Below are 110,708 nucleotides of genomic sequence, written 5' to 3' on the forward strand. Positions count from 1 at the left end.
CTGAAAAACCTTTTATCCTTTCCAACCAGCTCATCTTGGCCATGGATGTTGAAATGTCTACACTCCATCTCACATCCAGATAATCTGAGGGGGACTTTGCTCTATCATTGAAAAATGAATGTTCCACCACCACGCTCATTCACCTGACAACTTGTATATATACTGAACAACATCTCCTTCAAGTTCACTCGTCAAAGGTGTAATGATGAGAATCTGTGTGGGTCGAAGTTATGCTCATCCTTTTGTGGGATACATGGAATTCTACTTGTTTCAGTCCTCACCCTCCCCACCCCCACACCAACCCACATCTCGCAAGCTTTTCTTTCCTGGATATCAATGACTATACTGGTGCTCGGTCAGGTGTCATCATCTCTTCTGCCAATTTCTACTCCACTCTCATCTTCACCAAATGCATATCTGACTCTTCATTCCCTTTCCTGATATTGATGGATATCAACAGAGGAGGAGCTGGTGTGACAGATGGGTGTCCAACAATAAGCTGTCCAACGTGCAAATATACTGGGCCACAGACAGCCACAGTTAGGTGATGTAAAACACTTTTTTACAACTATTTAAGCATAATAAACTTCTGAAATGTGTTCAAAATAGCACATATTTTAATGAAAACTGAAATTAAATAAGGTTGCAATTAATATAAAATATGTTAATAACATTGAAATTAGTTTTTATAAATCACATTATATACACAAGTGCATGTATAAATTCTATAACAAATGTAATTCAAACATCCTGGAGGTATCATTTTTAATTATTCAGAATCAAGAAAGAATGTTTCAAAGTTTAAATCCAGATCTGACACCAAGGCATCAACAAAGTCATCCATTGAAGGTTTCTTCTGAAGCATATCTGCAAATAAAAGATTGCAATTACAAATTCATTCCAGCATTGTTCATTAAGTCTATTAAATATTCTCTAACATAAATCATTTCCTTTGAAGATCAGCTCTAGCTGTACTCTGTTCTACTTATCAAGTGCAATTTGATCCCAGATTAATCACCTTTTTGTTTGCATTAAGCTTTTGTCCTTTTTTGGCAGATCTTGTTTGGTTCTTTTGATTTTATTGGGATCTGATTAAAAGGAATAAGAATGACCACCAATGTATTTTATTTAAATCTAAAATGAAAATAACAGAACTTATTTTCAGGCTCTGGAAAATAAAATGCTACTGCCATAAAACTTGCACCCCCACAATGGCTCCTTCCACTTGAAAACAGAAAATTCTTTAGGTAAAAAATACAAGGTACTTTAAAGTAATAGTGTGGGGAAATGCTTTTCATTTAAAATTCATTCTTTCTTTCAGCTACCCTTTTTCCACAAGTGTCAGGAAGGAAATGTAAAAAAAAACCTGACCAAACTTGTACCTAGTTGCTCACATCACTGAACAGTCAATATGCTTCAGTCATTCTGATAGCCATTATCTTATTCCATACAATTTACAGCAAATGAGCAATTAGGCAGGAAATATCCAAGGCAGATTTATCACACACTAAGGAAAAACAAACAGTTTCATTTGTGCTGTTCAAAATCCACTTTATATGAACCATTATAGCAACCAATTATAAAGCAGGTCATACTGTCAATAGATAAATCTATCATAGTTTACTCAAAAAGCTTTCAGAGAGTTTACATTAATATGAAACCTTCACTTGCTGAAATGTTTATAGTGCTGATTAATATACTCTAAGTATATAAACACTGCAGCAATTTCCATAAAACAGTAAATATTAATTATATTTTGCACCCATTATGAACAAGACAAATATGGACGATAGCTTTAAAAGGATTCAATATTTTATGTTTTTAAATCTTCAGATTCTATCGCAATGATTAATGGAAGCTATAAATATGACAACTAAGAATGTGCTTATGACTTTGCCTCAAAAATAAAAACATTTGTAGGGATAGAATTAGTGCACTGCCATACGGTTCCATACATCTTATTTTTGATAGCTCTGTATATACACTTATGGTTCCCACTGTACATAACAATCACATTCGATTTAAAACAACTAACTCTCTTATAGGTCTAGGATCTTTCTTGCTAATGTGGCACTGAGTTACGAAGATAGCACAGACTCTCACAAAATATATCTCTATTTGCTTCTTCATAGGAGTTGTGATTAACCATGTAACAATTACAGCACGGAAACAGGCCATCTCTGCACTTCTAGTCCGTGCCGAACGCTACTCTCACCTCGTCCCACCGACCTGCACTCAGCCTATAACCCTCCATTCCTTTCCTGTCCATATAACTGTCCACTTTAACTTTAAACGACCTCAACCACTTCTGCTGGAAGCTCGTTCCACACAGCCACCACTCTCTGAGTAAAGAAGTTCCCCCTCATGTTACTCCTAAACTTTTGCCCTTTAACTCCCAACTCGTGTCCTCTTGTTTGAATCTCCCCCACTCTCAATGGAAAAAGCCTATCCGTATCAACTCTATCTATCCCTCTCATAATTTTAAATACCTCTATCAAGTCTCCCCTCAACCTTCTACATTCTAAAGACTAAATACCCCACTTGTTACAACCTTTCTGTGTAACTTCGATGATGAAACCCAGGTAACATTCTAGTAAACCTTATCTGTACTCTATATTGTTGACATCTTTCCTATAATTCAGTGACCAGAACTGTACACAATACTCCAAATTTGGCTTCACCAATGCCTTGTACAATTTCAACATCACATCCCAACTCCTATACTCAATGCTCTGATTTATAAAGGCCAGCATACCAAAAGCTTTCTTCACCACCCTATCCACATGAGATTCCACCTTCAGGGAACTATGCACCATTGTTCGTAGATCGCTCTGTTCTACTACATCCTTCAATGCTCTACCATTTACCATGTATGTCCTATTTTGATTAGTCCTACCAAAATGTCGCACCTCACATTTATCAGCATTAAACTCCATCTGCCATCTTTCAGCCCACTCTTCTAACTGGCCTAAATCTCTCTGCAAGCTTTGAAAACCTACTTCATTATCCACAACTCCACCTATCTTAGTATCATCTGCATACTTACTCATCCAATTTACCACCCCATCATCCAGATAATTAATGTATATGATTCATGATCGTACTGAATGGTGGTGCAGGCTCGAAGGGCCAAATGGCCTACTCCTGCACCTATTTTCTATGTTTCTATGACAAATAACATTGGACCCAGTATAGATCCCTGAGGCACACCACTAGTCACCAGCTTCCAATCTGACAAACAGTTTTCCATCACCACTCTCTGGCGTCTCCCATCCAGCCACTGCTGAATCCATTTTACAACTTCAATATTAATACCTAGATTAGATTAGATTATATTATGAAGACATGCAGTCCTCTTTTATTGTCATTTAGTAATGCATGCATTAAGAAATGATACAATATTTCCTCCGGTGTGATATCACAAAACACAGGACAGACCAAGACTGAAAAAACTAACCAAACCACATAATTATAACATATAGTTACAACAGTGCAACAACACCATAACTTGATGAAGAACAGTCCATGAGCACAGTAAAAAGTTCAAAGTCTCTCAAATGTCCCACATCTCATGCAGACGGGAGAAGGAAGGAAAAACCTAACGATCGAACCTTCCTAAACTAAACTAAAACTAACTTCTGCTAGTTTACAAGCTCAGTAAGACATCTTCCAGTCTGCCCAAAACTTGCTGGTCTTCCAGTGTCTTTCACTGATTCTGTTATGCTTATTATTCTACAGATTTATTGAGTGTGCCCACAGGGTAATGAAACCCAGTGTTGTTATGGTGACATACATGTACTTTGATAATAAATTTACTTTGAACTTTGAGCTGCCACAAATGAATGTTGCTGACTGGTCCAACGGTATACAATGGTACAAAGGCACTATGGAGAAGACCAGACAAAGGGCCACCCGCTTCCGCTCAACGAGGAACTCATTAAAAAAAATCCTCAGTTTGTTTGCTCAGGAATGGAAAAGAAAGATGTCATGCTGACATAATGTAAATGAAATGATATGCTTTGCATGGAGAAGGGCAATATATTAAAGTATATGAATGTATTACATATTTGCAAGTTCTGAGTAAAATGCTATTTTTGAAGTTAAAAAAACAAGTATCTACGGCAGCAGCATTTCTGTTCCTCATGGTGCCACAAAGGAATTTACTTTTAACTTCAGCAGTCTCAATGGTTTTCAAGTTTTAGCAGCACCATGCTGAGGAACAGGTTAAAATGTCATTGGAATCCCATGAATGTCACGACCCTGATTTACATTTACTAATGAGGCTACCCTAGTACCATTCCACCACCCATAAGACCATGAGGAGGTTGTCGACTGCCATGTAGATTGGCAGGAACACAGAGAAGAAACTGCTCCATTTCAACTTTCCTGCACTTTTCTTACCAACCAGAGTTAACATTCCTAGGTTGTTTAAAGAAGCACTTACAATCACAAAAAGCCTTTAAACATGCAATACAATATCGTAAGTATGCAGCATTGCCTTTGTACAGATCAACAGTGAGACCATATTGAATTCATTTCAACTTCCCCGTATGTTTCTCTAGATCTTTCCTAAAGTGTACAGGTACTTGTGCCCTGAAATTCCAATAAAAGAAAGGTTAAAATATTATACTTGAGGTATTTCTTTTTAACACCAACATGACCAAAATGAATTGAATAAAACTGACCCTTGCCTTGGAACCAAACTAAGGAGATCTGTACTATAACCAAGCATAATACTAACCTCTTCACATCAGTTTGTTGTTTTATAATACAACAGGATGCAGACTGGCTGAAAGATGAAAACTACATAATGAGTTGTTAGCTTTTTGATAACTACAAATATTAGACTTACAATTAGCAATTGAATAAGGTGAAACTAACTTACTCTGGTTAAGTAAGGCACACGCTCAGTGATTCAGGAACAGCTTCTTCCCCTCTGTCATCTGATTCCTAAATGGACATTGAATCTTTGGACACTACCTCACTTTTAAAAAAATATATACAGCATTTCTGTTTTTGCATGTTTTTAAAAATCTATTCAATATACGTAATTGATTTATTTGTTTATTTATTTTTTTTCTTTCTGCTAGATTATGTATTGCATTGAACTGCTGCTACTAAGTTAACAAATTTCAAGTCACATGTCGGTGATAATAAACCTGATTCTGATTATAATGGAACATTAAAGCTTTAATCAGTTGAATAGAATGCAACCAAGCTCAAGACTCCAGCATCAATTGCATTGTTATTTCTTCCTAACCAATTAACACAAATTAACATGAAACTAATGTGTCAATGTTGAGTTTACTGTCAAATGCTCAAGTACGTGTATGCACAGGTGCAAGAAAAAAACTTACTTGCACACATAGCACCAGATTAGCTGCATTCACAAGAACAGACAATAAACATGATTACACACAAATTTTACAAGAAAACACAATTTAAACAGAATAAAAAGTTCTGGTGCAGAGTTATCAAGGTGATTGAACTTTTGCAAACGATAGTGATTAGGCTTTTGCCAGTTGAATCAAGAACCAAATGTTTGAAGGAAAGTAGCCGTATGTTGTCCCAATATCTAACTATATACTTCAAGGTGATCTACATCTGTTTAATCAAAAACACTTACTTTCTTATCTAGCAGTTCCTTTATAGCAGGGGTCCCCAACCTTTTTTGCACTGCGGACCAGTTTCATATTGACAATATTCTTGCGGACCAGCCGACCCGGTGGGGAGGGGGGCAGGAGGGGTGGTTGCCAACGGACAAGAGTAGCAGTCAAATACATTGCCTTTACCCCGAGAAAGACTACAATGACCATGAAGCCTTGCGCGGGCATCAATGCGCATGCGTGACTTGCACATGCTGATTTTTTTTACAAATCATTTTTAGCAATTCTGTTCGCGGGGGGGGTGTTAATCACGACTGGAATATCGGTGATAAGTGGCTAATACACTCAATTTTGTTTCTAAAAGGGTTTATCTAACAAATTTAATATTAAACACACAACGCATATTTTCCTCGCATGAATATAGCGATAAGTCAATTATCAGGGGAGCTTGAAGTAAGTGTTGAACGAACTTCCAGTAGAAGTGGTAGAGGCAGGTTTGATATTATAATTTAAAGAAAAATTGGATAGCTATATGGACAGGAAAGGAATGGAGGGTTATGGGCTGAGTGCAGGTCGGTGGGACGAGGTGAGAGTAGCGTTCGGCACGGACTAGAAGTGCAGAGATGGCCTGTTTCCGTGCTGTAATTGTTATATGGTTGTATAAGTAAGTCAATAGCATCATAACATTTTAAGTAACATTTGGATATTAAACACACGGCACATATTTTCCCCGTATGAACATATAAAATCATTGCAACACACCAATAATCGCTGAATCAGTGGGAGCCCTGGGCTTGTCTTCCTGCAACAAGACGGTCCTATCGAGGGGTGATGGGAGACACCGATACTCAAAGGGGGTTCCTTATGTCCGATCTATTCCACAATTTAGTTTTTGTTACATTCATCGCAGAGATATGTTGGAAATGGAAGCAACATTTTCAGTGCTTCCGTGGCTATCTCAGGATATTCACCCTTGGCTTTGATCCAGAATGCCGGCAGAGATGTTATGTCAAACATACTTTTCAGCCCGCCGTCATTTGCAAGCTTGAGGAGTTGATCTCCTTCTCGTGTTGACATGGATGTCGCGTGTGTTCAAGCTCAGCAGTGGGCGTGACAGGGAATGAGGAAAGGTGCAGCTGACTCATATCACCAAATCATATTGTCTCCTTGCAGCCCGGTACCAGTCTGCGGCCTGGTGGTTGGGGACCGCTGCTTTATAGTATTTAGATGGAGGGCATTACTGAATTCTGCACTATGTTATCATTGCAATGAATTGATTGGTATGAATGTAATGCAAGACAAGTTTTTCCACTGTACCTTGGTACATGTGATGATAATAAACAAATTTACTTATTATTTATTCATTCTTATGAACATATACAATGAACGTTCAATACAGATGATGCTGACTAAAACCCTTTAAGGAAAGAGACATAGCACCAAACCATTGGAAGAGTTAAGACAATAAATAGTTAGGAATAGAATGTGGAGGATGTTTCTGATTTCATGAATAAAACATGAAATTACAGGGCAGGTGAGGTTTCTTCATTCTTTGTTAAAAAAAAACAAAGTAGTGAAATTTAGAGACGATTGATATTCTTACTGGTAGAAGAAAAAGCTACTATGTTTGAAATGCAAAAAAAATCAAGACATACATTTCAATGATGTTGACTATTCAAGACATTTTTGAAGATCACTTGCACAAACAGTAGCAAGGGAACTTTGAATGTTGGAAGAGGTGGTGAATTTAATCAAGAAAGAGGAAGCAAATGTTAAGTTTAGGAAGTTAAAATCAAACACAGCACTTGAGAAGCTGGAAAACTCAAGAACAGAATTAGGAGAGATAGGAGAGGCTATGATAACTTTGGGAAGTAGAATTAAAGAGAATTCTAAAACATTCTGTACAAACATCAAGAGCAAGAGGATGACTAGGCAGCAGGTAGGATAACTCAAGGATTAAGGAGGGAACATATGCTTAGATGTGGGTGAGGTCCTAAATGAGTACATTGCATCAGTATTTACCAAGGACATGAAGATAGAGATGTCATTATGGAGCATTTTGAAATAAAGGAGGTTGTATTGGATATCATAAACTACATCGAAGTGAACTAAGTTCTCAGGACCTGATGGGATATACCACAGGTTATTGAGAAGGCCAAGAAATGAGTGTACTGGGGCCTTGACCAGGATCTTCATACCCTATCTAGCCACAGGCAAGGTTCCAGAGCACTGGCGATTAGCTAATATTATTCTATAGTTCACGAAAGGAAACAGGAATGATCTTTAAACTAAAGACAAGCAACTCTCACATCAGTGGTAGGGAAGTTACTAGAGAGGATTCTTAGGGACAAGATATAAGAGTGTTTAGAAAACCATGGCCTAATTAGGGATGGTCAGCGTGGCTTTCCAGGAGTCATAGTCTACTAAGATTTACTAACTTGAGTTAGTCTACTTCACTAACTTGAGTCAAGAAGACTAAAGTTGACTTACTAACTTGATAGAGTTTTTTGAGAAGATATCAAAGGTGACTGATGACTGTGGGTGCTATCTACATGGATTTTTAGGAAAGTGTTTGACAAGGTTTCTCCTGACAAGCTCATCCAGAAGTATAAAATGCATGTGATCCATGGTGAATTGGCCATTTGGATTCAGAATTGGCTTCCCTATAGAAGACAGAGGGTAGTGATCGATGGAATTTTTTCTGGTCAGAAGTTTGAGAGTAAGTAGTATTCTGCAGGAATCTGTACTGTGACCTCCGTTGTTTGTGATATATTATATATAAAACGTAAATCAGCACACAAACAATACTGGTGGTGGTGTGGATAGTGTGGAAAACTGCCAAAGGACACAGCAGGATATAGATCAGCTGCAGATATTGATGGAGAAATCTCAGATGAAATTTAACCCAACCAAAGTTGAAGAGTTGTACTTTGTGAGATCAATTGCAAAGGGATAGTACAATGGTAAAGGCAGGCATTGATGTGCAGAGGGATCCTGGGGTCTAAGATCATAATTCATAGAAAGTGGCTACACAGGGTGGTAGGGTGATAAAGAAGGCATAGGGCTGCTTGCTTTTATTAGTTGAGGAAATGAGCTCAAGAGTCAGAATATTACATTGTATCTTTATAAAACTCTAATTTGGCAGCATCTGGAGTATTACATTCAATTCTGGTTGCTCCATTATAGAAAGGATGTTAAGGATATGGAGAGTGTGCAGAAGAGGTTTACCACGATGGTGCCTAGATTAGAGGCTATGTGCTATAAGGAGAGACTGGACAAATTTGGATTATTTTCTGTGAAGCTGAGGAGGCTGACGGAGAGCAAGCAGGTGGTACCGAAGCATTAGGACAAGAACTGTTAAGATGGAAAACAGCTTCTTCTCCCAGGCCATAAGACTGTCCTGTTGAGTACCTCCATTAGTTTGCGAGTGTTAAATTTGCTGCCTTATCTGCTCAGTTCCTCCAGCATTTTGTCTGTGTTAAACATAAGATTTCTAGTATCTGCAGAATCTCTTGTGTCACTCTTACATGGCTCTTTTTAAGCACTAGTGTTATACTGCTTACTTTTTAAACTTATGTCATAAATACACCTTGTTATTTGTTAATTTATCTGTGGTAATAGTACTTTCTGTGTTGTGTAGTAATCTGAAACAGAGCAAGGAAGTCTTCCATATCATGGTGGGGTTAGGTAACAATTTCAGTATCCTACAAATTAAAGAGTTTCCTCAATATATTATTTCACCATGTTGTTTCTCAGAGTTCTTTTTTTCCCAATGAATTTTTGCAGTAATTGACCCAACATGGCAATTGTGTGAACTGGGATGACTGTAGCTCACTTTATGCAGCAAAATGCAGTTAGATCAGAGCAGGAGAGACACACCTTAGCCTGGAGCTACTGTGCAGCTGACTTTCCTCTCTTTGAAGTGTAGCACTTAGCATAATCAAGTATAAGCTATTTACATTTAAACGACGCAAATTCAACAACTTATCATTTACACGGGAAAATCTATTTAATAAAATGGAGGACCAACTGCAAAATGCATAGTTAATATGTGTGTTGAAATTGTGGAATGTCTCTTATGTCTCTTGAAATTCGGAAATAATGCAAAGCATATTTTCACCACCAGTAATTACATTTTGACGTAAATGAAACCAAATGTCAGGAGCCAAAAACAAACCAATGATGAATAATCTTGAAACTAATTCATATCATAACTATTCACAACCTCTATAACTCTTTTATAGACATATATTTTTCACAAATCATTAGATGCAAGGTTATTGGACTGTTTTGAATATAATTATTGGTACTGTAAACGTTTCAGTGGATGCATATAAAGCAACTAAAATATAAGAGACGCACAAGAGATCCTGCAGATGCTAGAAATTTTATGTTTAACACAGACAAAATGCTGGAAAAACTCAGCACATCAGGCAGCAAGATTAACATCTTCATAGATGCTGCCTGGCCTGTTGAGACCCTCCAGAATTTGCAAGTGTTAAACACAAGATCTCATTTCATGAAAAAATAACAAAGTAAGAATATATCTTAATCCATTTTTTTTCAAATGTGGTTTCAGATATTACAAAAGGGAGAAGTAAATACTATTGTTGGAATGTCAAATACATCTTCTGGATGGTACTATTTGCTTTCAAGATGGTCAACAACGCATGTCATGATAGCTTAAGGTTGAGTATATGAAATATGAGCGTATTTCATCAAAACAATTCACAAACATTTGAATAAGTGGTGTTAGTATATTATTTGTGCACTTCAAAGCAGATATGTCCAGATAAAAGATGCCCATGCAGTTGAGGAGAACGAGAAAAGTTAATGCAAAAGGCAGAGAAATACTCCTCCTCAAATATTGTTATGTAATTATGCTGCAGTTACCGAAGGATAAACCTGGACCCAGCTGTCATGTTGATCCAGATGTGGATTGCTTTCATTTTTAACTTTTGAATTTCTGATTCAAAATTGAAAACACAAATTTTCAACTAGAAAAATTTTGAGTACTGCCAAAGCACTAAAGTAAATAAATTCAAACTGATTTAAGACTACCAACAGTTACATTAATTCTTTAATCTCTACGAAAGCTAAAATAATTTACTAGAATTTTAGCTTTGGGATTTTTAAAATTGCAATCTTCAAAACAAGTTTCAGATGATCATAATCATTGGCAGACAAGCATTATTTAAACTACTTTTCAATAAATGTTTCCGTTTATGGATTCAGCAGACAGTTAAAACAGAAATTTAACAATTTACTATATATCTGCAAATATTCAAGTTTTGTACAGTGTTACAAAAACTGGTCATGAATTTATTGATTCAGAGTACTGTAAACCATGGGAGTGCTTTAAAATCTAACATGAATGATCAAATTGAATATTTGTATGCTAATAGTCCACAAAATAACATTTATGTACAAGTTTAAAACAAAATTCTGGAACATAACTCAGTTGATTAAGTACTATCAAAATGTGTACTTGACAGTTAAACGTTAGAAGTTGTTCCCAGTGAAGCTTTGCAGTTATTAAAGATAGAAGATTGTTGCTATAGCAGCAGATTGCAAAGGCTGCCATTTTCCACTTTGTTGCTCTTAGCAATGAGGATCTCTGATCCAAGTAGATAATGACAAATGATCCAAAGGTCAAGAGAGAGGCCAACCCTAACCCACCACCCACTCCTCTGTAAACATGAAACTTTCACTGCTGGTTTCCTTGGGTAACCAATAAGGTCACACCTTTATTTTCTACAGACTCAGAAATTTAACCCATTTCTGCCTGAACAGCAGTATTTTTGTTAAGAGTTACAATAATTGAATAGAAAACATTTTTTTTACTCCAAGGAACATAAAAGTTTTGCTAATTAATCCCAGATAACTGTTTCAGTAGCTCCTTTTAAACTCAGGATTCCAAAACCCCAATCAATATCTACTCATGCCACAAGTTCCACAAATCAGTTAATGTCAGACATCTGAATAACCTTCCAAAAGCTAAATATCCCACTGTAAATTATTGTATTACATTAGTTAAATATTCATAAATATAAAACATTAGCAATACATATTATATATATTAGTAAAAATCTAATACCTGTAGTGCACACCCCTAACAGTTATCAGTGCAGCCCATTCAATTCAGACTGCTGAGCAGATGGTGGTGTGCAGTGAGAGGGGCAAGGACTGGAGGGCCAGGTGCAGGGACTTTGGTGGGGGGGGGGCGCATAAGGTGTGGGCAAGGACTGTGGAGGCGAGAAACCAGGTGGGGCAGAGGCACTTGGGGTAGGTGAGTGACAGCAGGGGCAAGGTGGGCGAGAGCAAGGGAAAGAGAGTGGAAGAATGGGGGGAGAACAGGGGAGGGAGAGTGCAGGGGATGGCGAGATGAATATCCCCCTCTGTGAATACATAGCTCCTTTGTAGAGAGAGTTAAGTGCACCAAGTTCCTGAGAGTTCACATCATGGATGACCTCACCTGGTCCCTTAGTATCACCTCCCTGAACAAGTTGGCACAGCAGTGCCTCCACTTCCTAAGAAGATTGAGGCAAGCAAGGCTCCCCCACCCCCCCCCCATCTTAACTGCATTTTACAGGAGCATCATTAAGAGCATCCTGACAAGTTGTATCTCAATCCAGTATGGAAGTAGCCAAGCATCGAACCGAAAGTCCCTATAAAGGACTGTAAGAACAGCTGAGAGGATCATATGGGGTCTCCCTACCATCCATCGGGATATTTATCAGGAGTGCTGCGTACGCAGGGCCCTTAGTATTATTAAGGATCCCATCCATCTATCCAGCATTCTCTGACTTTCTACCATCTGGAAGAAGACTACGATGTGTAAAAACAAGAATGGTCAGGATGAGAAACAGTTTCTTCAGGCCATTAGGCTTTTGAAATCCTGGCTGCATTATATTCGAAGAGTCACTGGTTAATCTGTTTCATGCCTTACAAAATTTAATATTAATGCACTTTAGTTTGTTATTTAAGTATGATTCACCTGTAAATTTTACCTTTATCTTCAAAAGTTATCATGTGTTATGTGTGTTTTGTGCTTTGCACCTGGCCAAAAAAATGTTTAGTTCTATATACATTATATGGTGATATACATTATTTACAAATATGCAGTTAAATGACAATAAACTTCACTTGACCTGAGTGTGGAGAGGGACCTGAGAAGGGCAGGGGAGAGATACATCACAAATTTACACCCAAAGCTGGGGGGTGAGGCGAGAGATGGCTTGGGGCAGAGGGATTAGAGTTAGGTGGACGAGAGCAGTGTTCAGGAAAAGTGGGGAGAGAGCAGGGGATAGTGAGGGTGGTAAAGAGAGACCAGAAAAAGGCAGGGGAGAGATACACCCAAAGATCTGCGATGAGCTTTCCAATATAAAAAAATCATTAGAAACCATATACTTTAATATGCATCATTAGTATGTTAACACATTTGTTAATACAGTATTTCTAAAATTATAATATCGCAGCAGCTAAGTGTAACGCTGTCAATTTTGACAAAAGCTAAATTCAAATTCATAATGATTATACTGAAGTTTGCATCGCTTCTACCTGGCAGAACTCACTACAGTTATGATCAATTACTGCAACTTAAAAAAATATAAAATAATAGCACTGACAAAGAATTATGAGAAACATCTCAATAAATTAATTCCTTTAAAAAGGAATTTTCAGAACTTTAGACATATATGAAATACCAAATGGCTTGGAACTATAGATTTAATGATGGTAATACAGCCACCATTTCCTGTTATTTATGTAATTAAAAACAGAAATCCACATGTTGCTGCCAGAATATTCTTCTTTGCAGTCCGCATAATTGCAACATTTGTTGTTTCAAGTAGAATTAGTGATTTGATTTGAACTTCCAACATATGCTTTCTTGCTATAAAAAGAACACTTTAAATATTACGTCTCATTAGACAAGGCATATATGAAATGTTAAGGCTAGATTAAGCTATAACATTTGTCAGTAACCTCTGTGGCTGGCTCTGCAAACATTTTTATTTGTGTGGAATTAAATTCACTCAAATCATTGATTTGAAAATTCCACAGATTTTACATAAAATATTTTGATATTTTATCTATTTATCTATCATGTGCAATTCCCATTTCTGCTTTGTGCTCTTTAGAGTATAAGAAATTTAAGACAGATACATTTTTATAGTTGGCTTAATACTTGTAAGCAGCTTTCCTTATTGTTCATATCAAGTAATACTGTATTTCTTCACCTGACTCAATACTTTGAGTAATTTGAACTGGTCCCAACAGATTACTAAGAATCTGCTTACTGCATCCATCAGAGTAATCAGAATCACAAACAATCTTATAGGTCAAAAGACAGAGCTATAGCCTTGTATTCCCATGCTCCATATGCATCCTTCTAATTTTAATTATTTATACTTAAATCTAATAGCAGCTATTATGATTTGAACGAGAAATCAAGACAATTTAGCCTTCGTTATCAAATAGTTGCTATGGACTTTTTAAAAAATCAATTCTTATAGGATATATGTGTTACTGCAGAGAACTTCCTTGTTCCTGAGAAAGTGTTGGTAACTAACTCTCCTGAATATTTAGCCTCTCTAGTCAAAGTACTTTGAGTGTTGTAGGGTTGCTGGGGGTAAAGCTCTATTCAATGCAGGTTGGCAATTCCATTGTATCCTGAATAATGGACTACCTGACTGGCAGACCACAGTTTGTGTGGCTTCAGAGCTGTGTGTCAGACATGGCTATAAGCAGCACTGGGGACCCACAGGGGACTGCACAGGCTCCCTTCCTGTTTACCCTGTCTACCTCGGACTAGGTGTAACACTGAGTCAAGTCATCTGCAGAAATTCCCTGATGACTCAGCAATAGTTGGATGTATAAAGAGAGGACAGGAGGATGAATACAGGGCCCTGGTGGAGGACTTTGTCAAATGGTGTAAGCTGAATCATCTGCAGCTTAACATCAGTAAGACAAAACAGATGGTGATAGACTTTAGGAAGACCAAACCTACACTGCTCCCTGTTACTACTGATGATGAGGATGTGATGTGGTGAGGACCTACAATTACCTGGCGGTGCACCAGGATGACAGACTTGAGTGGAGCACCAACACAGAGGCTGTGTACAAGAAGGGCCAGAGTTGCCTCTAACCTCCAAAGGAGACTGAGTTCCTTTGGAGCATGCAGCCTTTCCTTCATATGTTCTACCAGTCTGTTGTCGCCAGTACAATCTTCTATGTGGTGGTGCGCTGGGGCAATGGCATCAACGTGGGTGATGCCAACAGGCTCAATAAAATGATTAGAAAGGCTGGTTCCGTTATAGGAGTCAAACTGGACGCACTGGAGACAGTGGTAGGACAAAGGACCCTATGGAAAATCCTGGCAATTCTGGACAATGCTTCTCACCCTCTGTACGCCTCCTTGGCTGAACAAAGGAGCATTTCTGATACTAAACTAAGATAACTGTGTTGCTCCAAAAAACGCTCACTATACGAGGTCATTCTTACCCTCAGCTATTAGGCGCTATAATGAGTCAACCTAAAGCCGCGGAAGTGATGATTCCACCTCCTGTTAGACTGTTCGAGGTAACGTAGTTTTTTAAAATTCTTTCTTACTTCTCTTCTAGTATTTTTATCTGTGCACTTGTAATTACTGTGACACTAATCTCCTTTGGGATCAATACAGTATCCATCTATCCATCCATACATGCAGATAAAAGAGAATTCTATGAAACAAGTAATTCACTGCATGATACCCAGAAGCTAATCAGTTCTTATGTGACTGGCCCAAGAAGTGACTGGCGAGGAATTTGGTGACAGTAGCTCTGTGAAATGTCAAGAAGAGACAGTCAGACAGTCACTAACCGGTACTTGTTCAGTGCAGATGTCAATTATTAGACTATGCCTGAATGTAATCTAGGTTTTTCAGCGTGGAAGCCTGGACTGCTTCATTTGTTGAGGGATTATGAATAGAATTGATTATTGTGCAATCACCCATGTTTACTCCCATTTCTGACTTATAATTAAGAGAGGGATTAATAATATATAATTAAATTAAAACAGTTGAAGATAGTTGGGTCTATGACAAAGCTCAGAAAAAATTCCTACTAACTAGCTGTGCTGGAGATGCTTGATCTTCAACAACCACAGCCATCTTTCTTTGTGTAGATTTTTTCCAAAGTACCACAGAGAAAATACAAAATCCATCAGTGAATCATCGATTAAGAAAATATCTATGCCATACCTGTGGGATTCTTTAGCAAACAGATAGGTAGAGCTATGAACAGAATATCTTTTTTGAAGGCAATAAGCTCATCTAAATTGCTGTATCTCCATAAATCAATGCACCCAGAGCTAAACCATATGATGAAAACTACCCTAATGATTGTTAAAGCTACTCTACACATACACAGGTACAATATACTTCTTACAATGCATTACATTACTAGAAAAAGAAACATTCAAAGCTGCAGACTGTATATTCCCTTAGTGTCTCGAGGTACTACACCGATAGAGAGAAATTTGTAAACAGATAGCAATGGTTATTTTAATAATTAGGATAACTTAGTCATAGAACAATACAGCACAGATACAGGCCCTTTGGCCCAACAACTTCAAGCCAACCACAATGCCCACCCAACAAGTTCCAATTTCCTGTGTTTGCGTCTCTAAGCACCATCCCTGCCTTAACCACTTCCTCTAATAGTTTGCTCCATTTGCTCATTGACCTCTGCTTGAAAAGGTGTCCCTCAGGTCCTTTATAAGTCTTTTCCCTCTCACCCTAAACCAATAACCTGAGTTTTGGATGCTCCTGCTCTGAGGAAAGACCGTTACCATCCACCTCAACTATGTCTAATATAATCTTAAACATTTCTTTAGGATTGCCTTTCATTTCCCTAATTCCCAAGAAATGAAGACCTAGCCTGGCTAACCTTTCCATGTAACTCAGGTCCCAAAGTCCTGGCAACATCTCCCTAAATCTTTTTTGTACTCTTTCCAGTTTAATCACTTCTTTCCTATAACAGTGATCAAAACTGTGCACAAACTCCAAGTTTGGCCCCACTAAAATTTATACAACTGCAACATACTATCTCAATTCCTTTAACTCAATGGCCTGACTGATGAAAGCCAGTATGCTTAATATCCTTTTCACCACTCTATCTACCTGTGACACCACTTTCAATGCACTTGTACTCCTATGTCCCTCACATTACATTCCTTAGAGTCGTACCAGAGTCTTTCCAAAATGTCCTTGGGAAAAAGTAAGTCCTAACACAGATCTCTGTGAACACCACTAGACACTGCAGTACTAGAAAAGGTTCCCTTTATTCACACTCTTTGCCTCCTGCCAATCAGCCATGCTAGAATTGTTCCTGTAATACCAAGGGCTCGTAGCTTGTTAAGCAGCCGTGTGTGTGTGGCACCTTGTCAAAGGCCTTCTGAAAATTCAAGTACACAACATCAACTGATTTTCTTTTGTCTGTCCTGATTGTTATTTCCTCAAAGAATTCCAATGGGTTGGTCAGGCAAGATTTTCCCTTGATGATTATGGCCTATTTTATCATGTGCCTCCAAGAACCCCAAGACCTCATCCTTAATAATCAACCCCAACATCTTCCCAACCACTGAGGTCAAGCTAACTAGCCTATAGTTTCCTTTCTTCTGCTCTTCTCCCTTCTTGAAGAGTGGAGTGACATTTGCAATTGTCCATTCTTCCAGCACTATTACAGAATCTAGTGATTCTTGAAAGATCATTACTAATGCCTTCTCAATCTCTTCAGCCACCTCCATCAGAAACTTGGTGTGTATACCATCTGGTTCAGGTGACTTACCTACCTTCAGACCTTCCAGTTTCCCGAAGAACCTTCTCTCTAGTAATGGTAACTTCACACATTTCATGACCCCTGATACCTGGAACTTCCACCATACTGCTAGTGCCTTCCGTGGTGAAGACTGATGTAAAATATTTCCTTCTCCCCCAAACCACTTCTCCAACATAGTTTTCCAGCTGTGTAACAGTTATCTGCAAAAGGCAAGTCATCCTGCTTATCCAGCCAGAACAAAATACAACTACAAAGCTCCAAACGTATAGAATTATTTGTTAATTCTATTCTAACAATGTTTATTAACTTAGAATACATACTTAAAGTTGCTGCTGGCTAAAATGATTGCACTTCATAAGACTTTATGACTGTAAAGTATTTCCAGGTGCTTATAACCATACTTGTTTTGCTCCTCATTCAGGCTCTTCTTTCTTGCCAGGGCAAGCACAGGTCAAGAGTTTAAAATGTATAAGTAACTCAGCTGTATTTTTAATATAAAATGAAATAAAAACTATTTAGAGAACAGATCATCTACAAAGATAATTGTAGATTACTGTATTTTAGAAAAGAAAAGGGGCTTCCCAATTAAATTTAATTAGATACTCTTCTAAAGTTATTTTCATTCCTTCCTTAATGGTTCAGCCCGAAGGGATGCAGGAATTTACAAATTCCATTTTACAACTGACTATGGATAGTGTACAAATGCTGCTTGAGGCAGTTCTTTTTTTGCTCAAAGTTCACTCAGATCTTACAGTTGCACAGCTAAGACCAGGGGAAGATTTAAATATTGAAACCTTGAAACAATGCTATGTTTGATATGGAAAATAAAAACAACTTGCACCATGTGAACTCTTTCACAACATGACCGTACTCTAACAGAACATAGAGCAGAGAACAATGCGGCATGGGAAAAGGCCCTTGGCCCAAGATGTTGTAGAAAACTAATCAAATTATTAACTAAGTATCGCACTAAACTCATCCCATCTGCGTACACAAAGTCCATATACCTCAATTCTCTGCACATTCATATGCCTATCTATGAGCTTAAATTCACATTTATTGAATTTGCTTCTGCTACCAAAGGATGAAGAGACAACTTTGAATGAGGGTGGAGACGGCATCGTATGTACAACAACTTTGGCAGGGTTTGCAAGACAAAACTTCATACAAAGCAAAACCCAATATCATGAATGGCAGCAATGCTTCACTAGCAGATGCCCGCTTTAAAAGGGAGAATATAACTACAACTGTGAAGATCCCTGATGCAACTGATGACCCCATGATCTCTGTCTCAGAGGCCGATGTTAGGCTGTCTTTAAAGAGAGTAAACCCTCATAAGGCGGAAGGTCCCGATGGAGTACCTGGTATGGCTCTGAAAACCTCTGCCAATCAACTGGTGGGAGTATTCAAGGACATTTTCAACCTCTCACTGCTACGGGGGAGGGGGAGCAAGTTCCTACTTGCTTCAAAAAGGCAATAATTATACTAGTGCCTGAGAAGAATAATGTGAGCTGCCTTAATGACTATCACCCGGTAGCACTCACATTTACAGTGATGAAATGCTTTGAGAGGTTGGTCATAACTAGACTGAACTCCTGCCTCAGCAAGGGCTTGGACTCATTGCAATTTGCCCATTGCCACAATAGTCCAATGACAAGTGCAATCTCAATGGCTCTTCACACGGCTTTAGACTACCTGGACACCACAAACACCTATATCAGGATGCTATTCATCGACCGTAGCTCAGCATTTAATACCATCATTCCCATTATCCTGATTGAGAAATTGAAGAACTTGGGTGTCTGTACTCTCTCTGCAATTGGATCCTCGACTTCCAAACCAGAAGACCACAATCTGTGCAGATTGGTGATAACATCTCCTCCTTGCTGACGATCAACACTGGTGCACCTCAGGGGTGTGTGCTTAGCCCACTGCTCTACTCTCTCTGTACCCATGACTGTGCTCAAATACCATCTATGATGATACAACCATTGTCGGTAGAATCTCAGGTGGCGACAAGAGGGTGTACAGGAGTAAGATATGCCAACCAGTGGAGTGGTGTCGCAGCAACAACCTGACACTCAATGTCACGAGTTAGGACAGGTGACGGAAGTGTGTGTAGGGGAACACTTTGGTTTCAGTGATCATAACAACATTAGTTTCAACTTGATCATGGATAAAGATAGATCTGGTCCTCGGGTTGCGGTTCTAAACTAGAAAAAGCTCAAATTTGAAGAAATGAGAAAGGATCTAAAAAGCATGGATTGGGACAGGTTGTTCTCTGGCAAGGATGTGATTGGTAGGTAAGTGGGAGGATTTCAAAGGAGAAATTTTGAGAGTGCAGAGTTTGTGTGTTCCTGTCAGGATTAAAGGCAAAGTGAATAAGAATAAGGAACCTTGGTTCTCAAGGGATATTGGAACTCTGATAAAGAAGAGAGAGATATATGACTTGTATAGGAAACAGAGCAAATAAGGTGCTTGAGGAGTATAAAAAGTGCAAAAAAATACTTAAGAAAGAAATCAGGAGGGCTAAAAAGAGACATGAGGTTGCTTTAGCAGTCAAGGAGAAGGATAATCTAAAGAGCTTCTACAGGTATATTAAGAGCAAAAGGATAGTAAGGGATAAAATTGGTCCTCTTGAAGATCAGAGTGGTCGGTTATGTATGAAACCAAAAGAAAAGGGGGAGATCTTAAATGGGCTTTTTGCATCTGTATTTACAGGAAACTGGCATGGAGTCTATGGAAATAAGGCAAACAAGTAATGAGGTATTGGAACCTATACAGATTGAGGAGGAGGAGGTGCTTGCTATCTTGAGACAAATCAGAGTAGATACATCCCCAGGACCTGACAGTGTATTCCCTCAGACCCTGAAGGAGACTAGTGCTGAAATTGCAGGGGCCCTGGCAGATACATTTAAAATGTCGGTATCTACGGGTGAGGTGCTGGAGGATTGGAGGATAGCTCATGTTGTTCCGTTATTTAAAAAAGGCTCTAAAAGTAATCCGGGAAATTATAGGCTGGTAAGTTTGACATCGGTAGTAGGTAAATTATTGGAAGGAGTACTGAGATAGGATTTACAAGTATTTGGATAGACGGACTTATTAGGGAGAGTCAACATGGCTTTGTGCATGGTAGGTCATGTTTAATCAATCTATTAGAGTTTTTCAAGGAGGTTACCAGGAAAGTGGAAGAAGGGAAGGCAGTGGATGTTGTCTACATGGACTTCAGTAAGGCCTTTGACAAGGTCCCGCATGGGAGGTTAGTTAGAAAGATTCAGTCGCTAGGTATACATGGAGAGGTAGTAAATTGGATTAGACATTGGGTCAATGGAAGAAGTCAGGAAGTGGTAGTGGAGGATTGCCTCTCTGAGTGGAGGCCTGTGACTAGTGGTGTGCCACAGGGATCAGTGCTGGGTCCATTGTTATTTGTCATCTATATCAATGATCTGGATGATAATGTGGTAAATTGGATCAGCAAATTTGCTGGTGATACAAAGACTGGAGGTGTAGTGGACAGTGAGGAAGGTTTTCAGAGTTTGCAGAGGGATTTGGAACAGCTGGAAAAATGGGCGGAAAAATGGCAGATGGAGTTTCATACAGATAAGTGTGAGGTATTGCACTTTGGAAGGACAAACTAAGGTAGAACATACAAGATAAATGGTAGGGCACTGAGGAGTGCAGTAGAACAGAAGGATCTGGGAATACAGATACAAAGTTCCCTAAAAGTGGTGTCACAGGTAGATAGGGTCGTAAAGAGAGCTTTTGGTACATTGGCCTTTATAAATCAAAGTATTGAGTATAAGAGTTGGAATCTTATGGTGAGGTTGTATAAGGCATTGGTGAGGCTGAATTTGGAGTATTGTGTTCAGTTTTGGTCACCAAATTACAGGAAGGATATTAATAAGGTTGAAAGAGTACAGAGAAGGTTTACAAGGATGTTGCCGGGACTTGAGAAACTCAGTTACATAGAAAGGTTGAATAGGTTAGGACTTTATTCCTTGGAGCGTAGAAGAATGAGGGGAGATTTGATACAGGTGTATAAAATTATGATGGGTATAAATAGAGTGAATACAAGCAGGCTTTTTCCACTGAGGCTAGGGGAGAAAGGTGAGAGGTGTATGGAGGGATATGGTCCAAGTGCAGGTCAGTGGACTAGGCAGAAAATGGTTTGGCACAGCCAAGAAGGGCCAAAAGGCCTTTTTCTGTGCTGTAATGTTCTATGGTTCAGTAAAATGAAAGGCTGACTGTGGACTTCCGGAAGTGTAAGATGAAGGAACACATACCAATCCTCGTAGAGGGATTAAAAGTGGAGAGAGTGAGTAGTTTCAAATTCCTGGATGTCAAGATCTCTGAGGATCTAGCCTGGTCCCAACAGATCGATGTAGTTATAAAGAAGGCAAGGCAGCAGCTATACTTCATAGGAGTTTGAAGAGATTTGGTATGTCTGATATTGGGGGGGGGGGGGGGGTGGTTACTGCACAGGACCAAAAGAAGCTGCAGAGGGTTGTAAATTTAGTCGGCTCCATCTCGGGTACGAGCCTATGAAGTACCCAAGACCGAGTGGTGTCTTAGAAAGGCAGCATCCATAATAAAGGACCTCCAGTACCCAGGGCATGCCCTTTTCACACCGTTTTCATCAGGTAGGAGGTACAGAAGCACACACTCAGCAATTCAGGAACAGCTTCTTCCCCTCTGCTACCCGATTCCTAAATGGACATTGAACCCTTGACCATGACCTCACTTTTTAAAATATATATTATTTCTGTTTTTTTGCACAATTTTTATCTATTCAATATACATATACTGTAATTGATTCACTTATTTTTTTTTCTTCTAGATTATGTATTGCATTGAACTGCTGCTGCTAAGTTAACAAATTTCACGTCACATGCTGGTGATAATAAACCTGATCCTGACCTTTGAAACTGCATTCCAAACACCCACCACTCTCTAAGTCTAAGAACGTGACCTGCACATCTCCTTTGAACTTACCTCTTCTCAACTTAAACATGTTCTCTATATCTATAATTTTTTTAAATAGATCATTGGGCAGTTTTCCAGGGAAGGTGGGACCTGTTCCAGTGGGATGGTTTACATCTGAAATGAAGGGGGACAAATATTCTTGCAGGGAGGTTTGCTAGAGAGGCTCCAGTGGATTTAAACTAGATACAAGCTGGGGGGGGGGGGAGGGGAATCAGAGTGCAGGAACGGATGTAGGGGAGAAGGAAGAAAAAGAAAATAGTAAAGTTGTTTGCACCGTTAGTGATAAACAGAGAGTAAGAGGTGCAAAATTTCTTAAATGCATTTATCTTAATGCTAGGAGCATTATAAGAAAGGTGGATAAGCTTAAAGCATGGATTGATATCTGGAAGTATGATGTGGTGGCTATTAGTGAAACATGGTTACAGGAGGGGTGAGATTGGCAACTAAATACTCCTGGATTTAATTGCTTCAGGTGTGATAGAATCGCAGGGACAAGAGGGGAAGGAAAGTATTACAGTGGTGCTCTGGCAGGATAGATTGGAGGCCTCATCTAGGGAGGCTGCTTGGGTGGAATTGAGGAATAGGAAAGGTGTAGTAACACCTATGGGGATGTATTATAGACCACCAAATGGGGAATGAGAATTGGAGGAGCAAATTTGTAAGGAGATAGCAGATATTTGTAGTAAGCACAAGGTTGCAATTGTGGGAGATTTTAATTTTCCACACATAGACTGGGAAGCCCATACTGTAAAAGGGCTGGATGGCTTGGAGTTTGTAAAATGTGTGCAGGATAGTCTTTCGCAGCAATACATAGAGGTACCAACTAGAGAAGGGGCAGTGTTGGATCTCCTGTTAGGGAATGAGATAGGTCAGGTGACGGAGGTATGTGTTGGGGAGCACTTTCGGTCCTGTGATCACAATGCCATTAGTTTCAATATAATTATGGAGAAGGATAGGTCTGGACGCAGGGTTGAGATTTTTGATTGGAGAAAGGCCAACTTTGAGGAGATGCGAAAGGGTTTAGAAAGAGTGGATTGGGACAATTTGTTTTATGGGAAAGATGTAATAGAGAAATGGAGGTCATTTAAAGGTGAAATTTTGAGGGTACAGAATCTTTATGTTCCTGTTAGGTTGAAAGGAAAGGTTAAAAGTTTGAGAGAGCCATGGTTTTCAAGGGATATTGGAAACTTGGTTCAGAAAATGAGAGATATCTACAATAAATATAGGCAGCATGGAGTAAATGAGGTGCTTGAGGAATATAAAGAATGTAAAAAGAATCTTAAGGAAGAAATTAGAAAAGCTAAAAGAAGATATGAGGTTGCTTTGGCAAGTAAGGCGAAAATGAATCCCAAGGGTTTCTACAGTTATAATAATAGCAAAAGGATAGTGAGGGATAAAATTGGTCCCTTAGAGAATCAGAGTGGACAGCTATGTGTGGAGCCAAAAGAGATGGGGGAGATTCTGAACAATTTCTTTTCTTCGGTATTCACTAAGGAGAAGGATATTGAATTGTGTAAGATAAGGGAAACAGGTAGGGAAGTTATGGAAACTATGATGATTAAAGAAGAGGAAGTACTGGCGCTTTTAGGAATATAAAAGTGGATAAGGGAATTTAGTGTGGAAATAGCAGGGGCTCTGACAGAAATATTTCAAATGTCATTAGAAACGGGGATGGCGCCAGAGGATTGGCGTATTGCTCATGTTGTTCCATTGTTTAAAAAGGGTTCCAAGAGTAAACCTAGCAATTATCAGCCTGTGAGTTTGACGTCAGTGGTGGGTAAATTGAAGGAAAGTATTCTTAGAGATGGTATATATAATTATCTGGATAGACAGGGTCTGATTTGGAACAGTCAACATGGATTTGCGAGTGGAAGGTCATGTTTGACAAATCTTATTGAATTTTTTGAACAGGTTACTAGGAAAGTTGACGAGGATAAAGCGGTGGATGTTGTCTATATGGGCTTCAGTAAGGCCTTTGACAAGGTTCCACACGTAAGGTTAGTTAGGAAGGTTCAATCATTAGGTATTAATATTGAAGTAGTAAAATGGATTCAGCAGTGGCTGGATGGGAGATGCCAGAGAGTAGTGGTGGATAACTGTTTGTCAGATTGGAGGCTGGTGACTAGTGGTGTGCCTCAGGGATCTGTACTGGGTACAATGTTGTTTGTCATATACATTAATGATCTGGATGATGGGGTGGTAAATTGGATTAGTAAGTATGCAGATGATACTAAGATAGGTGGAGTTGTGGATAATGAAGTAGGTTTTCAAAGCTTGCAGAGAGATTTAGGCCAGTTAGAAGAGTGGGCTGAAAGATGGCAGATGGAGTTTAATGCTAATAAATGTGAGGTGCTGCATTTTGGAAGGACTAATCAAAATAGGACATACCTGGTAAATGGTAGGGCATTGAAGAATGCAGTATAGAACAGAGGGATCTAGGAATAATGGTGCATAGTTCCCTGAAGGTGGAATCTCATGTGGATGGGGTGGTGAAGAAAGCTTTTGGTATGCTGGCCTTTATAAATCAGAGCATTGAGTATAGAAGTTGAGATGTAATGTTGAAATTGTACAAGGCATTGGTAAGGCCAAATTTGGAGTATTGTGTACAGTTTTGGTCACCGAATTATAGGAAAATTTTAACAAAATAGAGAGAGTACAGAGAAGATTTACTAGAATGTTACCTGGGTTTCATCTCCTACGTTACAGAGAAAGGTTGAACAAGTTGGATCTTTATTCTTTGGAGCGTAGAAGGTTGAGGGGGAACTTGATGGAGGTATTTAAAATTATGAGGGGGATAGATAGAGTTGATGTGGATAGGCTTTTTCCATTGAGAGTTGGGGAGATTCAAACAAGAGGATACGAGTTGAGAGAGGGCAAAAGTTTAAGGGTAACATGAGGGGGAACTTCTTTACTCAGCGAGTTGAGGCAGGTTCAATGTTGTCATTTAAAGTTAAATTGGATAGCTACATGGACAGGAAAGGAATGGAGGGTTATGGGCTGAGTGCAGGTCGGTGGGACTAGGTGAGAGTAAGAGTTCAGCACGGACTAGAGGGGCCGAGATGGCCTGTTTCAGTGCTGTAATTGTTATATGGTTATATATCGATACCAGTTGTCTACATCTATACCACTCAATCTTATAAACTTCAATCAGATCTTCCCTCAGTCACTTCAGAGAAAACAACCCATGTTTGTCCAACCTCTCCCGGTAGCACATGCCCTCTAATCCAGGCAGCATCCTGGTAAACCTTTTCTGCATCCTCTCCAAAACCTCCACAACATTTTTATAAAGGAATGACCAGAATTAAATACAGTACTCCAGATGTGGCCTTATTATAATGAGTTTTATCAAAATGCAATACAACTCCTTGACTCTTGAACTTGATTCCTTGACTAATAAAGGCAAACATGCCATACACCTTCTTTCACATCCACAACGCATCCTGCCGTTTCCAGGAGTTACCAAGTTGGACTCCAAGATCCCTTTGTACATTAGCACTGGTAAGGGTCCTGCCATTAACATTAAAGGAAGTCCCTTTACATTTGATCTCCAATTGACACTTGGCCTGATTGAACTCCGTCTGCCATTTTTCCACACATATCAACAACTGATCTATATCCCACTATACCACTTGGCAATCTACTACATTATTCGCAATGCCACCAATCTTTGTATCATCTGCAAGCTTATTAACCCACCCATCAACGTTTTGATGCAACCAACAGAAATCCCAGGAAGAGTCACTTCAGGATACCTGTAGTCATGCAATTCCAGTCAGAATAATTCCTATCTGCCGCTATCCTCTGTCTTCCATGGGCAAGCTAATTCTGAATCCAAACAGCCAAGTCACCATGGATTACATGCATCTTCTTCTTCTGGATGGACCTAACATGAGATGAGGTAATGTAGTACACTAATGTAGGCGGAGAATTAGATGTGTGGTTTACATGGACTTCAGGAAGACTCTCAACAAGGAAGACTAGTTCAAAAAGGTTAGGGCCCGCTGGATTCAGGCTGTTGGCAATTTAGATCCGATAGTGGCTTGATAGTAGGAGACAGAGGGTGAAGATAGGGGGTTGCTTTTGTGAATGAATGCCATGACTTGTGTTTTAAAGGGATCCGTGCTGAGACCCTTGATATTATATGTGAATGATCTGATATAGATGGAAATGACATGATCAGCAAGTTCTCACAATGGTAGAATTATTGACAGTATGGAAGGTAATCTTAGGGTACGAGTGCTATTGATCCAATAGTGAAGTCAGTCAAGAAATGGAAGATGGAGTTTAATCCTGTTAAATATGAGGTGATGAGTTTTGGGAATGTGGGCAGGGCATACATCATGAGTAGCAAGATCCTAGAAAGTATAGAAGAACAAAGGAGCGCGTGCAAGGAGCAAAGATCCTTGAAAGGGCAGTGCTGGCCTTCATTAGTCAGGGTATAGAAAATAAAAGCAGGAGTGTTATGCTTCATCTTTATAAAACATTGGTCAAATCTCAGTTGAAGTATTATGTACAATTCTGGATACCACTTTATCTGAAAGATACAGTAGTGTGGTGGTTAGCGCAATCACTTTACAGCGCCAGCAATCACAGATAGGGGTTCAATTCCTGCTGCTGCCTGTAAGGAGTTTGTTCATTCTTCTTGTGACCAAGTGGGTTTTGTCTGGGTGCTCTAATTTCCTCCCTTGTTACAAAGACATACAGTTAAGGTTTGGGTTAGTGAGTTGTAAATATGTTGTGTTGACAAATAAAGTTAACCTCATTACACTGGAGAGTATGCAGAGGGGATTCATTAGGACAGGGGTCCCCAACCTTTTTGGCACTGTGGACCGGTTTAATATTGACAATATTCTTGCCGACCAGCTGACCCGGTGGGGGGTGCGGGGGTAGGGTTGCCAACGGATAAAAGTAGCAGTCAAATACATTGTGTTTACCCAAAGAAAGACTACAATTACCATGAAGCCTTGCGCGGGCACCAGTGCGCATGCGTGTACGTGCCGATTTTTTCCTATAAATCGTTTTTGGTGATTCTGTTCGGGGGGGGTGTTAATCATGACCAGAATATCGGTGACAAGTGGCTAATACACTCAATTTCATTTCTAAAAGGGTTTATCTAACGAATTTAATATTAAACACAGCGCATGAATATGCATGAATATAGTGATAAGTCAATTATCAGGGGAGGACAGGGGAGCTTAAAGTAAGTGTTGAACGAATTTCAAGTAGAAATGGCAGAAGCAGGTTCGATATTATCATTTAAAGAAAAATTGGACAGGTATATGGACAGGAAAGGAATGGAGGGTTATGGGCTGAGTGCAGGTCGGTGGGACTAGGTGAGAGTAGCGTTCGGCACGGACTAGAAGGGCAGAGATGGCCTGTTTCCATGCTGTACGGTTATATAAGTTACTTAAAAGTCAATAGCATCATAACATTTTAAGTAACGTTTGGATATTAAACACACAGCACATATTTTCCCCGTATGAACATATAAAATCATTGCAACACACCAATATCGCTGAATCAGTGGGAGCCCTGGGCTTTTTTTCCTGCAACACGACGGTCCCATTGAGGGGTGATGGGAGACAGCGATTCTTGAAGGGGGTTCCTTATGTCCAGTCTATTCTGCAATTTAGTTTTCGTTGCATTCATTGCAGAAAACGCCACTTCGCAGAAAAATGTTGGAAATGGAAGCAACGTTTTCAGTGCTTTCGTGGCTATCTCAGGATATTTAGCCTTGACTTAGATCCAGAATGCCGGCAGAGATGTTATGTCAAACATACTTTTCAGCCCGCTGTCATTTGCAAGCTCGAGGAGTTGATCTCCTTCCGGCGCTGACACGGACGACGCGCGGGTAATGACCTCGCGTGCTTTCAAGTTCAACAGTGGGCATGACAGGGAATGAGGAAAGGTGCAGCTGACTTGTATCGCCAAATCATATCGTTTCCTCGCGGCCTGGTAGCATTAGCTTTGCGGCCTGGTGGTTGGGGACCGCTGCATTAGAATGTTGCTTAAGATGAAGCCTTCCCGTTATGAGTAGAAACTGGAGAGGCTACATCTGTTTTCCCTGGAGCAGATCAGATGAAGAGAGGATGTGATTGAGACGTATAGAAAGGGTAGATTTTTCCCCTTTGAATAAAGCCAAAGGACAAGGAAAGGGGTAGGAAATTTAGAGGGGATCTGAGGGGAAACTTTTTTCAATTAGTGAGTGGCAAGTACAAATGCGCACCCAAAGAAAGTTGTAGAAAAGTGCCTTGGTCTTAAAAAATCTAGGCACTGAGTGCCAGGGCCAAATGCTGGAAGATGGAGAGTCATAGGAATGGGTTTTCATTTATTGGCATGGATGTGGTGGGTTAAAGGATCTGTTTCCATGCTGTATGGCTTTACAACTCTCTATCAAAATGAGCTCTTTTATAGTAAATAACATGAGATCTTTTACATCCTGAGATGGCAATTGGGCCTCGAGCTTTATTCTGAATAATGCACAACTGGCAATATAGCAGTGTATTATTCTACTCTGTCAGCCTAGTTTTAAAATATTTGATTACGTGCCTTCATGTGTTAAACTACAGTTCTTACAATTCTAAATACATGCCTTCAACATATTCCTATAAAAGAAGTTTGAAGAATTCAGATCTGGGGATTACACTTCATAACTGTGAACCCTCATTCCATCATAAAGTTACTAATTTTAAGTATACACTTGACTTGATACAGAGGAAAGAAAACCCGAAGCTTAAAAAAAAGTTCCAGTTATTACCTTAAGATAACACAAATGACATGTTTGCATTACAATTCAAAGATTTTCCAATCCAAACTTTTTCTGAGATTTAATACCATCCTTTAGAGACTAACTTGAACACAAAAATTTTCTGGGATTTTACAACAGATGTCAATTTTGCAATTCCATTTACTGAGATTTTGTGGTAACAGCAATAAATACCAATCAGAACCATCTCTCCACTAATGTATGTATATATAATTACTATTGTGCAGCCGAATTTCCAGTTTTAGTTACTGATTACAGCTTCAATTTGCCACTTTCCTGAATTTACCATTTATGCTTCTATCTTTATAGGGCATTACTATAGTCTTATCCTAGAACGGGCCCCTTCAGAAAATATGGAAGGATTTCCTACTTGAAACTTAGCTTCACCTTCAGCAGAAAATTAGAGATTTCTACCAGTCCTTCTCAATATACATGAATTCAAAATAAGGCTCACTGATGCAATTCAAAGCACGGCAAAAAGTCATTTATCAGCCTTTTAAACGTGATTTCATCTATCTATCCATAACACCCACAGTTGACTTATTAAACAATGTCAAGGTCAATGTTACAAACTGTAGTTTGTGATACACATCTACCTGCAACCAGTGACAGAGTCTTTTGTAAGTGAGCTGTAGTACATTTGTGGTGACTATTTACTTATCTGTGCATTTCACCATACGTATACTTCTTGTAATCTGCTGAATGAGGTGTATAATGGTATACTAAGCAATTATTTCTGCTCAACAGAACTACCTGGCACTAAAAAAAAATTTAACGATTGCCATTCTGTCAAAATACTATTAAAATTATTATAATTATTTTTAAATACAAGGTAAACTTTAAAAGTATATTTATGTTTCAGCTTTCTCCATAACCACGTGTGTGCTTAAAACATCATCGAGCACGCCGCAAAATATTTCATCATTAATTAAGCTTGAGCATTAGCTTCTTCTTATACAGTCTGTTGGAAATTTATGATCTGATACGCTGCTTAGCTGGCCTGATGACATCATGGTTTTTGGAAGTCAGATCTCTTTGAACTAACACATCAGCGCATCATTCTTCAGAAAAAAGAACAATTCTTGCCAGAAGGGCAGAGACAAAGGGAAAGGCAGACACACACAAACATACTAATAACATCTGAGAAAAAGAGCTGGAGAGATAGGCAAAACCTGTACAGTTCTATAAATGGACAGTAGGCTCAGATCAAAGTTGACTTCTTCAGTCAAAACTCTTTTCCAACAGGTTTGTTTGAAGTGCCTCTTCATTGAATGGAAACTATTGTATTAGGAGGCAAACAGCCATGAAATTAGAGATGGCAAACTGATTTATAAAAACTCCCTCATTTGATGGCTCTGCTTTCATGTACTTTGCCTCACTTCCAAAATTTGAAAAGGTTCCTGATTTGGATTTGCTCTCTTCTTTAAACTAACTTTGACCTTAACAAAATATGAAATTTATAAAATAAAATACTGTCAGTTAAAATTCCAAAATGTTAGTGCTATAAATGTGCAAAATATTACTACTGTTGACCAGCACAGAAATTTGAAAAATAAGCAGCAGAACAGAAATCATTACACATTCTGGATGTGGTAGCACAATTGAGACTGTGCCAGTCATTCTGTCACATACAGAGTCTAATCTAAGAGCTCCCAAGATGTCTTTGTCAATCTGACTAATGTATAGTTTCCGCTAACATCATGGAAGATCCATCGTTAGTAAAGTCATTCTGATTGTGTCTTTTCAACAACTGCGCATAGTTTCATTCAATACAAACTGGGTGGAATCCTGAAAACCAAGAGCCTTGATACTGTAATGTAAGATAACATAATGAAGTGGAAAGCAACTTAAACTAGATTTTATTTTACCTTCCACCATGAACATAGGTACTTTTCCACCACCATGAGCCAACATCTCTCTGCGGTAGCGCTCTCCCATAGCCCTGAGGGAACAAAAGGTAATATTACACTATCTGTATTCATAGCTTGTTCAGAAACAAATGTCCTGAACAGTATTTTCAGAGGGGTGCAATCTGGCAACAGATGATTAAGACAGACCTAGGCCTCAATACCTCCTTGTACTACTGGATGCTCAAATTCCTCACTTGCAAACCCCAGTTAGTCTGGATTGCCAACATCTCCTCCGTAATCACCAGCAGCACAGGGTCACCATAAGGCTGTGTGCCTAGGCCCCATTCTACTCACTTTACACTTATAGCTGAGGTTAACTACAGTTTCAATGCCATATTTAAGTTTGCTGATGACACCACCGCCATTGGCTGAATCAAAGGTGCTCTCTTCTTGCTGCTGCTATCCAGGAGGAGGTAAAGGAACCTCAGGACCCACACTACTAGGTTCAGGGACAATTATTACCTCTGAACCATCAGGCTCTTGAACTAGAAAGGATAACTTCACTCACTCCAACACTTACAACTGTTCCCACAAACTATGGACTCACTTTCAAGCACTGTTCATCTAATTTTCTTGATATTTATTGCTTATTTATTATTAATATTTTGTTTTCTTTTTGTATTTGAACAGTGTATTGTCTTTGCACACTGGTTGTTTGTCTGTCTTGCTGTGTGCAGTGTTTCACTGATTTGATTGTGCTTCTTTGTATTTACTGTGAATGCCTGCAAAAAAAATTCTCAGATTAGTACATAGTTACATATATCCTGACCCTTGATTTCAACATCATTGAGGCTGCCTGGGATTACCTGGAAAGACAGAAGCAAGCAAGACAGCCAAAGTCAACAGAAAAATTGTGGCAAGTTCTCCAAGATGCATTGAACAAACTACCAACTGATTTTCTCATAAAACTGCACAACAGTGTATTTATAGGAATTGATGCAGTTTTAAAGGCAAAGGGTGATCACGCCGAATATTGATTTGATTTAGTTTTTTTCCCACTGCTTATTGCTCTTTATAGTAATTTTTTTGATATTTAGAAACTTATTATTTCATTATGTTTGGAAGTATCTTAAGCTGGTGGTAGACCTGAGGAGGGCTAAGGTACCGGTGACCCCTGTTTCCATCCAGGGGGTCAGTGTGGACATGGTGGAGGATTACAAATAACTGGGGATACGAATTGACAATAAACTGGACTGGTCAAAGAACACTGAGGCTGTCTACAAGAAGGGTCAGAGCCATCTCTATTTCCTGAGGAGACTGAGGTCCTTTAACATCTGCCGGACGATGCTGAGGATGTTCTACGAGTCTGTGGTGGCCAGTGCTATCACGTTTGCTGTTGTGTGCTGGGGCAGCAGGCTGAGGGTAGCAGACACCAACAGAATCAACAAACTCATTCATAAGGCCAGTGATGTTGTGGGGATGGAACTGGACTCTGACAGTGGTGTCTGAAAAGAGGATGCTGTCCAAGTTGCATGCCATCGTGGACAATGTCTCCCATCCACTACATAATGTACTGGTTGGGCACAGGAGTACATTCAGCCAGAGACTCATTCCACCGAGATGCAACACAGAGAGTCATAGGAAGTCATTCCTGCCTGTGGCCATCAAACTGTACAATTCCTCCCTTGGAGGATCAGACACGCTGAGCCAATAGGTTGGTCCTGAACTTATTTCCTGGCATAATTTACATATTATTATTTAATTATTTATGGTTTTATATTGCTATATTTATATTCTATTCTTGGTTGGTGCAACTGTAAAGAAACTAAATTTCCCTCGGGATCAATAAAGTACGACTATGACTATACTATTTACAGAATTGTTTTCACATGTGCCCAAGACATTTGCACAGTACTGTACTTTTTGAACTGTTTTCATTTTTATATGATAGATTTATATTACAAGTTAGTTGTTTAAAAGCATATCCTTTTTTATCTAAAAATGCAAAATGCTCACCATAGTAACTTTTTTTTCCTAACCTTGATTGGCAAACACCATATTTCCTTAAAGCACATATCTGGGGAAGAGTTAAAGATTATCGCAAAGGCACTGAACATACCTTGGAGCTCAGTGCAATATTTTCTTAAAATTTGGAAAAAATATGAAAACACAGCCACACTGCCTCGGTCAGGCTGCCACTCTAAACATCTAGAATGAACTGCCACAGCAAGTAGCTGAGAGAGGTGTAGTAACAACTTTTAAAAGACACTTGGAGAAGTACATGGATAAGAGGGGTTTAAAAGGATACAGTAGGTGCCAAATGTAGCAAAAACGATGAACATTGTGGGTACTGTAGCAGACAAGTTGAGCAAAGGATTGTTTCCATGGTATATTAATAAATGGATCTATTACATTTACGATCGTCTGAATCTGAATCCCCAAATCTTCCTCATAATTCTTTATTTCTTCGCAATTGATCAAACAGGGTATGCAACATAATTTAATTCGATTTTCTTTATTAACCTGTTAAGTGGGTCCTTCATGAAGCACTGCTTCCACACCATAGAGGCTACAGCTCTTGACATGAGGTAGGAATAATATTTGGCACCATATCCAACAAGGTGACTAAAACGCAGCTGCCATGCCTGAAAAAGAAAACAAAACTTCTGAATTTTCTGAATTCATCTTCTGAATTATCAATATACAATACATACATATTGTATATGTATGTATACATATACAATATGTATGTATATGAATGAAGTTAACACAGTAAAATATTTCAGACTAAACATCTTGCTTCAGATCTAAATAATCATAATTTGAAAAAGTGAAATAATTTCTGACCTGTACCTGGGTACCTAGAGAAACTTAAATGTTTCCCCTAATATGCAGGAGAAGTGAATCACCAGAATGATTTCACAAAATGAAGGGAATGAAGTGAGGAACGATTGTGTAAATTCATTGCCTATTGGGCATGTTTTTACTGAAGAAAGAGACAGCTGAGAGATGATATAATTGCTATTGGCAGTATTTTAAATAATGAACAGAGAATGTAAACCCCAAAATCAAAGGCAAGTTACTTCACCCTGAGCAGAATTGTGCAAAATAAAACAACTGAGCATGAAACAAACCATGTATTAGGTTTCCTAAGGAGATAACGTCAATAATTCAAATTGACTCACTCAAAAACAAAGTGTGTGTATGATTGTGTGTATGTACTTGTATGGAATGAAACATGTATAAATACATAATACCGGCATGTATTTACAATGTGAATACTGATCATCAGTGTGGGCAGTGAGGAAGCAAAGAAGGTCCAAGGGAGAACCAAATGAGCAAGGGAATCTTTTTGAAGATTGGATTGAATCTTTTTGAGGATTGGAGGGTGGCTAATGTAACCCCTCTTTTTAAAAAAGGAGGGAGAGAGAAACCGGGGAATTATAGACCGGTTAGCCTAACGTCGGTGGTGGGGGAACTGCCGGAGTCAGTTATCAAGGATGTGATAACAGCACATTTGGAAAGCGGTGAAATGATCGGACAAAGTCAGCATGGATTTGTGAAAGGAAAATCATGTCTGACGAATCTCATAGAATTTTTTGAGGATGTAACTAGTAGAGTGGATAGGGGAGAACCAGTGGATGTGGTATATTTGGATTTTCAACAGGCTTTTGACAAGGTCCCACACAGGAGATTAGTGTGCCAACTTAAAGCACACGGTATTGGGGGTAAGGTATTGATGTGGATAGAGGATTGGTCAGCAGACAGGAAGCAAAGAGTGGGAATAAACGGGACCTTTTCAGAATGGCAGGCGGTGACTAGTGGGGTACCGCAAGGCTCAGTGCTGGGACCCCAGTTCTTTACAATATATATTAATGACTTGGATGAGGGAATTAAATGCAGCATCTCCAAGTTTGCGGATGACACGAAGCTGGGCGGCAGTGTTAGCTGTAAGGAGGATGCTAAGAGGATGCAGGGTGACTTGGATAGGTTGGGTGAGTGGGCAAATTCATGGCAGATGCAATTTAATGTGGATAAATGTGAAGTTATCCACTTTGGTGGCAAAAATAGGAAAACAGATTATTATCTGAATAGTGGCCGATTAGGAAAAGGAGAGGTGCAACAAGACCTGGGTGTCATTATACACCAGTCATTGAAAGTGGGCATGCAGGTACAGCAGGCGGTGAAAAAGGCGAATGGTATGCTGGCACTTATAGCGAGAGGATTCGAGTACAGGAGCAGGGAGGTACTACTGCAGTTGTACAAGGCCTTGGTGAGACCACACCTGGAGTATTGTGTGCAGTTTTGGTCCCCTAATCTGAGGAAAGACATCCTTGCCATAGAGGGAGTACACAGAAGGGTCACCAGATTGATTCCTGAGATGGCAGGACTTTCATATGAAGAAAGACTGGATGAACTAGGCTTGTACTCGTTGGAATTTGGAAGATTGAGGGGGGATCTGATTGAATCGTATAAAATCCTAAAGGGATTGGACAGGCTAGATGCAGGAAGATTGTTCCCGAAATGTTGGGGAAGACCAGAACGAGGGGTCACAGTTTGAGGATAAGGGGGAAGCCTTTTAGGACTGAGATTAGGAAAAACTTCTTCACACAGAGTGGTGAATATGTGGAATTCTCTGCCACAGGAAACAGTTGAGGCCAGTTCATTGGCTATATTTAAGAGGGAGTTAGATATGACCCTTGTGGCTACGGGGATCGGGGGTATGGAGGGAAGGCTGGTGCAGGGTTCTGAGTTGGATGATCAGCCATGATCATAATAAATGGCGGTGCAGGCTCGAAGGGCCAAATGGCCTACTCCTGCACCTATTTTCTATTTTTTTATGTTTCTATGAAGTGGGGTATCCATCTTGGCTGAGCTGCATTCAGGAAGTGGGGCTATTAAAGCATGGTTGCTCAGACAGCATTCAAAAATAGGTTCACCTTGTCCATATCAATCACGTTTGACTTGGATATCATGTCATCAGTCAAAATGCGATTCAGACAGACAAAAGTATCCCAATTTCTGGTTCAGCCAGAAACTGTCAAAAGTGCAATCCACATTCTATAGAATATTTCATGTGTATACCATTGTATCTGATCAATATAAGACTTGACTTGTGATAAGTTTAAATTAGTTGGAATTTATTCAGCCAATCAGCCTCCACAATCCTGGATAGTGAATTCCAAAGATTCAGCACTGAGTGAAGAACTTACTTCTGAACTTTCAGTGAATCATACACAAGGATTCAGGTTCCTCTGAATACCAATACCTTTCAATTGCTCACCACTTAAAACATTTTTTTCCAATCAACGTGCTACTTTATTAGGTCTACTCTCTACATCTCCCTCAAAGCTCACACTGCCACCTAGCTTTGCTTCATGTTATACTACATAACATTAGATTCCCTTTAGCCAAGCTATTGTTATAGATTGTGAACTGCAAAAGCATCCAATGATCTTTAACTGTTCTGGTCACAGTCTCCGAAACAAAAAAATGATCCATTCTTCCCTGGTTTCTGTTCATTAATCAATTATTAATTAACACCACTGTATACCTAATTTTGTTCGTACAACACTAGATTATTACTTTCAAAAACTGACTAGATGTCCACCTACACATTCATGGCAATGATTCAGATTGTCAAACATGATTTTCCTTTCAATAATTCATGTCAACTTTATCCAATCAACTCTTTAATAAAAGTTTCTAGCATTTCTTTAGTAATGATGTCAGACAAACTGATTTAAGGATCCCTTTTTTTACATTTCTCCTTTCTTAAATAGTTAGGTTACATTTGCTACTTTCCAAGGTATGGGAACCATTCTAAAAACATGGAAGACAACAAGCAGGGCATCCACTGTCTGCATAGCCACCTCCTTCAAGATTCAAGGACACAGGTCATTAGGTGCTAGTACATTCATCAATTTCACCAACACTCATTTTATTTAGAGATTCTAATTTATTTGAAATCTTCATATATGCTAGATTTGTAGTCCTCTAGAATTTCACACAACTTCCCGTTTCTTGAAGATTTTCACAGAATTTCTCCTGCCTCGGTCTCTAAAGAACCTACATTAACTTTTGCTAATCTTATCCTTCTTGTAAATTTGTAGTAGGACCTAAAAGTTACTTTTACTTTTCTTGTTAGCCCTCTCTCATGCTTTATTTTCCCTTTCCTATCAGTGCTTTGACCCTCCTTTGCTGAATTCTGAAATCTTCCTCATCCTCGGGCTTATCCTTTTCCTTTCCCAATATCATCTTTACAGGCAAAGGCTGAACAACTTCTATTAGGTTTTTTTTGCTGTATAGGGATACATGTTAATTGCCTATTGTGTGTTAACTCAACTGCCTCTGCAGTATTGCACAAAGCTCTGCAGTGACTTAAACACCTTATCCAAAGATTATCCCAGACTGAAGCTTTCTTCACGGTTTTTAAAATGAGATTTTACTTGTGAAACTGCAGAAAGTTAAGGAAAATATGTATTAAACTCAATAGAGCATTGTCGCACCAGAACATACTAATATTGTCAACTATTCTCACAATCAGTGATAACCAAGGCAATATACATACACAATATTCCATAACTATACTGTGTAACAAGAGTAAACTTAATTATTAAATGATATCTTAACAACCATAAACAGTAAACATACATCTTGAAGGAAATATTATCTACTAAATGTTTAGCAATATCAACAAAAACTTAAGGCCCACAGATACTGCTGTTTCAAGGGCATATAAAGAGAGGATGGAGATGGATGTCTTCCCATGTGTACTTCAAATCGAATCCAAATTAACCAGTGCAGGAAATAATATACAAAACATCTTACATACAAGAAGTGATGCTCATGCAAAATAAACTGTGCCTCTAGAGGCAAGAACATTGACATTTCAAAAATTAGCTTTTGTTAGCTTATCGTCATAGCTTGGAATTTAGTTTCACAATCTACTCAGCCAACTTGGGCTTCCTGTCCTGCCTTTGCTTTATTCAGATTTATTATCATGGGTTCAGACTGCATCCAATAATTTTTAATCATTATATAAAATTGTACCATTGCTTTCCACAGCAATGCTCACCAAAATGCATTATTATCGCTTAATCATTGTACCTGTACCTCACTGTACTTCTTTCATACCATCAATCCTTTTCAAAGTATTCTGCAATCAATATTGTGAATTTTAGTCAGTGTTCTCAAGAGGGAAATGTTAACTAATTTGCAAAGATCTCACAAACAACAATTACATAACAATCAAATAATCTGATTTCTTACTTAAATAAATCCAATTCAAGTTTCAATCACATTTTCCTCCAACCACATTTTAGTTCACTTACCACATAAAACAACATCTGCACTTAATGATTGATCTAGACTTAATTATTCCAATGAATTTTCACTAGCTTATCTTATTCTAGCATCGTGAACTTCAAGCCTACACTGTACACTATTCTGCTCACCCATCATCCCCATACATTCTGACCTGCGTTATCTCCTGCATAAGCAACCCTCCATTTTAAAGTTCACAATCATTCTTTCCTGAAACACACACTTTCTCTTAAATATGCAAGATCCTCTAGCCCTGTGATGCCCAGAAGGCAGATGAAGTACTCTAGAACATACATAGAACATTACAGCACACATACGCCCTTTGGCCCACAATGTTGTGCCGACCTTTTAACGTACTCTAACATCAATCTAACTCTTCACTCCCACATAGCTCTCCATTTTTCTATCATTCATGTGCCTATCTAAGAGCTTCTTAAATGTCCCCAATGCACCTGACTCTATCAACAGCCCCTGGCAGCATGCTCCATGTACCCACCACTCTCTGTGTAAAATCCTTACCTCTGACATCCCCCCCTACACTTTCATTCAATCACCTGAAAATTAGTAATTTCCGCATTGGGCACAAGTCTCTGGCTATCCACTCTATCCATGCCTCTGATCATCTTGTACACTTCTATCAAGTCACCTTTCATCCTTCTTTGCTCCAAAGAGAAAAGCCCCATATTGCTCAACCTCTCTAATCCAAGCAGCATCCTGGTAAATCACCTTTGCACCTTCTCTAAAGCTTCTACATCCTTCCTATAATGAGGTGACTGGAACTGAACAGAATATTCCAAGTGTGGTCTAACCAGGGTTTTATAGATCTGTAACATTTCCCTACTCAATCCCCCAATAAATGAAGGCCAACACACCATACGCCTTCTTAACAACCCCATCAGCTTACATGGCAGCCTTGGGGAATGTATGATCTCCAAGAAGAGCATGCTGTAGCTTTTTAGATAGTTGTGGATAAGGATAACACTGGACCGTACAGCAAAATGCTAAATTGAAGAAGGCCTAAATATAATCGCGCAAACACGAGGAAATCTGCAGATGCTGGAAATTCAAGCAACACACATACAAAATGCTGGTGAATGCAGCAGGCCAGGCAGCATCTATAGGAAGAGGTACAGTCGACGATTCGGGCCGAGACCCTTCATCAGGACTAACTGAAAGAAGAGATGCAGTTTCCCCCGCCATCCGAAGGTAGAGCGTTCCTATGAAATGGTTTGTAAGCCGGAATGTCATAAAGTGAAGAAGCAATTACCATTTATATGGGAAAAATTTGTGAGCGTTCGCAGACCCAAAAAATAACCTACCACATCATGCCAAATAACCCATGAAACCTAAAATAACAGTAACATATAGTAAAAGCAGGAATGATATGATAAATACACAGCCTATATAAAGTAGAAATACTTCTCTACAATCATTGCTGCACTGTTCTCCGTAGCAAAAATCTCACGCAAGCGCTCTCGGCAGAAACACGGTGCAAGCGCTCTCGGCAAAAACACTCTCTCGTCTCTCCAGTAACCTTTAAGCTATGAAGCTTCCAAATCATACCAAATAACACATAAAAATACACAGCCTATATAAAGTAGAAATAATGTATGTACAGTGTAGTATCACTTACTGGAATCCGGAAGACAGCACCGAGCACACTGATGATGGTGTGTTAGGCTGAGTTGTCAGCGGTTGGGGTGGTGCAGTGGCCCCCACCCTCCGGGCAGCAAAGCGATACCGATCTGCGAAGCATGCTGGGATGCAGCGGTAGCCAGGACGCACCCAGCACATCTTTAAGAAAAAAGCCAAAATAAACAAGCTAATTAATTAGGTGCTGCCCGGCACGTAAATGTCAGCCCAGATCAGAGGCAACGCAATCGGCAATCGCCTCTGATCTGGGCCGACATTTACGTGCTGGGTGGCACCTAATTAATTAGCTTGTTTATTTTGGTTTTTTTCTGAAAGATGTGCTGGGTGCATTCTGGCTACTGCTGCATTCTCCGCAGCAATGTATCGGTCCGCGGCCTGGGGGTTGGGGTGGTGGGACACTGGGGTGTCATCTCATCTTCATCTGTTTCCATCAGGGCAGGCAGATCATCTTCTTCTATCTCTGCCTGCCTCGATGTCGAAGGTCGAGGTTCGTTGTCTGCTGTGGCTGATGTGGAAGGCTTAAAAAACGACAGTATGCTTGACTGCTAGCCTTGCGCATTTTCCGATCATACAATTCTTTATAAGCACTCAAACCATCTTGCAAATATGCTCTAAGCCTACGTATCCTTTCAAAATTAAAGGCGTACTTTTCTGCAATCATTGCAGCAAAAATCTCACGCAGTTGCTTCACGTTTACTTCCCGGACGACTTCACTTTCGGTCCGTTCGCTACTGTATTCGGTTTCGATTGTTATCCTTTCCTCTTCCAATTGCATCAGCTCTTCATCTATCAGTTCTTGGTCATGGGATGCCAAAACCTCTTCAACATCATCTTCGTCAACTTCCACAAGCCAAACTCACTTTGTCCTTACTTCGTTCACCAGGATCGAAACGCTTAATTATGTCTAGCTTTACACTAAGTGTAACACCCTTACGAGCTCTTTTAGGCTTTTTAAGTTACTTTAGAACTCAGCTTGCTAACGGCTGCTCACAGGCATGTGTTTAAGCAATGCCGGCTAAAATGCAGTTCCGGGGAAGGAGCATGGCTGCTCGGGATGCGTGTTGCCTTTTTTTGTAACAGTGCAAACACCTTCTGTTAGCGAAAACAGGTAACTAATGTAGGTTTTTCGTAACAGCAAGGTCTTGTAAAGCGAACCATTCAAAAAGCGGGGGACAACTGTAGTAAGAGATTTACAAGTGGGAGGCGGAGGGAGAGATCTGAAATGTTACGAGAAGACAGGAGGAGGAGGGATGGAGCTAAGAGCTGGAAAGTTGATTAGCAAAAGGAATATGAGGCTGGAGAAGGGAGAGGATTATGGGACAGGAGGCCTAGAGAGAAAGGAAGGCGGGGGTACCCAGAGGGTGGGCAAGGAGTTATAGTGAGAGGGACAGAAGGAGAAAAAAGAGAGAAAAAAAAGGGAAAAGACAGAAATATATTAATAATAAATAAATAAGGGATGTGGTACGAAGGGGAGGTGGGGCACTAACGGAAGTTAGAGAAGTCAATGTTCATGCCATCAGGTTGGAGGCTACCCAGACGGAATATAAGGTGTTGATCCTCCAACCTGAGTGTGGCTTCATCTTGACAGTAGAGGAGGCCGTGGACAGACATATCAGAATGGGAATGGGACGTGGAATTAAAATGTATGGCCACTGGGAGATCCTGCTTTCTCTGGCGGACAGAGCGTAGGTGTTCAGTGAAACGGTCTTCCAGCCTGCGTCAGGTCTCACCAATATATAGAAGGCCGCATCTCTGATATGTCTGTCCACGGCCTCCTCTGGGATTCCACCCCCCCCCCTTTCTTTCTCCCTAGGCCTCCTTTCCCATGATCTTCTCCCTTCTCCAGCCTCATATCCCTTTTGCCAATCAACTTTCCAGTTCTTAGCTTTATTTCTCCCTCTCCTGTCTTCTCCTATCATTCCGGATCTCCCCCTCCCCCTCTCAAATCTCTTACGATCTCTTCTTTCAGTTAGTCCTGACGAAGGGACTTGGCCTGAAACGTCAACTGTACCTCTTCCTATAGATGCTGCCTGGCCTGCAAGATATAATAGCATTGGGCAGGAGCTTAGGAGAGAAGATTAGAGGATGTTGTTATTGGGATAGGTCCTCCTCATTGACACAGGATTCATTTAAATGCCAGCTGGTTAGAATTCAGAATCTAAATTCTCTGCAAGGAAGAAAGACAGGGACACAAGGTTCAGAAACCTTGGATGACAAGAGATGTTGCACATTTTGTCAGAGAAAAGGACAGAAATGTAAGGTTTAGGAACTTGAAGTTGGACATAGCCCTTGAGGAATGAAAAGAATCAGGAAAACTTAAACAGGGAATCAGGAGGGCTAAAAGGATCCATGAAATGTTCCTGACACATAGGATTTAAGAGATTCCCAAGGTACTTTATACATACATTAAAACAAGAGGGTAACTTGGGAGAGGGAATGATCACTCAAAGACAAATGAAGGAAATTATGCCTGGAGCCAGAGAAAATGGGTAAAAGTAATTAATGAAGATTCTTAGGGATAGGATTGACACACATCTGGAAAAGCCTAGCCTTAAATAGGAATAGTCTGTGCAGCTTTGTGTAAGGGAAGTCACATCTTATGAATGACAGTTATTTTGATGAAGGTACGGCAGATGTTGTCTGCATGTACTTTCATAAAGCGTATGACAAGGTTCCTGATGATAAACTGAGGCAAAAGATTTATGGACACAGGATCAAAGGAGACTTGATAGTTTGAATTCAAATTTAGCTTGATGAAAGAAGACAGAGGGTGGTGTATGAGGGGTGCTATTCTGACTAGAGATCTGGGCCAGTGGTGCTCTGTAAGGATCAGTGTTAGGATCTCTGTTGTTTGCGAAATATAAAATGATCCGATGAAAAAGTAAGTGAGCTGATTAGCAAGTCTGCTGATGGCACAAAAATAGACAGAATTGTGGATAGTGAGGAAGGTTGTTAAATAACTCAGCATGGCATAAGCCAGTTGGAAGAGTGGACAGAGAAATCAATGTGAGGCTTTGTACTTTGGGAGGTCAAATGTAAGGCGAAAGGATACAGTAAATGGCAGAGCCCTTAGAAGAATTGAAGTACAGAGGTGCAAGTCTATTGCTCCCTGAAAGTGACAACACAAGTAGGTAGGACAGTAAAGAAGGCATATAGCATTACCCATTGGGGTGCTGAGTATAAAAGTTGGGAAGTCATGCTGCAGCTGAATAAAATTTTGGTTAGGCTTCATTAGAAGTGTCGTGTCCAGCTCTGGTCGCTGCATCACAGGAAGGATGAGGAGGCTTTGGAAAGAGGCCAATAGACTTCACTAGGATGCTGCCTGGATTAGAGAGCATTAGCTACGAGCAGAGGTTGGACGCCTTGGATTGTTTTCTCTGAAGCATTTGAGGTTGAGACGCAACCCATTAGATGTATACACAATTATGTGAGGTACAGATAGGGTAGATGTCAGAGTCTTTTTCCAAGGGTAGAAATGTCAAGTACTAGAGATCATAGCTTTAAGATGAGAGTGGTAGTTGTCTGGAACATGCTGCTAGGAGAAGTATTGGAAGCAGGTACAATAGTATCACTTAATAGGCACTTAGGCACGCACATGAACAGGCAGCGACTGGAGAGATACAGACCGTGTAGGCAAATGGAATTAATTTTGATTGACATCACGATCAGCACAGACACAGTGGGTTAAATGGTTTGTTTCCATACTGTACTATTTTCTATTTCTGGAGATATGAATACACTAACCTGCAGAAAATATATTTTAAGGGTGAAAGATGAGATGAAGACCATCCATCCTAGCGTATGTGTTGTAGCAGCAGCACCTGCTGGACAATCATGTAACTAATGGAAAGTGAAGGTTTCAATATATCCAGTCCCAATTTTGGTTAAGCTTATGAGTTTACTTTTATCAGATAGATGGCAGTGTTGTCAATGTATTGGTACAAATAAGCTAGGGTGCAGAATATGCTAACTCACAACTAATACAGACTTAGTAATTGAAAGTACAAGGCATGGCTGCAGTGACTGCAAATTGCCTCAGCCCAAAGTGTTAAGTGAATGACCTTATTTAGCCTTCTCTTGACGCCCATTCAGCCAATTTACTGCACTTCTAGAAGCTCCAAAGAAAATAATACAAAGAGCCCCATCAATATCCTGACTACAGCAACAAGGTAATTACAAGTAGCCTGGGATGCAGAATTTAGGGAGATTTAAGGTGGACTGAACACATAATGAAGATCAGGGAAGAAGCAAGGATGAATATTGGGACCTGGGAAAGTAATGGATTGTAGATAATGTTAATGATTGTGAGGTATGTGCTTGTCATCAAGAGTGGCAATTATTGCACAAGTGCAGCATCATTGGAAGAAAACAATCTCCAAGGATCAGGGACACTATGAAGGCTAACCAGTTTGCGTGGGCAGCAAAGGAGAAATCGATAGCTTCCTGAAATATATCAAAAGACCAACAGGGAAAATAAGCTGAAACACGATGCCTCACTATTTAGAAGAGCAATCACTGAAAATTTTGAACACCTTGCCAAGTTTAAATAAGCAGTTTACTTCATGGGGTGGGAAGTTCTTGATTTAAGAGTAGTATTTTTGCTTTTAACTGTTCTCTCACCTTTTTTCCTCTACATTATACTCTGAAGTGTAAATATCTACTCAAAATATCTAGTCAATTATAATGATCATACTGTTGTATTTAAGCACTCCAAACATTGCCAAAATACTATAAATTTAAGGACAAATAAAATTTACCCTTTTAAAAATTTGATGCATTGACAAAGAAAAGAGCAGATAACGCATGCTTTAATGTATAAATAAATTCCATATAAATCATTGCATATTTATTTCAGACTTAGCCCGTAGATTCTGAATTTCAGATAATTCAATATTTACAAGATTTTACCGTATTTTGTACATATGGCAGTCCATAAAATTTCTCCTGCGTTTCCTTTAATATTTCAGTCGTTGATTTTGGTAGAGGATATTGTCCATGGTAGATCTGATCCAGGACTGAATAAAAGATCTATTTTAAAAGAAAGTGTTTAAAAGTGTTGCAGAAAGGCTAACTTTGTGTGATTCAATGCCTATGTATTCACACATCAAGAAACATTCAGCTATTACAAGATCCCTTAACAAATAAGGCAAACAAAGCTGGGTGTGACTGGTTTTTAAAGCTTTCAGGAGCATTTCAGCTATAATTAGCTCCTCTGTTTGTAACTAGATGTCCAAACTGTCAATTAAGGCCACCAGGTTGGAGTCTGAAACACTCTGAGCCCTCTAGATAAGCCATTCTTATCAAAGCAGATATACAACAATGAAGTATGGCTGTATAGAATAATTTTACTTCACTATACAATGCTTAGTGATGAGTTAAAGGATACGCACGCAAGGAATGGCAGCTCAACCCTGGTTAGAGAATTTGCAGATGAGTGGGGGACTGGGGGGAGGAAGAATCCAATTAAATATTAAATGGTTAACAATATTAGTTAAAGAAGCAAAGCGAAGTGGATGACATGCAAGAAGGATTGCCAGATGAGGATAAATTGGTTGAACGGAAAAGCAAAATGGAACAATCACAACACAGGAATTGTAAAATAGGCACCCAGAAAGACAGATGATCCAAAAAGTAGGCATATTTTTGATGGTATGAAATCAGTTAAGGATTTATAGAGAACTTCAAGAACCTTAACCAGGGTACATTCAGCACAAAATACATCAAAAGGTCAAAAGTTCTCGAGAGGTATTCAGATTAATTTTTGTTAGCAAATAGTAAACCTAAGATATACGTAGACTGGGATTTCATTTTACATAATGGAGCTGGAAAAAAAAGGAATATCTAAAATAGAAATCATCATGACCAGCCAATTTCTCAAAATCACTGAAAGAACATCAGGAGCAATTCTCTTCAGTTGGAGGAAAGCCAATTTTATTGAAACCTAAGTACTGCGAGGCCAACTCCTTGACTTTGTAAGTACCAGCATGCTGTCCCTCATTATGAAAAAGAATGGGTTTCTGAAAAGGTACTGAAGAAATGAAGGAGAATGTAAGACAGCATGGGAAAAAAATGGAAGCATTTCATTTGTCAAAACCCCAGTCCTGAAGAGAGCAGCAAGTAGCATAGAAAGTGCAGGAGTGAAAATAAAAAAGAAGAAAGCAAACAGGGGGATCAAGAAAAAAAAAGGAAAAAAAATCCTGAAGATTTTCTTTAAATTAAGAGACAGCAAGAAAACATACTGGGGAGCAAATGTTCTTGAAGATTAAGATATGCCTATGGTTCTTAGTTGATACTTTGCATTCTTTGTTTTTTTTAAATAAAAATACACATTGTAGTTAAGGAGGAAGTTTTTAAAAATATTTTAAACAATTAGGTGAATTTAAAAGGGGTTTTAAATGTGTGGCAAGTGGCTTCTTTAACTCATATGTTTTGGAGGGTTAGCAACCACCTCAGGAGATGGCTGGGGCTGCCAAAGAACCTGAGCAGCATCGCACTCTATGGACACCACAACAAACTGCAACTGCCGTTCAAATCCTTGGAGGAAGAATTCAAGATAACAAGAGCCAGAGAAGTGTTACAGTATAGGGACTCAAGTGACCCAAAGGTGGCTAGAGCAGGGATCCAAGTAAGTACTGGCAGGAAGTGGAGGACAGAAGAAGCTGTTCAGGAGGCAGAGGCAAGGCTGTGTAACAGGAGGCTGGTGGGAGTGGTCACACGAGGCCGAGCTGGGCTAGGATCCTTTCCAACTCCCTAAATGGACACCAGAGGGAAGGAAAGGCGTTGTCTAGTTCAGGAGGAGGTGAGAGCAGTAGTGGAGGAGATGAGAGCCTGCAGGACGGTGGGAATGAAACACCAGGGAGCTTGGACAAGATGGGAGAATGCGGTTGAGAGGAAAGTGACCTGGGCTGATCTTTGGAAAGCCGAACCACACCGCATCCAATTTCTCATCCAGGCAGTGTACGATGTGCTTCCAAGCCCATCAAACCTGCACACATGGGGCAAGGCAGAGTCATCTGCGTGCCCACTGTGCTCCAAGCGAGGAACCCTGGAGCACATCCTCAGCGGCTGTGCAAGGGCACTTGGTGAAGGATGGTACAGGTGGAGGCATGATCAGGTCCTGAAGACCATCGCTGAAGCCGTCAGCGCAGGAGTTGAGTGGGCAAAGCAGTCCCGACCCTCCAAGCAGACCATTGCCTTTGTCAGAGCTGGGGAGCAGCTAATACCTGCCAAACGAACATCTGCAGGCATTCTGACCTCTGTAAGGGACTGGCAGCTGTTGGTGGACCTCCAAGGGCAGCTGAAGTTCTCCAACCATATTGCAGCCACCACCAGACATTGTCCTAGTGTCTGAGTCGACTAAGCAAGTGGTGCTGCTGGAGCTGACAGTCCCATGGGAAGATAGCTTGGAAGAGGCCTTTGAAAGGAAGCTTTCCAAGTATGCAGGACTGGTCAGCAACTGTCAGCAGGCTGGATGGACAGCGAGGTGTCTCCCAGTGGAGGTTGGTTGTAGGGGATTCGTAGCCCATTCTTTAGTAAGAGCCTTCAGCATTTTGGGCATCGAGGGAGAGAGGAAGAGGAGAGCCATCCGCAGTACCACCGATGCAGCAGAGAGGGCCTCAAGATGGCTGTGGCTCAAAAGAGGGGAGCCTTGGAGTCATAAGTAGCTAGCCACCTGGACACAAGCTGGGGTCTGATCAGCCCCGGCTGGGTCACCTGGAGGAGGTTGCATGATGTTGAAAGACCCGAAACACCCGATGATTCTAGGAACATCACTGAAGATGTGTCCAGAAGCATCAGTAGATGTATGTACACAGCAGGTCCTGTCCTCTTTTGGAAAAATATTGGAAAGACATTTTTGATATTATTTCAACAGTTCTATGCTTCGATTTAAAACCCCATCCTATTACGGCAATCTTTGGATTGCCAATGGTAGAACATAGATCTTTGTCTCCTTCAGCCTGTCGAATGATAGCTTTTGTTACCTTAATGGTGAGAAGATCTGTTTTGTTGAACTGGAAGGAAACTAATCCTCCAACTACATTCCAATGGTTTTCTCAAACCATATTAAGGTTAAATTTAGAAAAAATTAGAAGTGATATTTTTGACCCTTCGATTAAATTTGAAGAAACTTGGAAACCTTTTATGCGACATTTTTCATATGATGTAATCTGACCTTTCCAAATCTTTTTTCTAAACTTAAATTATATGATGATAGGAGCGGAGTTAACGACATTATTCAACGTGTCTGATACAAGCTGTTGGTCTAGCCCTGTCTTGCTTTCTTTTTGGGTTTTTTTTTCTTTTGGGGTTTTGTTTTGTTTATATATTTTTTTTCTTTTTATTTCTTTTTTTAATGATTAATTTCATTATGAGTTTGGAAGTCTTTTATATCTATGTTACTTAAAATTCATTTTATATATGCTGATGAACATTATTTCAAGTTCTTTGTACTAACTTTGTTATTGAGTTTATAATTTTGAAAAATTAATAAAAAGATTTAAAAAGAAAATGTGTGGCTAGACTGAAAAGGCTAGGGTTATTTTTAAAGGAATGAAGGTCATGACTGGATATAAAAATAGGAAGGATATTCACGTTAGATAGAGAAAAGCTGCTCTTTTTTGCTTGTTTTGCCACCCCACCTACTTCTTGCTCCGTCAGCCGAAGTTATGAATGGCAAATAGTTAGGGTCTGGGATGCACTGGTAGGATAGTGATGGAGCATCTTTAATTGTGGCCTGCAATAGAGAGCCGGATACGTTTCTCAACTGAGAGTTTAATGGGAGGGAGCAGGATTGCTCTTGCATAGAATAGGTACAGATTTGAACAGAACAAATTGTCTCATTCTGCACTGTAAGCATTCTGTGATACATTTTATCACAGTGGACTAACAACAGCCTATACAAAGGACTTATTTGCTCTGCAGTCTTTATTCACTATGCCTTTCTTTCTCTACATTGAGTGCCTCGCAATTGTATAAAAATCTTTACTCAGTTAAGAAATTTAGTTCTACATGTGGGATTAGTGCTGTTTCTGTATGGTTAATCAAATAGTTACACATAATCATCACACTGGATTAGGTTAAAAACCTTTAATCTTAGATAACACAAATATGTATCTCCTTACTTGAAGTTGAAGGTCTGCAGCAGCACAAACTTTCTTAGAGTCACAAAGCCGGGACACCATACTCTGAGGTAATGGCTGAAAAGAGATTTAAAAAGTGCATATTAGTTATTCACAACAACCTCCTTGGAGATTTAATCTTTAATTCTGTTAAAATATTTCCATCTTCCATATTAATATCTTATGCTTCTATTTCTTTTGACTGCATCATGTTGTTAATCAGCAAAACAAATGTGAACACTCAACATGCCATTATTTTTCAGGGAAAGGAATCTGGTGTTTATACATGGTCCAGCCTATGTGTGTTCTAGACCCCATCAAAATAGCTGACTTTTAACAGCTTTCTCAATATAGGGACAGTTGAGGATGACAATATATTGCTAATGACATCTGCTTTCCATGAAGAAAAAAATAAATTAAAACCCAAAGTACGAATATTCATGTAACAAATATCCACAAAAATGCTAATTCCTGCAGGAATTGAAAACTTGAGCATCAACATTCCCCTGCTAATAGCACTGCAGTTCCTGTTTTGCACTTATAAAATGTTTATATTTTCACAGCTTTTCTTTCCAAAATAAAAGCACCATTACTCCCCCTTTCAGGTTTTCCAGAAGTATTTTACATTCAATGAAGTACTTTTGAAGTGGAGTAACTGCTGTAATATAGGAAATCAGTCAGCAATTTACATATATAAAGCTTGCATAAACAGAAATGTGATAATAACTAAATCTTCCATTTTGATGCAGTTGATATTAAGATATTGAAATAAATATCTCTTCTTCCCATATCTTTTTTTATCTCCTATAATCTACAAAATGGCTGAGTTAATCACAGAGGTAATCAAAACCGTAATGTTTCCTTGGACAGTAGTTGCCAAGGGCTTTACTAATTAAAAAATAGCATGCTTAAAATGGACATATAATCGTACAGCACAATACAGGCCCTTTGGCCCACAATGTTGTGCCGACACTCAAACCCTGCCTCCCATATAACCTCCCACCTTAAATTCCTCCATATACCTGTCTAGTAGTCTCTTAAATTTCACGAGTGTATCTGCCTCCACCACTGTCTCAGGCAGTGCATTCCATGCACCAACCACTCTGAGTGAAAAACCTTCCTCTAATATCCCCCTTGAACTTCCCACCCCTTACCTTAAAGCCATCCTCTTGTATTGAGCAGTGGTGTCCTGGGGAAGAGGCGCTGGCTATCCACTCTATCTATTCCTCTTAATATCTTGTATACCTCTATCATGTCTCCTCTCATCCTCCTTCTCTCCAAAGAGTAAAGCCCTAGCTCCCTTAATCTCTGATTATAATGCATACTCTCTAAACCAGGCAGCATCCTGGTAAATCTCCTCTGTACCCTTTTCTTTCTTTCTTTTTAAATCTTTTTATTGAGTAAGTATACAAAAAAGGTAAGCCATATAAACATTAATACAATGTTAAAGTATAATAAAATTCCAAAAGATAACAATACCAAAAAGAAAATACTACAAACAATGTAATTTAAGCATAAGAAACCAAAATAACATAATAGTATACTAGATTTTATATATATCAATGGAAAAAAAGAAAAAAAACCCCCAAAAAAAAAACCCACCGTGCAACTAACTAAAAGCAAAGCAAAGCAATGGGCTAACTTGAAACCAAACAGAGTTAAACTTAAAATCACGTCCTCAATCCCGACCTCCATTGAAACAGTAAAAAAAAAACAAGAAGGGTAAATATTACATTAAATGAAAATATCGAATAAAAGGTCCCCAAATCTGTTCAAATTTAAATGAAGAATCATGAAGGTTACTTCTAATTTTCTCCAGATTCAAACATAAAATCGTCTGAGAAAACCAAAAAAAGGTAGTTGGAGCATTAAGCTCTTTCCAATGTTGTAAAATACATCTTTTCGCCATTAAAGTAAGAAATGCAATCATTCTACGGGCTGAAGGGGAAAGATTACTAGAAATTTTAGGTAGTCCAAAGATAGCAGTAATAGGGTGAGGAGAGATATCTATATTTAATACCTTAGAAATAATATTGAAAATATCTCTCCAAAAAGTTTCCAAAGTAGGGCAAGACCAAAACATATGAGTTAAAGAGGCTATCTGCCCCGAACATCTATCACAGAAAGGATTAATATGCGAGTAAAAACGCGCTAACTTATCTTTGGACATATGTGCTCTATGCACCACTTTAAATTGAATTAGGGAATGTTTAGCACAAATAGAAGAAGTATTAACTAATTGTAAAATCTGCCCCCAATCATCCACAGAAATGGTAAGCCCCAATTCCTGTTCCCAATCTACCCTAATCTTATCAAATGGAGCTTTCCTGAGTTTCATAATAATATTATAAATCATAGCCGATGCACCTTTCTGACATGGATTAAGGTTAATTATCGAATCTAAAATATATATAGAAGGAAGCATTGGAAAGGAAGGAAGTATAGTACTTAGGAAATTTCTAACTTGTAAATATCTAAAAAAATGTATTCTTGATAGGTTATATTTATTAGATAATTGTTCAAAAGACATAAGGGAACCATCTAAAAATAAATCCAAAAACCGTAAAATACCCTTAGTCTTCCAAGTTTGAAAAGCGCGATCCGTAAAAGAGGGAGGAAAAAATATGTTACCTAAAATAGGAATCGCTAACCCGAATTGATTAAGATAAAAAAATTTTCTGAATTGAAACCAAATGCGCAAAGCATATTTAACGATCGGGTTAGAGACCTGCTTAAAGCGTTTCGAATCAAAAGGAAGAGATGAACCTAAAATAGAACCAAGTGTATAACCCTGAACAGATTGTAATTCCAATGCTACCCATTTAGGAATAGATAGTATATCCCGGTCAAGTAACCAAAATTTCATATGTCGAATATTAATAGCCCAATAATAAAATCTAAAGTTAGGTAATGCTAAACCTCCATCTCTCTTAGCTTTCTGTAAATGTATTTTACCCAGTCTCGGATTCTTATTCTGCCAAATAAATGAAGAAATTTTAGAGTCGACTTTATCAAAAAAAGATTTAGGAACGAAAATTGGTAATGCCTGAAACACATATAAAAATTTTGGCAAAAAAAACATCTTAACTGCATTAATACGACCAATCAAAGTTAAATATAAGGGAAACCATTTAGATGAAAGTTGAGTAATATGGTCTATTAATGGTAAAAAGTTAGTCTTAAATAAATCTTTATGTTTACAAGTAATTTTAATCCCAAGATATGAAAAGTAATTATTAATCAATTTAAATGGAAATTTATAATATAAGGGAAGATGTTTATTAATCGGAAAAAGTTCACTCTTACTAAGATTTAATTTATAACCTGAGAAAAGACCAAATTGTGCTAATAACTCTAAAACAGCAGGAATAGATCTCTCAGGATTAGAAATATATAAAAGTAAATCATCAGCATAGAGTGATAATTTATGGGACTTTAATCCCCGAGTTATCCCAGTAATATTTGAAGATTCTCGAATAGCAATTGCAAGAGGTTCTAATGCAATATCAAATAATAGGGGACTAAGAGGACAGCCTTGTCGAGTACCACGAAAGAGAGGAAAAAAAGGTGAGTTTAATGAGTTAGTACGAACCGAGGCTACAGGGGAGTGATATAACAGTTTAATCCAGGATATAAATTTCAGGCTAAAATTAAACATTTCAAGCACCTTAAATAAATAAGGCCATTCTACTCTATCAAAAGCTTTCTCGGCATCTAAAGAAATAACACACTCAGGAACATTTTGTGAGGGAGTATAAACGATATTTAACAATGTACGAATATTATAAAAAGAGTAACGACCTTTAATAAAACCCGTTTGGTCTTCCGAAATAATAGAAGGAAGTACTTTTTCTAGTCTATTTGCTAATAACTTAGAAAAGACTTTAGAATCAACATTTAATAAAGATATTGGTCTATAAGATGCACATTGAGCAGGGTCTTTATCCTTCTTTAGTATTAAAGAAATTGATGCTCTATTAAAAGATTCCGGAAGTTTACCAAGTTTCAAAGAAGCCTCAAAAACCTTATAGAGCCAGGGAATCAATAAAGAAGCAAAACATTTATAAAATTCAACGGTAAACCCATCAGGGCCAGGAGCTTTCCCCAGATTCATAGAAAAAATAACATTCTTAATCTCATCCATTGTAATGGAAGTATCTAATAAAGACGACATATCCTGTGAAATCTGAGGAAAGTCTAACTTATCTAGAAAATCATTCATATATTTAGAATCTCGAGGAGACTCTGATTGATATAAAGAAGAATAAAAATCACAAAAGGTATGATTAATCCCCACATGATCCAATATCAATCGATCATTTTGATTATAAATCTGATTGATTTGAGATTTAACATAATTAGATTTCAATTGATTAGCCAGCAGCTTGCCAATTTTATCACTGTGAACATAAAAATCACTTCTTGTTTTCTTTAATTGGTTTACAATCGAGGACGAGAGTAGTAAACTGTGTTCCATTTGAAGTTCAGTTCTTTGTTTGTATAGCTCCTCAGAAGGAGCCATAACATATTTCTTATCAATTTCTTTAATCTTGTCCACAATTGCCATCTCCTCCTGCTTCTGTTTCTTCCTCAAAGCAACGGAATACGAAATAATCTGACCCCGAATATAGGCTTTAAAAGTGTCCCAAAGAGTGTTAACCGAAATATCTTCTGTATGGTTAATTATAAAAAAAAGCTCAATCTGTTCATTCATAAAATTAACAAAGTCCGAGTCCTGAAGCAACAGCGAATTAAAACGCCATTGTCTATTGTTTGGTATATTGGCCATAATTTTAATAGAAAGCTTAAGTGGAGCATGATCCGAAATGGTTATAGAATCATAATCACATTTAATCACTGAAGGAATGAGACGAGAATCAATAAAAAAATAATCAATTCTTGAATAGGAATGATGAACATGTGAAAAAAAGGAAAAATCTTTTTCCTGAGGATGCAGAAAACGCCAAATATCCGTCGACCCAGAATCAGAAAGGAAAAAATTAATCAAATTTGCAGATTTATTAGGTAAAGTCCGTAAAGGAGCTGAACGGTCCAAAGCTGGAGATAAACAGGTATTAAGATCTCCGCCCCAAATCAATGAAAACTCGTTCAAATTCGGAAACTGATCAAACAATGATTTATAAAATTCCGGACAATCCATATTAGGAGCATAAACATTAACCAAAACTACTTTTTTATTAAATAGTAAACCACTAACCAATAAAAATCTACCATTCGGATCAGAGATAATATCCTGTTGTATAAAAGTAACTGAGGAATCTATAAAAATAGAGACGCCTCGAATCTTAGCATTAGAGTTCGAATGAAATTGTTGTCCCTTCCAGAATTTGAAAAAACGTAGTCTGTCCCCCCTCCGTACATGGGTCTCTTGTAAAAATAAAATTTGTGCTTTAAGTCTCCGGAACACTTTAAAAACTTTTTTTCTTTTAATAGGATGATTAAGACCATTAGTATTCCAGGAGACAAAATTAATAATAGACTCCATAAATCCTAAAGTCAACCCACAACAGGGAGGATTGACAATAGGCGCGACCCACAAACCCGGAGAGGGAACAGAACATACAAAAGATACCGGGGAAAAGGACGCAACCAGTACTTCAATAATGTATATAGCCCAAAGAAAAACAAACTAAAACGTGAAGCCCCTCCCGCCACCCCCCAGCCCAAGACCCCAAGGCAAAATCTAAAGCAGACCCGCCAGAAAGAAGCAAGCGCTAAAACTACCCCCATGACTTCCGGTATACGCTCCCTAAAAATAAGGTATAAATATGAAAAGGATCAGCTAATTGTAAAACAGTAAAAAAATAAGTAAAAAAAAGTTAGCTCAATTAGAATACACACAGAACAGAACAAAAGCCGGAAAATATATATTAAAAAAAAACCACAATATACCTCAAACTCATGAATAGACACAGCAACAAAAAAAATAGGATTATTAACATAAAGTGATTATAAAAAGCAAAACAGAATAAAATTTAAACAAAAACTACAAAATTTAAGGCCGCACAGGAAATACGTAAGATGACAAAAGGGAAGTAACCACCCAGAATCCCCTGGGAAAAGAAAGAAATGACGCAGTTAAAAAGAAAGTTTAGTAGCCATATTAAGAAATCGAAAGTAAACTTTTCTGCCCAAATAGGGCACAGAAAAGTTAAAACCAACCAATTCACAGCCTCCGATCGACGGAGAAAATTAAAAAGAAAGCAATTAAGATGTTGGAGATGAAAGTTGATCCAGATAACTCTGGGCATCCGATGGAGAATCAAAAAAACGAAGGGCTCCATCTGACATGCGAATCCTTAGACGTGCAGGGTACAGCAGCGCTGGTCTTAAATCCCTCTTATAGAATTCCGACATCACGGATCTGTAACGGACCCGTTGGTCCCAGATTGGTTTACTGAAATCTTCCACGAATCGGAACTTAAGATCCGAAAAATCAATGAAACCTTTAGATCGAGCGAATCGAAACAGTCTCTCCTTGTCTTGAAAGTAATGAAAACGTAAGATAACATGCCTAGGTCTATCTGACCTAGACGAGTATGATGGGATTCTGTGAACACGATCCAGTAGCGGTGGTTGGTCACGAAATACAGTAGGGAATGCATCTTTTAAAAGTTGGGAGAAATATTTCATGGGGTTGTTACCTTCAGCGGCTTCCCTCACGCCAATCATTCGTAAATTCTGCCGTCGCATTCTAGATTCCAAGTCAGAGTTTTTAAAAGTCAAAAAGTCAAGTTTCTTCTTCATTACATTAACTGTTTCTTCGATTTTCCCCATCTTAAGCTCACTTTGTTGCGCAAATTTTTGAAGATCAGATATAGCCGACTGATGTTCCGCAATACATGTTTGCATCTTATCAATTAAACCGGCAATTTTCTGGAAATTAGTTGAGATTTCCGTATGAATCAGGTCTTTAACAGGGCCTGCAATTTCCGCACGAATCATCTCCCTAACAGAGGTTGAGATTTCCCTCTGAATTAACTCCGATATCGCTTTCAAAGTCACCGGTGATTCAGTCGGAGGGAGATCCGTAGCTTTCGGTTTAACCGGAGGTTTACCATCCTTGCCGTCTTTCTCATTCTTAGACATAGCAGATCTCAGTATCATCCAATTGTCAGAGAATTCAGTTTAATTCAAAGTATTGTAAGAGTTGATGCCTTAATGGTTAATTAAAGTATAGCTGACCATAGAGAAAAAAAAACTCAGAGGTAATGGAGCGAGTCAAGAACGCGACTTCACTCCATGAGCGCTACCGGAAGTCCTCTCTGTACCCTTTTCAATACTTCCACACCCTTCCTATAGTGAGGCGACCAGAACTGGACACAGTACTCCAAGTGTGGTCTAACCAGAGTTTTATAGAGCTGCATCATTACCTCGCGACTCTGTCCCTCGACTTATGAAAGCTAACACCCCATAAGCTTTCTTAACTACCCTACCTACCTGTGAGGCAACTTCAGGGATCTGTGGACATGTACCCCCAGATCCCTCTGCTCCTCCACACTACCAAGTATTCTGCCATTTACTTTGTCCTTCCATAGTGTACCACCTCACATTTCTCCGGGCTGAACTCCATCTGACACTTCTCAGCCCACTTCTGCATCCTATCAATGTCTCTCTGCAATCTTTGACAATACTCTACGCTATCTACAACACCACCAACCTTTGTGTCATCTGCAAACTTGCCAACCCACCCTTCTACCCCATATCCAGGTCTTTAATAAAAATCATAAAAAGTAGAGGTCCCAGAACCGGTCCTTGTGGGACACCACTAGTCACAACCCTCCAATCCGAATGTACTCCCTCTACCACGACCCTCTGCCTTCTGCAGGCAAGCCAATTCTGAATCCACCTGGCCAAACCTCCCTGGATCCCATGCCTTCTGACTTTCGGAATAAGCGTACCGTGTGGAACCTTGTCAAATGCCTTACTAAAATCCATGTAGGTCACATCCACTGCATTACCCTCATCTATATGCCTGGTCACCTCCTCAAAGAACTCTATCAGGCTTGTTAGACATGATCTGCCCTTCACAAAGCCATGCTGACTGTCCCTGATCAGACCATGATTCTCTAAATGCCCAGAAATCCTATCTCTAAAGAAAATATTCTTGTACTCTGTTTCTAACACAACCCAGTGCTAATTGCACACATGTACAACAGTAATTTTAATTTCTCTCATCAGAAATGCAAAGAACAGACAATTAATAACAGGAAAACATGAAGAAAATTGTATCAGATTTTGGGACATGACATCTTTCGAATTCAAAATTATGAAGAAAGATTTTGTTTTTAGCATGGACAACACATAGGCTGTACCTTTATTCCAAGTTTTGTAGAATTACAATCCATAGCCTTAAACTGCTTTTACTTTCAGATGTTGATACAAGGCATACAATATTGAAATCCCGAAAGTTGGGCATAATTATGAAAAATTTTAGAAAAACACAGACACTGAACGGTTGTACATAGACCATAGAAAAATAGACAGGAAAAAGCCCCGTGACCTACAATTTGTATACCAAGTTTACTGTCAAATAATAGAGTAGAAAAGAATTGTAAATAGACATATTCAATTATTCATATCATTCCATGCAAACAGATAAACCCAAGACAAAAGATTTTAGGATGGAGTTTTAGTGAGGTTTTATATTCATTTAAGTAAGCTTTTATTGCCCATCCTCAAGAAGGGATGGTAAACATCATCTTGAATTACTGCTGTTTGTGGTGAAAGTATTGTGACAGTGGGTAGAGAGTTCCAAGATTGAAACAATGATGATGAATGAACAGTGATATACTTCAAATTCATGATGACGTGCGACTTAGTGAGGAATCTACAGCTAGTTAAGTACAAACAGAGAAGCTTTAAATACAGAGAAATGTGTAATTTTCAGCATTCACTGACATAAGAAAGAAACCAAAGAATGCCACAGATTCATCAAGCAGATCTTAGGGATGGAAAGCATCACTTTGGCTACAACAAACACTTCTGTAGTCATGCAGTCACTGACTCTGACATGTCCCATGTCCACTGTATAATCAGAGGCTCCTTTCATTTCACAAATTCAACAGCAAGAAGTTGTTTCCTTGTACTTATTTTAATATGCTTAAATATTTTTCAGTAATTCATGCGTTTTTTTTAATGTTAATTATTTTATTAAAATAGAATTACTTTCACAGGTTTTGATAAAAGACAAAGTTCCAACTTCAGATTTACTTCCTGTGAAAGACTGTTTAAGGCATTCTGAATTTGCAGCACCACCACCTGAAGCCTACATCACTCATGCTCTTTCAGTCACACCTACCACTTCCCAAATGTTTAGGATAATCTGACTTGTTCCTCTGTACTTGGTCCTTAATTCGACAGGGACCATGTATCTCAAACAAATTACAGCACAATCCTACCCTACACTCACAAGAAAAATGTTCACATGAAAATAGCAATTCCATCATTGGTTTTGGTAATAAGATTTCTTATTCGTTTTAACACTATATTTTGGTTATTTTGTAAGAGATATGACTTAATATATGAAACTGATGTTATGCTATTCAATTTCTGTACCTCTCCTGTCAGGTAATGTCTTGCAAACTGTTTCACCACTCGATAGTCACTTGCAAAATATTCCATTAAAATTGAAGGAACTTCTGCAAAATCTGTAGGACATCTCGTACCTGAAAAATGAAACTTCCACAGTAAATATCACTTAGGCACCAAACCAAAGAACTAATCAGATGAAATTAAGGATAACGTTGGAAATATTCAGCAGGTCATACAACATCTATAAAACCAAAATGGAATTAATGTTTTTTTTTAAAAAATGATGTTCCATCATTACTGGAACATACACAGCAGGGTTGTCGAGAAGTTCAGCCATAAGGCTATCACAATCAAAGATGGATTTTCTGTTGACCAGCCAGACTCCCAAGCTCAGTCAGCATCTCCTGCTCTTGGAACACACACCTTCTCAGACCAGGCCTACAGACCTAATTCTCTAGTTAGAAACCAGAAACCAACTAACCAGTGAGGTCACTTGCTACACAGCCCCCTTGAGCATGAATGCACTTGACAGCCAGTAAAAAAAAACTACGCTGTTAAAAAATTCAAATTTACTCAAAATTCTATTAAAATAACTATATATGTCAAAAATGCAAAATTAATGAAATAAATTTAAAAATTAAGTACACTTAAATCAAAATCAAATTTAAATGAAAATTTCTTCTATTACAATTCTGCTGACAACTATTTCGACCCATTGAAATAAATAGGCCTGCTGGCCTTCCACCAGGCTTAGGAAGACAGAATTCTCAATCTAAGTTTTGGAAAATCAGCAAAATTTTGTATATTTGGTGAACTACAACAGAATTCTAAGTGCATTGTAGGTGCCCCAGGGCCCTCAGACAAGTGAGGAAGCACACAATGGCAACTGTTGAACAGGTAAAACCCAAGCACATCAATCCTTTAAATATAAAATCCAGCCCCACTAATAAAGATAGCAGGACGGTGTTTACAAGAAAAATATCCATTGTATGCACTCCATTAAAGAGCTAATGGAACATATCCACTTAGATCCAAGTAGGGAATCACAGTTTCAATATAAATTGTTCATAAGTTATTAAATTCTTAATGTGGAGCGACCCGTATGGGGTTTAAAAAAATATATAAATGTGCAAAAAGATTTGCAATATTTTAGTAAACTTGCTTCAAATCTATTAAGGGATTTGAGTGAATAAAATGATTTCTACAAGCAGGCAAAAAGGAAAGAAGCTTTGAGAAGTACAAAAAAATACTAGAAGTAAAGCTAGCCTTATATTTCAAATTTCTCAATTTTTCTGATGCGAAACAGAAATGAAATGAGAAAACCTCCACCATTATACCATAATCATGAATATTATCATCTTTAGTATGTTGTATTACAAGGAAAACAGCAGAGCAATTATTTAATAATTAATATCCTGAATGGAAATTACCTACCAGTTACATGTTGATATCTGGTCCGGCCCAGCATGGAATGCATCGCATGGCCCATTTCATGGAAGAGATTCTCCATCATACCAGGTGTTAGAAGTGTTGGGGACGAGTTTGTTGGATGAGGCAGACTAAGCATCAGTACTACGATAGGAAGCTGATACTCTCCATTCTCCATTAATCGTCCTCCTCGAATTGTAAAGTGACAGTCCTTAAATGAATGCACATCAATGCTCTTAATTTTTCGGTGATACCTCTAATATCAAGAGACTCAAAAGCAAACCAAAAAAACATTAAGTACATTACTATAGAAATTGGAAATCTGAAATAAAAACAGAAAATAGAAATAACAGATCTGACAATATCTATGTTATGGGAAACAGTGTTCACGTGAAAAAAAAACCACAAATGTTCAAAGATATGTTTTTCACTCTCTACAAATGCAACTTGACTAGCTAGAAAAGATTCATCTTCCAATTTATAACACTCTCTGTGTTCCATGGGAACGTAATACAATGGTAAAAATAGATATTAGGAGAAGTCTGAATTGTAACACTGACATCTACATATAACTACTTTCCACATTTCAACACTTGGATTTGTTGCTGCTTTACCTCCTTTCCTCAACTTCAAACAGGTTACTTGAAGTGGTACATTCATCCCTGTGAATATCTACAGTCTCTAAATGAAAATCAATACCTTTTAAAAAACACGATGCTCTGAATTGTACACAATATTTACAATGAAGTTCAGCCGAGCTCAATTAGGTAAAAATAGTTAATTATTTGTTATTACAAATTACAATAAAATATTTAATTGGCTATTGATGTTCATTTGTGTCTTTTATCACCGTGATTCAAAGTGCAAAGGTATCCAGCCTTAGAATACCGTATATTTTTGAAGAAAGTTACTGGACTTGGCTGTGGAGGATCCAGAGCCTGTAACACCAGTTAGCTCATGCTAATTCATATTTTAATTTCATCTACATGCTATATTCCATAATCCTTAATGCCATCACTTAAACTGCTAATGAAAATTGTTCTGAAGCTTTTTAGTAGCTGTGATTACATAGTGCAAGTTTCATCCCTCTCCCCCAAATCACTATCGTCTGCTTGAACAAGTATTCTCAGAAACAAAGGCTATATTCTTAGAGTAAATGGAGTACGCAAGTTTAACACAGGAAACTGCTTTTTGGTGTAAAATAGAGAGCAAAGAATTATGATGCAAGAGAATATAGATGCTGTAATATGGAGCAAGAAAAAAAAAACTGCTGGATGAAACCAGAGAATCAGCCAGCATCTGTGGAGATGGTGGGATGCAAGATCTCAACCCAAAACATCAACTGTATCTCTGCCTTTGCAGATGGTGCCTGATCTATTGAGTTCATCCATCAATTTGTTATATGCTTATTTTTATACAGAACATTAGTAAGAACATACCTGATGGGGTTTGTCAGGTCTGTGGAAGAAATCACAATAAATATACCCCACAAGTCCATCAGTTTCATCAACCACTGCCTAGAAGAGGAATATCAGAGTTTCACAATGACTGACTTTAAAGTACAAACTTTCGGTATATATCAGTATCATGAACTGGCAATTCAGAAGATGCCACTAGGTGGCAAAATAGGTAGGGGTCATGTTAGACTTTGCAGTCTCCCAAATTGAAATTGTGGCAATCTTGGAAATATTAAATTGTAAGAAATATGACAAACAGCAGCCACAATACCAAAGAAAGTTCAGTTATGAAATCTCTGCTGGTTTACAGAGCAACCTTATTCCAACATCAATTTTCCCAATAATCTATCTTCACCAAATCCCTGTCAACTTCTTCCTGATGGTACGATTCACCCATACATCAGAAACAATATATAGTAGCCAATTAACCTGCAGCTAGCAGATCTTTGGGATGTGAGAGGAAACCAGAGTAATATCTGATGGAAGCTCTGTGGTCACGGGGAACGTGCAATATCCACACAGACAGCACTAGCAACTGAACCCATGTTGCTAGTGTTGAGACAGCTGCTCTACAAGATGCATTACTGTGCCATCCCTCAGTGAGTAGTATAATAATGACCAGAAAATCTGTTTCAGTTGTATTGATTAAGCAATAAATGTTTGTCAAGACAATGAATGACCGCTTCTATCATTTTTTTAATTTTCCCTTCAAAGTGTCTCAACCAAAAAGTGCACCTACAATGGTGTAATAGAATTTTAGCGGTTACTTTAAAACAAACCAAAACTGCTGAGACTAAGCCAGGAGATTGACACTGCACGATGTGCTTCCAAGTAATGAAGTTCGAAAGTCGAAAAAGGTACATTCGATCTTCAGTTAGGAAACCAGCAAAAACAAATGATCTTGTAGTGATAAAAAAAACTAATGAAACTAAATTAGCGACATAGTGATCTTAGTGCTCCAATTTGCAATCAGAATTAGTGTTCTATATGTATTTAAGCGGTTTGATAATGTTCCAATTAGCGCAACTAAGCGTTTGAACTAAATTAGCGATCAACAAAAAAAAAACTCATTCTCCCTGGCTCAACCCTCTCCAACAGACTAATCTAAACTAACATTTTTCTGTCATTCATTCTTTGGAGGTTTTCTTCTGCTTCGTGGATGTCTGTGAAGAGTAAGAATTTCAGATTGTATACTGTATACATTCTCTGATAGAAAATGGAACTAGTATGAATACGTAACTATATTCACTTGCTTCTACCACACCCCAACCCATGTGACACATTATCATAATAAACACACCACAAAATGCAATACAGACACATTAGATACATGGATCCAACAAGAACAAGTGACATACACTCAGCAGTTTAGTAAGAAAAGGATCAAGAGAGCATAAACTGATCTCTTAAATTTGACAAGTTGACAAGAGGAAACAAGGGATCATCCATAATGCACCATCCATAAATTTTAACAAAATAATACTTAAGCAACCATAATAAACATAAAGAATATTAAAATTACTAATATGTCTACCAAATCTCTACAAGTAAACATGTTTTCCTATATATGAAGTCCAAACTTCCCATATTTGTGATCTGTACAATAAATGAAATCTCAAAACATTAGACCTCAGCTATCAAAGCACGAACTTTAGTATAGGTACTTCAGTGGTTACTTACCAGCTTTCGGACATCTTCAGACCATACTTCACCTTTTCCTGGTTGTTCTACACAGAGTGAGACACCCAAGAGCTTTGTGAAAAGTAGATTTAATCCATCCATGCAAGCTCCCAAAGAAAAATATGGGCTATAAAGACTAGGTTCTATGTTGTATCTAAAATGGGAGCAATGAAAAGTTATTCTTTTAAAAAATATAATAGATTTAAAACACTGAAATGCTGGAGAATTGTGTTAAGACATAGATGAGATACTGTTTCTTACTTGTACTAAATATGACACAATTACAATTTGCTTCTTATAAAATGCAAATAATGTGCAAAATATGTCACCTTTTTTCTTTATTGCCCCCTGTTCTATCACAATACTGCTAAACTGAATCAATTGCTGGCTATAGCAGAAGTCCTGTAAGGAATACTTAAAAGAGCAGAATGATAGTTATGGTTTCCTTACAGTTATTAAAAAAATGTAACAAAATAAATGCTTTAGATTCCATCCCCAGACTTTCAAAAAAAGTGTGGTGGTCACACCTTCCAGTTCTTTTGTGGATAAATGCATCTGCATAATTAGATTGGTAAAAATTACTAAAAAGATACTGAAAATATAAGCAAGTCAATGTCCTCCCCCAACCAAGTATCTCCAATCTTAGTTATACTATGTGGAGTTCTTGGACAAACCACAACATCCACGTGCCCAAGAACAGGATACAGAAAAAGCCTGTCATGAGGAGAGACCGCCAGATACAAGGATGAGAAAATTCAAGAAAGGTTTCAAATCATCTTCTTCAAAAAAAAACCCATATCTCCATCAACTCTTGGGAATCCATGATCCTGGTCCAGAATTGCTTGAAGAAGAAAATGAGCATTTTGAATAATGTCCATAAGACCATCGATAAGCAATAGTTGATGCATTGGGAGCTCATCGAGCTGCATATAGGACGAAAGGAGAACACCATCTACCAACTATCCAAATGCACTGTCAGGCACCTTCTTTCCCCCTTTGCTGCTCCCACCTCAGAATCCACAAAATTGGAACTGTACCCTCATGAGGGATTATTCAGGAGGACTACTAGATGTATTAGCCAGAATTTCCAAATACTTGCATCCGCTCAGAAGATTGGTATCATCTCATCCACATTTCATTATCAAAAGTTCCACACAATGAACTATTGGCCATTTTTTTTATATATAAAAAGGATTTCAGTTTGATTGTTTTTCCAATTACATCTGTTTCTCTTCTAAGTCTATTCATGCACTTGAATAAAAAAAGACACAGAAGTTTTCTGTCATTTTTATCTGCATAAAATAATAATGCTGAAGGTAAAAATCTCATTATTATATATTATTCCCTCCCCCACCCCACATTAGGAAGAAGACTTTTAAGAAAAAAAAGGAAGCTAAAGACAAAATAGAACCCAACCGAACCAACCACGCAGATTCCCACTGTTCTTTTCCTTGGAGTATATACAAGGCATCTAACCAACCAGTCAGAGAAAGGAAGGGTACTTAATTTTCTTATTTCATACTAAAAATGACTATTGATTCACTGTTTTCTGAGCGGAGATAAAGGCTGGGCACTCTCAAAATCAAGAAACTGGTTATTTGGCATGATGCTTGCATTAACTGGCTGAGGGCTTAAGCATTCCAAATAACTTTAGACAGCTTTACACAAAAGTCCAAATAGGGAAACTAGAAGGTCTTTCGAATAGTTTAAACTGAAATTAATAGAGTTTCAGGAGTAGATAAACTTTGGCATGGGCTTCATTGTCCACATTTCTGAGGTGGAAATAAGTAATCACATTAGTGTAGCTATCTGAGATACAACTCATCATGGTATTGAAAATGACAGAGTGAGGTTGCTAATAGCATCAGAATGATGCCAGGAATAGAGATAGAGTGAGCGTCCAAGGAAGAGTTTATGATGAGAATCAACAACAATGACTGCAATTATCCTATGATGTTTGAAGGATCACCCAGCACTGTACTACATTGAAGGAATCTGACAATTTTAATATAAAGAAAGGTCAAGAGAGTCAGTTATGTGATGGATCTAGGCATAATCATGCATGTACAGAAAATGCCCCTTTTTTAAATGATTTACCAATAATCAGTATGTAGATAAGAAACAGATTTGGGCCACCAGAGTTAATACTACCAGTTGAGAAAAGCCATCATTTTAATTATACAGTTGCATCACCATGAAAATAAAGCCATTAACAATAACTCATCAAGCCCACTGTGCTTTATTTACAAGTTCAAGTTTAATTGTTATTCAACCATACATGAATACCTAAGAATACAGCCAAACAAATCAACGTTCCTTCAGCGTTAAGGTAAAAAACACTGTACCAACAGTCAAATACAGCACCAAGCACATATAGGACATTAGAAAAATACAGTCCAAGTCCATGAATGTTGCAGCAGTCTGCAGTTGAACACAATACGGCTTGTCTCCTACTGAGCGAACACTGGAGGCAGCACCAACTCCAATGCCTCTCTCTGAGTGGTTGTAAACAGGCAACACCTCAGCTCCCCCATCAGTGAATCAGATGCAGCACCCCACACCACTGATGTCTAATAGGGTCTTGAGATCTTAAGAAAAGTGACCAAGACGATCACTTAGCCTGCGCACTGTCTTCACACACCGATGCCTCTGATACAGGCAGCAGCACAATCTGCACCAAGTCCAGCTCCCTCTGCCTGTGAGCAACTTGCTAATAGGGTAGACTTGCTGAACTTTAAGTTCTTAGTATCCAGCAAGGTCTTGTGATCATAAAAAAAAAATACGTTTAACAAAGAAAATAACACCTTTGGTTAGTCCTGTAGAAGCTGCTGCATCCGCGCATGCTGCCATCTTACCGGAAACCAACATTCTGGGCTTAATTCCCGCTGCTGTCTTTAAAGAGTCTGTACCCTATCCTCGTTATATGCGTCTTCAGACAATGCGCATTCACAGTTATGCATCAAATCTATTTCTACCAACTTCTCCTTATACGCCTCCAAAACTCAAAGTTATGTGAGGCTGCTGGGACGAGAAGCACCGCTTTCCCACCAATACAAGTCACATGCGCATGCCTCACAGTCTCACTCCCAGCTCCTGCCAGTCTTGCATTGGTTTTGGCAGCGTGTGGATGTGCGATCTTGCACTCTTAAGCTTTTGTTGTTTTCACCTATGGTGCACTGTTTTTGTGCTTGAAATATGTAACTATGCCTCCCAAGCGTCCTGTGTCAAGTCCTGAGCCATCAGCCAAGTGGCAGAGAACCACTTTAACACTTGGAAAAAAGCTGGAAATTATAAATAGGGCCGTGTCAGGTGAAGGTAACACAGCCCTGGGATGCTACTTCGGCCTGGGTGAGTCCACGATCAGAAACAAAGAAAAATGCAGAGAAAATAAAAAGTGCAGTGATTGATTCACCACAAGTGTCTTCAAGGATTGTTACCAAAGTGCGTAACCCGATTATGACAAAAATGGAGAAAATGTTGAGTTTGTACATTGAGCATGAAACAAAGAAAAAAACACTTAGTTCCGATCATCTTCATGTGAAAGCTTTGGAAATTTATGGTCGCCTTTGTTCAGAGGCTAGTGAGGAAGTGTCAATTGATACTGTTAGCTTTAATGCAAGTAGGGGATGGCTTTCTAAGTTTGTTAAGCTTCACAGGCTTCACAACTTAGCTGTGCATGGTGAGCAAGCTAGTGCTGACCACAAAGCTGCTGAACGCTTCCCTTTGCAGTTGCGGGCTATGATAGCTGAGTTAGGCATCACACCAAAGCAGGTGTTTAATGCAGACGAGACCGGACTTTTTTGGAAGCGTATACCGAAACACACTTACATAAGTAAGGATGAAAAGACTGCGTCAGGTTTCAAGGCAGCAAAGGATAGGTTGACTCTGCTTATGTGTTCCAATGCCGAAGGAGACTGTAAGATGAAGCCTCTCTGCTTCCTGTACACTGGGCAGCTGCCAAGCAAACAACCCTCACCACTTTCTTCAAACCGGTGTCATCTCCTGCTGCCAGCAGTTCTGAGAGTTCTGTGAGTCTTCCTTCACCCCTTGCTGTCCTTGATGATCCTGACAACCCACAACCATCCATCTCATCCATGTAAATCTGCCCGACACCACTGCACAACCAATCATCTCCCGGAGCCAATACATCTGCCACTGTAGGTGAGTACTGTACACCTTAGTATGTTAACTTTCTATGATTTATTACATTGAATATTACCTTAAATTGATGAAATATAATATGAATGTTGCCTTGTGGTACTGCTTTTGTGTCATATTGGTATGAAAATATGAATAAATTACAGATAAAACATATTTAGGAAGCCCTCCAGAACACATCCCTATTTTCTCCATTTAAATAATTATTCACATTATGCGTTTTCCATACACTATGCGTCAACTGCGAGGAACGTATCCCCCGCATATAACGAGGATAGGGTGTATGTACTCCCCATACCACGTGGGTTTCCTCCGAGTAATCTGGCCCCCCCCACATTCCAAAGACAAACGAGTTAGGGTTAGTAAGTTATGGTAATGTTACGTTGACACCAGAAATATGGCGACATTTGTGGGCCGCCCCAAGCATATCCTCTGACTGCATTGGTCACTGACACAAACAACACATTTCAATGTACGTTTTGATGTACGTTTGACAAATATCGCTAATCTTTAAGGAAATATAGAGAATTTGGCTTTGATTTGACAGTTCTTAGCATGAAGTTCAATTTAAATGTTTTGTTGAGAATGACAAGGAAAAGAACAATTGACTGGAAAAGACAGTCTTCTGCAACTACTCATAATTTTCAACATCTTCCTTGTGCCTTCCCAACAAATGCAACAATATTGTATTGCTCCATTACACAACAAAAGATAACTGAAATGAATGCTGTCATTTCTAAATTCTGAATAAGTAGCAATAGTATTTCAATTTCTGGAAAACCATACATCATCACACCTTACCTTTCTGCACGAACAACACCACTATAGTAAGAGTGGTCCCATGGCATCAGTTCCTGAAATGTTAACAAAGCTGTTAACAAATATTGTTATGTTGTATTTTGCCTAGTGTTTCATTAAGTTTACAATAAACATAATGCAGCATTTGACAATTTACATTTCATTACACAAAAAACAGATATTAATGCTCTCATATGTCTTCTAAATATTAAAAGCAGAAACTCTGGGAATCACTGAATTTCTTGTTTCCTTGTTTTCCAGTCTGCTGCTGTTCTGCTTCCATAATAGTTAATTACCTAACCTAGAAACCAACAATTTTATACTCTTTTGACAGCAGTAGTGCTTTGCTATAGCTTCACAATGAAAATGAGTTTTCATATTTGCCTCTACAAATAACAAAAACGTATCACAAATTTACCAGATTAGAGGGATTAATCAATCAACAGCACTAACCTAGTCAGATAACACATGCTATTATAAAAATTGCTGCTTTTTCTCCAATTTGAGTAATACATCTGAACAGGTACTATGCATAATCTGAAACAACCACAATTTGAGATTAAATCAATGCTGGCAGTGATTTGGCATCTCGTGTAAGAACATGCTCCACTGCCTTCTGTGTTTGGCATAAAATTTCAATTATTTGCATAACAAATTGGATGGACTTCAGAGATTGAAGCAGCTTCTGATTTTGTTGTGGTTTAGTATTTAATTTTGGATATACTGGCTTCTCTTCTTGGATATCCAAAATTCTTATAATCTTTGTAGATTGCTGAAATTTAGAATTGCAACCAATTCAGCACATTCATCTGAAGAAATTCTTGTTACATCAAAAATTATGGTGCCAGAGATTTTTTCCCCCATATATGCATGAACTGTGGGATGGCACCTTTGAGATAAAACTTCTCTGTGTGGAAAATGAATAAAAGAATTAGGTGTAGGATAGGATACTTCCAAACAAGGGTGACACCATGCAGTTATTTAACAGGATCACAAATGCTTGCCAGCTTGCAACCTCTGTTATCATGTACAGTAATCTCAACTGCATTATCTGAAGTAAGCACTTTTAGCCTCCGTTGTGATTCAATCTATTAAAATCCCCTTTGATTTCTGTGGCACCCAAGCACATATATTTAGGATTTTTCTGAAACAGTAAAATTATTTTCCATAATTTAGTTTACTGCAGTCTATGATGTGGGATGTAACACTGGACAAATGTTTCCTTCAGGTATAAACAGAATTCAGGAACCAAGTGATATAATATGGATAAAACTTCTATGGTTTGTAGAAGAAATAGCATTGATAACCACGTGACATCTATTTCATTCCTCATTTCTGCAAATGTTTTCCATCAAGGTTCATTCAGATTTAAATATGTTTTATATTATATAGGTTTAAAGCACAGACCACAGCACCACTTGCAGCAATTTAAAAACAAAATTAACGAAGTGAAGAGTCCAAATTTGCATAGAAGTGGGGCCAAAAAATTCTCAAAGATAATGAACATAAAATTAGCAAAAGGTTGCAACCAACTTGTACTAACTTGCTACCTGCTAGCACTACAAGTAGCTAAGCAAGTTTATCATTTGATGACTCAGACATGGCGCAGCCTTACAATAAAAAAAAACTCTAAATTAGATTCTGATACTTTACAATAACATCTAAGTTTTTGATCTTATTACATATGTTCTTGATGTTTCTGCAAAAATCAAACATAATATGGCAGATGCTGAACTATCAGCCAGAATGATCAGAAAAAATTGCTGTCTATATGGAATACTTACAAAAACTGAAATAAATGCAGCACAGTTGTTCCAAGGCAGACATGCCTTGCCATATTTTTATTTAAAAATGACAACTAAATTTTGAGTCAGGTTTCTAATTATCCCCCCAATAGTCAATTTTACTTAAGGTGGAGGCAGATACTCTCATCGTAGAAGGATCTAGACAAATACTTGAATCGCCAGGCACATAAAGTTACAGATTTAATACATTTAAAAACAATTAGCGGAGCATGTACATAGTGAGCCAAAGAGCCATTTCTGTGCTCTTTCTCTTCTCTGTGACTCTTAGTTGAGGAACTATAACTGTTCAGAACATTGCCACCTGTGCGCATTTCACTCTCTCCTTCTACACACATACACTACTAATTCCACAGTTACAGAAATGTCTTAAGCAACTCTAACAAATCAAGAATGTTTTCATGTTGGTACTATCAGGCTCATTCAGTAAAAACAATACCAATCTATTCATAAACAAAACTTCACATTTCACCTTCTTTTGCCAACCTCAGGTATCTACTCCAAGTGATTCCAATGCATATAGTTTCCTCATGTGAAAAAACTCCCCATCTGTGTTGCCAAAATCCAACATTTACACCTTCTTTACAGTAATACAAGAGGTAACACTGAAACTAATTGCCAAACTGTTTACTCAAAGTCTGCACCCCAAAATGAATTCAAAGAAGGAGAAACAATTTGGGGCATGATATACAACTGTTCAGGCTTCCAACTCCAACTAGTACATAGCTGCTTATTTTTCAGCTTTAAAGATAATAAGCAATTAAAAATAATGAGGAAGACATGAGAAATTACTCGGTCAATAATACAGAATAATAGAAAGTTGTGAGACAATGATCATCCAACTCAGTGAAAACAGTGGATTATCTAGCTCTTAGGAGGCACATTGGCAAGAAATTAAAATGCCAGGTCAGAAGTGACCTGGCATAATATACCTTTCAGCTTGGACTTTGGGTACCTGCTGAGTAACACCTAATATATCAGCTGAAATATTACCTTCAAGGCAGCCAACATTCTTTCACTAAACCATCTTCTCTGGAAGATCCTGAAAGTAAGCTCTAACATTCAATTTTGTACTTCCATTTTAATGTGATGACTTTTGGGATGTCCCTGACACATATGGAGAATAAATGAACACAAGGTATGTAACCCATCTATGGTATTGCATTTTGCAATTGATCACCAGCATTACCAATTCTCATTTTCTTTTCTCAGTACTGTTTGTTGATTTGGGCAGGCAGATTGGTTAACTTGAAAACTTTTTGACAGTAGAGTCTTTTCAAGTGTCTCCATAAAAGATGGGGTTTCTTTTAAAAAAAATGCTCCAACAGTATCTTGACCTTACAAGCCCCTCTATTGTTCTGTGACTTTATTTTCCAGTCAAGGATTAAACAAAGCAGTGTCATTGGTTTAAATAATATACATTAAAACTTACAAAATTTGTTGGGTTTATCTTTTTCTTCATTCCTTTCATCATAAGAAAATCTTTTTCAGTTCTGCAAAACAATGGAATGAGATTCAGTGCCAACGGGCTCTAATGCAGGCCAAGATACAAATAATGCTACAAAAATAAATGAAAACCAATCAATAACCTGCACTTATACAACATTTTTAACATGAATATTGTCAATTTTGATTTTGTGATCAAAATTTTGCATAAAGCGTCAAGGAGTATTTTAAGTGAGAGAAAACCACTATAATTGGGTTCAAACATAGTGCCAGAATGGAAGGAGCACAGTAATTATACAAGTTTGTGGTTAGAGATGGGAAAGGAAAAAGAAAGTCATGGAAGCTTTGGAAACATTAAAAAAAATTAAAAATTGAGACCCTGCTACACTTATAGTATGTCAGCAAGAAGATTGATAGTGTTAAGGATAAAGACTGTAAGACTATCTAAGGGAATAATGGAGCAATCAATGGCAGAGACATGGATGAACAGCAATAAGTACAGGAATGGTGAAAGTCTAAGTTACAGGACCATATGTGATTCTACACCCACTCCACATGGTTGACTTTGAAATGTTTTCTAAAATAACGAAGCCTTGGGATAGTTGTCCCAATTTAGACACCAGTCGTCACAAACATCTGAGGGCTGGTATCTAATTTGAGAGTGCTGTTCCATAGGTTGGTAAAGTGACAGAATGACATGAAAACAGACAGTACTTCAAATACTCAGCAGATAATGAAGTGTTCGTGGAGATAGAAACAAACGTTTCAGAATGGGCAAAGTGAGAAAAGTGTGCAAAGAGAAGGACAGAACAAAGCAAAGTTAGGAGGTGAAAAGGCTGATCAGTAGATGAACGAGGGCATTAGAAGAAGAAAAAAACCAAAAGAAAATGTTAGAACTATAAGATCCAGAACATTGCTGGAGATCTGAAATAACAGTGAATGCTGGAAATACCCACCATCTGTAGAGACAGAAATACTGTATTCATGATGCAGGGAGATGACTTTATATCACAGCTGGCTGTTTCAAAATAACAGGAAAACTGTATCTGAAAAGTTAAGTTCAGTCTTGTGTTCCAAGGACTACACCATGCTTGCAGAGAAGACAGGGTGTTCTTCCTTCTGCTTCCACTGGGGCTTTCCTCTTGCAGGACTACACTGAATTCCTGTTAATTGGGCCATCGATTAAATGGAGCAGCCATTTATTTGGGACAACTCTTAAAAGAACAAAAACTAAATCGAGAAATAACTGGGATTCTCTTTATTTTATTTGGGACACTATGTCGCTTAATTGGGACAGAGGCCATTGCCGAACAGTAGCGTCAGTTGTGTGTCTTTGTGTTCAAAAAGCAGTGATTTTTGTCACTGATTGTTGGTGAACAAATAGTATAAGACAACTCAGAACTGTTTTGTTCACTGTGGTTTCAAGCATTCAGGCTTGGAGATGCCAGAAGTGGCTGAGAGTGAAAATAAAACTATTTCACTACTTCAATAAATTAGGATCTGTGAAGAATATGAAGGTATTGACAATCATCTTGAATGTTACAATGAAAATGAAGATTTGGAGGCTGCAATCGTCGAAAGGATTGTATAAAAGCAGTCCACTACCTACATTGGTTTTGTTCATTCACAGTCAAAAGAACACAGCAATATACACTGAATGAGTTCCTACATTGCTAACTATTAGGAACTAATACAGTTTTATTGTACTCTAGCAGTATTGGTAGTGTTCCAATTTGTTCTGTATTTCATTTAAATATATAATTTGTTACCAGTTTGTCTTTTTATACCTTTTTAAACTATTTCCACGAAACTTCAGCTGATTAGGGCAGCTGCTTAATTGGACTAAAATATATTGTTCCTGATGTGTCTCAATTAATCAGAATCTACTGTATTTAAAATTAAAGGTCATTGTTTGCCAAGCGCTAGTCTCCAGTGGTCTCAACATCAGCAAAATGTGATTAATTTGTTTTCTACCACTAAATGACTGAGCATACTATCAGCAAAAAAAAAACCCCAATAGTATATCATTATGCTTCAGAAGTAACCAACGCTAGTATAGCAATGAAATTGGCATTTACCTGATAGTATGCAAGAAAAATTGCCTAAATACATACTACTTATGAAAAAAAACAGACCTCTTAAGACACAATTGATCATTAGCAATGAGATGGTAAGCACCAAAGACTGCATGGTTATGCAGCATCTATGTACCAGAAACCAACTTGCTAATGCTTAGCTTGGTTCTTCCAGAAACATTTGATTTCTGGCTTCTTGATCCAAACATAGACAAAAGAACCTTGTTCCAAAGGTGAGATGAGAATGACCACTCTTAATAACAAGTTATCAACCCGAGTGTAATGTCACAAAACCTCAGTTAAATTGAAATCAATCAGGATCAGGAGAAAATAATCTCTGGTGGTGGTTATATATCCCAGCACAAAGAATATCAATTGTGCTTGTTGAAGGTCAATCATGTCACTCCAGGTCTTTCTTGTGGTGATTCTGTTTAAGACCCAACCATATCAACCGCTTGAAGCAATACTTTCCCTCCATCAGACGCTTGGATGAGGGCATATTCATTGACGACCATGGAGTCTTATTCACCTGAGCTAATGAAGCAGTTAATTTTTGCACACAACATCTGGACAATATTCAGCCTTTACAAGTGGTATGTAAATTTCAAAACAACTGCCAAGTAATGCCATGTCTAACAAAAGAAAATCTAACTACTTCTAACTACTTCTTTCTGATAATTAATGTCACTGTCATCATAGATTTCCAAAACATGAACAGCCTAAGATGTCAACAATAATTAGAAATTAAACTGGCCATATCAGCAAAAGAGAAGCAGTGGGGTTTGACATTGACAATGTACACCAGACTCCCAAAATCTTTTTGACTACCACAAGGCTAAGGACCTGCATAACTGGCACCCAATCCACCAGCAAGATGTACAAACACCACGGGTTTTTCAGCAATGAACCATGAACTTATGATATTTTTTCACCTAGAAGAGCAAAAGCAGCAGATACATGGGAATGCCAAGTCATATATTGTCCTGACTTATTCCTGACATTTATCATTGTTGAGTCAAAAACCTGATCTACAACTCAGTAGTACATGGGAATATTTTCAAAGCATAAATTACTGTGATTTATGAAGGTACATCAACACTACCTTAACGACAAATGCTTGACACCAAAACCCACATTCCAGTGGAAAATTAAAAAAAAATACTTCAGCAATGGCCTAACTTTAAGGAAGTCCTACAAACTGAAAAAGAAGTACTCACTGAGTAACAATTAATAATGATGTATAGGTAAACACTGAAGCCTATACAAACTACCAATAAAGCTTACCTTTCAGATAGCTTTTCTGATAATCTTGTGAGGAAATACATCACAGATTCTGAAAGAATAATGAAATTGTTCAACTAATAATAATAAACATAATGCTACTAAACAAAAACTCTAAAAACTACTGTATGCATTACCTGGGTCCTTGGCCATTGTACCCTTTAATGCTCTGTGTGCAAAGCTTTTATAACCAACTAGTTGTGCCAACTCATTCCTACATGCTAAAAGCTGGTCTAGACAGCGTAACATGTCAGGATTGGGATAAAGGAAGATCTTGTAGGCAGCTTCTCGCACCTAAAGAGATCAGATATAGGATAATTAGACATTAAGAGAAAAAGGAGCAATAAGGAATACCTGGAGCAACAAGTAGTAGACAGTACATTTTAGCAATGCTACACCCACTAATAAACAATCAAAATCCCTCAGCATGTCATGTTGAATGGTCATTACACTGCTGCATTAATGATTGTTTTGATCTTGGGCCTACTGCTTGGAAATCAATAAAACCATGGACTACAGTTTTTCCCTTGCACACCATCATATAGGAAATTAAGTATTTGCTTGTTTTGGAGTGTAGTGGGAGAAGGAAGGCCCAAAGGAAATATTATTGATCAGAAATTGAGCTTGTTAGCTTGGTGGCAATGAAATAAAACTTCCATCAAGTGATGAATTGGAACTAGAAACTTGTAACAGCCAGTCAGATCAAGGTCAGGTGATCTGTTTGACTGATTATAATAGTCTTTTGATCAAATCTACTTATTACAAAAGTTAAAATCTCTGCTTGGATCCCCATTTCTGCCCATTATTCTTTTGATCCTGGACACTGCCCAGATGAAAATTACAGGGGTGTAGCTGCCTCCTGGATCAATCTGACCAGGTAGCTTTTCTCGATTGATGTACTGTAATGCTGGCAATTCAAAATTCAGCTGAAGAACCTTGAACCAAAACTATAACCCATCCCTTGCCATGATGCCCCTATTAAGTAAAGCTCTATTGATATATTCAATTACTTCAAATTTTTGTTTTCTTGATAGTGTTTATAATTAGTAACGTTGTCTAAACTACATTACTAGTAAGGAGTCTAAACAATATTTATTTAATTCAGGCCTTTCTAAATATTAACTAAAACCCTGTAGCAAACACAAACAACTACAAGTAAAGCAGAGACAAATGTATAACCCAATGTATGAAGTTGTGTAGACAATAATGTCCCTGCACACTTTACATGAGTATTTTCATTTTGTTTTCCATATATCTCATTGGGAGATTACCCACTTCTGATCTGTCATTCTGATTGTGAAACTATCTGACCAACTATTCACCTAGATCTTCTTTCATTCAACTTTTCTTTCTCCAGAGTAGTATATTTATTTGTGATTCTTCTTTATCCATTACTAATTTCTCCAAATTTAGCATAGTTATTTTTCTGCAGTCATAATAACCGCTTATCCCACAATTTAATCAAGCAGTGTTATTGTTCAGATCAACAAAAAAAAAGGGTGGGGGGAAGTAATCATGAAAGTGTGCATTAAAAAAAAATTCCACATACAAAACTTTCCTATTTATTTTATGAAATTTGCATCATTGTTCTTAACAGCTCTAAACTGTCAGCAGGTTTCATAATCGTATTACACTACTTTTAGATAGCTTACAATACCCGTCAATTAAAATAATTATCTTCTAACCGATTGAAGTCATTGAAGTACATTCAATTTTAATTTAGCATTCTGGTAATCTATGGTCTGATGCGAGGTGGCCAGATAAAATTGATTAGGTGTGCTTGCCTGTCAACAACATTGCCCAATCAGCAAGAATGGTGATAGTATCCACTGCAGTAATAATAAAATCAATCAACTTGATTTTAAATGAAGGAATGAGAATATAATTATTGACCTTCACAAATACATAAAAATGTTCAATAACATTGTCAGTGTTTTGCTACAGGGAGATTATGGAACAAACTCCAATGTACTAAAACCAATTTGCAGGCTAGTTACAAGTACAGTATAGAAGCATGCTTGTCTAAATTCTGAAAATTGTTATGTTAATATATTAAAAGCAACTAAATTCGTCTGCCATTCGAAAGTAAAGTTAAAATGAGCCAAAGCTGAAATTATATACAGATTAATTATGCTGCTGCCTTTCTCTCCAAGCCCAAGTGCATTTTTACAATTAAGAAATATTGCAAAGGTATATCCATTTCTGTCACATAATGATGCTGAAAATTAATTCACACCTTTATATCGCATAGACTAAATTACTGCAATGCACTTTTTACTGGCCTTCCAAAGCAATCTATTGACAAATTTCAACTCATTCAGAATGCTACTGCCAGACTTTTAATCAAAACCAGGATGAAGGAACATATCACTCCCATCCTAACTGCTCACCATTGGCTTCCTGTACCTTTCAGAATTGACCTTAACGTTCTCTTACTTGTTTTTAAGGTTCTTAATAATCTGGGACCACAGAATTGTTCGATTTATAATCCTGCTCGAGCTCTCAGGTCTTCTTCCACCGGTCTCTTATATTTAAACAATTTCCCTCAAAAGATAATTGGTATGTCAGCCTTTTTTTTAAATTATGCTCTTAAATGGTGGAATTCAATATCTAAAACTCTAAGGGATGCAGACTCAGATGACACTTTTAAACACCAACTCAAAACCTATTCGTTTCGGATTGCTTTTAACTAACATCTTTTTTTGTCTTTTATTTTCATGTTTATTTTTAAATTTTATTTTCATGTATGCACTTTATACCACTGTAAAGCACTTCGAACTGCATTGTCTGTATGAAAAATGCTCTATGAGTAAGTTGTTATTATTATGTTTAATAGCTCAGGCTCCATTCCGATGCAGCACTTCTTCCTTTTATTGTTCCTTTCTTTTGACTGGTCCCTTTCACTCACCAATGGTACACCCTGGCTATGGTGGAATGCTCTCTAAATGCTGACTATTACCTAATTAAACAACTTTGTCAATATTAAAGACTGTATGATTTGGGGCTATATCCCCAGTAATGTGTTAGTCTTATCTTTTTTTTAAATAAAGCACATTTTCCAGTAATTTTGGGGGCTGCATGTCTTCTGCTGCAACTAGATTCAAGGATATGAATGGCTGATCTAAAAACATGCAAAATGGCAGGCAGGAAAGTGACGGCTAGACTGGAGGAACTTGACTTTGCAGTGGGGCACTATTTTACTGTGTTCGTGGCCAGATTTCTAATCCTAACTACTTCCAAAAGACATTCACAAGAAACAAAGTTCATTTTGTCAAGAACATCAAAAACTAAATAAAAGTGGTGTTTGTTCTAAATAAACCAACTTCATACATTTCCATCTGAGGCAAACATTTCTCATTTCCTCGAGGTGAGTTAGACACATTACATCCCCGCCAGTACGAGTGAAAGATCTGTGCCCAACAGTACCATATCTAGGAGGTTATACAGTAAAGGAACACTAGTCATAATGACAGGCCCACCAGTACCCCCACTTCTAGAGCTGGATATGGACCTTGATCTGAATTCAGGCCCCAGAAATCAGACCAGATCAGATATGGTCCCTTTGTATATCTTACCAACTGGGCAAAAGGATGTGATAGATGAGGAGAAATCCTCTCTCAGGTTTCTAACTAGACCCTCCAAAACACTCTCCCCATTTCTAATGCACTGTTGTCAATTATGTCACAGACACCCTTTATATAAAACTGGGGCTCTCCTGGGATTCCAAAAAAGAAACTACAGATGGGCAGCCAGCATGTCAGGCAACAAGACAGAACAAAAGCAGACTCAACAGGAATACAGGGCAGCATGTGGCTTCTAGCCAAATGGATCCATCCTTTGACTGGATTTATCCTTCTGGCCAACTATTGCACACTCTGGTTGTGGTGGCAGGCCAGAAAGCTAGTTGCAAGATCAGAATTTAAGAAATGGAAGGCTGAACCATCAAAAGGCCAAATCTTTTGCTGGATTTTATTTAATGGTTAGAACTAATGTTTTAAACTTATGAAGCACATAGAATATCATGATTGAAAAAAGAATTCACATTTAACACTGCCCAATACAATTAACCTACCAGATCATCAGGTACATCTGCATGAAGCCCATTAACATGAATATAATCCTTATGTATTGAGAAATGATGACGAATGTGCTCTGGGAGAGCTTTCCTCTCTATCTTGTTAGGAAGATGAGTACCAAGTAAAAAATTGTTGTTCAAGTCCAACATTTTAACATTAAGGTTTACCACCTTTCTGCGCTATAAAGAGAAAAGATACAATATATTCAATTATTCATTCCCATTCCGATATGTCTATCCATTACCATATCCACTGTCGGGATAAGGCCACACTTATGTTGGAGGAACAACATCTTATATTCCATTTGAGTAGCCTCCAACCTGATGGCATGAACATCGATTTCTCAAAGTACCAATAAAGCCTCTCTCCCCCATTCACCATTTCCCATCCCCTTGTCCCTCTCTCATGTTATCTCCTTGCCCACCCATCACTTCCTTCTGGTGCTCCTACGCCCCCCTTTTTTTCTTTCTTCCATAATCTTCTATCTCCTTCACCAATCAGCTTCCTAGCTCTTTGCTTCATTCCTCCCCCTCCAAGTTTCACCTATTGCCCGGCGTTTCTCTCTCCCCTCCCCCACCTTTCAAATCTACTCCTCAGCATTTTTTCCCTCCAGTCCTGCCGAAGGGTTTCATCCTGAAATGTCGACTGTACTTTTTTTCCCCATAGATGCTTCCTGGCCTGCTGAGTTCCCCAGCATTTTGTGTGTGTTGCTTGGATTTCCAGCATCTGCAGATTTTCTCTTGTTTGTGCTATATTCAATTATGTTTGCGAAAAGTATAAGATACAGATATAACAAAGGTAAAGATAACCAAGATGCTTGAAGGCAATTGACAGAACAAAAAGATTTATTTGATACATGTGATTATAGAATTTCATGAATTCTAGTCCACTAGCTCCATTAAATAAAAATGAATCAGTGGGGATTTCTTGGTTCATGCATAAAGAACTTGTCAGCATGTCAATATTACAGGCTTCAATGCATGTAGTGCTTTTAATGGGAGATACAAGCAAGCAGGTAATGTTTTTCAAAAGAAGATTTCAAATGTAAGAAACTCTTGCATCACCATGCAACTACAATGACATACAAGATTGTGGGGGAGTGGAAGTAAAAATGAACACAATGCAGTTAGATTGGTACATACAATTCTCTGGAGCAGTGAAAATGTATTTCTGGGTGCTCTTGCCTGCCCAGTGCCAGGGTTAAGTATGCTTCCTTAGGGATGTAGAAAAAAAAGGTGGTACTGCTGAAGAAATGAAAGTACCAAGGAACAATTAAAAATTAGGAAAATAATCTGTGTATTAAAACCCACATACAAAATGTTACTGGGTATAAAAGATTAGTGAACTGAAAATGTGAGCCAAATATTCAAGTTTAATTGCCGTTCAACCATACCTGTATGCCTAGTCCACGCTGAACTATTATTCTACCTAGTCCCATCATCCGCACCTGGACTATAGCCTTCCATAACCCTCCCCTCCATGTAGTTATCCAAACTGCTCTTAAAATGTTGAAATTGAGCCTACATCCACTACTTTTGCAGGCAGTTTGTTCCCCCCCCTCACCACCCTCTGAGTAAAGATCCCCCTTATGTTTCCCTATGACCTCTAATTCTAGTCTCACCCAACCTCAATGGAAAAAGCATGCCTGCATTTACCTTAACCATATCCTTTATATACCCTGATACAATTTTTTTAAAAAAATTTCTTTTGAATAGTTTGAGATAGCACCTTTCTATTTCGTATACTTCCTTCTTTCATGAACAGCAAGTTCCAATACAAAGTGCACGCAGCAGAGCATTCCACATCAATATTTAAACTACAGTCTTACTTAGTGTTCTAGGCATTGGCCAATATTGCATCCTTAAAAAAAAATCAAATTTTTGGTCATTATACTTTGCAGTTTGTTTTAACTTCATATGAATAAGCTGTCTATTGCATTGCATTTTTCCACACAACAACAGTCACTACAGTTCAATAATCAATTTGAAGTAAAACTTAATTTAAATCTGAGTCAGATAGTTATTTATATCTTGTGCTAAAAACGTTGCAATAGTCAATACTCTTATAACCATTACCTTTTCCTCACTCAGATGAATTCCACTGATTTCAAAATCGAACATAAAAAGCTCTGCCACTCTCCTGCAACATGAAGAACAACCTTAATGTAGTGTCGTGGTGCAATTATTGACGGGAGTTTTTATAAAGCAAAATATTATGACACGTCTTCCATCTAGTCAACATAGTACATTCTAAATATGCACATTACATTCAAAACTATATTAAAGCCTGGGATACTATCGAAAACACAGATTCTGAAGGGTGGGGGGGAGGATGCACAGTCTTTCATAGGATCAGAGACGTACAGCACGGAAACAGGCTATTCAATCTAAGACAACAATTAACCGCACATTTTCACTAATCCTACATTAATCTCATATTTATTGCCCCCCTCCAGATTCTACCATTTATCTATACTCCAAGGGCAATTTAAGTGGCAATTATTTTACTAATCTGCAAATCTTTGGGAGCACCCAGAAAAAATCCACAGAGTCACAGGGAGAGCATGCAAACCCCATAGAGATAATGAACACAGTCTCTAATCAGGCAGTGGCTGCACTGTACCACCATTTCATTGTTATATAATTCACAGATTTTTGGATAGGGATATTTGTCTGGGATTTTCTGAATATTGTGATCACAGGAATGTCAACTTACACAAAATATTATGAAATTAGATCGCCAGTGATTTTTGCAATAATTTCCAGGATGTCTACATGGTTTGGCCAACAAGCTTAGGTCATGAACTCACTAATTCAATTTTGAAAATTTTAAAAATTGGTTGCCAGTTAATACCCTTTATGTCATCCAAGATTCAAAATTTGGTTACACAAGTGCCTTGACTTTCCAAGAGTATCTAGTGAAATAACCCAAAGATACTGCAGTACGGTTTCTGGAAGGCAGTTTTCAAAACATTCTGATCTTCACCTGACCTTTAGAAAAAGGTTCTCAATTTTCATAGAGATTGAGATAAAATGAAATACAAAACTGAACTTAAGAATACCTTGTATCTGGATCTAGTGAATTCATGGCTTCTTTATCATTCAGTAGGTTTTTCAAACTCTTGCAAAGATCAATATTAGTGTTCAGTCTAAGAAGGGGGAAAAAACAGCTTTTAATCACATTGTGAGAGGTTTGATTACAATGGTTGTATAGTCTACTTAACCTAATTTCTTTTCACTCTTTTGATATAGTCCTCATTATTTCAATCTCATCTTCCCTGCTCCTCCATGTACAACACAAATGATTCACTGAACTTTGCACAGATAATACATTTCACCAGCTCAATAATGAAATTTCCCACTTGTGAAACCCACCAACAAATTCTGTCATGGTCAACCTCAATGTAATTTTAAAAATATAGTTAGACCATCATGTTCATCAAATAACAATCAAACTATTCCAAGAATTGCAAAAAAAACATTAACCTCACTGCTGGCATGGACACGGCCTACTTTAACATGGGATCCAATATTCCACTCTACACCAAGCTCAGTGTGGGGAATTCTACAAAATCTCTCTCCATTGCAGAGAAAATAAGTTGGAGACAAGATGACTGACAGGACATGCATGTGGTCAGTCAGGTTCTGGTGTATTGCATCCAGGCAGATTATGGTGGGTGGAGGTGTAGCACAAGAACTGGGGAACAGACATGGTAGGGAATGTGGTCGCACAAAAAGGGAGACCATGAAAAATGTAAGTGATGAGGCCAATAGAGGAGCAAGTGACGGGTGGGTGGGTGGAAGAATAGGCGGAGTAATATATCACAGAAACAGGCCATTTGGCCCATCTGGTCCATAGTGACCACAGCATCATTCCAGCTAGTCTCAGTTGCACAAGATCATCTCATAATGCTCCAAGTCCTTCCCCTCAATGCATCTACCCAATCACCTCTATAAATGTTGCTCTACATGCCATCCTACACATCTGGAGAAGGATGCTTATGCGAGAATGCTGATCTTGGACTACAGTTCAGCATTCAACACCACAGTTCCATCCAGTCTCAACAAGAAGCTCAGAGACCTTGGCTTTGACCCTGCCTTGTGCAGCTGGATCCTGGACTTCCTGTCAGATCGCCAGCAGGTTGAAAGAGTGGGCTTCCTCATCTCCAACCCTCTGACTCTCAATACAGGAGCCCATCAGGGCTGCGTACTGAGTCCCCTCCTTTACTCACAGTACACCCATGACTGCATTGCCACCCACAGCTCCAATCTGCTAATTAAATTTGCCAATGACACTACACTGATTGGCCTTATCTCACAATAACGAGGTGGCCTACAGGGAAGAAGTCATCTCTCTGACACAGTGGTGTCAAGAAAACAACCTTGCCCTCAGTGTCGCAAAAACAAAGGAGCTGGTTATGGACTACAGGAGGAATGGAGACGGGCTAACCCCGATTGACATCAATGGATCTGGGGTTGAGAGGGTAAACAGCTTCAAGTTCCTTGGCATCCACATCACTGAGGACCTCACGTGGTCTGTACACACCAGCTGTGCAGTGAAAAAGGCACAACAGCACCTCCTTCACCTCAGACGGTTGAGGAAGTTTGGTATGGGCCCCCAAATCCTAAGAACTTCCTACAGGGGCACAATTGAGAGCATCCTGACTGACTGCATCACTGCCTGGTATAGGAACTGTACCTCCCTTAATCGCAGGACTCTGCAGAGAGTGGTGCAGACAGCCCAGCGCATCTGTAATTGTGACCTTCCCATGATTCAGGCCATTTACAAGGACAGGTGTGTAAAAAGGGCCAATAGGATCACTGGGGACCCAAGTCATCCCAACCACAATCTATTCCAGATGCTACCATCCACGAAGGGGTACTGCAGCATAAGAGCCAGGACCAACAAGCTCCAGGACAGCTTCTTCCACACGGACATCAGACTGATGAACTCACACTGATCTGAGTGTACTCTATATTACATTGACTGTTCTATTTATAATAAAATCATAAATTACTATGATTGCACATGGCACATTTAGATGGAGACGTAACATAAAGATTTTTACTCCTCATGTACGTGAAGAATGTAAGAAATAAAGTCAATTCAATTCATTGTACCTGTCTCAACCACTTCCTCTGGCAGCTCATACAAGGTACTCAGTACACTGAGCTGCCTTTTAAATCTCTCACCTTTTATTTTGCATCTATGCCCTCTCATTTTACACTCCCTAACCCTGGGAAAAACACCATGACTGTCCATCTTATCCATACTTCTCATGATTTTATAAACTTCTACAAAGTCACCCCTCATTCTCCTGTATTCGAAGGAATAAAGACTCGGCATGGCCAACTTCTTCATATAACTCAGGCCCTCTAGTCCAGGTGATATTCTTGCAAATCTCTTCTACATCCTCTCCAGCTTTCCTATAACAGGTGACCAAAACCATACACAATACTCCAAGTGCAGTCTTACTGATGACTTGTACAACAACAACAACAGAATGTCCCTACTCTTAAACTCTACCTGATGGAAGCTGGTATGTTAAACACTTTCCACACCACCCTGTCTCCTTGCATGACTGCTTTCAGTGAACTATGCACTTGCACTCCCAGGTCCCTTTCTTCCACAACACCTGTCAATGCCCTGCCATTCCCTATATAGGTCTTACATGGGGCCGAATGTGCAAAATGCATCACTTCACACTTATCCAAGTTGAAATCCATTTACAATTCTTCAGCCTATTTCCTTGGTTGATCTTTGTATTTCACTGTAACCTGCTTCACCACCAAGAACCCTTAATTTAGTTTTATCAAACTTGCTAGTTATGCCATATATATTCACATCAAAATAATTTACATAAGTAATAACAGAGAATCCAACACTGACCTCTAGGACACTCCACTAGTCACAGGTCTCCAGTCAGAGAATCAACCTTCAACAATCACCCCATTTCCTATCATTAAGCCAATTCTGAATTCACCTCGCTAGCTTCCCTTGAATCCCATGTGACCTAATCTTTCAGATCATTCTGTTATATGGGATCTTGTTAAAGGCCATATAGAGTACAACCACTGCACTACCTTCATCTATCCCCTTTGTTACCTCTTCACACAACTCCAAAAGATTAATCAAAAATAACATCCCATGCACAAAACCATATTGACTTATGGTAGATATTCTGTTTCTGGGCCAGGGGCCTCGTGATTTTTGCCAGGCTCAGCTTTCTAAATACAGCATGTGACGTGTAAAGATCAAGTTGTTTTTGAATAAGTTAAACTTCCAACTAATATTCTTGTTTAGCTTCTGGTCCAAGAGATACTACTTATTACCCATGTTTCTTTGATATCCATGATATCCTCCTTATTAGTAATTACAAAGGAAAACTACACATTAAAAATCTCAGCCATCTTCTTCGATTCCACACACAGGCCTGATTGCCTTAAGGAGGGCCAAGTCACCCTTTTACTGCTAATATAACTGAAAAACTTTTTGAGATTATTGTTAATCCTATCTGCCAAATCTATCTCACACCCTCGTTTCATCTTCCTGATTTAACTACTTTTAATATTTGTCAAAATCAGGTTTATTATCACTGGCAGGTGACATGAAATTTGTTAACTTAGCAGCAACAGTTCAATACAATACGTAATATAGAAGTTTAAAAAAATAATAAGTAAAACAATTACAGTATATAGTCAGCCCTCCTTATCCGCGAGGGATTGGTTCCTGGACCCCTCGCGAATACCAAAAACACGGATGCTCAAGTCCCTTATTCAACCCGTCTAAATGCAATGGACCTTAGGACCCAGCGGAACCCCGGACCTTATTTAATCTGCCTCAGTGCGGTGGACATTAGGACCCAGCAGCGGAGCTCTGAATCCATAGTGTTTCTGTTCACAAAAATAATCACGATCACGATTGAAAATAAACTGGAAATAATAAAGCGATTGGAAAGAGGTGAAATGCCATCGGTCATTGAAAAAGCGTTAGGCTACAGTCGGTCAACGATTAGAACAATTTTAAAGGATAAAGTGAGAAAGGCCCTGCCCCGATGAAAGCTATAATTATTACTAAACAACGCAGTATTTAATTATTGGGTTTTGGGTTTTGGGTTTTTGATCCACCACATCAACCCGGCATGGATGGAGAGCGTGCTCGGGAGTGGTCTGTCACTGGATCAAACTCGGGAATTTTCATTCCCGAGCCCGACACTGCAATATATGTTTCCTAAGTGTTTTATATGAATAGGAAGGTAAAATACATACTATATACTAAGACAAACGTTTGACTAACTGACGCTAAATACCGGATGTACCTGTTCCGACTTACTTAATAAGAGAACTTCCGGGTTTTTTTCGATCCTGATACACGATAACCTACGCATACCCTCCCGTATACTTTAAATCATCTCTAGATTGTTTATAATACCTAATACAATGTAAATGCTATGTAAAATAGTTGTTATACTGCACTGTTTAGGGAATAATGACAAGAAAAAAAAAGTCTGTACATGTTCGAGCAACAAATGCTGGAAGAGCACTTCCGGGTTTTCTCAATTCGCGGTTGGTTGATTTCATGCATGCGGAACTCGCCGATAAGGAGGGCCGACTGTACGTACATAGAGTGACATAGAGTGAATAGATTACGAAACGTGCAAAAAACAGAAATACTGTACATTTTTAAAAATGAGGTTGTATCCAAGGGTTCAATGTCCATTTAAGAATAGGATGGCAGAGGGGAAGAAGCCGTTCCTGAATCGCTGAGTGTGAGCCTTCAGGCTTCTGTACCTCCTACCTGATGGTAACAGTGAGAAAAGGGCATGCCCTGGGTGCTGGAGGTCCTTACTAATGGACGCTGGCTTTCTGAGACGCCAATTAATTTGTACACAGCTACTTAAAAACAATAAACAATTCCTTCTTTTATCTGACCAAGCTTCAATATTGTTAATCAGTCAGAGTTTACTGAACTTGGTATGTCCACTGTCAACCTAACAGGAACATATTACACCTACACTCTTGATCAACCCTTTTATAAGTTTTCCATTTGCCAACTTCTCCTTTGCCATTAAACAGAGTCACCCAGTTGACCCCAGCTCGATCCTACCTACTATCCTCAAAATTGACCCTGCTCCAGTCCAGGACTTTAATCTGTGGACATGTTCTATCATTTTCCACAATTATTCAAAAAGATACATAGGAAGAGAGGATGGATAAGGTAGAATAGAACATAAAAAAACCTACAGTACAATACACACCCTTTGGCCCACAATGCTGTGCCAAACTTGTGCTTACTTTAGAAATTACCTAGGGTTACCCATAACCCTTTTTCTAAGCTCCATGTACCTATCCAAGTCTCTTAAAAGACCCTATTGTATCCACCTGTACCACCATCACCGGCAGCCCATTCCACGCACTCACGACTCTCTGCGTAAAAACTTACCCCGACATCTCCACTATACCTACTCCTAAGCAACTTAAAACTGTGCCCTCTCATGTTAGCCATTTCAGCACTGAGAAAAAGCCTCTGACTAGCCACACGATCAATGCCCCTCATCATCTTATACACCTCTATCAAGTCACCTCTCATCCTCCGTCACTCCAAGGAGAAAAAGCCAAGTTCACTCAATGTTCCCCAATCCAGGAAACATCCTTGTAAATCTCCCTTGCACCCTTTCTATGATTTCCACATCCTTCCTGTAGTGAGGTGACCAGAACTGAGCACAGTACTCCAAGTGGGTCTAACCAGGATCCTGTATAGCTGGAACATTACCTCTTGGCTCTTGAACTCAATCCCACGGTTGACAAAGGCCAATACACCGTATGCCTTCTTAACCAGACAGTCCACCTGAGCAGCAGCTTTGAGTGTCCTATGGACTCGGACCCCAAGATCCCTCTGATCCTCCACACTGCCAAGAACCTTACCATTAATGCTATATTCTGTCATCATATTTGACCTACCAAAATGAACCACCTCACACTTATCTGGGTTGAACTCCAACTGCCACATCTCAGCCTAGTTTTGCATCCTATCAATGTCCCACCCTAACCTCTGACAGCCCTCCACACTATCCACAACACCCCCAACCTTTATATCATCAGCAAATTTACTAACCCATCCTTCCACTTCCTTGTCCAGGTTATTTATAAAAATTACGAAGAGAAAGGGTCCCAGAACAGATCCCTGAGGCACACCACTGGTCACTGACCTCCATGCAGAATATGATCAGTCTACAACGACTCTTTTCCTTCTATGGGCAAGCCAGTTCTCCATCCACAAAGCAATTTCCCCTTGGATCCCATGCCTCCTTACTTTCTCAATAAGCCTTGCATGGGGTACCTTATCAAATGCCTTGCTTAAATCCATATACACTACATCTACTGCTCTACCTTCATCAATCTGTTTGGTCACATCCTTATAAAGCTCAATCAGGCTCGTAAGGCATGACCTGCTTTTCACAAAGCCATATTATGCCTCTCCAAATGTTCATAATTCATGCCTCTCATGATCTTCTCCACCAACCTACCAACCACTAACGTAAGATTCACTGGTCTATAATTTCCTGGGCTATCTCTACTCTCCTATAAGGAAACAACATCCGCAACCTTCCAATCCTCTGGAACCTCTCCCGTCCCCATTGATGATGCAAAGATCATTCCTAGAGGCTCAGCAATCTCCTCCCTCGCCTCCTACAGTTGCCTGGGAAAACCTCATCTGGTCCCAGTGACTTATCCAACTTGATGCTTTCCAAAGGCTCCAGCACATCATCTTTCTTAATGTCTATATGCTCAAGCTTTTCTGTCCACTGTAAGTCATCCCTACAATTGCCAAGGTCCTTTTCTGTAGTGAATACTGAAGCAAAGTATTAATTAAGTACCTCCACTGTCTCCTCCGGTTCCATACACACTTTTACACTGTCACACTTGATTGGTCCTATTCTCTCAATAAGTTTGCAATTGCATGATGGGGAGATTAACTAAATTGAGAATAGGAGTGGGTTAGGCAGATGGAAAGGTAATTGAGTATGATTATGGAGAATAATGAACCCAAAGGTCCAGAACTTCTTCACACTGCAGATGATACACTAGCAGACAGAGAGGATTTAGATGAGTTTCGCAGTCAGATTTTTCCCTTTTAAATACTCTGGGTTGATGATCTCTCACTTGCACAAGAGGAGAAAAGAGCTGTGATCAAGGGTTCAATTATTATAGAAACAGATAGTCAATACTTAAGCCACAAACACAACTGCCAGATGGTGTATTTCCTCCATGATGCCAGATCAAGGATATCACTGATCAAGGATAGCTCAAAGCATCATGAAAGGCAAGAATGCATGGCTTGGACAGGGAGTAGAAGAAGGGATTAAGGCTATCAAGCACAGTTTAAGGAACTAGGAAAGCAGTTAAAAAGCAGGACCTCAAAGATTGCAAAATCCAGATTATTTATTTTTATTTAGAGATACAGCAGAGTAGGTCCTTCCTGCCCTTCAAGCAATGCTGACCCAGCAACCCCTGATTTAACCCTAGCTTATTCACGGGACGAATTACAATAACCATTTAGCCTACTAACTGGCACATCTTTGGACTGTAGCAGGAAACCGGAGCACTCTAAGGAAAACCCCGCATCCCACGGGGAGGGTGTACAGACTCCTTACAGGTGATAATCAGGATTGAACGCTGAAGCCCTGAACTCTATTGGTGTCACACTAACCACTGCACTACCATGGTACCCAATATTCACAGTAACATGTGTTAATATGCCCTGAAATAGGAGGCCAGAGCAGATGAACAAATTGCTGAAGAGATGGTGCAGGAGGAAGGGGGTTAGATTTCATATACACTGGGACAGTTTCTGAGCAGGTAGAAGGTGTACAAATCAGGCTGGTTGCCATATAAAAGGCTGGTGTGCAAGTCAAGAGCTCATCTGTAAAAGCAATCAGATTATTAATATTGAAAGAGACTACAAATGATTGAAGGACAGAGGGTTCCAGGTGTTCTGGTCCACAAATCACAGAAAGTTAGCAGAGGAATACAGCAAGAAGAAGGCAAATTGCATATTGTTGGCCTTTCTTACAAAATGGTTAGAACTTAAAAATAGGCAAGTTTTGCTGCAAATGTACAGATAGTTGATGAAATCACATCCTGAGCACTGTGCACAACTCTGGTACCCTTACCAAAGAAAAGAGAAGGTACTTTAGACAGTCTAAAAGAGGTTCACCAAGCTAATTCCTGGGATGAGAGAATAGCAGGTTGAATTTTATTCTTTAGGACAGATAATATCCTAAGGAAGAATGACAAGGTACTTGCTAGAATATTTTCACCAGCAGGAGAGTCTTGAACAGGGAAACAGTTTCAAGATAAGGGACCTGTCATTTAAAACCAAGAAGTTCTTATCACACATCAAAGTCGCTGATGAACGCAGCAGGCCAGGCAGCATCTCTAGGAAGAGGTGCAGTCGACGTTTCGGGCTGAGACGTTGACTACACCTCTTCCTAGAGATGCTGCCTGGCCTGCTGCGTTCACCAGCAACTTTGATGTGCGTTGCTTGAATTTCCAGCATCTACAGATTTCCTCGCATTGGATTGGATTGGATTGTGAATCTCTGTAATTTTCTATCACAGAGAGCCATGGAAGTTCACTTAAAGGAAGCATTTCAACTGCATGTAGATAAAAGTTTTGGAAGATCAGCAGATTATGGAGATGTGGCACAGAGGTGGCCTGGGGTAGATCTATCAGAATCATACTGAATAGTCGAGCAGAATCAAGAGGTCTGCTCCTGTTCTATTTTTTGCATTCTGGGTTATCAGAAGTCTTAAATAAAGTACAACCAAAGAGACTTGTGTAAAATAATTAATGTATAGAGTGCTGAGGATAATATTCTGATATGGATTGACAGCAGGAATAAATGAGTCTTTTTCAGGATACCAGTGATTAATGGGGTACTGCTGGGATTCTATTGGAATTTGAATTTGATCCCCTGCTGCTCACAATGGATAAAAATACTTGCATGAGGAAACCAAATGTATTATGTCTAAATCTGCTGACAACACAGTACAGAGTGGGATTGCAAGTTAGAAACATAGAAACCCTACAGCACAATACAGGCTCTTCAGCCCACAAAGCTGTGCCGAACATGTCCTTACCTGAGAAATTACCTAGGGTTACCCATAGCCATCTACTTTTCTGAGGTCCATATACCTGTCCAGGAGTCCCTTAGAAGACCCTATCGTATCTGCCTCCACCACCGTTGCCGGCAGCCCATTCCATGCAATCACCACTCTCTGCTTAAAAAACTTACTGCTGACCCTTCCTCTGTACCTACTTCCAAGCACCTTAAAACTGCACCCTCTCGTGCTAGCCATTTCAGCCCTGGGAAAAAGCCTCTGACTATCCACAAGATCAATGCCTCTCGTCATCTTATACACCTCTATCAGGTCATCTCTCATCCTCCATCACTCCAAGGAAAAAGGCTGAGTTCACTCAACCTATTCTCATAAGCCATGCTCCCCAATCCTGGCAACATCCTTGTAAATCTCCTCTGCACCCTTTCTATGGTTTCCACATCCGTCCTATAGTGAGGCGACCAGAACTGAGCACAGTACTCCAAGTATCCTATATAGGGTCCCATATAGCTGCAACATTACGTCTCGGCTCCTAAATTCAATTCCACGATTGATGAAGGCCAATACACCGTATGCCTTCTTAACCACAGAGTCAACCTGCACAGCAGCTTTGAGTGTCCTATGGACTCGGACCCCAAGATCCCTCTGATCCTCCACACTGAAAGTCTTACCATTAATACTATACTCTGCCATCATATTTGACCTACCAAAATGAACCACCTCACACTTATCTGGGTTGAACTCCATCTGCCACATCCCAGCCCAGTTTTGCATCCTATCAATGTCCCACTGTAACCTCTGACAGCCCTCTTCACTATCCACAACACCTCCAACTTTTGTGTCATCAGCAAATTTATTAACCCTTCCCTCCACTTCTTCATCTAGGTCACTTATAAAAATCATGAAGAGTAGGAGTCCCAGAACAGATCCCTGAGACACACCACTGGTGACTGACCTCCATGCAGAATATGACCTGTCTACAACCACTCTTTGCTTTCTGTGGGCAAGCCAGTTCTGGATCCACAAAGCAATGTCCCCTTGGATTCCATGCCTCCTTACTTTCTCAATAAGCCTTGCATGGGGTACCTTATCAAATGCCTTGCTTAAATCCATAAACACTACATCTACTGCTCTACCATCACCAATGTGTTAAGTCACATCCTCACAAAATTCAATCAGGCTCATAAGGCATGACCTGCCTTTCACAAAGCCATGCTGACTATTCCTAATCATACTATGCCTCTCCAAATGTTCACTGTGATGAGAATGTAAATGGACAAGTTGCAAGATGATGTAATTCACTTTGATAGGTAAGACAGAAAGGCAAAATATTATTTAATAGTGATAGATTGGGAAACGCTGATGTGGAAAGAGATCCGAATTCCTTCAACATCAATCACCAAAAGGGCACAAGGTAGTGAGTTTAGAAACAGCTAAATGCATGGCTAAGGACCAGGTACAGGACAGAGTGCTTCAAATGTTTGGTATCTTTTCTGGGACCAGAGTGATCTGTTCAAGGATAGGGACCAGAGTGATCTGTTCAAGGATAGGTTGCATTTAAACTAGAGGGGGACCAAAGCAGAGTGGTTTACCAGTGTTAACCAGGGTGGTTTAAACAAGTTTTGCAAGGGATGTGACCCAAGCTGACAGTGTAGCAGGAGGCGAGAGAAGCCTATGCAGTAAATGCAGCAGGCATGTCTAGTGAGCAGAGCAGCTAGATATGGTTGGGGAAGCACAAGAGGGCTAGTGGGTTTAACTGCATTTACTTAATGCAAGGTGCATTGCAGTTAAGGCAAGTGAGTTAATTTTATAATATTACAAATCATAATCAGCACACTGGATTATGATATTGTGGCAATCACAGAAATGTGGTTGAGGGATGGGAAGGATGGCAGCTCAGTGTTCCTGGTTGTTGCATTTCCAGGTGGGGGTGGGGATGGGGATGGGGGTGGAGTCCCCAAAAGGAAAGGTGTTTAGGAGAGCATTACTGCAGTACTCAGGATTACATCCAGGAGCGACCCAACAAATGAGGCTAAAAGAACAGAAGATAATAAGAAAGGGATATCACAGAATTATCATGTCCCTGTAATAAGCAGCAAAGATACTCAGATTAGGGAATCCTGGTTGAGAAAGGAAGTGTTATCAAACAAGAGGACATGCAGAGTATCCCAATATTAAAGAGGATAGCAAAAGTTGCTTGAGGTACATAAAGAGAGTTGAGAGTGGATGTTAGATTGCTGGAAAACAATGCTAGAGAGGTAGTAATGGGGGACAATGAAATGACAGATGAACTGAATAAGTACTCCGCATCAGTTTTCAATGTGGAAGACACTAGCAGTATGGTAGGTATTCCAGGTCTTAGGGGGCATTAAGTCTATGAAGTTACTACATCTAGAGGGAATCTTCTTGGGAAACTGAAAGGCCTGAAGGTAGATCAGTCACCTGGACCAGATGGTGTACACCCCTGAGTTCTGAAAGAGTTGGCTGAAGAGATAGTGGAGGTAATACTGTAGTAATCATCTTTCAAGAATCACTAGATTCTTGAATGGTTTCGGAAAAAATTGCAAATGTCACTCCACTCTTCAAGACAGGAGAGAGGCAGAAGAAACTATAGGCCACTTCTCAGTGGTTGGGAGGATGTTGGAGTCCATTAAAGTCTCAGGGTACTTGGAGGTACATGATAAAATAGGCTGCAGTCAGCACAGTTTCCTCAAGGGAAAACCTTACATGATAAATCTATTGGAATTCTTTGTCTATTCTGCTTGTTATTTCTTCAAAGGAGAACCAATTGATGTTGTGTACTTGGATTTTCAGAAGGTCTTTGATAAATTGCCACACGTGAGATTGATTAACAAGCTATGAGTCTGTGGTATTACAGGAAAGATTCTAGCATGGATAAAGCAGTGGCTGATCAGCAGGAGGCAAAGAGTGTGAATACAGAGAGCCTTTTCTGGTTGGCTGCCAGTGACAAGTGGTGTTCCATAGGGGACTGTGTTGGGACAGATTCTTTTTACGTTATATGTCAGTGATTTGGATGATGGAATTGATGGCTTTGTTGCTAAGTTTGCAGATGATATGAAGACAGGTGGAGGGCAGGTAGTTTTGAGGAAATAGAGGGGCTACAGAAGAACTTAGACAGATTGGGAGAATAGGTAAAGAAATGGCAGTTGGAATGCTGTGTTGGGATATGTATAGTCATGCACTTTGGTAGAATAAATGAAAGGGTTGACTATTTTATAAATGGGAGGGAAAATACACAAACTTGAGGTGCAGCGGGACTTGGAAGTCCTTGTGCAAGATTCACTAAAGGTTAATTTGCAGGGTGAATCTGTGGTGAGGAAGGTAAATGCAATGTTAGAATTCATTTCAAGAGAACTAGAATACAAAAGCAAGGATGTAATGTTGAAACTTTATAAAGCACTGGTGAGGCCTCACTTGGAGTATTGTGAGCATGTTTGAGACCCTTATCTTAGAAAGGATGTGCTGAAACTGGAGAGGGTTCAAAGGAGGTTCACGAAAATTATTCCTGGTTTGAAGAGCATCTGATGGCTCTGGGCCTGTATTCACCAGAATTGAGAAGAATGAGGGGAGACCTCATTGAAACCAGTCAAATGGTGAAAGGCCTTGAGAGAGTGGATGTGAAAAAGGATGTTTCCTATGGTGGGAGAGTCAAAGACCAGAGGACATAGCATCAGAACAGAGGGGTTTCCTTTTAGAATGGGGATGAGGAGGAATTTCTTTAGCCAGAGAGAGGTGACTCTGTGGAATTCTTTTCCATAGGCAGCTGCGGAGGCTAAAGCTTTATGTATGTTTAAGGCAGAGATTGACAGATTCTTAATTAATCAGGGCACGAAGGGGTACGGGGAGAAGGCAGGAAATTGAGGCTGAGAGGAAAATTGAATCTCTGTGATGAAACAGTAGAGCAGACTCGAAGGGCCAAATGGTCTAATTTTCCTCCTATACCTTATGGTCTTTAGAAAGCTTTTAGGAGGGGTCGAGGGATAATGAACCAGCCCTGGCTAACAGAATTAGAGAGAATTTTAAAATTTTTTACAGATACATTAGAAGCAATAATTGCAAGGGTGACCCTCGATAGGTCCCTCAGAGATCAAAAAACAAGTTTTTGTGTGGAACCACGGAACACGTATGATCCCCTGACCAAACACTTTGTGTCAGTAGTCATCAGGTAGAAGAATGGGGAGGATGGAAAGTTAGGGAAGGTGTACACTGATTGCTTAAGACAAGCATATTTCAAGAGAGGAAATGTTAGATATATTGATGCATATTAAAGTGGACAAATCCCCATTGGCTGACAAAATCTATCCCAGAGTTTTATGGGAATCAAATAAGATTGTTGGGGTTCTGAGGGAAATTTTTGCATCTTCTGTAGCCCTTAATTAGTAGTAAACGATTGGAATTGAGGCCTGGATGAAAGGCTCTGTGGTATGATAAGTAAGTCTGCTGATGACACAAAGATTAGTCAAGCTGTAGATAGTGAAGATGGTTGCCTAAATTGCAGGCATGTGGATCAGATGGAAAGTTAGGAGGAATAACAGCAGATGGAATTTAATCCAGGCAAGTGTGAGATAATGCATTTTGGGTCTTCTAATACTGGCTAGGCACAGACAGTAAATAACGGGGACCTTAGACGTGTGATGAAGCTTAGGGTGCAAACTTATTGCTCCCTGTAAATAGGAGCACGAGTGGATAGGTTAGTGAAAAAAAAACACTTAGCTTGCTTGCATTCATCTGCATGGGTGTTGAATACTAACAACACACACAAAATGCTGGAGGAACTCAGCAGAGCAGGCAGCATCTATGGAAAAGGAGTAAACAGTCGACATCTTGGGCCGAGACCCTTCATCAGAACTGGGACAAAAAAGATTATTGAATACAAAAGTCGGGATATCATGTTGCAGCTGTACAATACACTGGTTATTGTGTGCAATTCTGGTCACCACACTGTAGAAAGGGTGTGGTAGATGCAGAAAAAGTGCAGAAGAAATATACCAAGCCATTGGCTGGAGCAAATGGATTTAGTTACATGGAGAGATTGGACAGACTGGGACAATTCTTAAGAGCACAGAAAATTCAATGTGACCTTATGTTATAAATTTATGAGGGGCATAGATAGGGTGAATAATCAGGTCTTTTTCCAAGGGTAGAAGAGTTTAAAAGTAGAGGAGCCAGGTTTAAGGTGAGAGGGGAAATATTTAAAGAGATATGTTTTTCCTTACAGAGGGCGGTAGATACATGGAACAAGCTGGTCAGAGAAAGTGGCAGAAAGAGGTACAATCACAGCAGTTAAAATGCACTTGGACTGATATTTGGATAGGAAAGGAATAGGAGAATATAGACAAATGCAAAAAAATAGGGTTAATGTACATTACCATAGCCGTCACATGGATGAGTCAGGTTTCATGTGCAAGATCTGTTTCTGTGCAGTATAACTGTGACTATGAAAGTGCAGAAACAGCAAGCAGTTAAGAGGGAAATGGCACAATGGCCTTCTTTGCAAGAAATTTTGTGTGGAGGAGCCAGGAGTTCTTAATACAGTTAAACAGGGCTCAATATAATCAATCTTGGAATACTGTATGCACCCACAGATGGCAAAACTGTCATATGAGGAGAGATTCACTTCAAGCTTTCATTCCAGAGCTTACAAAGAAAGCCACATCAAAACAAAAAAAAACCTTACAGGTTTAACAGAATGGATGAAGCACAAATGCTTCCATTAGCTTGGGGGTGGGGGTGAGTTGTGAAGACATGGGAGGAAGTGCAGAGAATAAAACCAGAAGTCACCCTCTCAGGAAACAGGACAAGACATTTTAGGAGAATTTTTAATTACTCATGGTGGTGAACCTATGGAATTCTCTGCACCAAAAGACCAAAATGCTGAATATATTTGAAAATTAGGAAGGTGGTCATAAGATACAACTGGATTAGAGGAGGAATATGGCATTGAGATAAAGGGTGACTTACAAATGATGCAGCAGGCTTCAAACAGCCAAGGAGCTTATTCCTGCTCCAATTTTTCTAAACTATGCATCTGTCACTTTTGATCTTGCTCAAGCTGCTTTCCTTGCAAATACTCAAATAACCTTGCCACGCCTTAGGTGATATAACTTTCTTAACCGATGTCTCAAATTTCAAGAATTTTGATTCAGGAGAAACATCCTGCATTTACAGACACACATTCATGTTCTTTGAATGTTCCAAAATACTTTGTTGGAAATAACTTACCTTTGAATGCAATTTATTCATTTTGTAGGCAAATATGACAGCTACATTGCACAGCAAGTTCCCAAAACTACAGTAAAAATTTGAATTTCTGCTGCTTTCTATAACGAGGCTTAGACTTACTTGTGGGGTTTCTTGGTCAACTCTACTGAAATTGCCTTCTCTGCTAAGCAAATCTGTAGCAATTGCCTTCAGTATGCAGACTTTATGTTTACAAATAAATGAGTAAGGTGTGAGTAGGATTTTTACTTTAAAGATGAGCTCATTTTGTAAAAGGCAATAACTGTGCTATAGTTCCAGCAGGCACTTCACTCAGGGTTCTCCAGAGGAAGCAAACAGAAACAAATGCCTTTCACCAACAATGAGGGAATAGACTATGGGTAGCAGCAGTAGTGTGGAGTCCCAACTGTGGCAGTGCACCATAAGGACTACACACAATGGTCGTAAACCACTTGGTGGAATTGAAGGGAGTCTGAAAATCAACTGGATGGTACATTAAAACCTAAGAGAATTAGAAACCATTTAAATTGTTGGCAATCAAAGGCAACTAATCTCCAATTAGACAACAGCCAAGGACAAAGTAACACTTGTGAATGGCAACCTACTTGTTGAATAACCCCAAGTGAATTGTCACTTGATTGATGGACCGACATTACACATAAACCTGAAGTATTCTCCACTTATTCTTGCTACATTTAAGGAGAGGAATGAAGTTTTTGATTTTCAGTAATTGCATAGAAGTAGTCTTCAAACTACACAAACAATTCTCAGACTCTAAATTCTCAAAACATACTTTTCCACCATCGTGCCAACAGTCAGACAGGCAATCTCTGCAGCTTCACGAAACAAAGGATCTGGATGTGCTACCTTAATGAAATCTGCCTAGTAAGAAAAAATAGAGCAATTAGTAAAATAGATCATGTTATTTCATCTAGAATCAGAAACAAATTCCATAAAAATATGTAATCCTTGTACAAACACATCAAACTTAGCATTAAACTCTCCAGTATGTATTTCTCACAAATGCAGAGAGGAGGTTATATCACTTCCAAAAAAATAAATTGCGAAAGGAGAACAGAGTGGTCAAAATTTAAAACAATAAGCTGTTAATGTTTAAAAAGAAGTATTAAATAACTAGGCAACAAAATTAATTGAAGATATAAAATGCAAAAACAAAAATTTTTAACAAAGGTCGAAAGAAAACTTCATCCAGGCATGTCAAATAAATTATCAATGAGAAATCCAAACACCGGGAACTGTTTAACATCAAGGTGCATTCTCAGGAACAAGAACGTGAGTGGAATCAGCTCTAAATTAGGTCATCAGAAAGAAAAGCCACTGATAGTGCTATGTTCCCTTGAAACTTGGAACCAAACCACTGACCCCACAGGTACTTTCAGAGCAATGAATTGCCAACAGCTCAGTGGTGGATGAGAGTGAGCAGTGTGGGTTTTAGCACACTGCCCAGGTGAGTACTGGCAATTATAGGGAATAGTAGCATCTGCTATGTCCCTTTGCAGATTCCACTGATGCCACAGTTCCTCTCATCACTCAAATCCCAAGCACTCGATGGCAACATGTTAAAAAATCATCACTGGCCATTGATTTTGTTACCAAAAATCAGTCTCAGGGCTGTAGAAAATGTATGAAAGTGAATAAACAGTCGACGTTTTGGGCCGAGACCCTTCATCAGAACTCCAAGCCAATTTGACTTTCCACTCCACCCCTGACTAAGTACTCATTATAGTGCAAATCAAACCTGCTAGCTGTTAACAACTCTCCAATAATGAAGTATATGGTTACGAGAATGCAAAATATAACTACCTGTAACTTATTGTTTCACAATAGAATCATTAAAAAAGCCTTTTGCCCACTAGGGTTAGAATAGTATGATATTGGACTGGTGTCAATACTTCTGATTTGAAGAAACAGTCTCAGTTAATAGAAGTGGCCACTATGCAGGCAGCAGCTTACATTCCTACAAAGCAAGATCTGAAGAGTTCCAAGGTAATGCAAGCTTGTCACCAATTACCACAATCATTTTCTATCTAGATTATTGTGCGAAATGGTGCCGGTAAACCATGGCGATATTCTGTGGGCTACGTACAATAAGTTTACTTTGAACTATCATTCACTTGGTCAGCTCTTCAATTATGCAAACAAAATGATTTATAAGAAGCAGTGTAAACTTATGAAACAGGACGATCAACTATTTGATATATTGTCTCCTGTAGTTTAACTCTTAACTCCTAATATTTAAAAAGTTCACAATAAACTACTTTATTGTTAACCTGAAATGTAATTAGCCTGAATATAAAGTTTGTTATTGTGCTGGCGCATAGCCAAGTGGTTAAGGCGTTCGTCTAGCGATCTGAAGGTTGCTAGTTCGAGCCTTGGCTGAGGCAGTGCGTTGTGTCCTTGAGCAAAGCACTTAACCACACACTGCACTGCGACAACACCGGTGCCAAGCTGTATGGGTCCTAATGCCCTTCCCTTGGACAACATCGGTGGCATGGAGAGGGGAGACCTGCAGCATGGGCAACTGCCGGTCTTCCATACAACCTTGCCCAGGCCTGTGCTCTGGAAACCTTCCAAGGCACAAATCCATGGTCTCACGAGAATAATGGATGCCTATATAAGCAGGAGGAGAAGATGGCAGCGCGACGCAGCTTACAGCGGCCACTCCGGTGATGATGTCTGTTATTTGTCAAGTAGGGTGCTGTGCACAATCCTGATTTGATGGAGACAGACGTGAGAGCACGGAGGAACATCTAGTGAAACTTCTGAAATGCCCGCTTCGCTGCTGCTGCTACTGTGTGGTCCAAAATCTCTGGAGAAGGTCCCGAGTTCTCGGCTTCGCCTGTCGCTCGGCGGCCGGGGCGGGGTCAAAGCGCTCAGCAGAGGATGGTGCTCGGAGAGGCTGTGTCGGAGGGGCTAGTTGGAGGCTCGAAGTTTTCGGATGGACTCAAGAGTCCGCTGCAGTCGGGTGCTTCCAATGGTGCTGCATCGGCAAGTTGGCGGCGCTTGGAGGTTCATGGCAGGGAGAGTTTCTCCCTTCTACCGTCTGTGTGAGATGAAAAGTCTATCGGGACTTTGAGACTTTTTTTTTTACCGTGCCCATGGTCTGCTCTTTATCAAATTATGGTATTGCTTTGCACTGTTGTAACTATATGTTATAATTATGTGGTTTTGTCAGTTTTAGTCTTGGTTTGTCCTGTGTTTTCTTGTGATATCATTCTGGAGGAACGTTGTATCACTTTTCAATGCATGCATTTCTAAATGACAATAAATGAGGACTGAGTGTCCTCATAATCTAATCTAATATTGTGTAGCTTTCCACTATTAAGTTTCAACTGCACAGCTTCAAGTTTTTAATTAGCACATTTCTAATCAAAGGACAAACAAACTAGTTTAAACTATAAAACAGATGATTGCCAGATTGAATATCACCTAATATAATTGAAAAGAGGTTAACACTACTCACCAGATCAGCAACTCTGCAAAGACAGTCTGAAAGTTTGTCAAAGATCTGAACAATCTGGGGACCAGGTGGAGTGATACAAGCCTGTTCCACTAGATGTTCAGTTTCTTTCAAAGCATTTTCTTGAGCCACCTGAAATCCTTCTGGGCAGCTCAGCTCAGGTACACCAAAAAGACCCTTAAAATAAAAGTATGATAATTTAAATAAATTACAAACACACACAACAAACTATATGTCACATGAGCTACAATGCACTGAGCTCTTAAAGAACTACAGTACTGGCTCATCTAAGGTGAGCAGCAGGTTTAAAATACAATCTGAAAAACATTGTTAAGAGAGCAAGCAAACAGTTATAAAAACAAAACTTTGGGATTAAACGCAAACATGAGAAAATCTGCAGATGCTGGAAATTCAAGCAGCACACACAAAATGCTGGTGAACGCAGCAGGCCAGGCAGCATCTATAGGAAGAAGTACAGTCTGTGTTTCGGGCCAAGACCCTTCGTCAGGACTAACTGAAAGAAGAGTTAGTAACAGATTTGAAAGTGGGAGGGGGAGGGGGAGATCCAAAATGATAGGAGAAGACAGGAGGGGGAGGGATGGAGTTAAGAGCTGGACAGGTGATTGGCAAAAGGGATACAAGGTTGGAGAAAGGGGCGGGGGGGGGAAATCATGGGACGGGAGCCCAGAGGAAGATGGCGAGCACGCAAGGAGTGACTGTGAGTGGTACAGAGAGGGAAAGAAAAGAAAAAGAAGGGGGGGAAATAATAAATAAATAAGGGATGGGGTACGAAGGGGAGGAGGGGCATTAACGGAAGTTATAGAAATCAATGTTCATGCCATCAGGTTGGAGGCTACCCAACCTGAGTGTGGCTTCATCTTTACAGTAGAGGAGGCCGTGGATAGACATATCAGAATGGGAATGGGACGTGGAATTAAAATGTGTGGCCACTGGGAGATCCTGCTTTCTCTGGCAGACAGAGCATAGGTGTTGGCAGTAAAACGGTCTCCCAATCTGCGTTGGGACCATCCATGATCTTACTGAATAACATAGCAGGATTGAAGGGCTAAATTGATACTTCTCCTTGCATTCTTAAATAGCACTGAGTGAACATAACTACAAGAAGTCTCAGTTTTCAAAGTACTTGGCAAAACTGTTGGCAAGGCTTTGCCAACTCAAAGATTTCCAGAATTTATCAGGTAAGACTTGCTCAGACCACTAAACCTTCCTGTCCAGACATTTGAGACCCTATTATTTCTCAAGGCTTTACTGATTAGCCAAGAAAAATTGGCCTTCCTGGTTCAGAGAAGGAGGTTTAGCAGCAGGTGTGAATAACAGGCCTCATTCAGTGAAATTTACTCGTCAGTATGTTCAAGCTGTAAAATGGAATTAGGTTGTAGAATGCAATGTTACATTTTAATTTCATGCTATCATGGAAAGCTAGGTATTGAAAAAAAATACTTCTGTGGATATAACACATTTCACATCCTGATTATTTCCAAATAATTTGCAAACAATTAAATATTATTAAATGGCAATTATATGCAATTTAAACAGGGAATGAACTTTCATATAAAGAATCTGTAATTAACAATGAAATAAATTAACAGAACTTTTCAGTTGTGGAGATTGAATGACAGATGTTTGCCAGGCCATCAGGAAAACAAGCCTGCCCTCCTTCAATGACGATGTGTACCTTAACATTCATTCAGATTTGGCATTCAATTTCAATAACTAAATGCATAACTTCCTGAGGAATGCATTTAAACCCCAGATTAGATTACACATAAACATATTGTCCGCCCCTTATTAAAAGTAAACACAGGAAATTTATAACACCAGAGGTCATTCAGCCCACCCTGTCTGCAAGTAAAAAAAAGAACTACCAAGGCTAATCCCACCTTCTGGCATTTTATTGAAAGCCCTATAGGTCAGAACTCTAATGTACACATCCAGGTAAGTTTTAAAAAGTTCCAGGGGTTTCTGCTTCTAATGCCATTCCAGGCAGTGATTTCTAGACCCCAACTTCCACAGCTCTACCACCCTCCAAAAGAAAAGATTTCTCCTTATCTCCTATCTAATCCTTCTATCAATTTAATGTATGTTCAATTTATTTAATTCATGTTCCCGTAATTTAATCCCATAGTTATGGCAATTAAGTCCTTCCTATTTATTATACCTGGGCCATCTCGATTTAGTCTCCCCTCAGTGTTCTATCCCAAACAACATAAATCCCAACAACATAATCTATGAAATCTTACCACAAATAAAATTTTCTAGTACTGGTAACAATGTTGTATATTTCTTCTGCAACATACTATACTTTTCACCTAGTGACTAGAACAGTTCACATTACTGAAGCTGTGACCCAACAAGTATTACATGCAACTTTTTAAAACCTCAGATGCAGAAAATCTAAAAAAAATACAGAAAATGCTTTCTGGAAAGGTTGATGGTTTCCAAAGATACTGCCTGACCTGAGGAGTTTTTCCAGTATTCTATATTTTTGTTCCTGCATAACCCTTCTGTTTTTTATATTCTATGCATCAGCTAATACCTGCTGAGGCATGAAATATAAAAAGTAATTTCTCCTATAGCCTAAAATAATCTGGCAGTTAAGTTCCTTTGCCTTTATAATGTTGATAAGGATAGCCTACTGGGACGTGCCCAGCAGGCCAGGCCATAGAAACAAAAGAAAAAGAGAAAATAAGTATTGCAGACAAAAGTGGCCAGTCCTAATAAATACAGAAAGAGGTGGAAAATTTACTGGAGTCCTGCACGCTATAATGTGCCCAGACAAAAGACGAAATGTTATTCCTTGGCCCCATTTTAACAGTGCAGGAGGTCACTGAAAGGCAGTCAGAATGACAGTGGGATGGCAAATTAAGGTGACAGGTAATCAGAAACTCACAGAGAATCGCAAGTGCTCTGCAAAGCAATCACTCAATCAGTGTTTGGTTTCTCCACTATCGAAGATGCCACATTTTGAACATCAAATGCACTTCTTTCAGTCTACTGAACTGCAGAATTACCAAAAAAAAAATGTTTAGCTCCTGGCAAGCAGGGACAGAAGATTGAAGGAAGCAATCCCTACAAAAAGCTGAAAGGAGAGAGGAAAGTGAGCCTGGTGGTGGAACTTACCCCTACATTCAATTGAATTTGACCCAGTGAAAGCAGAGGTTGATGTGGTGGAAGAAAAGAACCGGAGTTCAATTGTTACTCCATCCTGATGCTAGAAATATACGAGCACTCCTAACGTGTAGGAAAATCATGCACGAGTAAAGAGTATCAGCAAGAATAGGTTGCACAGAAAGGAGACTGATTGAATTGTTCTGATATCTGGCATAGACTTGATGAACCAAATAATCTCCTATGTAATAAGGAAACATGAAATAAAATTTGTGTACACTTACTTTTATGACCAGCTTGCAATGAGAACAGGCTGAGTGAAAGCCACATAGTCTACATTAAATGCAAACAACAGGAATTCTGCAGATGCTGGAAATTCAAGCAACATACATCAAAGTTGCTGGTGAACGCAGCAGGCCAAGCAGCATCTATAGGAAGAGGCGCAGTCGACGTTTCAGACCGAGACCCTTCGTCAGGACTAACTGAAGGAAGAGTGAGTAAGGGATTTGAAAGCTGGAGGGGGAGGGGGAGATGCAAAATGATAGGAGAAGACAGGAGGGGGAGGGATAGAGCCGAGAGCTGGACAGGTGATAGGCAAAAGGGGATACGAGAGGATCATGGGACAGGAGGTCCGGGAAGAAAGACAAGGGGGGGGGGTGACCCAGAGGATGGGCAAGAGGTATATTCAGAGGGACAGAGGGAGGAAAAGGAGAGTGAGAGAAAGAATGTGTGCATAAAAATGAGTAACAGATGGGGTACGAGGGGGAGGTGGGGCCTTAGTGGAAGTTAGAGAAGTCGATGTTCATGCCATCAGGTTGGAGGCTACCCAGACGGAATATAAGGTGTTGTTCCTCCAACCTGAGTGTGGCTTCATCTTTACAGTAGAGGAGGCCGTGGATAGACATGTCAGAATGGGAATGGGATGTGGAATTAAAATGTGTGGCCACTGGGAGCTCCTGCTTTCTCTGGCGGACAGAGTGTAGATGTTCAGCAAAGCAGACTCCCAGTCTGCGTCGGGTCTCACCAATATATAAAAGGCCACATCGGGAGCACCGGACGCAGTATATCACCCCAGTCAACTCACAGGTGAAGTGATGCCTCACCTGGAAGGACTGTTTGGGGCCCTGAATGGTGGTAAGGGAGGAAGTGTAAGGGCATGTGTAGCACTTGTTCCGCTTACACGGATAAGTGCCAGGAGGGAGATCAGTGGGGAGGGATGGGGGGGACGAATGGACAAGGGAGTTGTGTAGGGAGCGATCCCTGCGGAATGCAGAGAGAGGGGGGGAGGGAAAGATGTGCTTAGTGGTGGGATCCCGTTGGAGGTGGCGGAAGTTATGGAGAATAATATGTTGGACCCGGAGGCTGGTGGGGTGGTAGGTGAGGACCAGGGGAACCCTATTCCTAGTGGGGTGGTGGGAGGATGGAGTGAGAGCAGATGTACGTGAAATGGGGGAGATGCGTTTAAGAGCAGAGTTGATAGTGGAGGAAGGGAAGCCCCTTTCTTTAAAAAATGAAGACATCTCCCTCATCCTAGAATGAAAAGCCTCATCCTGAGAGCAGATGCGGCGGAGACGGAGGAATTGCGAGAAGGGGATGGCGTTTTTGCAAGAGACAGGGTGAGAAGAGGAATAGTCCAGATAGCTGTGAGAGTCAGTAGGCTTGTAGTAGACATCAGTGGATAAGCTGTCTCCAGAGACAGAGACAGAAAGATCTAGAAAGGGGAGGGAGGTGTCGGAAATGGACCAGGTAAACTTGAGGGCAGGGTGAAAGTTGGAGGCAAAGTTAATAAAGTCAACGAGTTCTGCATGCGTGCAGGAAGCAGCGCCAATGCAGTCGTCGATGTAGCGAAGGAAAAGTGGGGGACAGATACCAGAATAGGCACGGAACATAGATTGTTCCACAAACCCAACAAAAAGGCAGGCATAGCTAGGACCCATACGGGTGCCCATAGCTACACCTTTAGTTTGGAGGAAATGGGAGGAGCAAAAGGAGAAATTATTAAGAGTAAGGACTAATTCCGCTAGACGGAGCAGAGTGGTGGTAGAGGGGAACTGATTAGGTCTGGAATCCAAAAAGAAGCATAGAGCTTTGAGACCTTCTTGATGGGGGATGGAAGTATATAAGGACTGGACATCCATGGTGAAAATAAAGCGGTGGGGGCCAGGGAACTTAAAATCATCGAAAAGTTTAAGAGCGTGAGAAGTGTCGCGAACATAGGTCAGAAGGGATTGAACAAGGGGTGATAAAACAGTGTCGAGGTATGCAGAAACGAGTTCGGTGGGGCAGGAGCAAGCTGAGACAATAGGTCGGCCAGGACAGGCAGGTTTGTGGATCTTGGGTAGGAGGTAGAAACGGGAAGTGCGGGGTGTGGGAACTATAAGGTTGGTAGCAGTGGATGGGAGATCCCCTGAGCGGATAAAGTCGGTGATAGTGTGGGAGACAATGGCCTGGTGCTCCTTAGTGGGGTCACGATCGAGGGGTAAATAAGAGGAGGTATCCGTAAGTTGTCGCTGTGCCTCAGCCTCCCCCCTCCCCCCTCTGATCCCAGCTCTCAAGATTCCAGCCTTGAACTCCAGGCCGGGTCTTTATGTGCTGCTGTTGTGACTCCCATCTCCCCTTCCCCCACCAATACTCTGCAATCCCGTCTCCCTCAGATCCCACCGTCAGCCCCTGGGCCCTCAGAGGCTCCATCTTCCTCTCACCCCAACCCTCCCCTCTCCATTGACACACCCAGCCTCCCCCCTCCCCCCTCTGATCCCAGCTCTCATCCGTGCCGGGTCTTTACCATCCCCTCCGACCTTCAACTGTCGGAGGCAGAACGCTCTGTTCTCAGTAAGGGCCTCACGTTTGTCCCCCTTCGCCCACACCTCAGCGAGTTCCGTGTTCGCCATGATGCGGAACTTTTCTTCTGCCGTCTCCGTCTCCGAGCCTACTTCTTCGGCAAAGACTCTTCCACCCCCACCGATGACCCCTTCTCCCGTCTTCAACCCTCCTCTTCTTCATGGACACCCCGCTCTGGTCTTCTGCCTGCTCTGGATCTCTTTATTGCCAACTGCCGACGGGACATCAACCGTCTCAACTTCACCGCACCTTGTCCCCATTCCAACCTCACTCCTTCGGAACGCTCTGCTCTCCACTCCCTCCGCACTAATCCTAACCTTATTATTAAACCCGCTGATAAGGGGGGTGCTGTTGTAGTCTGGCGTACTGACCTGTACCTTGCCGAGGCACAGCGACAACTCGCGGATACCTCCTCTTATTTACCCCTCGATCGTGACCCCACTAAGGAGCACCAGGCCATTGTCTCCCACACTATCATCGACTTTATCCGCTCAGGGGATCTCCCATCCACTGCTACCAACCTTATAGTTCCCACACCCCGCACTTCCCGTTTCTACCTCCTACCCAAGATCCACAAACCTGCCTGTCCTGGCCAACCTATTGTCTCAGCTTGCTCCTGCCCCACCGAACTCGTTTCTGCATACCTCGACACTGTTTTATCACCCCTTGTTCAATCCCTTCCGACCTATGTTCGTGACACTTCTCACGCTCTTAAACTTTTCGATGATTTTAAGTTCCCTGGCCCCCACCGCTTTATTTTCACCATGGATGTCCAGTCCTTATATACTTCCATCCCCCATCAGGAAGGTCTCAAAGCTCTATGCTTCTTTTTGGATTCCAGACCTAATCAGTTCCCCTCTACCACCACTCTGCTCCGTCTAGCGGAATTAGTCCCTACTCTTAATAATTTCTCCTTTTGCTCCTCCCATTTCCTCCAAACTAAAGGTGTAGCTATGGGCACCCGTATGGGTCCTAGCTATGCCTGCCTTTTTGTTGGGTTTGTGGAACAATCTATGTTCCGTGCCTATTCTGGTATCTGTCCCCCACTTTTCCTTCGCTACATCGACGACTGCATTGGCGCTGCTTCCTGCACGCATGCAGAACTCGTTGACTTTATTAACTTTGCCTCCAACTTTCACCCTGCCCTCAAGTTTACCTGGTCCATTTCCGACACCTCCCTCCCCTTTCTAGATCTTTCTGTCTCTGTCTCTGGAGACAGCTTATCCACTGATGTCTACTACAAGCCTACTGACTCTCACAGCTATCTGGACTATTCCTCTTCTCACCCTGTCTCTTGCAAAAACGCCATCCCCTTCTCGCAATTCCTCCGTCTCCGCCGCATCTGCTCTCAGGATGAGGCTTTTCATTCTAGGACGAGGGAGATGTCTTCATTTTTAAAGAAAGGGGCTTCCCTTCCTCCACTATCAACTCTGCTCTTAAACGCATCTCCCCCATTTCACGTACATCTGCTCTCACTCCATCCTCCCACCACCCCACTAGGAATAGGGTTCCCCTGGTCCTCACCTACCACCCCACCAGCCTGCGGGTCCAACATATTATTCTCCGTAACTTCCGCCACCTCCAACGGGATCCCACCACTAAGCACATCTTTCCCTCCCCCCCCCTTGCATTCCGCAGGGATCGCTCCCTACACAACTCCCTTGTCCATTCGTCCCCCCCATCCCTCCCCACTGATCTCCCTCCTGGCACTTATCCGTGTAAGCGGAACAAGTGCTACACATGCCCTTACACTTCCTCCCTTACCACCATTCAGGGCCCCAAACAGTCCTTCCAGGTGAGGCATCACTTCACCTGTGAGTCGACTGGGGTGATATACTGCGTCCGGTGCTCCCGATGTGGCCTTTTATATATTGGTGAGACCCGACACAGACTGGGAGACCGCTTTGCTGAACATCTACGCTCTGTCCGCCAGAGAAAGCAGGATCTCCCAGTGGCCACACATTTTAATTCCACATCCCATTCCCATTCTGACATGTCTATCCACGGCCTCCTCTCCTGTAAAAATGAAGCCACACTCAGGTTGGAGGAACAACACCTTATATTCCGTCTGGGTAGCCTCCAACCTGATGGCATGAACATCGACTTCTCTAACTTCCACTAAGGCCCCACCTCCCCCTCGTACCCCATCTGTTACTCATTTTTATGCACACATTCTTTCTCTCACTCTCCTTTTCCTCCCTCTGTCCCTCTGAATATACCTCTTGCCCATCCTCTGGGTCACCCCCCCCCTTGTCTTTCTTCCCGGACCTCCTGTCCCATGATCCTCTCGTATCCCCTTTTGCCTATCACCTGTCCAGCTCTCGGCTCTATCCCTCCCCCTCCTGTCTTCTCCTATCATTTTGCATCTCCCCCTCCCCCTCCAGCTTTCAAATCCCTTACTCACTCTTCCTTCAGTTAGTCCTGACGAAGGGTCTCGGCCTGAAACGTCGACTGCGCCTCTTCCTATAGATGCTGCTTGGCCTGCTGCGTTCACCAGCAACTTTGATGTATGTTGCCTACATTAAATGCATTAGGTTTGTTGACCTGTCTATTTCCTTCTCAATATTCTGTCAAATTGTTTAGCTATGACCTTCCTTAACCAAAATAAAGCATAAAGTGCCAAAAATACTCAGTAATTTTACGGAAAGAGAGACAGAGTTAATATTTTAGGTTTACAATCTTTCAAACTTTTTTAATGAACGGATCATTTGTTTCACTGTCTGTTCTGAATAAAAGTCATCACTTGAAGAATCAAGTGTCTTTCACCACAGTACTGCCTGATCTGCCAAGATTTTCTGGCTGTTATTTCAGGTTTCCAGCATCTGCAAGCTCTTGATACCCATGAAATTTCTAATAGTTGATTAATTTGCATCTTTCTGAATGACGGCTCACATTGCTCTCAGAACTGATTTGAATAATCTATCCACCCCAAGTTAAACTAACTGACCTGTTAGTGGCTAACGTAATAATGAAATCGTACAGGAAACGGACACTGCTCTCTGCATAATACACCTTGCCCGCTAAATCCATCAATCGCACCTGAGCAATGAATACAAGCGTATTCGCGTCCCTCTTCCTGAAGCATGAGATGCTATTTCCTCAGCTTGAATCAGTCCTACTTGTTCTGTCAAACGAACTGTAGGCTTCCCACGCTGAGCAGTCATTCCTTGTCCATAGAATAAAACAAGGTAACTGATCTGTCGAAAAGTCATCGACTCAGTAGTAACTTTTATTTCTCCGCACTCACTGCGTATTTTTTCATTCGTTACTCATCACATTAGTTTGCTGTCCCACACACCAGAGTGTGCGATGTTTAGATGGCCATTAATGGCTCGGTGGCACGATTGAAAGGCCTGACCGGCTGCCCCTGATCACACGTTGGTCTTTACATTCCGGGATCTTGCCGTGTGCATTGTCTGCAACGTCCATTTAACCCACACCAAACTCGCACCCCTTTCTAACCTCTGCTCTACTCACCACATTTTTCCCAAAAAAGTCCACTTTGCTCGACGTAGTGGCATTGAAAGCCGCCCCCACAGGAGACCATGAGGTGGAAACCTTTCTACGGGTCTTCAAGCGACAACTCCGAATGTATTTAAAGACCGTCAGGAGTCTCCGGTTCAACATCTCTAGGACAAGTGCAGCGGGACCTCGAGGTGACCGGAAGTTAGTGCATGTTCGCGTCGGAAGCTCTCTCCTGAATGCGTATGCGCCTGCGTGATGAAGGCGAGCATTATGGGTGTCGTAGTTCATCGACGTGACCGGTTCGATGCCTGGTGGGTTCGAGGCTGCAGTCCGATGTTAAAAAAATCCCGGTCCGTATTCAAGATTCAGAAGCATGGGTTGCCGTTGTAAGGTCTTGAGCAGGTTTCGCAGAGCCAGAACTCTGCTTTCCCCCTTATACAAAATATGTAAACTGCTGAATGTTTCCAGTATTTTCTCGCGCTGTTGCTTAAGTAACACCGCCTTGCAAGGGAGAAAGAGAATTCAGGCTTTTTGAAGTTGAGATAAACGGTGA

General features: G+C 39.7%; 1 protein-coding gene across 1 annotated transcript; it reads right to left on the minus strand.

Moving 5' to 3' along the window:
• Positions 1–604: 604 nt before the first annotated feature.
• LOC134349030 (mitochondrial intermediate peptidase-like) lies at positions 605–110,351 on the minus strand. The gene is made up of 19 exons (XM_063052876.1): positions 110,168–110,351; positions 100,724–100,897; positions 98,033–98,121; positions 81,940–82,026; positions 80,954–81,017; positions 78,875–79,057; positions 74,940–75,096; positions 74,806–74,854; positions 71,433–71,493; positions 68,202–68,254; positions 63,243–63,396; positions 61,545–61,622; positions 60,112–60,316; positions 58,702–58,811; positions 49,126–49,200; positions 44,912–45,031; positions 33,548–33,669; positions 31,043–31,116; positions 605–867 (listed from the first exon to the last, which is right to left on the minus strand). Exons 1-19 carry the CDS (start codon positions 110,315–110,317, stop codon positions 770–772), a joined length of 2,103 nt encoding a protein of 700 aa, XP_062908946.1. The 5' UTR covers positions 110,318–110,351; the 3' UTR covers positions 605–769.
• Positions 110,352–110,708: the final 357 nt, after the last annotated feature.

Source organism: Mobula hypostoma, chromosome 7 (assembly GCF_963921235.1).
Source record: "Mobula hypostoma chromosome 7, sMobHyp1.1, whole genome shotgun sequence".
In the NCBI taxonomy this organism is placed as follows: Eukaryota; Metazoa; Chordata; class Chondrichthyes; order Myliobatiformes; family Myliobatidae; genus Mobula; species Mobula hypostoma.

What these genes read in the sequence shown, in the direction of transcription:
- LOC134349030 (XM_063052876.1), bottom strand. Translation starts at nt 110,317, where the DNA reads ATGTTGAACCGGAGACTCCTGACGGTCTTTAAATACATTCGGAGTTGT. An exon ending in AGATAAACCCAACAAATTTT is followed by an intron (nt 68,255 to 71,432) that starts GTAAGTTTTAAT and finishes TTAACATTTCAG; the next exon opens with GAACTGATGCCATGGGACCA. An exon ending in ATGAAGGACCCACTTAACAG is followed by an intron (nt 31,117 to 33,547) that starts GTTAATAAAGAA and finishes TTGTTCCCTCAG; the next exon opens with GGCTATGGGAGAGCGCTACC.